Source organism: Sorex fumeus, unplaced genomic scaffold, assembly GCF_029834395.1.
Source record: "Sorex fumeus unplaced genomic scaffold, SorFum_2.1 ptg000092l, whole genome shotgun sequence".
Taxonomy (NCBI): domain Eukaryota; kingdom Metazoa; phylum Chordata; class Mammalia; order Eulipotyphla; family Soricidae; genus Sorex; species Sorex fumeus.
In genome coordinates, this window is record NW_026606149.1 from 2,507,848 (window position 1) to 2,652,026 (window position 144,179).

At 38.0% G+C, this 144,179-nt stretch overlaps 1 protein-coding gene across 1 annotated transcript; it reads right to left on the bottom strand.

The window, feature by feature from the left end:
• Positions 1-33,814: 33,814 nt before the first annotated feature.
• CDH19 (cadherin 19) lies at positions 33,815-95,347 on the bottom strand. Its single transcript, XM_056131519.1, has 11 exons — positions 95,136-95,347; positions 90,023-90,317; positions 79,581-79,700; positions 78,415-78,579; positions 76,525-76,709; positions 75,439-75,692; positions 68,518-68,639; positions 51,164-51,285; positions 40,423-40,540; positions 37,585-37,836; positions 33,815-34,308 (listed from the first exon to the last, which is right to left on the bottom strand). The coding sequence occupies exons 1-11, from the start codon at positions 95,328-95,330 to the stop codon at positions 33,815-33,817; spliced, it is 2,322 nt and encodes a 773-aa protein (XP_055987494.1). The 5' UTR covers positions 95,331-95,347.
• Between the last annotated feature and the right edge of the window lie 48,832 nt (positions 95,348-144,179).

A 144,179-nucleotide genomic window follows, 5' to 3' on the forward strand; every position in this document is an offset into this window, starting at 1 on the left:
CCACACTATTACTCCACTGATTAACTACTAGGTAGTAATGGTGGGTGGGGAATTACCCAAAGAACTGAACATGATTTGCATGCAAGAGTCCTGGGTTTGGTCTTAAGGCTTTCACTGAACACTGTTGGGAATGACCCCTAGGCACGAAGACGGAAGTAGTACTTTCATGTGGACCCCAAATCCTAACATATAGATCTATGGGGTGAAGAATATGATTAAAATGATCGAGCATATAATGTCTGTAAGACCGTGAGTATAGCTCTTACAAACCTAATGCACTGCTGGCAAGCCTTTCCAGAGCTAACAAAAATAATAACTAAGAAAACTTAAAAGGAACCATAATTTTCATATCACTGAATCCAACAGGCTTTATCCTGTGCCCTAGTAAAAAAGATTTGTTGCAGATCTTTTCTTTTTCCATTTATTGTGTTTTCTCCTCTTGCATTTTCTTTTAAGAATCTTCAGATGGTTTTTCCTTATTCTCTTTCTTTGTTTCATTATTTCTGTTCCTCAGAGCAAATTCCTTGAAGTCTGATTCATTTTTCTCACATATCACACTAACTCTTGTATGCTCCATCTTCAAAATATGCAGGTTCATTTCATCTCAAACATCATATGGTTATGAGTCTGATCCAACCTTCAGCCATGTCCTGCTATACCACCACTGTGTTCTCGCCAACATTCTTGCTTGTTTTTCAGTGGATTTGAAAGCTGAAAGCCATTTATTAATTTTTAATATAATCTGTTCCCCCATTCTGGCCCATGTTACAAAGAGCAAAACTGAAATTCCTCACAATGACATAAAAATGCCTCTATCATCTGCTCCATTACCATTCTGACTAAATCATTTATTGTCCACATTCTCCCCTGCCTCAGCTTCAGTAACTTTCTTCTTGTTCTAAAATATTTAAATACGTTTCTACTTTAGCACACTTACACATAATGTTCTGTCTGGCAGGCTTTCTCACCTGTTCCTCTCATACCATTCCTCCCTGATATATTTCTTTCAGATTTGTGTTCACATGTCAGATTCAAAGCGAACCCTTCCTTACTCATCTTCTTTAAACTTGTAGAGATCTCCTTCCCCTTCATCCAAACTTGATATTATCCTATCTCTCTCTACTTAACTTGATGACTTTCTATCCTTCATGTAGACAACATGATGGCTGATGGTTTGTCTCATCTGTTTCGCCCGCTGATATATGAATTTTGGTATGATAAGACCAACTAAATTATTGTTATGTTGAAGACTGTCGTGTTATTAATTTTTTGTTTCACTAAAGGAAGCAGTATGAGAAAAAAGAAGGTAGGAAAAAATGTACTTCCATAAAACAAATGTGTTCCTGTGAAAGGAAAGTCAGCTTTTAAAAAAAAAAAATTCTCTGAAAAGTCAAATTGCATTGTTACAATGGTACACTCAGCATGAAAAAAAAAATACGATAATGAAAACTGTTTTCAATACAATTTGAACCTTAGGTTCTTTGTCCTTGACAAAATAGTCTTCAAAGGCAAACAGTTATGATGGAAAATTCAAGTAGAAGTAAATTTTTGTGTAAAGCTTCTTGTATTTTAGGGATGAGTTAGGCTTTATACTGAGGAAGCCTTAGACAGCATTGTAAAACTATCGACTTCCTTTATAAATTTTGTTATTGTGCCAGGTTTTATAAAATTATGAAAACAATTTGAAGTAATGACAATAGCTGAAACATTGTACATCCTCTAAAAACCTTTTAAAAATTATACCGTCTTTATTTCTGTCAAAGTCATGACTCAGTGAAAAACCATGTTACTACCAATTATATTGCCTAATTACATAACACTATAAAGATTTTATTCTTCTTTGAAAAATGCAAAAAATAGTTTCAGCATTATTGTGTCATGACATGAATCAAATGTATGTGGAGTATAAATCTCAAGAATAGACATTTTATTAGTTAATTATACTAATAATGAATAGATATAAAATTTTATCATAAGATTCTTTTCTTTAATCAACCAAAATCATATTTTAATTACCTTATATTTTCTTAATCAGTAATTTTTTTCATTTCATTTAGGGGTTTTTTGTGACATGATTTACAAAGTTGTTCATAATAGAGTTGTTTCAGGCATACAATGTTCTAAGACAAATCCCACTACCAATGTCCCCTTTCCTCCACCAGGTTCCTTCCCAACCCCCGATTCATGCCCTTAGCGGGTATATAACAAATCATTTCATATTACTTGGTCAAATAAAACTTAATCCAAAAAAGAATGGCAATAGAATTACCAAAAAATAAATCAATGAAAGTCAATGTGCAATAATTAATTACCCCGCTTTTAACCTGTCAATTCAGTAAGGACAGCCATAAGCATTATCATTGAGCACCATATTCAAGGCACGTAATGGGAAGTTTTTCCTATTCTTTAAAAGAGTTCTTTTAACATTTCTTGCAAAAAACTGTCTTCATGCTATGACTTCCTTGAGCTGTTGCCTATGCAGAAAGCTCTATATAGTTCCCTTAAATTTGAATGCTAACTTGGCAGAATAAAGTATTTTTGGTGAGGTGTTAATTTCTTTGAGTTTTTGGACTATATTCTGTCAGGGTCTTCTAGTTCAGAATCTCACTTGCTAGATCTGCTGTACATATTATGGGTTTTCTTTGTTTGTAAGTTCCTGCCTGATCTTGCTGCAGGCAAAAGTTTGTCTATATCTTTGAATTTCATCATGTTGAGTGTAATACGTCTTGGAGTTTTCCTAATTCGGTCTATTTTCACTGGACACTTTGGGCCTTTGAAGTTTTGGTGACTGTGACCCTCAACTCTGAGAGTTCTTATGGATTTCTTTGACTATTTTTTTCTGTACCATGTTTGCCTTCCTGTTTTTCAGGGACTCCCATGATTATATTTTTTTTATTCTGATTTACTTTTATTATTCAAGCACAGTTATTTACAAAGTTATTCATAGTTGGATTTTAGACCTAACATGTTCCAGCACCAATCCCACCACCAATGTCAGCTTCCTTCCATCAATGTACTCAGGTAGGTTCCCCCCACACGCCCTTCCCTGATCTTCTCCCAGTCCAGTCTGCCCTCTTGATAGGTAACTTTTAAAGTTTGGTTGGTGAAGTCCGGTGATTTCATTTTCTTGTTGAAGCTGTGGTTCAGATATTTAGCTCTATCATTCCTAACGCCATCAATATATCTGAATCCCTTTAATCTCTGGCTCCTGTTCCTTCTCATATGTCTCTTCTCCCCTTCCTCTCCACTCTATTTCAGTAATAATTCTTTGTAAATATATATATATGTATATATATGAATCTCCAAATAATATATCTACATGGTCAACTTGTATAATTCTAAATTTTTAGAATTGGTTGAAGTTGAGAAACACTAAGAATTAGTGATTAGAAAATTTAAAAAGGTAAAGGTAAAGGCCCTCCCATTGATCGTCGATTTGCTCAAGCGGGCCCAGTAACGTCTCCATTGGATACTTTGTTGTTACTGTGTTTGGCATATCGAATACTCTCGGTAGCTTGCCGGGCTCTCCGAGAGGGGCGAAGGAATTGAACTTGGGTCGGCCATGTTGGCCGCTTGTAAGGCGAACGCCCTACCAGCTGTGCTATCGCTCCAGCCCTAGAAAATTTAAATATGAAACATCTACATCTCATAACTTAAAAAGTTCTATTAAAAGTGATTGAAATATTTTGTATTGACAAATATATACTTTTTATAATTAAAATGAAGAGAAAATTGCATAAACTATAGATACTTCAATATTCAAACAGGAATTTAAGAGGCTGGGATAGGATAGAACCTCTTTTGATCCTCCAATACTACCAAAGAGTAATCCCGCGCACAGAACCATGAGTAAAGAGCATATTTTGGAAATATGTCTCCCCCCACAAAGAAAATTAGGGCCAGAGAGATAGGAGTTAACCACCTGACTTGCATGTGGTCTACAATGGTTTGATTCCAGCATGGCATACAATTGCCTGAGAACAACCAGAGTGACACTTGAGCACAGAATCAGGAATAAGTACTGAGCATATCCAGGTGTTGTCCAAAAACCACGGAAAAGGACAAGACGACCCGCAGGTTGCTTACCTGGTTTGAATACCTGGCACAGGTTCATTCTCTGGAGCACTGCCTAGACTCACTTCTGAGCATAAAGCCAAAAACAGTACCTAAAACCACTGGGTGTGCCCCCACCCAATCCCCCTTCCAAAAATCTGCTAAAATAGAATGTGTGAATTATTTTAGAAAATAAATCCTATTAAAAAAACATGTTGTCCTTTCATCTCTAAAGCTCTCTCAATTGTCATGTTAGGAGATTTCAGGAGCAACAGAGGTAAATGCACACATTCAGTCCAGTGATTATATGGAAAATGATCACAGCATTTAAAAAGCAAGCTTCTTATAACATTATCTATCATTTGCCTTCTTGAGGAAAGCATGCACAGAAACATGGAAAGAAATACTAAAAGGAAAATGAGAAAGGTTAGTCATGAATGTGCATAGAGAAGAAAAGACGGCCTGAAGGAGAGAGTGAAATTTTGACCTACAACCCAAACTCTCCCATCCTGTTGCAGAAAAGGATCCTTCAGCACCCTTCTTTCTCCCATCATATTGTCAGTCATGCTCGTGAAAATGACCACGTAAACTGTAACTCAGTCCACATAAAGTATCAAAGCTAATCATAAAGATGCTACGAGTTATAATCATTTGATACTTCCGGTGATCTCTTCAATGGATATTCACCAAATTAACCCTAATGTGATTGTTTGAGGTCTGAAGTACCCTGAAACCTGATTTGTTTGTTTAAAACTAACATCTAAAAGTTTCATGGGTTTTCCCATATAGTCTTTTCCAGAAAGGAGGTGTGAAAATTGAGTCAACCACCAAGAGATAAACTGTGTGTTTTCCATTATTAATGTGATATTTGAGAGATAGCAAAGATGTGTAGATTAATCATATTTTATCATTTGGAATAATTTAGTCTGTTTAATAATGTGAATTTGGATTACAAATAATAAACTCTAGGAATGAAAACTATAGAATTTTTTTACATGTCCACATTTTATAGCTTATACTATGGGACACAATTAAGAAAGTGTACCGGGAAATAATATTTGCTATTTTCTGACAAGTTGCTTGCTTTTTATTATTATTAATATTTATTGAATCACTGTGATAACAGTTACAAAACTTTTGGGTTTAAGTCGAAATGATCAAACACCCAACCCTTCACCAGTGCACATTTTCCACCAACAAGAACCCCAGTATTCCCCCTAACCCTTTCCCCCCGTCTGTGTGGCAGATGATTTCCACTTTACTCTCTCTACTTTGATTACGGGCTGGAGTGATAGCACAGCGGGTAGGGCGTTCGCCTTACAAGCGGCCAACATGGCCGACCCAAGTTCTATTCCTCCGCCCCTCTCGGAGAGCCCGGCAAGCTACCGAGAGATCTCGCCCACATGACAGAGCCTGGCAAGCTCCCCGTGACATATTCGATATGCCAGACACAGTAACAACAAAGTCTCCAATGGAGACGTTACTGGGCCCGCTCGAGCAAATCGATGATCAACAGGAGGGCCTTTACCTGCCTTTACCTTTACTTTGATTACATTCAGTATTTTGACAGAAGGTCCATCATTATTATTTGGAATTTTCCCCCAGCAATCAGACCTGCCAAAAAGGCATTATTAGATAATTTATTTATTTTCTATTGCTGATTATGAAGAGCATATAATGTTGTGTGATTTTGGAATTCTGATATTTTAGTAATTAAGTCTGGAGGGATTTCTGCCAAAAGATGCTGGGTTCCGAGATTGGTTTGTGTGCCTCTGGGATCATGGCTGTTAAGGAGCTCGATAAGTAGCCGGAGTAGCCATTTGTGGGTGGCAACTCAAGGTCTCCTCCGGGAAGGGGAGAAGGGTTGGTTCCACCCCCCATCCCATGAGGCCCTGCGTCTCTCGTCACTGCTGGCTCTTACCTGACTGTCCAATAGGCTCTGCAAGATGGTGGCCACCATGCAGCAGGGTGGAACAGGTGTCCATTTTTTTTGTGAGAGTTTTGTTTTAAAACTGGTATGAAAGTCTGATAATATGGCTGAAGAGGGAAAGATATATATTCTAGGATAAGAGTAATTTTCAAATATTCACAAACTCACAATGTTTAGCTTCCTTTATCATGAGCTAAGAAATTGAAGATAATACAGTGGAGAGGACACTTGCCTAACATGTGACCATTCCAGATTTGATCCCTGGCACAGCAAAAAGTTCCCTCAAGCTCAGCCAGAAGTGATCTCTGAACAAAGAACCAGGAATAAGTGCTGAGCACAGCTGGGTGTGACCCCCAAGTGAAACAAACAAAAAAACAAATTTAAAAAAAGCATATTTAAGAGAACAGAAAGAAAAGTATAAAGTATTAGAAAATGGGCTAGATTCTTTTATTTTATGTTTTGTATTGCTAAATTTTGTTTTGTACAGCTGAATCTTACGAAGACAATGTTTATGAGAAACAGCCTTGTTCCTGACGCCCCATTCGCTCTCAATGGAATGACCATCTCCGAATACAACAGCTATGTGTACCTAGGTCGAGAGGTCAACATGACAAATAACCTGGCACCCGAGCTGCGCAGGAGGAAGAGAGCAGCTTGGAACGCCTTCAAGAATGTCGAAAAAATAACTAAGAGGACGAAGAACCTCCGGCTCCGGGCACATCTCTTTGATTCCACTGTTCTTCCTGCATTAACATATGCCTCAGAGACCTGGGCCCTACGCAAACAGGATGAGAACGCTATTCGGGTCTCCCAAAGAAGAATAGAAAGAGCTATGCTTGGAATATCACGTTTCACTCAAATGAGAGAAAGAATCCGGAGTTCTGACATCTGTTGACAATCAAGAATCAGGGATGCTGTCTTGTTTCCCAAGGTGTCAAAAATCAGATGGGCTGGTCACGTAATGAGATTTAAAGACGACCGCTGGACTAGAGCTGTTACTGACTGGATTGCACGGGATGTCAAAAGACCGCGTGACCGCCCACCTACCAGATGTCAGACTTCTTCGTCAAGATCATGAACGATCGGTTTGAGGCTCTTCATGTTCCCAGAGCGAACAGATGCCATTGGGCTACACTAGCACGTGATAGGGACAAATGGAGACGTTACTGGCGCCCGCTCAAGCAAATCGACGACTAACGGGAAATTAAGTGATTAAGTGATTGCTAAATTGGATGACGTCAACAAGTCTAGAGGATGGTGATTTGGCCCCTTATACAGATGTTAAAATCTGAAAGCACACTTATAGGGGGAAGTCCAAATCAAGTCTGACCCATATGCATGCAACATCATTTATACGTTTTTTCAATTTACTTCTGAAAGAAGTCCTCGAGGCTGATGAGTTGAACCAAAAATGCCAAGAAAATTAATTTATAACTTATACTAGATATTCCTTTGATGCTCAATCTTGCTGTTATATCTGAAAGAAAATCCAACCTGGAGATCAAAGTTGTGCAAAAATATTTAGTGAGGAAAAATATTAGAACAAAAAAGGATGTCACCAAAGAATAATTACATGAGAAAATGATATACAAATATGTCTAATCTCAGAATTAGTTCAGTTTTTAAAACAAAAAATTGACAAGGCACAAAAAAAACACTTTAAAAATATTCTACAATGAAACATAGTATATTTTTAAAGATATGCTAATTAAAAATTAAAAATTCTATTTTGAAGGAAATATACCTACCTAGATGCCACTTTAGCAACCAAATTTTAGCCTTCAGCATGAAAAAACCTTTATAATATATGCCCAGGTATTAGATTTTATTCACCACTAACAATATGTGGTTCATTGTCAGTATTGACTTTGAAGTATCATAAATAAACACAAAAGAATTTACTCTTTGGGAAGAAACATATGCTATTTTTTTTTGCATTTTATTTCAAAGAGAGAGAGGTTTGGATTCAAAATAAGGAAGGAAAGATAAAATAAATGAAAACAGAAGAAACTGGAGATAAATGGCCAAATTGAAAATATTTGTAATGCTAATATTATGTAATCAAATGAGATGAACATTTTGAGAGATATAAAGCCTAGTACCTAAATTTTCTTAGTAACAACTGTAATTATTAAAGTAAGTCATCATTAAGCAAAAACTCACAGAAGAAGAGACAACACAGTGAGCATGAATTCAAAGATTAGAATTCCAAATCTGTTCTTTAAACATTCAGGCAGCAGTACCTTTAAAAAAATTATTAATGGATCAAAATTTAAATATTCTTTTATCAACAAATAATGGAAAGACAATATGACTCCTGGCTAGTGGACTGGACAAAGCGTGTTTGTTTTTGTTTTGTTTTGCTTTACTTTGTTTCAGGGCTACATCTTGCGTGCTCAGGGCTTATTCTTGGCTCTGCACTCAGGGATCACAACTAGTGGGCGGCTCAGGGTACCATATGAGGCTCTGGGGATCAAACTCACCTAGGCCCTGTGTGTGGCAAATGCTCTGCCATTGGCCCAGATCCATAAATAGCACATTTTGTTATTTGCTATGGGTGGAATGTTTGTGATTTCTCAAAAGTGTATCAGAAATTAAACTATCATCAACACCAAATCTACTGAAATCTACCTTCAAATTCCAGAACTAGAGCTAAATAAATTCCTGTCAGGTATAGGTCTCAGGGCTGGAGAGATAGCACAGCGGTAGGGCGTTTGCCTTACACGCAGCCAACATGGCCCACCCGAGTTCGATTCCTCCGCCCCTCTCAGAGAGCCCGGCAAGCTACCGAGAGTATCTCACCCGCACGGCAGAACCTGGCGAGCTACCCGTGAGGTATTCGATATGCCAGACACAGTAACAACAAGTCTCATGATGGAGACGTTACTGGGCCCGCTCGAGCAAATCGATGAACAACGGGAGGACCGTGACCGTGAAATAATAATAGGTCTCAGAGTCTATGGCATTTGGTTATAGCATCAAACATTAAAATAAGATCAATTATCTATTTTTTAATGAAATATTAGATTTTTTAATAGTTTTGATCTTTTGATCACAGCTTGACTCTTGAATTATTTAACTCAGCTTGAATTTTTTCCACTCTGTTTGTAGTTTTCATGGTCTAAACTTTCACCAGTCATAATTTTTTCCAAGTGCTTCAGTTTTTGTGACAGTATGTCTCATTTTGCTTAACTCTGTTTATTCCTTTCCTAATACACAAGAGTTTATTGTTTTGTGTAATAATTCTATATTATATACATTTATCAAAAATTATTAGTTACAGTAGCTGTTTTATTATAAATTCCATGTGGGTTTCAGTTTTGCCACAGTTGTCTCTCATTTTTGTCTCTAATGTAGAAGCTGCCAAAAAGAGGAATGTTTGAAATTTTGCAGAGAAAAAGAACCTACAGGGATAAAAATATATGGAATTAAGTGATAACTTTCATGTTTAAAAAAATCCAGAATATTAACAGAAATGACTCCAGTTCCTCTAAATTAGTGCCAGAAAACTCAATGGGACAATTGCCTCAGGAGTGCTACTGAAAATTAAGAGTTTTGTTCTCATGTAGTGTTTAAAGGAAATCAGCAATGTGATCTCACTCAATAAACAATTACATCGAAATGATCTCTGACTGCATTCATCTTTTATCAGAACGTGGACACCGCCACTTTCCTTTTTGTACAGATGAGATTATACATGTATGACACAGGTAGATTTGGACACCTTAGAGAAAAGGTAACTGTGGCTCATCTACATAATGAGGAATTGCTATGTAATAAGTAGCTTTTCTGCAAGAAGAGAGAGAGGGAGCTGTTTAATTTGAAGAGGAGAAAGCAAAATAGAGAAAAGTGGACTTGGAAAGCCAATCTGAGCTTCTTTGAACTAAAGCCTTCACCTGCAAATAGTTTGCCATCTTAACTGCCTCACGTCTTTCAGCAAATCTTCAGGTACCAGATTTCATACACACCCATCTTCACAGATGTAAGATAATGTTACCAGGCACATTGCTATCCTATCAAAATCCCAAAAACCAGTTGCACAGGTCAAATACAGAAATGTTCTTTACAATTACACAACAGATGAGCAGAATGGCATTGTTTTTGAAATTCTATATGGCACAATTAAAAACTTGTTGAAAGTTTGCAACATCTTGACAAATAAATTTGAGGACTGTTACTGCAAGTTGGCAGTAACTAGATGATAAATAATTTCCTAGAGTTTGTTAGAAATACTGACTGAACCAACCTCAATTGATCACATTTGGGAGAAGGAAATTTGGACTTACTTACACATTCTTTTCAAAATGGGATTCAATTAAATTTTATACAAAGTAGATGGTAAGTTCATTTTATGGTTTTTCTTCTTTGCATTACGTCGTTTTTCTATAAAAATAACTTTTAGCAGTTTTATGTCATATAATCAATGGAAGTGAAAGAAATTATTTTAGGATTTCCTTATTTATTTACACCCTATCCCCCCACTCCACCTTCTTCTTAATAATGGTCTTACCAGAAACAAGAGTCTTACTAGCTTTCATGTGGGTTTACATATTTTAGCATCATAGATGATTAAAATGGAATCTTCTTTCAGTTCTGAGCTTCAGTTGTACTTAGAGAAAGCTAATTTAATGCAACTGTGTCAAAGAAATAAACGTCATTGTTTATACATTTGAGATGTATATCCCTAATGCACATAGCACACAAATAAAGTGTCATCGGTAAATTTTGACAGAATTTATTTTAAAGATAAGATCAAGTAACTAATCAAGTGCTATTTTTATTAGAAATGGAGTTGTTCTACATACAACAAATCAAGAAACAATTGAGTTTTTCCAATTGGCTTCCTCCTCCTTATGAGAACTCCCAGCACAGAGAAGTTCAGAGACTTCCTCGCAGCCGACAGTCGAGCCAAGTTCTCATGCAGACTATGAGCCTCTAGTGTGCCCTAGAAAGTGCTTTTACTTTCCATGGTGCTATTATACCTTTTATTAAAATTAAGAAATATGCTTATTGACTGTCTATTCTCTGGAACACATTTTGTATAGTAAAAAGTGCTAATCTCATGCATAAAAGATTTTAAAGTGAAGGATTTATAGCTCTGCTCTGTCTTAATTGAGATCCTTTTCCATTTCACCGTATAAGCATGCATATACACCAATACAAATAACTTAACATTCTTAATTTATTAAGATACAAAGAATAGTTTAAGCCTTTAAAAAAACAGGAATTTTCATTAACTTTATATCACAGCTGTGACGAACTTCTAACTTAAACTGAAATACAAGTTTAATTATGAATTGTCATCATTGCTAGTATATATTATGCATACCTCTGTGGTGAATGATGACAGATGTGGATGACCTGAAAAGAAACCAGAGCATGGGGTCTCTTGAACGTTTGCAAAATCTGGGGAAGGAGAAGTGGCACAGTGAGTAACGTGCTTTCTTTGCATGCCGTCAGCCCAGGTTTGATTCCTGCATCTCATATGGTCTGCTGGACATTTCCTGGAGTAATTCCTGAGTGTTGAGCCAGAAGTAACCCCTGGGTATCACTGGGTGTGTCAACCCCACCAAAATAGATAAATGAACAAAGTTTTCAAAATCAAATCCCCTTCAAAAACTTTCAATAATGTATATAATGCAATACCTATTAAGACATCTACAAATATCAGTGAGAAAACTTTATGTACATTTTCAATGCAAAACAATTAACATGAATGATAGACTAAATGGGATATACAGATGACAGATTATGTTTATTGATTTCTTCACTTTTAACATTTTTTTGATAAGGGAATCATTTTTTTTTGAATAGGAGCTTCCCCAGTGCTTCACCAGAGCCTGGTCCACTCCCAGAGACCTTTGGCCCAGCCAGGTGGAGTGGTGGTTGCTGTTGACCTGGAAGGTGAAAGTTGCTGAGTCAACAGGATCACTCCCAATGGGTGCTGAGGGGGGAAGCAGGTGGTGCAAGGGATCAAATTCAGATCACATCACAGCAGCGTGTGCTCCATTTTCTGGTAGAGGAGTCGAACCTGGGTCGGCTGCGTGCAAGGCAAACGCCCTACCCGCTGTGCTATCACTCCAGCCCAGAGTAAACTGGGTAAACTCTAATAAATAAAAATGAAATAAAAACCTGTCGAGCTTAAGACCTTCAACTGGTTGTTGCAAAAGCCCCATTCATTTTATGGAATGTAATGTACTCCACTCAAAGTCATTCAGTGGGATGTAAATCAAATACAGTAGCATCTAGACTGGTTTGAGACCAAATAATTGGCTATCAGTCAAGTTAACATCTAAACTGGACTACCGCAAAGGGAAAAGGAAAAAAATGATCTGATATGGGGTTAAATATGTAATTGTTCTTGCGAATCTGTAGGTTTAATCAGTATGAATTGAATGTAATAGATATATGTAATAGGGAAATATTCTAATTCCAACCCCAAATGGTAAGTCATGGGGAGGAGGGGTTGGAGTGTTTGAGAAGCGCACCCAGCAGTGCTCAGGTCTTACTCATGAATCTCTGCTCAGGGTTCACTCCTACGAAGACTCCCGGGGACCTTATGAGGTTCTAGGATTCAAAGCAGCATGGTTGGAAATGTGCCCAGATATCTATATTATATCTCTGGCTGGGACATTTTCATTTTTATAGATAGAACTAACAATATCCAATGTTTAAAACATGAAAACATGCCTGGGCTAGAGTCATAGAATAGCAGAAAAGCACTTGCCTTTCCCATGGGCAACCTGGGTTTGACTTGGGTATGATTCCCCAGCAACACATAGTTTCCTGACCGAGGCCAGCAATAATCTCTGAGCACAGTGCCAGGAGTAATCTCAGAGCACATTCATTGTGACACCCCAAACACACACACACAACACAAATTATTTAAAGTGAAAGAATTCTCAGTATTCATTGTTCATATATGCTAATATTTTTTGAGACTGGTACATTTATCTTTCAGATAAATCCCCCAAAATGTGTTTTGGGAAACAAAAGAATCAGTGCACTTCTCCTATTTTTAATTTAGGAAAGGATCATTTCTTTATTTATTTCCAAGAATCAGAAAGGTTATAGGTATAATAACTTATTTTAAAGTGTTCTTGGTGGTAAAAAATCACAACAGAAACATTTTCAGTTATATGTTTTTTATGTTGAAGTGAAGTACTGTCAAGATGAGTAAAATCATTAAGCTATTTTTCACTTACCCAGTTGAACTTATTTTTATATCCTTCGTTAACTCAGAATGTATATTACACATAGTCTTTGACACCAAATTATTTCTGACCCTGAGAATTCAGATGATTGGAAGGAAACACTTAACCTGTCATATGAAAAGCCAAGAACAACACTCTCTAAAAGAAAATTTATATGAAAAACAAATTCGGTTACACTTGGCATGCCTAAGGTAATTTTTGAGACCACAGATTAGATTGAATTGTTGTCTGCTGACAGTTGTTTTTGTAGTGTAGGAGACTCTAGTAAAATCTGAATTTAAGAGAAATAAATTCAAAGAAAAAAGAGAGTTAGCATTCATTGAGAGATGTTGTTTCAGCACTACTCAACAGAAGTATAGCATAGCTAAGTCAGGCAAACTTAATTTTCTAGTAGCTATATTTTTTAAGGAAAAGATAATAAAATCATTGTGTTCATTTTAATATAATCTTTTCACTTAGTGTAACAATCCTCTATCTCATTTCAACAAGCAATCAATACTATTGATATGTATTCTTTGTATTCACATTAAGTTTTTGAAACCCTATATTTTATGCTTATGTAATAACATCTTATCCATACTACTTTCATTTCCCATGATCAATAGTCACATCTATCTTGTAGCAATCACATAGCAAAAAGTAAATTTTTAATAAGTTCTTATTACTGGCAATATTTTAAGGAGTTTGGTTTTATCTGAAATGCAAAAAGAAAGTGTGAAATGATTTAGTGAATTGATGCAATATGCTTTTAAAAACAATGTCTTGCCAGCTAAACAGATTTTGGAGCAATGGATTCTGTTAGAAATATTTATTTATTCACTTATTGCTTTAGGGCCATGTCTGGAAGTGCTTACTTGTGTCTCTATGCTCAGGGATCACTTCTAACAGTGCTCAGGGAACCAAATGTGTTGCTGGGATCAAAACTAAACTCAACCACCTGCAAGTGAAGTGCCAGAAAGCCTCTCCTGCCCCATATAACGGAAGCATTTAGAAACCAGTTAGGGATTATTGTAAAAATCTAGGAAAGAAAGAATAATGATTTATGACACTACCATAATAATAAATGCATGGACAAGTGAATGACAAATCAACTCAACAAAGCTAGTTTATAGAAGATATGTAAATGAATAAGAAATGAAGAAGATGGAATAGTACAGCTATCCCCTGCCTCTTGATTCTCTTCTTCCTGCATAGGACATCTTGACAACAAGTTTCTGTCTGGGGTTTTACCTATGGGAAATTTTGAATGGCAGAAAAGCAAAGCCAATTTGGGAGACTGAAGACAAGGAGAAACCATTATTTCTTCTCCAATGGCCTCAGGCATGAGCCCAGGCTTTGGCAGACATAAAATTATGCATTTCTCTGGTTTCCCCTGAAAATTTCTCTGTTGTGATGATGTGCAGTTGCTATTCTTGTAGATACACAAGCCAACTTTGGACAAGCTACTGAATTTTCTAAAATCTAGGGCTGAAATTGAGAGCTAGAAAGGCTCTTTCCAGGCCCCGACTTCTCCAGTATTCTACAGGAATCGTAAGGATAGCATGCCTGTCTTCAATTCCTCTCTGCATAAAATGATGCTTTCAATTAGTATGGCTCAGTCTGGACTGACTGAACTCCGTGTCAGATACTGTTCTGCACTGATTCCCTCTACACCATCTTGCGTTATTTCTGTCTTAACTGCTAATAAGAACTAGTCATGTAAGTTCTGGAAAGTGAAGGAAATAAAAATAAACAAAGGCAATTATTCCAGTAGGAAAGGGCAGACCCCAAGGTTCCCGGGGGAATAGTATTCTGTAGCCTGACCAGCTGTTTTATTTTCCCCCTAAATTTCTTGTCCAGGGCTTTAGGCATTCAAGATCATTAGCATTTCCCTGCTACTTGGATAACTTGACTATTTTTAGGAGAAGAAACTACCTAAGAAAGTTTCTCTTAGACTTTTGTAAATTAAATCTTCAATCAATTTTCAGGCATTTAATTTCTTCAGTTATATTTTGACTAACGTATACTAAATATTTTTAAAATTCTATTTCTATTAAAAATTACATTTCTATTTTATTTGAAATCACACTTTAGAAAAGTTTTGAAAATCTCAATTCACAGAGTAGTGCATAATCTACTCAGTCCTGTAAGTCATATATGTCTAGAATTTATGGGATTCAGGACTTAGAGTCCTCATGAAATCAGTTCAATATTAGCAACCACCAAGAACTTGACAATAGTTTTTACGCTGTCCTTCTGAATACCACTGAGTAATATAGATTCGGTAATTAGTAATTTAGAAGATGTATCTGCATGGTAAAGAGAGACTCTCCTGAACTAGCTGACCTCTTAAAGTATGTTGATAGTGACCTTTTATAGAAAATCACTATTGAACTTTCAAGTTTACCAAACGGATAACCAAGACTTTGGTTTTAAAATCAAAGTCTTACTGCATCTTATCATCAGAAGCAATATCACTAAGAAGTTGAAAGAATCAACTGCACACCATCAAACATTCTCTTTATCTTGCTAAAGCCAGTCTCAAATTGAGTCTATCTTGTCATATCCAAATCCAGTTTAATAAGAAGTCGCAGAAGATCCTCCACTTGCTTGGCAATCCTTCCCAAGTTTGATAGAGACTAGAAAAATAATGTTGATGTAAATTTAAGCAATATAAATGCATGATAGCCTCTGGGCTGCAGCAGTTCATTTAATACATATTAACTAGAAATTGGAGGTATGTATGACTCAAAAAGAACAATCATCTCTCTCAGCCCTGATTTAAACGTTCCTCTTTTGGATGAGTGAACTTCTTCCCTCAGGCTAATTTATACCTATCTTAAGAGCCTAATTCAGGATTTCGTTGATGACCTATTAAGCATTTAGCTCTGAACTATGCCCCGTGATTATTAAAGGGATAATTCAGAGGATGATAAATTAGGATCAAATCAGAAAGGAGTAACAGATATGAATTTTTAAAAATCTAAGCTAACTACTTATAAGAAGGTCAGTAACCACTTTATCTTCCTACATCCTGTAAAGTGTCACAATGGGACTTGGCACATGAAGTGACTTGTATTTAATCCCCTTTCTAAATGCACTTCTCTATGCATTTACACGTGTCTCCAAATCGTGAATGTGGAGGGAGATAGTGCAGAAAGCACTATTTTAGAATGTGCTCTGCTCCTATCCATTTGAAATCAAGAAGGTCGATTCACACTGGACAATGTTTCAACTAAAATTGCCCATCAATATACTGTACTTCCATCCTGACAAATTCATGCTTTGGAAAAGTTTCCATAATTCTTTAGTAAATCATTAAACCCACTTCACTGTTAAATTATATAACAAAAAAAAAGAGGATCTAAAGGTTTTGTTTCAAAGAAATGACCAGGGATGGCCACTATTTAAAGGGGATCTATATCTAATGTGAAGTACTATATATGATAATCGCTCTACCAAATGTGTCCATTCAAAGGAATGGCTGCTTGGGGAGAAATTATGAATGAAATGTGGAGTTCTATGTTGAAATTCTAGGTTATTTCAAAGTCATACAATGTTCTTTGAAGAAAATCAGTTAAAGCACAGCCAAGAGACAAAGTCTGCGCTGTGGACCATGCCTTAAGGGGTGGCTATACCAGGGAACCAAGGAGAAAACTAAATAATTGGTGAGCAATTAAACAGTGGATTGACTACTGCTTTAAGCTGCTGGAATATGCTCAATTATAGCTCTAGGAATATTTACCTGCATATGGAATACAGATATGCTCACTGTTTTAAATAATAATAAAGCTCAGGTTTTGCATACCTTATACTCTATGGTTTTAAAATAGAGTCTCCTACCCTATGCCTGATTGTCTCCACCAGGGCCCAACAGCTGAAGACCATCGAGGCCCAGCCAAGGCCATGCTGGGAGCACTCTCCACACACTTGGATGAGCCTCACGCATAAAAGAACTGACAGAGGGACCCAGGTGTGTGGGACCCGGGGCTGAGATCTCCAAGCCTGCACAGTTTGGGACTGGACCTGCCAGTAACTAGACAGTTACACCCACCAACTGCCGTGTAACTCCAACAACGGCCAGGATCCAGAGATCATCACACTCAGCTCCTGGGAGAGAACAAGACAGAGTCTCCTACCCTATGCCTGACTGTCTCCACCAGGGCCCAACAGCTGAAGACCATCGAGGCCCAGCCAAGGCCATGCTGGGAGCACTCTCCACACACTTGGATGAGCCTCACGCATAAAAGAACTGACAGAGGAACCCAGGTGTGTGGGACCCGGGGCTGAGATCTCCAAGCCTGCACAGTTTGGGACTGGACCTGCCAGTAACTAGACAGTTACACCCACCAACTGCCGTGTAACTCCAACAACGGCCAGGATCCAGAGATCATCACACTCAGCTCCTGGGAGAGAACAAGACAGAGTCTCCTACCCTATGCCTGACTGTCTCCACCAGGGCCCAACAGCTGAAGACCATCGAGGCCCAGCCAAGGCCATGCTGGGAGCACTCTCCACACACTTGGATGAGCCTCACGCATAAAAGAACTGACAGAGGAACCCAGGTGTGTGGGACCCGGGGCTGAGATCTCCAAGCCTGCACAGTTTGGGACTGGACCTGCCAGTAACTAGACAGTTATACCCACCAACTGCCGTGTAACTCCAACAACGGCCAGGATCCAGAGATCATCACACTCAGCTCCCGGAAGCGCGCGGCCGCAAATGCGGCCGCGCGACATCTTATCATCTCATTCCTAATTTGGTCAAACTGGCAGGCTACCAAATGTAACATGCCCACACGGCAGAGTCTGGCAAACTCCCCGTGGTATACCCAATATGCCAAATTCCAGTAACAATGATGGGTCTCATTCTCCTAACCCTGAAAAGGCCTTGAATATGGCACTTTTAAAAAAAAAAATCTCAGGGCTAGGACGAAGAAGACGTTACTGGCACCTGCTCGAGGCAATCGACGAACAACAGGGTGGTCGTGATCGTGATACTCTATGGTATGCTCTTATTTTTTTTTTTATTTTCTTCTGGATTTTGAGTCATCACTTTGTTCAGAACTTATTCCTGGCTCTCCATTCAGGAGTTAGCAGTCCTGGGGGAAAGGGGAGGGTGTTGGGATGTAACCTGGGTCAGCTGCATGCAAGACAGGCAGCTTTATTTGCTGTACTATCTCTTTGCTCCTTCAGATACATATTTTCCTAATTTTCCCCTTAAAAATAAGCCAAGTACATACAGCAGATATGTTTAAAACTTTCCCACAAAGCATTTTTATAAGATCAGGACGTTATGACACTAATTTGTTTTCTCTGATTGCAATGTCCCTTTGCAGAATAAATATTATTATATTTGCTTTTGCACATGAATGCACTGAAGTAGGAGATTTCAATTAACTACCTATATCTGACAGAATCCATACTAAATCTCATTCTCCAAGCATAATCCTGGCAAGTCTGACAACACGTTATTTGACTAAGGGGACACTAAAAAGAAACCGTTATTTAAAACATTCAAGTACTCAAATACAGCAGCACGTGTATGCATTTCCAAAGATCCTCAAACAATGACTGGAAAAAACACAGTCTGTTAACCAGCTGCCTCATTTTATGAATAATGTTTCATTACAACCGCTTATACATTGCCTATGATGGTTGTGGTTCATAAAATCAAATATTTAAAAGAGACAACAGAGATCCTGCATGTCTACAGTATTCCCAAACTGACCTTTAAGGGAAAATGTGAGAACTGGGGCCTGAAATTCATCAGTCACAAAGAATTTCTAAGGCTAATGAGACAATGGTAACAAGAAGACAACCACAGTCCTGGGACACCCCCAAAGACCTGGAAGCAACCTGAGGAAGAAAAGACCCACTAATCAGGCACTCTGGATTTTAAGATGTGCACCTGAGAGGTGTTCCTCCCCAATCACTTAATCACTTAACTTCCCGTTAGTCGTCGATTTGCTCGAGCGGGTGCCAGTAACGTCTCCATTTGTCCCTGTCGCGTGCTAGTGTAGCCCAATGGCATCTCTTCGCTCCGGGAACATGGAGGGCCTCAAACCGATCGTTCATGATCTTGACAAAGAAGTCTGACCATCTGGTAGGTGGGCGGCCACGCGGTCTCTTGACATCCCGTGGAATCCAATCAGTAACAGCTCTAGTCCAACGGTCGTCTTTAAATCTCATTACGTGACCAGCCCATCTGATTTTCGACACCTTGGCATATGAGACAGCGTCCCTGATCCTTGATCGTTGACGGATGTCAGAACTCCGGATTCGTTCTCCCATTTGAGTGAAACGTGTTATTCCAAGCATAGCTCTTTCTATTCTTCTTTGGGAGACCTGAATGGCATTCTCATCTTGTTTGCGTAGGGCCCAGGTCTCTGAGGCATATGTTAATGCAGGAAGAACAGTGGAATCAAAGAGATGTGCCCGGAGCCGGAGGTTCTTCGTCCTCTTAGCTATTTCTTCGACGTTCTTGAAGGCGTTCCAAGCCGCTCTCTTCCTCCTGCGCAGCTCGGGTGCCAGGTCATTTCTCATGTTGACCTCTCGACCTAGGTACACATAGCTGTTGCATTCAGAGATGGTCGTTCCATTGAGAGCGAATGGGGCGTCAGGAACAAGGCTGTTTCTCATAAACATTGTCTTCGTAAGATTCAGCTGTAGTCCTACCTTTCCACACTCACGGTCAAAGTCGGCCAGCATTTGTGCCGCTTGGCTGATCCTCCCCAATGTCTACCTTTAAACACCAATGGAGTGTGTGCCCACAAAATACACCAATGAGGGGGCTGGAGTGATAGCACGGCGAGTAGGGTGTTTGCCTTGCACGCGGTTGACCCAGGTTAGATTCCCAGCATCCCATATGGTCCCCTGAGCACCGCCAGGGATAATTCCTGAGTGCAGAGCCAGGAGTGACCCCTGTGCATTGCCACGTGTGACCCCAAAAGCAAAAAAAAAATACACCAACTGACCAAACTGAGTGAAAGGAGCAGCATCCCAGAGATCCATTTCTGGGTCATATCCTAGTGGTCCTTTTGTCCCTTGGCATTGGAGTCACAGCTGCTATTCTCAGGGCTTACTCTGGCTCTGCCTTCAGCGATGATTCCTGGCAGTGCTCAAGGGAATACTCAGTGCAGTGCTCAGAGGGTGCTAGGAATGGAACTAGGATAATTGCTTACGAGGCCAACACCCTGACACAATTTTCTCTCCCTCTGACCTCTGAAGTTGTCTTTTAACAGCCAGAAATGAATGTGGCAGAAACACATTGACTAATCTTAAAGGCTCTCTGCCTGGGGACCCGGGCCTGCTGAGCTGAGTGCCAGGAATAAAGGCTGCACTCCCCTCCACCTCTGCTCAAGCGTGGGGGGAACACTCGCGGCACAACTAGAGAGGGGAAAGACTTGGTTTGCAGCTCTAGTAATGAATGGAAAAATGAAAAATAAATGCTTTTTCTCAGACCCATCAAAGAACTGATACTACAGCTGATGCAACAGGGTTGGTGCCGCATATGAAAAATCAGGAAAGACTCACTGAATCCCATCTCGCTCACATACTTAGCTCCAGGACAAACTCCTGGAACTTTATCTGGTAACTTGGATGAATTGCCAGAAATGGATTATGGGCGAGAATAAGAACTATACACTCCCAGGAGCTTCTTTTTGGTATTTTTTCCCTGCATTTCCTGCTCCGGGATTCCATCTGGTTACCCTGGTACAGAGCTAAAAATTATAAAGAAAAAAGAAGAAGAAAAAAGTTAAGGGATGGGAAAGAAAGAAACTTGTGGGTGAGGGGGAGACAAAAAAATAAATAAACTGTGTGGATTTAGATCCAGCATGTTCTTGGTGGCCCTGTAGAACCAGTTTTCATCACCAGTTTTCTAATGGAAAAGATATACCAAACTAGAGGCAAGAAGATTGTCTCACTCTCGCTGGTACTAGCAATCCCTCTCAACCTGAGAAGAGAAGAGGTAAGAAAAGACTCGAGAAAGTCCTAGCACAAGCACACAGTGGCATAAGAAAGAGATTAGTCAGAAACAGAAACAGAAATTTAGTCATATTATAGAATTTCTCCTTCCCACACACACCTATGACTGGATTTACTCCAATAAATGATAGTGGATGGTAGATGAAATTATCACAGCATGTGGTCTTTCTGTAAAGAGATGAGAAGCACCCTTGATGGACAGAAGTACCAGCCAACTACTCATATGGCAGACATGATCAACTAGAGCAATGATCACTTTCAATAGGAACAAATAAGAAGAAACTTTAAAGACAGATTATAGGACTGAATATAAAAACAACATGTGATATATAGAATTCAACTTAACTATGCAGACTCAAATAGAGCAAATGTAAAAGATGGGAAAAAGTTGGTGTTAATTAAAAAAAAAAAAGACTTGAATCCCAATTTAGACAAGTGGGTTTCGAGTAGGAAAATGTATTTCTTCAGTTAATTCTATCAATTCAATGGGTTTTGACTAATCTATATAGTGTTAAGTATTCTCAAATTCTTACTCATGTAGAATTGTTTCATTGTCCTAAATTTTTCTCTGAATGTTCTCTATTTAACTCTCTTCTCTCCAGCACAATCTTGCAATGATTATTTTGACTTTCCTGAGTTTTTTTCAGATTAGCTTGTAATTTGAGTCATATGACAGGTAGAGCTTCAGAGAGATATTTAACAGTGTTATTCAAAGGCTATTTTATTTATTTTTTCCAAAATTTTATTTTATTGAAGTATTGTGAGTTACAAAGTTGTTCATAGTTGGATCTTTAGCATACAATGGTCCATCACTATTTTACAGAAAGTTCTCTCTTAAGTATCAAATGAACTTCAATATTCCCCGCCCCCCACCCCAGCCTCCTGCTGGTCGGTTACTCTTAGTACTTGAAGGACTTGAAGTACTTCAGGGAACTTACCAGCTCTCAGGAGTTCACCAATGGCTTAACTGTGTGAGATTTAACTGATGAAAAGATTAATAATGCGAACCACACACAATACATCCCCAAAGATCATCTCCTAGGTACTTGAGTATTCCAAACAGATATCTGCAGACTCTTTATTATTAATGCAAAGCAGTGTAGGTACGCTATTTAAAAATTCATTGCTATTCTGATCGCCTTGCATCTGAGCCAATGTCTTAAGGCAAAGGCTAATTGTAAGAGCCACATCTCAGATCATTTCCATGTGAATTAGGGGACTGCCTGGAAGCCAAGCAGCTTCCTGAATTGCCTTCCAAAGGTGAGCGTGTGGCTGAGATCCCAGCATCCCTCTGAGGGGGCCATTGTCGTATTTAACATTTTTTAATACATCTGAGCATCTTACCTTTCAGAAAAGCAATTAGAGGTCACAATGGAATGCTTCCATTTACTTAGTGGTATATACAGTAGAAAAAATAAATGGAAGTGATTAGGGAAGGGGGAAATTGGGGGCTGAAACCTGCTTCAGGGAGCAGAGAACATGTCAGAGAAGCAGTTTTGGGCTTTTACAATTGAGTAACGTACAGCCCCCAAGAGCTGTCCTATAAATAAAGCGCCCTGCCCTCATAATGCTCTTTGAGTTCAAGTCTCCTCGTTCCATGAGCTTCGTGCAGTCAGTTTATTCAGGATAAAAAAGACCACATTATAAAATAACAAATGATTTACAAGGGCAGAACCCTTCTGCAATCATGATTCACGCATAAAAGACTAAATTATGTCAGTTTTGTTCTATCATTATGTTTCCATTAGTCTATGCATGCATCTAGGTCCTACAAAACAATAATTTATCAAAACACACAAAAAACCAAACATCTGAAAGCCATGAGAAATTTAGCATTCTAATATCTAGTCGGGTATAGTTGATGCAACTTCCTTATGTTCAATCATATTCTAATCCTCCGAGGTGAAGTTGGGAATGTTTACTTTGGCACACAACCTAGAAGGGTCCTGACTTTTCCATTGGAGGGGAGAGTGGGTAATATGTGTTCCCTGCTGGTGCAGAGTATGTGCTGACCTATTCTTTGCTGGAGTAGACCCTTTCTATGGTCAGCAATATGAACAAGGCTCTTTGCAACCAGTGTGCCAGTATTTCTTTTGGAAATAGTATAGAGGAAGGCTTTCTAGAAAGAAGAGCACTCACATTAGCGTACTTGCCCTTTGAAAATTCTGTTTAGGAACAAGGCTTCTTTCTGAGTTATACTCTCTTGGAAAAAATACACATCCCCTACAGATACACCATTTCGAAAGTTTGCATGCTTCTGGCCCTAATTGTGATCAAATGACCTTTTTTTTCTTTAATAATTTTCTTTTGCTTTTTTTTGCCAGAGATGTTCAGAGGCAACTCTACAAAGTGTGCGCTCAACCCACTGTGCTATATCTCAGGCCCCCAAAGATGAAAAGTGAAAACAGCAAACTCAGATTTTTTCATTCTACATCAGCCCCTTTCAAAATCAACACTTCATCTGAATATCTATGTGGAAGTCAAAAATTAAATTAAAATACACTGTAGCACTGTATCACTGTCCTCCCATTGTTCATCGATTTGCTCCAGAGGGCCCAGTAACATCTCCATTGTGAGACTTGTTGATACTGTGTTTGGCAAATCGAATGCATCACGAGTAGCTTGCCAGGCTTTGCCGTGTGGGTGAGTTACTCTCGGTAGCTTGCTGGGCTCTCCGAGAGGGGCGGAGGAATTGAACCCAGCTCTGTTGGGCTGGCTGCGTGTAAGGCAAATGCCCTATGCAAAAATATTAGGCAACTGATAATTATTCTCTGAGTATTCAGGAACCGTTATAAATCACATGTTTCTGTGAAGGAGATGAACCCTATGCTTTGCCTATTACATAAAATTCATGGGGAAAGAGAAATGTTTGTCACTTAGTTTTGATAGAAACTCAGTGTTAGTCACAATATTATGAAGTGGATGTTTAGAAGAAGGAATATTTACCTAGTATTCATCCTATCTATACATACAAATAATATATAGTCTAAATGACAAAAGCAGTAGAATCATTAAACATGAAATATAATTGGAGCCCCATAAATTAAGGAGGGGATGAAAACACAGAATGAGCAAGTTTGAATGCATGAAAGTCATGAGTCTTGCACCGATGTGCTTGAGTCTTAATTTCTAACATCCACACTGGAAAACATCTTCATAGTTCCATACTATTAAGTGTACTATGGTCTTAAGCACTTCGTTTTTCTTTATTTTTCTGAGTTGTATTGTTGCGAAAGCAAGGCATAAAAAATTAGTTTATACAAACCTGCTCCTTTCTCCACAGAAATCCTCAATTAAAAATGTGAAAGATTTATAAGTTCTGAAGAGACACCAAAGTATCAGTTTTTCTTTAGCTTAGTTTGTATTCTGGAAAAGGCATCAATAGTAGCTTTGTTATAGAAGAGAAGGTTGAAAGAGATAGTTGTTTATTATTCTTAAAAATAAGCATTTACAAAAGAAAACACAGTATTCAGAAAAGGACTTGGACACATAGCCGTTATGATATGTGGGACACAAACAAATCACAGTAATGAAAGGAAAAGGTGACAGAATTAGAGTTGGTCCACAAAACTGAGATGAGGGTGAGGGAGTAAAGGAGTAGTTAGAAGGCATGGTTGACCCAGATTCAAGCCCTGGCACCTTGTATGTTCCCCCAAGCCCTGTAGGAGTGGTACCTGAGTACCATCAGCTATGTGCCCCCTAATTATACAAAAAGAGGACCCATGTAGGATATTGGTAGAGGGAAGTGGACACTCTGAGTGGTGGTGTTCTGTTGAAAGGATGTATGAATAAAGCTATTATGAACCGTTTTGTAACACATAGCACCTTAATAAAAAAAATTTTAAAAGGATTTGGTATCAATTCTGTTCCATGGGTTCAGACATATGGGAAGCTTGTCCAGCAGTGGAATTAACTCAGTGGCACCCACTGGGAGGCAATGACTGTGCTGTCAGCAGGGAATACTCCATCGAGTGTCTGACCTTGGGACCACGCTGGGGGACTGTGGCCACTCACGCCACCACTATCCATCCTAGTCAAGGTTTATTATTCACCACTCAGCATGGAGATGCTCCATGGAGACTATCAGGGGGTAAAATCTGCCTTTTGGATTACTTATGAACTGGTGATAAGTGGACACACGTCTGAATCCTACTGAGAATTTTCACAGTTCACGAATTTTCCTGACTTGTCTCATGGTATTAATTTTCATAGCAGGTATTTATGTAGGAAAAAATTAAGTAATGTGACTATAAGTGGGATTTTATAAGGACAGAGATATTTGAACTCTAACGCGCTGTGTTATTTGGATAAGTTATTTTAACAATGTGTGATATTAGTAGCTATGATGAATATTGCACTAGACGATGTGTCAACTTCTGATTTTATCTGTACAATTAGTAAAGCTTAGAACATTTTCAAACAACTGGGTAAAAATATCTCTCCATAAGTTTCATAGCAGTTATGTGTCAAGTTTTAAAGAGAGCTAAAAATGATCATTTACTCTGCAGAGGATGCTTCCAGAATAATGTTGAGATCCTTCTGAAGAAAAGCATGTATCTGAAAACAGAGGTGTTGGTATAATTGGACAATTGCCCAGAGCTTTCCTGATCTCTGAGATTTTATAAGAATAAAAAATAGGTTGAGAATGTTCTAGTCAGAGAACATATGGCCACATGGACTTAGTGTTTGCTTTGAAAGAGACATGAGGAGACTATAGCTATTGCAGCTGAGGGTGCCAAGTTTCACTTTGTACGGTCAGAGGTAATACCAACAACCTGTTTTGTAGTTTCATTTTAAATTTTAGACATAATGTTAGATTTATGGATATGGGTTGTTTGGAATGACAACAGGCTTGAAAGCTTTTTATCAAAGTCAGCAAATTTCTTCCAGATAGTTTTAATATAACAGAAATATTTTGCAATATTGTTCCTCATTAGTTATGAAGTAAGCAAAGAAGACATTTCTTGATTTTTTAAAATATATATGTATATATAGCACGGTCCTCCCGTTGTTCATCAATTTGCTCGAGCAGGCACCAGTAACATCTCCATTGTGAGACTTGTTGTTACTGTTTTTGGCATATTGAATACGTCACAGAGAGCTTGCCAGGCTCTGCCCTGTGGGCGGAATATTCTCGGTAGCTTGCTGGGCTCTCTGAGATAGACGAGGGAACCGAACCAGGGTTGCCCACATTCAAGGCAAACATCCTACCCACTGTGCTATCACCCCAGCCCATATTGCTACATATATAGAAAATTTATATGTATATATGTATCTATACACACATATATATTATTTTTTAAGGCTGAAGACATATAGTCATACAGTGTGTAGGATGCTGACTTTGCACATCGCCAACCAGGATTCAATCCCTCTCATGTATATGGTCCCCAGAGCCCACCAAGAATGATCCCTGAATGCAGAATCAGAAGTATATTCTGAGCACTGCCAGGTGTGGCCCAAATTCACCTCCAAAAATATCTATGCCTAGAAAAATTTGACACAAAATATGGTTATTGTTTAATATCATTTTTTCTCAAACTGAATGTCACAAGTGACTGATTTTCATCAAAAACATTCATATTTAATGTATACTTGAGAAATAAATGTTTACTTTGGTGTAATTCACTATTATTATTAAATTATTAAAATTATTAGATCCTTTCTTCTGGGGTCAAAGTGGACAGTAACTAGTAAGTAAGTAAGTAAGTAAAGGCCCTCCCGTTGATCATCGATTTGCTCGAGCGGGCCCAGTAACGTCTCCATTGGGGACTTTGTTGTTACTGTGTCTGGCATATCAAATACTCTCGGTAGCTTGCCGGGCTCTCCGAGAGGGGCGGAGGAATCGAACTCGGGTCGGCCATGTTGGCTGCGTGCAAGGCAGACGCCCTACCTGCTGTGCTATCGCTCCAGCCCTAATAGCAAGCTAATTGTTGTCCTAAATTAATTTAGTTTCTTCTTGTCCACATGAGTATGAAATATCATTTAAAAGCCCCACTGATAAATTAATAATATAAATTTACTATGTTAATAATAACAGTTAAAATATCTTGTTTAATTTATAATGTTTCAAACAGTTCATTCTTTTTTTAAATGTATTTTGATTTTCATTTTTTCATTTTATTTTACTTTTTTTATTAAGAAATTTTTTTTTAACAGTGAGACATCATGAGGTACAGTTGCAGACTTACACATTTTTGTGCTTGGGTTTCAATTATACAATGATCAAATACCCATCCCTCCACCGGTGCCCATTTCCCACCACCACGGATCCCAGTATCCCTCCCACCCTCCATCCCCCCCATCCTACCCTGCCTCTGTGGCAGGGCATTCCCTTTTGTTCTCTCTCTCTCTTATTGGGTTTTGTGGTTTGCAAAAGAGGCAATGGATGATAATCATGTTTAGTCTATAGTCTACTTTCAGTATTCTTCTCCCATCCTGGAAGGATCCTCCCAACACCTTTGTTTGGTGTTCCCTTCTTTATCTGAGCTCCCTTTTCCCCAAGTATGTGTGGTTGGCCTCCAAGCCATGGAGTAAAATTCCTGCTACTAATCTCGGCCATTCTTGGGTGTTAGTCTCCTATTTTGTTACTTTATGTTCCCTAGATGAATGCAATCTTTCTATGTCTATTCCTTTCTTTCTGAGTCATTTCACTTAATATGATACTTTCCATGGAGTACCACTTGTATGTAAATTTCATAACTTCATCTTTTCTAACAGCTACATAGTACTCCATTGTGCAAATGTACCAAAGTTTCTTTAACCAGTCATCTGTTCTAACCAGTCAGTCATCTGTTCTCGGTCACTCAGGTTTTTTCCAGATTCTGGCTATTGTAAAGAGTGCTGCAATGTCAAACTGTTCATTCTTTACACACATATTTCATGAATTCCTAGAGTCTAATAATTTTATATTATCTATAATTTCATTGTATATATGAAGCTACCATAAGGTAAGGTAAGGTAAAGGCCCTCCCGTTGATCGTCAATTTGCTCGAGCGGGCCCAGTAATGTCTCCACTGGAGACTTTGTTGTTACTGTGTCTGGCATATCGAATACGTCACAGGGAGCTTGCCAGGCTCTGCCGTGCGGGCGAGATACTCTCGGTAGCTTGCCGGGCTCTCCGAGAGGGGTGGAGGAATCGAACTCGGGTCGGCCATGTTGGCCGCTTGTAAGGCGAACGCCCTACCGCTGTGCTATCGCTCCAATTTAAAAAAATAATTTTCCTAAGTTTATATGAAAAAAAATGTTCACATCTTTAAAATGATTGAAAATGTACTCACTCTCATACATGCAGTTGAGGCGACTACTTCAATTCCATCATCATTTGCATTCTGTTTTCTAAACAAAACACTATAATTTTGTATTTCCATGTAAGATTAAATATATAATACTTTGCCTGTCCAGTCTTATTCAACTGAGAAAAATCACTTAACCTTGCAAAAGAAAATGGAGCATAACACACTTTAAATATTAAATTAATATAAAATGGAAGAACAGCATGAAAAAGTATAAATATTTCAATACATTCAAAAATTTCCAGAACACTATCAATTTTCAGTCTGTATTTTGTAAATGGTTTACATAAAGAATATTTCATTTAAGTAACTTGAACCTCAGAAACTGCAAAATTGATTTGATACACTGGTGTATCCAGCTTATTGGTTAATTTGTAACTTGAAGAAACTGTTAGAAACTTTATTTTTGGCCATTTCACACTTGCATACATCTTTCTGATCCAAGTGACAAAACGTAGTCACTGCCTGCCATCAAAAGGAAATTTGCCAGAGATGTCAGGGTTTCTCTCTTCCTCTGCCCTGTCCTCATCTGGATGTGGTGTCTGAATAGAGGAGAGATGAGGGTCATTTCACAGCCAGCGTCTTCTGTGATGCCAGGGTTTAGTTGTTGGAACTCTCTCCTGGGGCTCACAGCTAAGGTATTCAGAGGCAGTTTAACATTTATTTGAGGTTCTTGTTCCTTAGCATGAGTGACCTATTCTTTGGAAGACTGATTCCTTCACAGTTCCAGTGTTCTGTGCAGAATTTTACAGCTACAATGACTTAACCCAGGGAAATGCATGCAGCTTTGCCTTGCCAGAGGCTAGAAAGCCTTTCTGTCCCAGTGCATGCGCCTCTCTCTCTCTCTCTCTCTCTCTCTCTCTCTCTCTCTGACAAATCAATCATCCTCAGAGCTCTCCTGAGGGGAAAAGGCAGCAGCAGATTCTTGACCACACCAAGAATCTACTTGGTGATTTGCTGGTCTCTCTCCAACATATTACAGTTCCTCTAGATAGAGAATGGATAGGTGGATAGAGAGAGGCAGAGATAGATGATGGATCGAGACACATAATTGAAAATATACAGGTCACAGCAAAGCCTGGCAAGCTATCTGTGGCGTAATTGATATGCTAAAAACAGTAACAATAACAGGTCTCATTCCTCTGACCACGAAAGAGCCTCCAACTCAACAGTATTAGGAAAGACACATAAGGAGAGGCTGCTAAATTCTCAGGGTTGGGACAAATGCAGACATTACTGGCATCTGCTCTAGTAAATCGATGAACAACGGGATGACAGTGATACAGTCATACAGTGATACAAGGTCACAGGTTTCCTTTGTCCATCTGTCTTTTGGGGGTCTTCCAGGTTTCTATGTATTTCAAAACAAATGATCTAGTTATGTCATATGAAAACATGAAGCAGCTTACAGGTTCTGAGCTAACCTACAAGAGGAACAGTGAATTTCTTACCAAGTAGAACACCAAAATGTGATGTAAGAATCATTGCTGTCATCACATTTCACATTTCATGGGAGCTCATTCCTATAAGAATTTTCTACAGAAACTCTCTAGGGACCCATTTTGATGTAATAGTAGAAATCAAACAAATTCAAATACCAGCCTCATATAAATTCTGCAAAGATTTTGAAAAACATATGTACCCAAGACCCATCCAATACTAGTGTATTTTCAAAAATGCCATAATTCCTTGTTAAAATTATGAGTTAATATAGCTTCAATGCATATTAAGGGAAAGATGTAAGGGATTCATCCTTATATTTGTTTGAGAAAGACTGGCCATTTTCTCTGTGCTAGAAACTATTTCGAACAATAAAAGTTGAGTGATACAATTTCCATGTTATATTGTAATAAAGATTAGAGACAATACTAAATCAGTTATAATCATTTATCTATGATGTAAGGTGCTTGAGTGATTCCATAATAAACAAGGCAGAACCTTGGTCTCAGCAGGGCTAGGGGGCTTTCTGAGGAAATCACAAATGATTCCAGGCATAAGTGAAATAAGAGAATGAAAAATAGCAATGTATGAATGAAGATTACTTCTAGCTCAGACTACCAGATCAGAGGAGTTCAGAGAGGTGAAAGTGAAATCGAGGACTGAAATAAATTTTCCATTTGATCACGTGCATTGGGGTTCAGAAGTTGCCGCATCTTGTGTGTGTCAGGGACCATAGGCTCACTCGGGCCTAGGAACAGACTCTTCCATTTGAGACACTAACGAAAGGATGGTGTGCTGGTGTTCAGGGGTTACTTGATGCTATCTGTTTCACGTGTTCTTCACAGTCATAGCGAGAACTAGGGTGACAGGACCTCACTTTACAAGATTACAAACTCAGATCCAGAAAACTTCAGCAAATTGACAAAGTTTACAGGTATTTCAGTACAAATAGATTAATTCACTCCGATCTGTGAGGCGCAAGACCTTCAGCTGAGTGACAAACTATTATTATGAAAATTTTCTGTATCCTATAAAAGTCTTTTAAATATTTTCTCATCTCAACCACCGGTTATTTGAGATTTACACGTAAATCTGTGAGTTAACGCAGGGTGATATTTAAGCACCACAGGTATTAATGTGAAGCTGTGCTATTTTCATAAATATTTGCATTGGTTTAGCCTTTATTAAAATTTACAAAAATGAGATCTCAATGTCACGTTGTAGGTTAGAATACAGCTGTGTTCTTGTGATATCTCTATGACTAGAAAAACACTAAAACTGTAATTGAAATAACAGCAAATATCATTTCTAGGAAATTGCAGCTTTTCTGTTCACTTTGAGAGTATTTTCTGATATTGCTTAAAAGATTAAGCTACTATGTATGCTAGTCTTTCCCACGTACACTGTGTTTTACTATCATAGCACTAACTAAACCAGAATGCATTATAATGTTCTTGCTTAATGCCATGGGATGCAAACTTTAAACCTGTTAATGCCGATACATTGCAACAACGTGCTTTTAAGAGGAAATTTATTCAAATTTGAAAGTTTTATTTTACTTTGCTTTTGTTCTGTTTTGGGGTGGCTACACTCCTCATTGTTCAGGGGTTACTCCTGGCTCTGCACTCAGGAACTATTCCTGGCTGTACTCAGAGACCATATGGAATGCCAGGGACTGAACTCAGATCAGACTGGTGTAGGGCAAACACTCCACGAGATCATTCATCTCTCTCAGTCCCAAAGTTTTTTAATAAAGTTTTCTTCTACAACAGAATTTATTAAGATCCCCAGAAGGTTGTAGTTCCTTTTCTCCATTTTCCAATAATTGTTTCATCAGTTGTTGTTTATCATACTTTCCAGTTCTTTACCCACAAGAGTGCAGAATTATTTTTCTTACACTAGGAATGATACTTCATGGACTAATTCACAAAATTTTTCCCAACTTTCAAATTTTATGTAAATACAATAAACTACAAATGTCACCTCAGCCCACATATTTCTTGAGTACTTAAAGTTTTTATTCTACAATTAAATGTGTTTTGTATTTTTATTCTTCCCTAAGTACTTATAATAAGTACGCATAAAGATTTACCATGGCTTATTTTCTATCATTTACTTAGTGTAACTTCCCAAATCCTTCTATTTCAACACAGATTTTCTCAGTCTCATATAAAGTGATAGTGTCTGGGTCACCAATATCATGGTACCTGCTTGACCGTGATGGAAAAAATGTTCTTTTAGCCCATGGGATTGGATGTTTATGTCATAAATACAGAAAAAATAATACCATAGACATTGAATTACTGCAGCTGAAAATTATTCAAGAATGGGTTTAATAGATATGATCAGTTTAACTCAGCTCATTTCAAAAGCTATAATTTTTATATTATATATATTTAGTAATTTGAGACTCTTGTGTAACCCATTTTTTTAATTCAAACTCTAAATTTGGGAAATTGTGTTACTGGTGCTGGAGATTAAGCCACAGGCCCTAGATATTCATGGCAAGTGCCTTATCAGTGGACTTTGCCAGCCAAACTATGAATATTTAATTTCACTTTGCTTGGAGACAATAATAATAATCATTCTTAAATTACAATTACAACGAAAAGTGTTTTATTATCTTATTATCTCACATTACTATAAAGCTTTCTGTCCAGCAACTTAGTAGATTTTCTCCATAGTATTTCAATCACAGTAAGTATTGCACCTAATTTTATATCCCTTAAGAAAAAAAAAAAGGGACACTTAGGAAATAGTTTCATTCTAAAGACTGTTTTAAAAAAAATCCAAAAATCTGTGCATTTGATCTTTTTTACACTTTTCTCTTAACTGTATATCTATTCATAATATTCAGAATTAATATAAATTCAGTTTGAATCCAGCATCCCCCACGTTTATTGGCAAGACTTTCAAGAGCAATGTAAATCCACTTAAAATGTTGTATGTTTCAACCATTTCCATAAAAGTTTAATGAGTAAATGTTGACAAGTATTTTGTCATTATATTGTGACATGATAAAATATATTTGGGTTACATATAAAAATAATTTATGAAAACTTCTAAACTTATTTTATGTCCCATTTTCTAAAACTGTGAAAAAAACAATACATTTATACTTTCTTGGATTAATTTACATACGCCTAGTATCTGTCTAAATAGGAAATGATTTCAAGATGTGGTCTAGACAATAATTATAAATGATCAAACTAAGGTGAATTACAGAATATCCGAAACTTGCCTATTTATATAAATGGCATGGTTTGGTTTTCGTTTGTTCATTTGTAGTTTGCTTTTTGGGTCACAGCAGATGATGCTCAGTGTTACTCCTGACTCTGTACTCAGGAATTACTCTAGTCATGCTCATGGGACCATATGCGATGCTTGGGATCCATGTCATGCAAGGCAAACACCCTAGTGGTGATACTATCACTCTGGCCAGAAATAGTTGGGTTATTTTTTTTTTAAGTTTCTTGTCATAACCCAGATTCATCTCTTTATCTATGTAGAGTATCAGTACTTCATATATATTAATACTGTACTCTTAATATTTCAGGATAAAAAATGGAAAATAAAATAATATTATAAGGATCACATTCGGTCCTTCCGTTTATAAACATTAGAAGTGAGAAATTGTATCTATGGTATCAATATATATGTACATTGATATATATCATATATATATATAAAACATTTGTAAGTATCTATCCTAGGTGAACAGTTGAGAAATATGCTAGAGTTACAGGGATTGGCATCTAAGAATCGACGGTTGGCATCTCGGAAGCCAATCAGAAAGCTAGATGTCCATCCTTCCAGATGCTGGCGCTTCCCAGAGGGCCAGTAAGGCAACTTTCGCGCAGGGGAGCGCCCGTCGGCTAAGGCTCGAGCATCTTTCCGTGGGTACCAGCAGCATCCTTAGTAGTAGTGGGCTTGCGCGGTGGACCCAAAGAGATACGCCAATCTCCGGAAGCGAGGTCCCAGCTCGTTCAGGTAATCAAAATTTTCCTCCTGATCGGAGACTTCGGAGTCCAGGGAGCTCAAGGACCCCGCCAAGGAGCCGGTGCCCTCGAAGGCGAAGGTCTGCAGGGAGTCGAAGGGGGGAGCCCAGGGGTCCGTGTTGGCCTCGTGGAGCTTCTCCCGGATGAACTGGCGGAACTCGGCGGGGTCGGGGCCCAGCTGCAGGGACTGTCTGTACCGGCTCCGGATCTCCTCGCCCGCGCTTTTCCGACTCCTGGGCTGGCGCAGGACGGTCCTGCTTCTCAGCTCCAGGATGTCAAAGGCGTCCGTGTCCTCCTCCCCGCCGCCCTCGTCGTCGTAGCGGAAGATATTCTCTCGGAAATCTTCAGCTCTCTCGGGGCACAGAGTCTGCTTCCCTCGTTGTTTCAGAAATAAGATGAAAAGGACAAACCCTGAGCGAGCAAACACAGCAGAACTGGCATGAGCACAAGGGGGTTAGATTTAAGAGAGCCAAAAAATAGGGATGCGCTTCTATTGTGACATTACGGCAGAATAACAGCTGCTTCCATCCCAATTGTTTCTTGGGACGTTTGCAATCTTGGACCTAAGCTCCCTGTCTATTAGACAAGATATATATTTGCCATGGAAAATGTAAAAGGGAATTGAGGAATGACAGAAGCAAATATGGTCATCTCTCTTGGTGACGGTTTACCGGACACAGAAGAAAAAAAAAACTGATGTGCTGTTCTTGATGATGATAATAATAAAGTTGAAATCTGAAATTTGATATTTATGTATCTTGGAAGTAGAACAAAGCAGAGGAAGGAAACTTTTTTTTTTTTAATTTTTGGGTTACACCCAGCGATGCACAGGGGCTACTCCTGCCTCATGCACTCAGTAATTACTCCTGGAGGTGCTCTGGTGACCATACGGATGCTGGGAATGGAACCCTGGTCAGTTGTATGCAAGGAAAATGCCCTACCGGCTATGCTTATGCCTCCAGCCCCGGAAGGGAACATTTTCTAATCTGCATGAATAATGTCCATCTTAGTAACCAATGAGTCACATAAATAGACTGTGAAACTCAGGGGTCTGCACCATAGTCCCCAGGGAGAGAGAGTCTGTGCATCAGCGTTTTCTAAGCTAAACTTGATCTGCTACAAAGGATGCACGCCCAAGTATCAGGTATTTAAAAGAAGTTGGACTCACTGTTTTCATTGTCATGACGTAAATTGTTATTGTTCCCTCCTAAACAAACAAACAACAACAGCAACAAAAAATAGGGAATCTGACACACAGAGATGTCAATTCACATGTCCAGACACACAAAATTGAGAAACTAAAAACTTCTCTTACAGATCAGGAAGACGGTTCAGAGCCTGTGCTCCATTTTACAGTCCTTATTCATTTGGAATTTCAAACTCTCATGTATTTGAATTCTAACACTAGCATGTCTACAAGCATGTATTTTTTTCTCTATGAAAATCATCTTAATAATATGTATTGCTTGTAGACATGTAGTTACTGGTTTTGTAACTACATGTCTACAAGCAATACATATTATTAAGATGATTTTCATAGAGGAAAAAAATACATTTACTGCACTGTTTTTATATTTGTATTTAGACTTTGTGTGTGAGAAAGTTAGCTAGATCAGTCATCCTTCATTATGTGGAACTTTTCAGAACTTCATATATAAGATTTGAAACAAACATGAATCAATGCTATTAATATTATCACAGAAAAATACAGTAGGAAACATTATTTATAAAATATATATAGCTGTAGTCAAATAAGGCTCTTGAATTAAGTAAGGATACCAGGTTTACATTTATGTAATGAAATTTAAATTGGCGTGAGGTAAGTGGTTGGAATAGCAAGGTATCTTTTGATGTTTGTGAACAGAAAGCAGACTTGTGAACCTTTTAAAGGAAATGACTGATTATTGGCTGACCCATAATACTTTCCTTTTAATATTACTCATGCTTCTGATTCACGCTCTCTTTGGTATAACTGTAGGGCTGCAGTACTTTTACATACGTATATTTATTTTAGGGAAGGAGAGGCTACCCCGAGTGGTGCTCAGTGCTGACTCCTAGCTCTGTGCTCAGGGCGGACTCCTGGTGCCTTGGGAGACTTCCTGAGGTGCTCTTCCTCTGACTCCCATAGTTCTATATTTGTGACTCCTTCAGTACTTGCTCTAACTGAAAACTTATGCTATTTCATTGTTTTTGTTGTTGCTACTTGGTATCTAGCAAAATAAGATAAAATTGTTTTTATATTAAAAATAAAAAACATTAAAAATTGGAACCAGAGAGTACAGTGGGTACAGACTGTGCCTTATATACAGTCTACCGGGGATCGGAACTGATACCATATGTTCCTTGGGGCGTTTGGTTCTCCAAGCACTCTCCAGGACTGATCCTGAGCACAGAGCTAGGAGTCAGCCCTGAGCAGAGTCAGGTGTTGGCTCCAAATAGACCAACAAAAATCACTGAAAATCATCTCAAAAATCGAAGCTGGAAACAAAAGATGGCAATGTTGGAGGGTCAAGGATGTGGCTTTTGAAATTCTGAGAAAATGAGAGCCAAGTCAAGGTCCCAAAACAGACCTGCCCTCAGCACAATGAGGTTGTGCTGATTTTCGGTCTGAAGTTTTGAGGGGAGCATGAGAAATGTTTACAGACTCCATGAGAATCCATTACAAGAAAGGAAAGTTTATGCTAATGAATCATTTTTAGTCCTGGGAATCTGGCTAGAACATTGTGAGATAAATTTATCTCATCTACAAAATGAGAATAATTTATCTACTTAAAAAAAACAGCAAGCAAAAATAAGCAAAGCAAGTGGAGATAGATTATTGAGGGGTTCACCATGTGCTTGACATTTTGAAGTTAAACTATCACTTACATTCCTACCCACTAATACAGACTTTGCTTTCTGACGCTCCTAGACTCTGAATTCAAGTGAGTTGCACTGCAGGGTTGAGTAAATGCATGTGATGATTATGGTACCTCAGCACAAGATTTATAGCCACACAACTCATTGTAAATGCAGTCCTCTAAAATTTACTTTCACCACTTATAAAATCAGGCGATAATAGTTGCCTATTCCCAAGTTTATTGTGAGAAACAAATTGCATAATGCATGGAAAACACTTAAGAGTTTCTCGAGGGTTAGAAGCAATCAATGGAAGCCAACAGTAATTATGAACTTTTTTTAGAACTATGTATGATAAAATGCCAATGTCCAAAAAACATTCCTTGACAGAAGTGCACATGCAGATTCATACACTCAGAATTTAAGAATCAGTGGCTTCTAGTTTGAGACAAGATGATTTTTTTCCAGTTGCAGTTTGTCCTACATGGTTTAAGAATTATGATATGTGGGGCTGAATGATAGATAGTACAGGGGTTACAGAATATGTTTTGCACGTGGCCAACCCCGGATTAATTCCTGGCATCCTGTATATGGTCCCCTGAGCATCTCCAAGAGTAATTCCTGAGCATGGAGTCAGGAGTAAGCCCTGAGCATCTCCAGGTGTAGTTCCAAAACAACAACAAAAACAAACAAACAAACGAATCCAAAGAAATAACAGTAATTTAATCCTAAGAGTAACTAAGCATATAAACTCACACACTCACATGATTCGGCTCGGATGCAATGAGCTATTTTCTATCATGGCCATTGTATTTTCAATGGTGATCCAATCGATTTAGCACTACTTACCAAATATTATCATCAGGCATACCAGGACAGCGATGGCCACCTGTGTCCTGAGTGCCAGGGAGAGCATGAAGCCCGCGTTGCTGCAGGCTTCTGTGCTGCCGCTGTCGTCACAGTCACAGACGTATATGGTCAGGGTGTTTGTCCCCGTCAGTGGTGGGACACCATTGTCAGCAATTAAGATCGGTAAGTAGAAGACAGTGTCTTCTAGAAGGCTGAAACCAGTTCTGTTAGTCAAAATTACAGCCGTGTTATCTAAAAACAAAAAGCCACACATATCATTTTTCAATGATATACGAGATATTTATGCCACACTACTATGTCATAGACACCAGAAGCAAGACTATAGAGACATTAAATAAGCTGAAACAGGAGCTGGAGAATTAGTACAAGGGTTAAAGCCACTTGCTTTGCTGGGATTAACCCTGACTCGATCCCATGTACTGCTAAGTCCTCCAAGCAGCACTCTAGTGACCTGACCATAGAAATAGGAGTAACCCGTGAGTCCTTCTGGAAGTGGCCCAATTCAACTACAACAAACAATATTTTAAAAGAATTAAGATCAAAGAAAAGGGAAAAATAATTTCTAGTGAAATGAAAATTAGATTTCTTCAAATAGACAGATGATTTTCTAATCATGGACATTGCTAACTCTAATTATGAAATTACATAAATCAGTCTCAATATATACTTTGATAAAAACAGGTAACATCTAAGTGCAACATAGAAATGAAACGTTAAACTCAGATACCAGTACATAGGGGCTCCTAGAACCAAATTTAGGGTGATCACAGTAGTTTTATTGTGTTAAATTCCCATGACACAGTGCTTTTTTCAACCAGGAACCCATCATTTTCCTAACAACAAAAAGCACACAAGATTTTCAATGTCACATACCTGTGATAGCAATTGATCTCTGATAATAGATTTACTAATTATTAATTTTTCACTTGTCTTGATAGAAAAGATCATACTAGAATTTTTGGTTTCACTTTGAAATTATCCATCTATTGTCTTTTTAAAATTCAGAAAACCATCAATTCACTTATTTGGAGAGAACTTTCAGAAATTAACAACATATATATACTTTATGAATACGAGAGCAGTTAGGAGAGAGAAGGGACTACTATGATAATGATGGTTTAGAATGATCACTCTGGATAAGAACTGAGAGCTGAAAGGAAGTAAAGGGACAAACATGATAACCTTTCAGTACCTGTGTTGCCAACTACAATAACCATAAGGTGGGGGGTGTCTGCCATAGAGGCATAAAAGTGGGGGGTGTAGTGAGAAGAAATCTGGAGACATTGGTCGTGGGAAATGTACACTGGTGAAGGGACAGGTATTGATTGGAACATCGTATGACAAACCCAATCATGGACAACTTTGTAGCTGTGAAATAAATACAACTTTTTAAAAATCTGCGAAAAAAATAAAAAAAAGATAGTCCCCCCAGACCTTAAATATTCTAAGCTTTTCACTCAATTTCTTTTATCTCAATACTATTTGTTCTTTTATTTTTATTACCATCTCATAAATGCTATCTGCAACATTAAATCTTTAGAAAACAGTGAGAAAGTAAAATGCAAATAATGAAAAATTTTTTGAAATATATGCCTAAGTAATATTTTCCCAGTATATCTTTATTTAAACCTGTCGTCTGTGATTCTCACAGTCTCAAAAACTCTTGTACTTTATGTACTAGACATGTTTTTAAAAAACTCAATATTTTTCATTTGTTTTTCAGGATAATTTTTAATATATTTTAAATCACTAGTTCTCACAAAGCCATTAAACAAAATAAATGATTTTTAATGATCTACTATATTTGTATTGCATCAGTAACATATTTTCTTTTAACAGTGCTACACTTCAGCAGTAGAATCTGGGTTCCTTTCACATGGGAATTTGTCAAATGCAAAAGGATGACAATGTATCTGCTATTATTTTTCAATAAATATAACCTCCCTAGAATGACATGTAAATTTAATAGTGAAGAAAGACAGCTGTGATACTGGATTACAGATGCTAATAAGAAAAATTAAGTTAGAAATCTATACGATAAAAATGTTTGACTGAAAATTAAAGGGTGACATGTAAAAATTAACCCAGTTCCATATGAAAGTAAAACAAGTACTGTCTTTCTACACAATACTCTTTGCAACATTTTATCCTTTAACTTACTAATAATTACATTATTATTATTATTATGTTATTACTACTTCATTTTAAAGGAAGAATCATATCATGCCACAATCATATATTGCTAATTCCTAATAAATGTCTCCAAATACACTTGAATTCAATAAAGTTCAGGTAACTCTAGATTAAGTATGTATCCTTTCTTTCCCAGATATAGATTCATGTTTGAGCTATATATGGACATTAATGAAAAAGTATCAGAACGGAAATTTAGTCACAAAGAATTATGGTCATTGGAGATTAGGAAAAGTGTAAGAAATGGAACTAACAGTTTTCGATCTTGATTTTGCATTGTTTCCCCTTTTCATTGCCTTTCCTTGCTCCATTGTTCAGTAATACCATGTTCTCGGGGTTGGAGAGATAGCACAGCGGGTAGGGCATTTGCCTTGCACGCAGCCGACCCGGGTTCGATTCCCAGCATCCCATATGGCCCCCTGAGCACTGCCAGGAGTAATTCCTGAGTGCAGAGCCAGGAGTAATCCCTGTGCATGGCCAGGTGTGACCCAAAAAGCAAAAAATATATATATACCATGTTCTCATGTTTTGCAACCATGTAAAAGGCATAGCAGTACGTTTCCATGCAAACAAAAATAACAATTACAAAAGAAATTGAGAGCCATTATGAGAAAGAGCGGCTACCTTGGTTATCTATGATTATGAAACTTGAGTTCTTTGTGCTCTCCACGGAGAGATTAAAGTAGAAATGCTGAACTTCTTCCGATTCATCTCTGTCCACAGCACTGATGGTCTGAATTACCTATAAAAAAAGGAATGAAGTTAAAGTTAAATTCCAGTAGGCGGGGGTCACACCCACCACCTGGCCCCCTGGCGCCGTGTAATCCCATCAGCGGCCAAGACTCAGAGATGACAAAATGCAGCTCCCGGACGAGACCAGTGCAGTCAGTCTCCTGCCCCTGCGCCTGGCTGTTCCTCGCCAGGGTCCCTTGGAGGGGAGCGGGTTGAGCTTTCCTCCCCACCCCGACCAGGGCTCCGGCACCCGAAGACCTCCAGGACCAGCCACCACCATGCTGAGACCACTCTCCGCACACATGAAGGTACTGGCAGAGGGACAAAGCCACGCGGGTTCCGGGGCCGAGATCTCCAAGCCTACTCGAATTGGAGTCGAGCATCCTCCACCCAGATCCTCCAAATTCCAGTAGGCTGGGGTCACACCCACCACCTGGCCCCCTGGCGCCGTGTAATCCCATCAACGGCCAAGACTCAGAGACTACAAAATGCAGCTCCCGGAACCGCGCGGCCGCATTCGCGGCCGTGCGACATCTTATCAGAACATCTTTTTATGATATCTCATTATCTCATTCCTACTCTGGACAAACTTGCAGGCTATCGAATATAGCCTGCCCACAGGGCAGAGTCTGGCAAACTCCCCGTGGCGCACCAAATATGCCAAATACCAGTTACAATGATGGGTCTCATTCTCCTAAAAAGCCTTGAATATAATCTCAGGGCTAGGATGAAAGAGACGTTACTGGGGCCTGCTCGAGGCAATCGACGATTAACAGGATGATGAATGATGAATGAAATGAAGTTTAGATATTTTGAATTCTTTCTTTATTTCAACTCTGGGTATATATTATTTCTATTGTTATTGTTACCATTGGTTTTTATTAAAATTGATTTATCAAAATATTTCTGTAAATTCTAGAGTATAATTGTCGAATTGGTAGAGAATAATAATTTTTATTTTGATATTGCCTAATAGATACATTTTTTAATGATTTGATGGTTTCTATATGTGTTTTCTAAAAGTTTTCCAAGTTTCTTATTTTAGATTAATATTCTCTTTTAAAGTTTCTTTCTAGATCTACTTCTTCTTTCATAGTCTCCTTGCCTTTTTAATTGAATACCAGTCATTACGATATATTGAAGTTATCTACTTCCTGGTTATATTGAGAGTACAACAACAATAAAATTAATGACTTGTTAAAGTTTTTTGAGGTTATTTTTTAAAATGATTTGAGAAAATAATGTACATAAAGCTCAGGTGAAATATGCAGTATTTACATTGACCCATAAAGGCCATAAGAAAATTGTTCTACATCAAGTAAGATCTCCATATTTCATATGAAGAAAAATCATAAAGACTGAGGTAGTGCCGTTATAAGCAAATCATTTCTCAACCAGTTTTGTTCTTTCAAGACTTGAATGTGTCAGTCAAGTAGTTATTATTGTCAAAAGAGATATGCTGTCAAGATTGCAGTGAGATTGTGACTAATTCTGAAAATTAAATTGATTATAGAAGTTATTGCTTTGAAATTTCTAGAATGAAAGTGCTTTTATAAATGTGTCAAACAAAAATATCTTTGGTTGAAAGATGATAGACCCCAACTTTCTAATGTTTCTAACTTCAAAGAACAGACATCACGCATAAAAAGAAAAGACCTTGTAAGACTAATGACATTTCTTCACTACTTTTCTACAGAGAGATATATTTTACTACCTCACACATTCACAATTAAATGACCAAACTATGGTTTAATTTAAATAATAAAATTAAAAAATATTCAACTGTAACATTCGCCTACAGTAATAAGTAGGATATCTGGGTAATGTTTTTATTTTGGATTTTATTATGATTTTTTTATCTCCAGAGGAAAGGAGGAGATTTGATCTAATCTGGCTCCTGGTTTTGCCATTTATGAGTTGTTTCAGCTTTAAAAAATTGGAAAGAGTGGGACAGGTATTTGATTCAGTGATAGGGAATGTGCCTTGCAAGGTGAGGATCTGAGTTCAATTCCTGACACTGCTCATTTCTCCAAGGACAAGCTGGAATGTATTAAGTAACTTCACATGTGGCCAAAAGGGAGGAAAGAAAAGCAGGGGGTATAGAGTCAAGATTTGAGATTCATAGATAAGGTGAAAGGATTTTGGCCAGACAATAAATTCTCACACATATCACTTCAGATATCTATCTTTTTGTGTGTGTTGAGATCAATCACTATTCTACTGGCTTAACACATTCAAAATATAACAGTAATTCTATCAACTATAGTCACGGTGTGATATATTAGATTCACAAACTTTCTTCACCCTACGGGGAGGAGTGAGTGACCTTTTATCCTTTAATCCTCTACATTCCTCTGTCCTTAACCCCTGGAACAACATTCCTCCCCTGTTCACACATCCTAACTTTCTGTTGTTTAGCCAGCTGTACATGCAAGAATATACTGTAAAATACAGGGCACACAGCCAATAAACAAAATCAAACCTCTCAAAACAGACATGCAAGGAAATAAGTTAAAATGTTGCTGAAAAATAGATCTAGACCAAAAATAGTGGTTGAAACAAAAAAAATCTGAGTTATGACATGGGGAAAAATAATCCTTCAAAGGGAGACTATAACAATTCATCAGAACTTGAGTAAAATTAAATATTAATTCATGAGAAAGTATAATTCTAACAAGAGAATAGAAACTGAGAACAAATGCAAAAGGATCATATATTAGGTAGCAATCAATAATTTTTGGTCAAAAATGATCAAATATTAGCAGAATCATAAACTTCATTTTAAGTATTTATAATGAGTAAATCTGACTTTAAAGATAATCATGGAACGCATGAGAATCGTTTTTCCTTTCTTACACTAAGACCTTATTTTCTAAAAAATTGGCATAGGAGGGTGGTGAGCTCAACTGTCATACCCAAAGATATCATCCTGACTATAAAACGAGTTAATACTCACTTCTCTATAAACTACAGCATCAGTTTTTTAAAAGTATGCATTATTTTGCCAGCTAGTAAAAACAAAACAGTTACTCCTACAGATTTAGAGACACAATTAAAAATTTTGAGTCTCAGCTATGAGATAGTCAGACTTCTTTGTCAAGACCTATGGAATGATTGGTTTGAGGCCCTTCATGTTCCTAGAACGAGCAGATGCCACTGGGCTACACTAGCACATGACAGGGATGAATGGAGATATTACTGATGCCCGCTTGAGAAAATCGATGAGTAACGGGATGTCAAGTGATCAAGTGATATAGAAGTTGCTTCTAATACATAATGGGACAGTGGCAGTAAAAAGAAAGTACATAAGAGCAAGGAATCCTGTGATATCCCATTTTTGTTTGATTTTGAGCATCTTCAGCTGTGACTCAGGGCTTACTTGTGGCTCTGCACTCAGGGGTCACTCTTAGTGGTGAAACTTGAGGGACCATATGGGGTGCTTGGGGTCAAACCCAGATCAGTCACATGCAAGGCAAGCACCTTATCTGCTGTAATATCTATCTGGACCTTATCATATCCCTTCTTAAATTGATGATCCTCTGTATTATCCTATTTTTTACACTGAAGATGATGAATTAAAAGGAAGGAGACATCTAAAATAAAAAAAAAAAATTGAGTCCGTTTCCTTGCCTGAAGAACTGATGTTAATGAAGCATACTTCCAAGTTCAGTTGCGGAATAAATTTTTAAATAAGATTATAAATTATGATTGAATATATATCTTAAATTAATATAAAACATACTGAGAGTTAGCAGGCATAAATTATCGAAATCTTAAAAGGGCCATGATAATGAAAGCATATTAAATCAAAATTGGAAGTTGCAATAAATGAATACCTGAAATGAATTTTTTTTTTAATTTTACAAAGAGCATGGAGATGAGATGTAACTAAAATAGTAAAGCATATGCCTTGGGGAACAGACTATGTCAAATAATTTCAAAATCTTGGCCTTCACAAACCATGCAAGTGGGAGGGGTAAAAAAGCAAAAGTGCGGGTTAGAAGTGACATAGGGACAGTGGTGAGAGATACGGGACATCTTAGAGGTGAGAGAGGGATAGAAACTTTATACATCAAAACCATAGCGCTGTAGCACTGTCCTCCCATTGTTGTTCATCGACTTGTTCGAGCGGGCACCAGTAACGTCTCCATTGTGAAACTCATTGTTACTGTTTTGGCATATCAAATACACCACGGGGAGCTTGCCAGGCTCTCCCATGCGGGCAGGATACACTCGCTTGCCGTGCTCTCTGAGAGGGTCAGAGGAATTGAACCCGGGTTGGTCACATGCAAGGCAAACACCCTACCCACCTGTTGTGCTATCACCCCCGCCCATCAAAACCACACATTAACATTATTACAACCTTGTTCCCTAAATGGCAATGAAGAGCACAAGTACATGTCTTGAATACGTGAGGTCCTACTTGATCCCTTCCAAAAGCATACTCTTTCCTCTCTCTACAACATAGGTGCTGCCTCTGAAATAATTTTAAAAGATTCACCTAAAATTATAGTGAACTCTCAAGAAAAGTCAGAGTACTGGTTCTGCCTACGCATACTAGTTTCTTAATGATACACACCGAAATCTTATGCAATATTATTCTACAATGTTAGTTCAGTTAAGAATACTTTGAAAAAAAAAACTTGTTGTCAAAATGATTTGCCTCTCTAATTAGATTGGAGATTTAGACATTTGAGTCAGCCTATATTTGCAAATGCTTTCTCCTATCCTTAAGAAATGAATGCCAATAAATTTATGTGACAATTGTTAGGCATGTCACTCCAGTGAGAAAATGATTCTGAATTAGACCTATTTTGGCAAAAATCAAACTGTAGGAAATAAAAAGTTGTGAATATGTGTTTAAAAAAAATCAAAGTACTAATTAAAAAGAATAAGGGGATTAGGGTCACTGAGAAAATCTGGACCTTATCTTTTTGTTTTCTTTGTTTAGTGTGCAGCTAGGAAAAATCAACAAAATCATTCCAATATTTTGATCTGGACAAAAGAAGAGAAACAAGTTTCTTACCAGAACTCTGCACAAAAATCACTTCTTTAAATGCCATCAATATGTCATGTTTTGCATTAACTTAGAAAAATCAACGTGTTCTCAGTTAAAATTACATAATTTCACATTTTTGCATATATATTTTCTGACATATGAAAAATGCATTACAAAACCTCATGTAAACTATCATCGATAAATGGTTACATATTATGTAAGAAAGTTTACTTAATAAACATCTGGTTAACTTGCCAAGTGATGGTACCGATAGTTCAAGTAGGTCAACTGAAAGTTGCCATTGAGGGTGAGTTACACTGGTACTGGGACAGAAAAAGTTACCAGGGTTCACATATTCTCAATAACAAGTGGGACAAGGATTGCAGACTTCAGGCAGATTGCAGAAAAAACTAATATCTAATGTACGGAACAAGTCTTCCTTAAGACACTCAAGAACATAATACTTAAACATACGGTGTCAGAGGATCTGCCTTCTAAAATGAAAATGTAAGACTGACAAAATCTGAATTTTTTTGTTTTGGTGTCCTGCCCAGCAGTTCTCAGAGATCACTCCTGGCAATGATCAGGATCAATTATGTGATTCTGAGGATCAAACCCAGGTCAGCCTCACACAAACCAAATATCCTACTTACTGTACTATTGCTCAGTCCCCTACAAGATCTTAATTAAGAAAAATATGATCACTTGGGCTGGAGCGATAGCACAGCAGTAGGGTGTTCGCCTTACAAGCGGCCAACATGGCCGACCCGAGTTCGATTCCTCCGCCCCTCTCGGAGAGCCCGGAAAGCTACCAAGAGTATTCGATATGCCAGACACAGTAACAACAAAGTCTCCAATGGAGACGTTACTGGGCCCGCTTGAGCAAATCGACGATCAACGGGAGGGCCTTTACCTTTACCTTTATGATCACTTAGGCTGGAGCGATAGCACAGCAGGTAGGGTGTTTGCCTTGCACATGGCCTACCCGAGGATCCACGTTCCATCCCTCTGCCCCTCTCGGAGAGCCCCGCAAACTACCGAAAGTATTTTGCCCTCATGGCAAAACCTGGTAAGCCCCTGTGACGTATTCGATATGCCAAAAACAGTAACAAGTCTGACAATTTGTCGTAAGACATTACTGGTGGCTGCTTGAGCAAACTGATGAACAACGGGAGGACAGTACTACAGTGCTATGATCACTTAATTTTTCCTTATGAACCTGTGATCCCAACACTGAAGGAGATTTGTGTTTCAGAATGCAGGTTTGGTTGTTGGCCTTTGAGGGCTCTGGTACATAGAGAAAACTTTCTTAGCAAAGCAATGATGCAGGGTAAAACCTGCTGGGAATAACACTTCCTGGTATGGCATAAAAGGAGGCACTGGCCTGACAGTTGTGGGTGGAAGTTATCTTGATTAGCAGCGTTTGGAAATTGGTGAAGTTGTTTGCATTGGAGAGCATTTTTGCAATTGTAACATTTTCCCCAATGGAAAATAGAGCTTCCTGGTCCCCAAATTTGCTGAGTGGCATGCTGCTGTTACCAGTGTAATATGGTTTCACTACTTCCAAAGGACACACATGTTCTTCTGACACTAAAACTGACTCTCAAGGAAAGTGTGTACATGTCTTGGGGTTGACCTAATAGACATAAGAGATGCATAACAACTAATATGTGGGTCCTGCAGGTTGACTGTGAGAATTAATAATGTTTGATTTTTACATGAAGCCTTCACTATAGGAGAAATAATAGGTTCCAACTGGGCTGTAGCAAATCAAGATCAAGTAAAATTGATGATACACAGAGATATTTAGGAGAGGAAATCTACAGAACTTCTGATAGGGAGTGGACATGGGAAGAAAGGCTAGAATGAATTGAGAAAGCACTTGGTGAGTCAGAGTAATTTTGCTAGGAGAACATAAAATAAAAGATAAAGTTTCAAAGGAAAATTGATATAACCACAGAACATCTGTAGAGAAATTGCCTCTAGTTTGTTTTATATGTGACTTGAAATAAAAGACAAATAATTGCTGTAAAGATTCGGAAGGGATCTGAATGAGGACACTGAGGCAAAAAGATGGATGAGAAAAAAAAGGAATGTGTGTGAAAAAGATACAAAGAGAAGACAGAGAGGACGAAGGCACCCAGGATCACAGTGTGGGATCAAAGAAATCTAGGCGAAAGAACATTTTAATGATGCCAATGCCAATCTCTTCACATTAGACAGAAGCTGGCACAAAGTAATTTAATAATATATTTTATCATATTACTGATATACTTTAGGTCTGGAAAATATAGTTGGCATCAGTCAAGATAATGGGAATCATTAATTTGAAAAATGATAACTATTTCCAACAAACAGAGAGAGACAAATTGCACTAATGTCAGTTCATTTATTATATTCCATTTGCAAATCACTAAAAATTCTCTTCCCTACTTTCCACCCCACCCTGACCATTTACATTAACAGCAACAACAAAAATCCTGTTTACCCCCATAGATCATTAAGGAAATGCCTAAATTCTTCTAGAATAGAGAGCAACTCTGCTGGCACTTTGATTATCTGTAATGAATGTGTCATCTAACCAATGTAGATAGCAGGACACCTTGTAATTTGTCTTTGAATTTCATCTCTTTAAATAAGGGAAGCAAAACAAAACTGATCTTCACAAAGATATCTAAACTTACTCAATTAGCTAGGTGTAGTGTTGTGAGAATATTGCTCTCCATACATTGTACTATAATTAAAATTTTTTCCTGTTTCGTTTATGCTTAAAATGTTCACTTAATTGTTCTAAAACAGGTAAGAAAAGAGCTATGCTCGCTCCTAGCCAACATTTTAGTATATAGTACATGTTGATGATCATTTTATTTCTGTACAACAGACCTGTAGGAGTTACCTATCGTAATTTGAGATCTTTTGAACATCGCTCCTCCCTGATTCACTGTTTACATTTTTTTGTTTTTTTATTTTTGGGGTCACTCCTGGCAATGCACAAAGGTTACTCCTGGCTCTGCATTCAGGAATTACTTCTGGCGGTAACAAGGGGACCATATGGCATGCTGGGAATCGAACCCGGTTGGGCACATGCAAGGGAAACACCCACCCAGCTCTGCTATTGCTCCAGCTCCTATATTTTTAATTGTGCTTTAAGAAAGCTTAAAATTATTGATTAACTTAGAAGCAATACCCTCATTTTTTTCATATATGTCTTCTCTTTGGTAATGTATACTCAGTGATGTATGTATTTTTAACGATTGTAAAAAAGGTAAAGGCTCTCCCATTGATCGTCGATTTGCTCGAGCAGGCCCAGTAACGTCTCCATTGGAGACTTTGTTGTTACTGTGTCTGGCATATCGAATACTCTCGGTAGCTTGCCGGGCTCTCCAAGAGGGGCAGAGAAATCGAACTCGGGTTGGGCATGTTGGCCGCTTGTAAGGCGAACGCCCTACCGCTGTGCTATCGCTCCAGCCCTTAACGATTGTATATAACTAAATTTCAGAATGGATTAAAATAATAGTATGAATGCACATGTTCCTTGCTCAGTAAAACTTTAGAATGTGATCCTGTGTGTTTCAGCATTAAGGAGATTTTGTGCATATATGATAACCTTTCAGTATCTGTACTGAAAATCATAATAGCCAAAAGGAAAGGAGACAGAGAGAGAGAGAGACAGACAGATAGACAGACAGACAGACAGACAGACAGAGACAGAGGGAGAGAGAGAGAGAGAGAGAGAGAGAAAGGGAGAGAAGAGAATAGTGAGAGAGAGGGGAAAAATAATGTACCTGCAACAGAGACAGGGTGGGGTGGAGTTTCGAGAGGAAAACTGGAGACATTAGTGGTGGGAACTGTACACTGGTGAAGGAACAGGTGTCGGAACATTACATAACTGAAACCCAACCTTGTAAGTGTATCTCACTGTCATTCAATACTTTTTTTAAAAGATATTTTGACTGGTTTTGAGTAACAGCTGTGTCATTTTATTTTCCTCATATTTATTGTGCATCTTGATTTGTCCTATCTATGGGGATCCTGAAGATTGAACTCACCTGGCCCCAGGACCCAGTGCACACAGTTCCTTTTTTGTGAGGGGGTCATGTGGGGACTGAAGCACACCCAGCCTTGCTTGGATTATTCTTGGCTCTGTACCCAGGGATTACTTCTGGTGCTTGTTCTGGGGACCAAATGGGGTGTCGGGGATCGAACCTGAGTCTACCACCTGCAAAGCAAAAGCCCTGCCAGCCTTTCCTCTCTCCTGCCCATATATTTTCTTTTGACAAGGGCTTCTTATCATCAACTGTAAAGTCCCTTTGTCTTCTTAGTTCTTTGCATATTGATTTAATGGAAACTATTAATAGTTTCACAAGTTCCTTATTGTTTTCCTCTCGAGAGCTCTATTTTCAGAATGCCACTTAAAGAGCTTTAAAAATGGCCTGCAATCAAAATTTGCATATGATGTTTATAGCTATATGTGAACTAGTTTTTCAATGCTTATGTGTGTTGGTGATTCATTTTGTCACCTCTTTTCAGTGAGTAAAATTTTGTAATTTAAGGTCAGCTTTTCTTTGTTGTTGTTTTGTTTTGGACCATGCCCTGCAGTATTAGGCACTTAGTCATGGCTTTGCTCTTAAGGATTATGCCTGGTGTGCTTAGGGGAATCCACGGGGTGCCCGAGATTGAACCCAGCCAGTCCCAAGAAAGGTAAGCACCCCACCCGCTGAGCTAACCCTCTAGGAACTAAGGATAACTTTTCCTTATGATACTCAAAGCAATTAAAATCAGCATCATTTTGTAGATGCAAAATATTTTCTGCACACAATCACTATTAAAATCTATGATGACAAATTAGCTTAACTCTATGAAAGATAATAAATACTACAGTGACATATACAAAATATGATTAAAAGATTTACCATAAGACTTTACAGATAAGTAGGAATCTCTATAGTAATACTTCCCCAAAGATATGGTTTGTGTTTGAGGGCTTTGGGGTACATAATTTTGAAAAAAATTAAAAATAAGTAAGCTCACAAAAATATTCATATATCTAGAAGTTCCCATATCTGATGTAGTAATTATAAACTACTAAAAAGTTTTCTCTATATCAATATAATATATGAATAAACAATAAAAATTAATTAAAAGGTAATTGTATAACACTACTGAAATTTCTTTGTTGTGTTGACAAAGTATAAAGGACTTAATATTGAGTTCCTAGTATTAGCAGATTTTTTATTTTTATTTTTTGCTTTTTAGGTCGCACCCGACGATGCACAGGGGTTATTCCTGTCTCTGCACTCAGAAATTACTTCTGGCGGTACTCAAGGGACCATATGTGTATGCTGGGAATCGAACCCGGGTTGGCTGTGTGCAAGGCAAATGCCCTACCCTCTGTGCTGTTGCTTCAGCCCCTGTTAGCAGATATTTTAAAAACATTTGAGTAATATAAAAGTAGAAAATTTTAAGTTTAGTTTAAAGATAGGAATATGAATAACTGATTTATGACATAAAAGTATGTAATTAGAATTGTCAAATGAAAGTGATTTTTTATCATTTCTGAATGGGAGGAACACATAGCACATGGTAGTGTCTGTACTATAAGTCAGTCTAACTGGTGTTGATTTAGATACTTACCTGACCAGCATCTGCATTTTCACAAACAAATGTCTCATAGTATGCAGGAAACTCAGGTACATGATCATTGATGTTCAGAACTTGCACATACACAGGAACTGTAGAAATCTGTTCGATATTGTCTGCAGGTGTATATAACCAGAATGAAAATAATGGATGTTCAAATGGCCATTAAGGAACACAGAAGACATTAAAATTACATTCTATTTTGTAGTCTACTTTAATTTTGTTGACTAAAAACGATTTGAGGACAACATATCTTTATAAAGATATTCTAGTTAATGTATAAAGTAAATATTTATTAACAATACAATGCAGCATAGAATAGTGTTCTCTATGCATTCAACTAAACTTATATGCAGAATAATTTCACTGCAGAAGCTGATGCAGAATAGGAAAGAAGATGAATGCATGCACGGCTTTTCTATTAACCTGTTTGGTCCTAGTGAATATATTTATTATTATCCTTCCCAAATTTACTTCTAAAAATATCTACAAACCATAGAGCTTTTCCAAATTGCATTTAAGAGATTACCTAAAATCAGATGCAAATGTTTTATGTCTTAGGGGTATAATGTTGCCACATCATGCAAAGCATCAAAGTGCTAATATCCCTCTTGGCTCAAGTGGAACTGCAGTTTAGGAAACCAGTAATCACACTACAAATTAATAGGACCAAATTGCACATTTGGAAGTAAATAACAGAGGACGTTTCTCACTAAACACACAATTTGCAAATTTACATGGGGATGGATATTAGCTAGATTTATTGGGGTGATCATTTGCAATATACATAAATATATAATCATTATGTTGTACACCTGTAATGCTTGTAATGATATACAAACATTCACTGAATCCATATAAATTAAATAGGAGGTAGAATAAAATAATTATAATTAAACACAGGCATAGTTTTATATTAGATTGAGCTGGGAATGTTTTCTTAAGTGAACTCAGAAATACAGAAACCATGAAGCAATAGAAAGATCGAGCTAAAAAGATTTTTGAATGACAAATAAACCTCAAAAAAAACCCTATTAATTTTTAAACCAGAACAATAGAGATCTGGAAAATATTGCATTTCTGAATGAAAGTTGCATATGGTTTAATTTATAAATCTTGGCAATTAATTATGAAAAAGACAATTTAGGGGAAGTCACAAACTATAAATTAAATTCATGAGAATATTCCAATGATCTATTTTTTCAAAACCATTTTATTGAGGAATTTTCAGTATTCAATGGAATTTACAACATTGTTCATCACACTTTTCATGCAGACATCATTCCATCACCATACCCATCACTACTGTCTCAATGATCCCTTTCCCACACCCTGTAAATTCAGTTCTACACATAAAATCTTCACTTCTGATGACTTCGACAATATATTGTTTTCTTATTATAACATCCTGTTTTTTCCTACATTTAATTTTTTTAATCAAAAATTTAGTAACCATGGGATTAAAAAAATTATTCATGATTGGGTTTCAAGCATACAACGTTTCAACATTGATCCCTTCACCAGTGACCACTTCCTTCCTCCAATGGTCCCTACCCCCCACATTTGCTTCCTATTGTCCTTTGTTCTAACACATTTTTACAGTATTGTTGCCCATAGGGTCTCATACACAACACTTTACCACCTTTAAGTACACCTCTTCCTCCCAGGTTAATGCTCCCCTCCACCATAGATGTTGCTCACCCCTGTCCTATTCCCCAGTTCCCTCAGTGGCATGTATTCCACTGAATACAAGCTCTCATGTTTTCGGTTTCTATTGTCTTTGGGTATTCGTTATTCTATCATTGTGCTTCTGTGTGTCCTGCATATGAGAGAGATAATTCTGTGTTGGTCTTTCTCCCTCTAACTTCTCTCAGCATGGTACTTTCCAGGTCTCTCCATGTGGCAGCAAATTTCATGACTTTGTCTTTTCTTACAACCCAGTAGTATTCCATTGTGTATGTCTATCAGAGTTTCTCTATTCAGTCATTTATAATTGGAGCCCCTGGGCTGTTTCCAGGCTTGGGCTATTGTGGATGGTGTTCTAAAGATCATAGTGAGATGCAGGTGTCTTTTTTTCCCAAGAAGCGGGGTTTCTGAGTCAAAAGAAAACTCAGTTCCTAGACCTAATTTCTTTTTTTTAAGAATGTCCATATTTTTTTCAAGGAAGTCTGGAGCAGTAAGCATTCCCTCCAAGAAGAGTCCTTTCTCCTTCCATCTGCACTAGAACCGGTTGCTCTTGTTCTTTTTGAAGTGTGTCAGTGTCTGTGGTGTGAGATAGTATCTCCCGGTTGAGTTGTTTTGATTTGTATCTCTGTGATTATAAGTGAGGTAAAGTGTTTTTTATCATGTGCCTTTTGGCCATTTGTATTTCTTCTTTGAGTGAGTTTTTTCTCATCTCTTCTCTTCATTTTATGATAGGGTTCGGTTTTTTCTTAAACCAGCGCCTTATATATTGTAATCTCTTATCAGATGAGTGCTAGGTAAATAATTTCTCCCATTGCTGTCTTCATACTCTGGTCATTAGTTCCTATGAAGGGCAGAAGCTTCTTAATTTAGTAGTCATCCTATTTGTTTATCTATGCTTCGACTTGCATTGCCAGTGGTATTTCATCATTAAGATGCCTTTAGCTTAATTTTTAAGAAGAAATCTACTTACATTTTCAGGTCTGATATCAAGATCTTCAATCCATTTTGATTAGACTTTTTTGAATTTAGAAAAAGGTCTGACACTATTCTGTTTTATCTCACATAGTAGGTAAATCTCTATTTATTTTTTAAGCAGTATCTCCACAAATACACCCATAGAGATGATTAAAACAATATTCTAAAATTCCACAAAATTGCAAATCACTGATAAGATTTTAAAATAAAAACTTTTTAGAAGCTACATCATTCTTTTTCAGAGGAATCCACAACAAAAATCTTATTTTGTTATTGTTAGTTCTGTATTACTACATTTAAAATTTTAAATTACACAATTAAATCACACAAATGTTAAATTTAATTGGCAGGTAGAGAATTAAATAATCAAGGGGGCATATAATAGTCATGTAAAAAAGTTTTTTAAAAGTGTGTTTAATCCAAAGAAAGCCAATATTGACTTTATATTAGAATTTTTTATATTTTATACTACTGGTGTCTGTTTTAATAAGTAAAAGATTGCAATAAAAAGTTCTAAGAATAAGAAAATCACTTCATCAGATAGAACATTCAATACAAATTGATTCACTATTGAAAATGTACAAAACTCCTTTGCAAATTAGGAGTAAACAGACCTTTATTAATAGAGGACCACCAGAGGCACCATGAGTGAATGCCACACTCAATGCACATGCTCAGAAATTTACCTTGTTTGCTTTTTAAAAAAGAAGCTGGTTAGTGCTTCTTGCAAAACTGGTTTCAAGACTATGAATTCCCTCAGCTGTTGCCTGTTCATGGTGCTTTAAATTGTTCTTTCAAACGTGGATAATAATAATCTACCTGGATGGAGTATTCTTGGTTGCCCATTTTTGGAGTTTTTGTAGTATATTCCTCCACTCTCTTCTGGCTCAAGGGACCCAGTTGCTAGGTCTGATGCGACTTATGAACTGTTCTGTGCAGGTCATCTCCCCTTTTAATCTCTAGCCCTTCTTGCCAAAGAGGCAGCTTCCTCTCCCTAGAGGTAGGTCCTGACGCCACCATGCCAGCCCTTCCCCACATCAAAACACCCTGGCCCAGGCCCCTGGACTGTACCTGCTGTCCCACTTTTCCAGGTGTCTCCAGTCTCCCTACTGACATCCCAACCACTGACCTAGGGCTTCTCAAGTTGATATGGTTTGAGACTGGATCATTCTTTGTTTTGATGGGGGCTATCCTGTTCACTGTAGACCTTTTTGGGGGGAAGAGGGAGGAAGGAGTGACACCTTACAGGGTGCTCTGTTCTTGCTCCTGGATCTGTTCTTAGAGATAATTCCTGGTGGTGTTCAGAGGACAATATGTGGATGTAGAGCATGGCAAAAGCCACTAGAACAGGTAAGATCTGTCCCTGCATAGCAGATAAGACCTGTCCCAGCATAGTGACCCAGTAGGGAGTGCCTGAGCGCATTTGACAAGCACCAGGTGTGGCCTTGAGTCTCACTCAACAACCCCCTCCCCTCAAAGAATTGTCATTTAACTGCAGCATCTAGCCCTAAAAGGGATTGGGCCAGGACAAACCAGACTTGGAAAGGTGATAGGTCAGTAATGTTAAACTTTATGTGATTGGACCATCCTCTTAAGCGGATACCAGCTATAAAACATGTGTATTTGGCAAGAAAGTGAATGGCCATCAGGTCTCTCCCAGAGTGGTTTCTTCACTCACCTGTCATCCTTCGTCCCACATCTGCCTAGGAACTGGTGCACAATGTGTGTGGATATAAACGTAGGTGAGCACCTCCCCCACTGTTTTATCTTTACAGACCCATTGTATAATTTTCACAGCATCCCAGACCTCTACTAAGTAAGTCATTCCAGGAAGATGGCCGACCTCAGTACCAATGCTGAGATTTGTCTTGCGATAGACATTGCTATGCACTGTTGCAGGCAGATGTGCTGCTTTGCTGTTACTTTCATAAAGGTCACAGTTTTGTTCATGTGATTTGTGTACAACACAAAGCAACAGAACCAGTGATGGGGGATATTAAATTAGTCTTTCCAGACACTAAACTAGCACAAATTATTATGAAAGTTAAAGTCCATATATCTTTGGTCCACTAATAAGCCGGGAAATTCATGTTATTGTCTAAGATGCCAGCATAAAAGATTAAGTGACCCAATTGATGTTTTTCTAGAATTATTTGCATCACAACCAAAGAACTGTGACATTACTCAAGTGTACATAAAATTAAGTTAAAATAATAAATCATATCCATAACATAATATCTGGTGTGTATATTTTAATGGACTATTTTAATTTAAATACGACAAGTTTACAAGTATTGTGAGCTTACAAAACACACTACTGGATTTTAATCTAGGTTTTCAGTTTGAGAAAAATGCTTAATCATTGTTTTAGTTGATTTCTGTAAACTAAACTTATACTAGTAACTATCAAATTGTTCTAATACTAAATTAATACATACAAAGCACTTAGAAGACTATTTAGCACATAACTACTCAATAAATATTGAATCTTATATGTTATATACTAACCAGAAGTGACACACATGTTACATAGTGATCACTTGAACACTTGACTTCCTGTTACTCATTGATTTGCTTGAGAGGGCACCAGTAACATCTAAATTCATCCCTGTCGCATGCTACTGTAGCCCAATGGTGTCTGCTTGTTCTAGGAACATGAAGAGCCTCAAACTGATCTCAGGGTCTTGAAGAAGAAGTCTGACCATCTCATAGGTGGGCGGCCATGCGGACTTTTGACTTCCCGTGCAATCCAGTCGGTAACGGCTCTAGTCCAGCGGTCATCTCCAAATCTCACTACCTGTTCAGCCATCTGATTTTTGAGGCCTTGGCAAATGAGACAGTGTCCCTGATTCTTGACCATCGACGAAGGTCAGAGCTCCAGATTCTTTCTCTTATTTGAGTGAAGTGGGTTACTCCAAGCATAGCTCTTTCAATTTCTCTTTGGGAGACCCGTTTGGGTTCTCATCCTGTTTTTGTATGGCCCAGGGTCTCTGCGGCGTATGTTAATGCAGGAAAAACAGTGGAATCGAAGAGATGTGCCTGGAGCTAGAGGTTCTTCATCGTCTTAGATAATTCATCAACGTTCTTTTTTTTTAATTTTTTTTGGCTTTTTGGGTCACACCAGCAATGCACAGGGGTTACTCCTGGCTCATTCACTCAGGAATTACCCCTGGTGGTGCTCAGAGGACCATATGGGATGCTGGGAATCGAACCCGGGTCGGATGCATGCAAGGCAAACGCCTTACCCGCTGTGCTATCACTCCAGCCCCTTCATCAACGTTCTTGAAGGAGTTCTAAGCTGCTCTCTTCCTCCTGCACAACTCAGGCGCCAGGTTATTTGTCATGTTGAGTTCTTGACCCAGGTACACATAACTGTTGCATTTGGAGATGGTCATTTCATTGAGTGTGAATGGAGCATCAGGAATGAGACTGTTTCTCATAAACATTATCTTCATGAGATTCAGCTGAAGTCTGACCTTTCCACACTCACAGTCAAAGTCGGCCAACATTTGTGTCACTTGGTTAATGTTTGGTGTTATTAGAACAATGTCATCAGCAAAGCAGAAGCAGAGGTGGTGTAGTTGCCGACCATCTATCTTCACTCCCATTCCTTCCCATTCCAGGTGTCGCATGACGTTCTCGAGGATGGCACTGAAGAGTTTTGGTGAAATGGTATCACCCTGCTGAACCCCTCTCTTGACATTGATGACCACTTCTTTGTAGAATGGTAAGAACCTGGTAGTGAATCTATAATACAGCTCATAGAGGATCCTGATGTATTGAATTTGAATGACCTGATTGATTAGGGCTTCGTGACCTCTTCCAACTCAACAGAAACAAAGGCCTTCTTTAAATTAATGAACGTTAGACAGAGCAGCATCTTGAACTCCCGAGAAATCTCAGTGAGCTTGGTTATCATGTGGATGTTGTCGATCATGCTGAATCCTTTTTAGAACCCGACTTGCTCGCATGGTTGTCCTTCATCTAGTGTTCTGCCAATTCTATTCAGGAGGACTCGAGTGAACAGCTTGAAGATGACAGACAATAGGCAGATCTGGTGATAGTTGCCAATGTCATGGATGTCTTCCTTCTTGAACAGTAGTACAGTCCTGCTGGTTTTCCACTGGGATGGAACATGCATTCAGACAGGTAGTGTGTAAAGAGCCGAGCCAACATATTGATGAGTACTGATGGCAGGTTCTTCAGGTGTTCAGGTCTGACCTTGTCTGGGCCAAGTGCTGTTCGTTTCTTTACTGATAAAATGAAATGACAGATATTGGAAGGGAGAAAGTTGGGAACGACATATCCAACCTGCAGAATTTGTTATGTGGGCAGGTGGATGTGGCTATCAAAGAGATCTGAGTAGAAGTCATGGATAATCTTCTCCATTGCCCTTCTGGAAGATGTAATAGATCCATCAGGACGTCGGAGGACAGTCATCTTGGTCTTGTAGTTGGCAAAGGACAGGAGGGTGTTACGAACGCTTTTCCCATCTGCTGCATCTACCAGCACTGTTGCTCTTCTCTCTTTGAGTTCTTTCTTTATCGCACCTCTGCACTGCTTTGTGAGCTTGGACGTTTGCTTGGACCACCATTACCTCCACTACCCAACCACCACCACGCTCTGGGATGCTTTGCAGTAGCTCAGCCGAGACTCACATAAGAGTGAAGTTCCACAGAACAAGATAAGCAGAACTCTGAGACCTTGGACTCCAGGCTCAACGAACCCTGGGACAGAGATCCTCTGCCTGCTTCCAACAGCACAGGTGATGAAGGGATTAAAACCAGGAGCACTACCCTACCCTGCCCTTTTTGCTTCCACCAACCCAATCGCCTTTGACCAAGGGATTGGATTACGCACAAAAGACCTACTCTACCAGTACCAGATAAATATCTCACCAGCAGACCTCCACTATCTTCACTGCCTCCACTGCTCAGCTGCCGCCATGCTCCAGGACACTTTCCGGACACATTATAACACACTTAATACCCATCTTCCAGGATTGCCACACCATATTTGATAGGGTTCAAATATGGTTTGAACCATGGGAACACCTACCAGGGTGATTAGAGCCTGCCCCAAAATCCTCTATCCCTCTCAGAGAGCCTGGCAAGCTACCAAGAGTATCCTGCCCACACAGCAGAGCCTGGCAAGCTATCTGTGGTGTATTTGATATGCCAAAACCAGGAAATACAATGGTTTTCATTCCCCTAACTCTGAAGGAGTCAGCAATACAGCAGCGTTGAGAAGGATGTGGAAGGAGAGGCTGATACAATCTCAAGGCCGCACTAGGCTGCCAAAACAAAGAAAGACAAAAATGACTGGCTGTACTTTCAATGCTTGTACGCTGGCATCAGATGCATCTATTGAGGACCTGATGGTACAAGTGTGAAAAATCAAGTACAACATCATTGATCTGACTGAGACAAGAAGGCATCAATCACATTATGTCGTTTTTGACACTGGAGAAGAACTCTTACTCAGAACATGTGACTAAAGAGGCGTCAAAGGCATCGGTGTCGGTGTCAACACGAACTTGGCCATGAGCATTGATTCATTCGAATGCCTAACAACCCGAATCGGACATTTACACTTGAATAGATGTGGCTCACTGCCAGCAGTTTCTATCTTCTCTACGCACCAACATCCAATTATGAGGAAGGAGAAATTGAGAAGTTCTACATGGAGCTGGAGAAGTTCTATAAAGAAGATCACACCTTCTACAAGATCACTGTGGGTGATTTTAATACCAAGATAGGACTGAGAAGATCAGCCAAAGAACTGCACATCAGGACCCATGGCCTAGAATGGAACGAACAGGGTGACAGACTGAGTTCATCATGTCGACCAAGACTGTCCTTGGTAACTCACAGTTCCAGAAGGCCGAATCTTAATGTTGGACATGGGAGTCTCCCAGTGGACGGTTCCACAATGTAATTGACCACGTCATATTCAATTGATGGTTTTGCCTGACAAATGTCGCTGTTGTCCCAAACTTCCAAGCGGGATCTGACCACCATCTCTGTCGTGCAAAATTTTAGTTCACAGACTGGGGAGAACGGGCTGCAAAGTTTAAGAAGAGAACTCCCAGAACGACCACCAACTGGCACTATTTCTGCAACATGGGAAGATGCCATCATTGACAAAACTGATGAGGAATATGATCGACTGGTTCAGCACCTCCATGATTATGCAAGTAATGCCAAGAGAGAGAGCCACAAAAAATTGTCTGTCTTCAAAAACTCTTGAGCTTATTCACCAACGTGGCTTGGCACATGCCTCAAGCAACCACAAGTTATCTAGTGAAATGATGTAAGGCAGTACAATGTATTGAATATTTGCAATTTATTATTTCAAAGTTTTTCATGTAAAACTGTGGTAGAGAAGAAGTTTCAATTGTTAAAATGTCTTTATAATACGCATGCTATTTTGTTCATGAAAAGTATTACATTTGCAATTGTAGTTTGTAAGGGTAAATAATTTGTTTTAAAGAGTTATTATTCTACTGTTAAAAGCCAGATAAAAAACTACCACGTTTTCCTTTTTCTTGAGCATTTATGTTTAGACAATTCGCAAGTTCCGTGTCTAATTCTTGGAAATGAATCTAAATCTTTTGACCGCTAATAGGGAAAAAGAAAAGAAGCATCTTTACAACTCATGCTGCCTTCCTGTTGTGTGGGCGCCTTCTGTTTTGAAATAGAATCACAATAGGAGCGAACACTCCTACTCCCAATGGCTGTGGGAGGGATGAAACTTCTTCTAGGCAAAGGCCTTACTCCAAGTTGCATAACCATCTCTTGTCATAACGCTATCAAAGTGTACTTTTCATTGGGATAACGCTAATTAGAAAACACAGATGGTTACTCCCACTCTAGAGTGAATTTTGGATGACTTGTGTGTAACAAATAAGTCCTCATCCTTGATGCCGAGTGATTATTGATCTTGAGAAGATGCGTGAACAGCCCAGCCTGTGTTTGCTTGGCTGTTAGACACCCCACAGTCAACATACCTGCCGAGGTGGTCAAAATTTTGGGACCCCAAGCATCTTGCTATTTCAAGTAGAGCTCACCCATAACTTAAAAATTCATAAGAAACCCTTAGAGCTCCATTCAATACCTAACACCCAGATAATTGAGAGCTGTCCACAGTGCTGAGATTTTTGCAAGAAATATCATCCCTATACAGAGGGGAAAGACATAGTGACAGAACATCTGACAGAACATCTGGTTTACCTCATGCTAATCTCCTAGTCTTGTGAATCCCCTTCCTCCTTACTTGAAGCCCCAGATCCTTACCTGGCCATTTTCTTAACTCAGGTTCTTCTGTCCCATCTAGGACTCACTCACTGACTTAAAAATCTACTTGTTTATTTGAATTTGTCTTTTGTCTCTTGACAGGTCAGATAGTCAGATGCTCTTTTGGCTAGCAACCATTCTGGAACCCTGGGGGCTGTAGACAAAAATCTCTTAACCTTAAAAACCACTTATTCAAAGTTGGGGTTCCCTTCACATTTAGAAATCTTTTACAGATTTCCTCCTCTGCACATCAAATTCTGGCTTGATGCTTTACAAATATTTTAGCAATTTCCCCCCATTTCTCCTTTGTGAGAAGTTTCCTGTTTGAGGATGAAATTTTGTTTATAGTGCTACTTCCTGAACTAATGACTATTGCAATTCTGACAGAAATAGGATTTTTTTCTATTAATTAAGAATTGCAAAGTTTACACGTGCAAAAATGCACATAGGAAACACCAGTAGAAAAAAACTTTCTGAGGCTCCTTCTATATTATGTTCAGGTTTAATATGGGCAAATGAAACATTAGAATGGAAAAAGGTATTTCTGAAGTTACAAATTGGAAGGATTAAAAATTTAAAGCTAGTGTTTTTTTTAATGGTTAAAACACACAGTATATCACCATAAAACAACTCTTTGCTAAAGTAAGGGAAATGGGATAAATATTTTGGTACAAATTAATTTAAATTAAAAAAAGTCAGAAATTCATTAAAAGTTTTATCATGTAAAGGAAAAGTTTGTCTAAAATTATATTCAAATTAAACCTTTGGCATGCTGTACAAAACAAACATATATCTTCACAGATTCATTTTAAAGTGGTTAGTATTTTTACTCATTTAGCTGGCATGGTGATAAATAGCTTAGTGTTTAAATTGGGAAGCTTCCCAGGTCTGAGCTTCAGTACAATACACTTCCTTTGCCGGGAAGCAAATGTTGAAATCTCTTTTCTTTAATCAGCATAACTGTTGTGGTGAAAATAATTTTATATAAAATTCTGTAACTTAAAAAATAGTAAGTTTAAGAATTTACTAAGTATATACTTCTTGCATTCAGTTGTCAAATCACTGTGGTTCTCACATTTTATGAAATTCTGTATCTAAAATTTTTGCATACTTTAAATCTCATGGTTTACCCTATATTTTCCCCAACATTCCTTCTAAAGAATGATTAACCTGTTAATTCTCAAATAAATTCAGACATTTTATGTTAATTTTCAGACATTTTATGTTAATTCTCAAATAAATTCAGTCCATTTCCAAAGGTTATTTGTAATTTTTCTATCCATCCTAAAATATTAAGTTGTAATTGTAATATAATTGTTTTCATGCATTATAGTCCTATGTTCTCTGTTTCAAGAGCAACTGTTTACAAAAAGATGTTTTGTTCATATATATTAGCAATTGTTATACCTCATTTTGCCTTAGTCTATTTATCAGCATGTAATGTCTATTTTGACTCTTGCTTATTTTTTTAGGGGGTTGAGGGGTGGAGAATACCTGGGAGTCTATTTCATCTAATTTTAGAGGTATCTGCCTTTTAAAGTTTCCACTTTTATTTTTGGAGTAAAAGTTTTCATTTCTTCACCTTCACTTAACATTTGTCCTTTTAGTTTAAACAATTTTCTTACAAACCACATTCATTTGGTGTCAGGGAATCATTCAGGTTGAGGTGTTGAAGATTAAATCTGTAGTGAGACAGTGTTTGCAAGAAGAACATTGAGAACAAAATGAGCTTCTGAGTCCTAAGTGATATTGTAGCTTCCAGCTCTCTACTGGGGGCAAACGATTAGCCATCAACAATTCTCAACATTTTCTTTGTTTTTTTTTGTGTCATCTCTAAAGTCCATTTTATGTACAAACTGGCTGTCTCCACCTTTTGTGGGAGGACTGGTACATAATCATCTTTTGTACTCTTTACAACCATGAAATAAGTTTCCATGCCTTTAATTTTTAAAGATTTACCCTTTGATATCTTACCTGCTCTATCTTACATGATGATTTACTCACATTTTCTTCAACAGGTTTTTACATTTTAATCTATCTGTAAACTCTGCTTTTTTATTGGTGAGTTTCTTCCATTTACAGTAGGGGTAATTATTGACATATAAGGATTGATACTTATATAGAAGTGTGTCTATTTCCTTATCTGTTTATTTATGAGGGCTTTTTTTTCTCCTTAATTTAAAGTTCTCAACATTTCCCAGAGGAGGTGTCTAGTGCTGGCAAAAGTAAATAATAAAGATATGTTTTATTATAACAGAATTTGGCAGGATTAAGTTATTCCCAATCTATATAAGCTCAGTCATCTCCTTAACTAATATAACAGTACTAGTCATGTCCTTCTATGATGTGAACATGGGTGAGGCCAGCAAAATTTTTATAGGAATCAATAAGAAATTCTGTTAATATGTTTCATAAAAATCTTCATTTGGAGCAGGGGGTCAGGGGGAGACAGGGCAAAGGAGTTCTATAACTTGGACTGGCAAAAATTTTGCGTTTGAGTCATTATTTGAAGTTACTTTGAATCACACTTTAATGGGAAAGTGAAATTGGCTATGACTATTATGATTATATTTAAGTCAGAAAACATTAAGTGAGGTAGCCGTAAAAAAATCTAAGGAGCTTGTTTTGCAGGGAAGAATGCTAACCTGGGCTTCTTCTCTGATACTACATGTGACACCCAAAGCAGTGCTGTGTGATTGCTGAGCACAGAGCCAGGAGCAACCCCTGAGCAAGGAACCAAGTGTAAGCCCTGAGCACCACCATGTGTAGCAAAAAAAAAAAAAGAAAACATTAAGTGAGAATAAGCACACATTTTTATATTTTCATTTAGCAAGCAAAGGTGTGGTGCAGAATTCAGACAAAGGTTTTGGAATGAGAGGCAATTGTCAGTGAACCTTAATTTCCTCATTGTGTATATAGGCAAATAAATTAGAATGTTTCTCTTTTATTGTTTTGCTAAATTGGAGTAGGTTCCCTCAAACATGTGTTATTCATTAAAAACTGTTATCATATGCAAAATTTTAACAAAGTACTATCATGTGTTATATTAAATAGACATAAATTACTTAATAAAATTTAATTCTTTAAAAAGCTCATCAGTATTTGTCCATCACCCTTAGAAACAATAGTGTCATGACTATGGTATTTATTAAAGGTGATATATTCACGGCTGCACAACATCTTATTATGACATCTTATTATCTCATTCCTACTTTGGACAAACTGGCAGGCTACCGAATGTAGCCTGCCCACACGGCAGAGTCTGGCAAACTCCCCGTGGCGTACCCAATATGCCAAATACCAGTAACAATGATGGGTCTCATTCTCCTAAAGAGCCTTGAATATAGCACTTTTTTAAAAATCTCAGGGCTAGGATAAAGGAGACATTACTGGGGCCTGCTCAAGGTAATCGATGAATAACAGGATATATTTTATGCTATTAAGGAAAAAATTATATGCTGGATTAATAGTTTTTATGGGCAGCAGCTATCTTGAACCTAAATACTTTACTACTTTTGTTTGATTTTTGTAATATTTAATTCTTTTTACAGTCTAATAAAACAAGTAAAAATACTTCCAGGAAATGCTTCAGGACATCTTTCTGATATAAATGGAATAATCTAGTTGATCAGAGAAGATTTGGTTAAATTATTTATTAAGATAGAGAACAAAAGGGAATGCCCCACCACAGAGGCAGTGGGGATGAGGGGATGGGTGGTGGGAGGGATACTTGGATCCATGGTGGTGGGAAATGGGCACTGGAGGAGGGATGGGTATTTGATCATTGTATAATTGAAACCCAAGCGCAAAAATTTGTAAGTCTACAACTGTACCTCATGGTGTCTCACTAATAAAAATTTAAAAATAAATAAATAAATAAATAATTTATTTATTAGACTTTCCATAGCAATCACCCATCCATCCATCCCTACCTGTATTCATTCATTACATTCTTTTCTATGAAAGAATACACAACACATAATTTTTAACAATGTTTTTTTTTGTTTTCTGACAGTGCACATAATAATTAGTTTGTTTATTTTATATTCCTCCAAAACTTCTACCTTATATATAAAACCAGATTATACTGAATAATTATTTGCATAACCCATTAAAATTGCTCTTTTATTGCTGAGACTATTTTATACAGAAAGACACTAAAAAAAAAAGAGTCCAGGCTTCTCTTGAACTGCTTGGCATTCATTTTCTTGATAGTTTTGTAAATAGTGACATTATAAATAATGTGTTCTTAGAAATCCCCAATGAATAAAAGTGTCTTGCTTTTCGAATAAACATCTTTGTGTCTTCTGACACCAAAGACTTGGCATTTCTTCTGTTGCAGCCAGCATTTATTCCCTTGTAACATTTGCTCCCACATCCTTTATTGTTTCCTCAAATGGAAAATTCAAAATCCAGACCCAAGGTCTCCTGCAGTGTTTCTATAGAGCTTTTCAATGCAGGACAAAAGAATATGTCTGGGATGCTTTTCCAGTCACCATCTCAACAGCCAACTGCACCAGAGACGGCTAAGAGATGTGTTCAAAAACAAGTCAAGAAAGTAAACAAGCTCATGAAAATTCTGCGCAAAAATTCATAGGAAAGTTTGCATCATCAATTAAGTTTGCCTTTCACAAATTTAATTCCTCATTGTATGTCAGAAAATCCATGAAATCAACAATGGGAATGGTAATAAACTTCTCTGTAGTCCAAGTGGTCAGTCAGGATGATTTCATCAAATTCTGACAAGACAAAGAGGAAGTCATCTGCCTTTTTAAAAAAAGAAAAATTAAAGAGTGAAAGGTCACTAAGAACTATTAAAGATTGGGCCAGTAGAATGGCTGATGCCATCAGGTTAATTTAAATATGTATTACTATTTTGATGGCATGCATGTATATACACAGTGAATTTTTATTATTGAACTTCTTCAGATTGTTTTACATAATCATATTGAAATAGGATTAGATTTCACTGTCTGAATTCTTAAATCTCCCTTGGAAGGGTCACCTTGTCTCTAATACTCAAGATTATTTCTAACACCAATACGGAATATTTAGATTGGTTCCCTAACTATTACTCACTCTGATTTTGGATACAGGCTATGTCATTACTAGACTTGAAAAAAAAATTAAATCAGGACTGGAGTGATAGCACAGCGGGCAGGGCGTTTACCTTGCACACAGCCACCTGGGTTTGATTCCTCTGTCCCTCTCAGAGAACCAGCAAGCTACTGAGAGTATCCTGCCCGCACCTACCAGTAGTGTATTCAATATGCCAAAAATAGTAACAAAAAGTCTCACACTGGAAACATTACTGATGCCCCTGGAGCAAATCCATGAACAAAGGGAGGACTGTGCTACAGTGCTACTTATTTTTGAATTACCTTGAGATATACAGTTACAAAGTTGTTCATAATTGGATTTCAGTCATACAATGTTCCATTACCCATCACTTCATCAGTGTACATTTCCCACCACTAATGTCCTCAGTTTCCCCCAAGTCCCCTACCCCCAGACTGTCTCTATGGCAGACATTATTTTACTTTCTGTCTGCCTGCTTGTCTTTCTTTCGCTCTCTCTCTTTCTCTCTTTCTCTCTCTCTCTCTCTCTCTCTCTCTCTCTCTCTCTCTCTCTCTCTCTCTCTCTCTCCTTCTGGGACATTAAGGCATTAGTCAGTTGTAATATACAATGTCCTTGTGTAATGTCCTTGGGTGTTAGTTGGGTTAGCCAACTAGACCATTTGTAATACAAACTGTTTTTCAGTATTCAAACTACTTTCCTTGGGTATTACTTTTGGGTATTAATTAATTCAATACCCAATGCCTTGAATATTGTCCTTAGTATTTGTTGGGTACTAGCCACCTGGACTAGTCCATCTTTAATACTAATTTTTTCCTCTCTACTTTTTCTGTAATTGTAAAACACTGTATAACATTAATTCCATATTTATCTAAATTAAAACTTCTGCCTTAATGTAGATAAATTATTTGTAGGGAATAATTCCCATAAAAGTAGTTTTAGAGCATATTTTCTTCCATAATTATTTTTAAGCATAGACATTATATTTTTTAAAACACATTTCCTTTTTATCAGCTCATAACTCTTAAAGAAACACCACAAGGAATATATAGATGCATATATATTTATAAAATAATCTTAACTAGAAAAAAACTTGTAAAATTTAGAAATTTATATGAAAATGTATCCATGGAATACATTATAAGAATCTATCATTAAATTATATGAAGATTTTAGAAATTCAATTGAGTTTTGGTTTGTACTTTCTTTTTTTTTTTTTTTGCTTTTTATTTTGGCTGGAGCGATAGCACAGCGGGTAGGGCGTTCACCTTACAAGCGGCCAACATGGCCGACCCGAGTTTGATTCCTCCGCCCCTCTCGGAGAGCCCGGCAAGCTACCGAGAGTATTCCATATGCCAGACACAGTAACAACAAAGTCTCCAATGGAGACGTTACTGGGCCCGCTCGAGCAAATCGACGATCAACGGGAGGGCCTTTACCTTTACCTTTACCTTTTTTTGGGTCACACCCGGCAATGCACAGGGGTTATTCCTGGCTTTGCACTCAGGAATTACTCCTGGTGGTGCTCATGGGACCATATGGGATGCTGGGAATCGAATCCAGGTTATCTGCATGCAAGGCAAATGCCCTATTCACTGTACTATTGCTCCAGCCCCCTTTGGTTAGTATTTTTATGTTTTTCTTTATTTCCTATGTTCTAATTTGCTTAATTATAATTGAAGTATAATTAACAACATTGTATTAATTTCAGGTATAAAACAATGTGTGTATACAGTGTGAAATGGTCACCATAATAATTCTATTTTCGATAAATTCTCAGTAATTTTTTAAAAAAAATTGTAATAGAATCTTATTGCATACTAACCCTTTATCCTTGACATATATTTTGTAACTGCAAATTTATACTTCGTCACATGATTTAAGCATATAATAGTAAAATCATATCAAAAGTATTTCAGTTTGTATCTGAAAATAAACTGTAATAAGAGTGAGCTCTCAATGTTAATTTAAAATAATAAAATATGCACACATGTATGAATTAAAATACAAAATATCATTAATGATATCTCCAACCACATTTTAAGTCACCTTTAGTACCTACCTTTAGAGGCTAAATGGCATATATATGATAATGATGGGGCCAAAGTGATAGTCCAGCAGATAGGGCAGTTGCCTTGCATGCTGCTGACCTGGGTTCAATCCCCACCACCCCATATGTTCCTCCCCAAACCCTCCAGAAGTGATCTCTGAACTCACAACCAGGTGTAAGCTCTGAGCACTACATGGTGTGGCCCCAAACCGAACAAACATAACAGTGACAGTGACCCATCTATGGGTTCCCAAATGTGTACTCACATTTTTCAATGGCTGAAATACTAAGGTTATACCAAGCATTAAGCTCCCGATCCAGAGGGTGTGTTGTGATGACCGTGCCGTTGTCATCAACAGTGAACATCCTGGTTTTGGTCATAGAGTACCTGCACCAAAAGGAAGACCTCTTAATATTATTATACTCTCACTATACCGCTGAAATAGAATACAACTTCCAGGTAATGAGAAACTCTTCAATGTATACTCCACACTGCTAACGCAATCCTGCACACTTTACAAAAGAATGCATTTTATATTTTAAAATTCCAGTCAGTAGAAATTTAAAGTAGGTTTAAATTTAAATTGATGCCTTCTAAATTTAAACAAATATCTCTAATTTCCATTCACAAGAGGGACTTAAAATATGTGAATGAATAGGCTAAAATTAAATGGCAAAGTGCTATTTATAAATGAAAAAGACAAAAAAGTGGGCTAAACATTGAGGTTTATAGACATTTTCTTTTTTCTCACAATTATATAAAACATATTCATGGCCTAGACAATGAATTTTTTTTCTACACCATAATATTGCTTGCTCAATCTGTGCATCACACAATAAATAATGATCACTGACATCTGAGAAATATTTGTTTCTGTTTGTTGAAACAACTTGATAATATTCAATAAAAAATACAGTCTCTTCATAGATGATCTCAACTGTAAGGACAATCAATCTAATATGTAAATGGATCCTGCATGGAAGGAAACAGGACAATAAAATTCCCTCACGGACAAGCCTGGAAAATAATCTCAAATTCCACAAAGAAAGAAGTCTTTGAAGTACTCAGCATGCCTCAGCTGCCTGCAAATGATTAATAATAAAAATTAAAGAAGAGCAATAGCTCGGGTTCATAGTGGCTTCGCATTGCATGTACATTCCTGAAGACTTTGATGAGACATCAATGAGCTTCGCCATCATTATGTGGCAAAAGATGAGAATATTTTAATCTTCAATTGACAGGGCTCTAAAAATATCATGCTAATTTGTAGCTGGATGTTCAGAGGAGAATTAAAATAGAACTTACAGAGAATTAGGTTTTAGGGGAGTTCGGTTTTAACTCTGTTTAAAACTGCTTATAACTGTTTACAAGAAGCTTCCTTCCACTTTCACAACTGGTCACCTTTCCTATCCCGGATATGGGAAGCCAGAACAAAAAGTGATTAAACAGAGCCCATTTTGCCTACCATGTTTAGAATGGGCTAGAGCGATAGCACAGTGGGTAGGGCGTTTGCCTTGCATGCGGCCGACCCGGGTTCGATTCCTCTGTCCCTCTCAGAGAGCCTGGCAAGCTACTGAGAGTATCCCACCAGCATGGCAGAGCCTGGCAAGCTCCCTGTGGCATATTCAATATGCCAAAAACAGTAACAAGTCTCACAATGGAAACATTACTGGTGTCTGCTCGAGCAAATCAATGAACAACAGGAGGACAGTGCTACTGTACTTAGAATATCTTGGTTCTATAAATCACCACTTCAAGTATTACCAATGAAAAGTCTGACCGGAAGTTAAAGACTTTTAGTAGTTTTGAAAGCATCTGTTAGAAATTAGGAAAAAGGATCAAAATCATAATTTAAAAAAAAAAGCAGTTAGATGCATGTGTTTATATAGTTATATGTGTTTGTGTGTGTGTGAGTATATGCATGTGAGATAGGAACAGAGATTTCCAAGCCTGCTCGGATTGGGACTGGGGCCTCCTCCATCCAGATTCCCCATCTTCCAGCATGTAGGCGCTACACCCACCAACTGCCTCCGCTGTGTAATCCCATCAACGTCCAAGACCCAGAGACTATAAAACCCTGTTCCTGGAAGTGCAGTTCATGGCCGCATGACATCTTATCATCTAGTTCTTAATCTGAAGAAACTGCAGGCTACCAAAAGTATACTGCCCACACGGCAGTGTCTGGCAAACTCCCTGTGGCATATTCAATATGCCAAAAACCAGTAACAATGATGGGTCTCATTCTCCTGACCCTAAAAGAGCCTCGAATGTGGCACTTTTGAAAATCTCAGGACTGGGACGAAGGAGAGTTACTGGGGCCTGCTCGAGGCAATTGATGAACAATAGGAAGACAGAGTGACAGTGATGAGTTTGTGTGGGTGTGTGTATATGCGTGTGAGATAGGAACAGTGCATGAGAATGGGAGCGAGAAAGAGAGATAAAGAGAGAATACTTATTTACACCAGAGACTCCCAAACTTACTCTAGTTGCTCCTTTCCAAAGGAAAAAAAAATCACTGAGACTGTCCTCAACCTTTTGGTGCCTCCAGCCTACCTTCTTTAGGCAAAGACATAAAAACTCAGGCTCTCTATTGCACGGAATGCCACTTTCCTGCTACCCCCGTCACCCCTACACCCCAAGAAGGCAATATCACCCACTTTGGTAAGCTACGTTGCCCCAAGCTGTATCTATCATGCCCAGAGTGCTACATTTGGATTTCATAATTTTTCCATTAAAGCTTTCAAATTCTGGAAACCAAGCCTGGGCTTCCAGGTTGCATTTAGTTCTCAAGTTTCTTCATCTCTTCCTTAAACTTGTCCTTCAAAACTCTATGTGTGTGCCAGTGTAAACGATGATTTTATTAGGTAAGAGACCAACTTTCATTATCATCGTCATATATGTGTTGCCTGCATATTCGCAATGCTGGACACTGGTAGTACCTCTAGCTCAATTCATGTATGTTTTCAATAAAGATCTATTGTTTTTACTTGTTTACGCTCTCAAACCACCAAATAATCTGTATTTTGCATTTACCCTACACAGTTGGACAATCAATCAAGCATGGCTTCAAAGAGTCGCAGACCTTTGACTGGAGATTTGTATTAAAAAGGAGACTCTGGAGGTGGTATTTCCTGTGTTTTATCTGCTTTGTTTTTGCTTCCCAATTCTCTGTGTTGGTAATAAAAGAAATGTATGCATGTATATCCACAAGTGTCTACATTTATTTTCATATCATCCTTATATCTGCACACATATGTGATATATAAACACAGAGCACAATGATAGTTCAGATTGCAATCTAAGCCTCAGGCTTCGTTAAGAATTTTTGTATTTCTCTTTTGAAACCTCTTCTAACAAAAAATAAATCTTATTGCTATCGTCTTGGTCTGGAATGATAGCACAGCAGTAGGGCGTTTGCCTTGCTCTCAGCAGGCCCAGCCGAGCCGGGTTTGATTCCTCCGGCCCTCTCGGAGAGCTCGACAAGCTACCGAGAGTATCTTGCCCGCACGGCAAAGCCTGGCAAGCTACCCGTGATGTTTTCAATAGGCCAAACACAGTAAAATTCTCACAATGGAGATGTTACTGGGCTCGAGCAAACTGATGAACAACGGGAGGACAGTGCTACAAGACAGTGCTACTATAGTCTTAAGTGTTTACTTCTTAGTTTAACTTGAAAATACAGGGCCGGAGCGATAGCACAGCGGATAGGGCATTTGTCTTGCATGTAGCTGACCTGGGTTCGATCCCCGGCATCCTGCATGGTCCCCCAAGCTCCACCAGGAGTAATTCCTGAGTGCAGAGCCAGGAGTGACCCCTGAGCATTGCTGGGTGTGACCCAAAAAGCAAAAAAAAAGAAATACATGTAAGATAGCATTGTAGTTATGAGTCAAGAGCCAGGCAAAACTGTCCAACTAATGGAACAGAAAACTCAAGCACAGAAATCTCTGAGATTTAGAATTGAAACGTTGCTTTCTAAATTTGCTTGCGTCATTTTAAAACGCCCATTCCATTTTGATTATGTCACTTACCTCTAATACTTTCAGGTACATATGTAATAGTTCTATCCATTTTTAAACAATCCTCAATATAGTGTTTGGTTTTAAAAAAATCTACGTACATATCTCGATATTAACTCTATGAGGCCAACTTTTATGTGTTTGGCCACAAAGAGTCCCATGGCACCACCAGTCTAGTGATCATATGGAAAAATTCTATCCATGATCCCTGCTCCTGCTTCATATTGTCCTTGCAGTGAACTGTAGCAATACTTTTTTTTCCCTTTTCTCACATAAGTACTGCACATTTCATGAGAATTTCTAGGAGAGTTGATATTGACTCCAAACTTGAGGGAGGCGCTGAGTGTTGTAAATCACTGAGAAATCACACACACACACGTCCTGAATACCCCTGCCCCACACAGGGGAGGAAATTTACTTTCCTGGACACAGGTTAGTCAGTCTTCATTCATTTGCATACTTCACTGGGGCATAACGACATGATTAATTTGTTGTTTCCCATCCATTAAATCAAAGAACAGCTGATGGACTTTAGATTTTTGATGATTACAAACAATTTTGTGTAATAAAATTGTCTCCTTTTCTAGACAGATTGTCAAAAGTAGTCTCAACTAGGATCTCAAAGCAGCAAAATTTTATTCTCTCACCATTAGGAAGCTAGAAGTCTGGATGGCCAAAGGCTCATCCTGGCTCTGACACGTGATGGGCTCTTTCTTGCGTCTCCTGCTGTTTTCTAGCTCTCTGTGACACTCTGTTACTACAAAAGTTGACTCGCACTTCACAGCACAAGAGGAGACACATGAGGTCGAGACCTACACAAAGTCTAGATCTTTCCAAGCAGGGTTAGTGCTTCACAGGTGTTTCAGGGTTTTTAAACCCTTCCTTTATACACAGATGAAGGAAGTTTAAAGGCGGACTCTTCCACAGGAGGAAGACCTTGTTACTCCAAAACTCCCTACGAGATCACTCACTGCTCCCCGGAAGGGCATTTTCTCACAGACCTGGTTACTCACATTCAAGTCTTTTCATATATCCACAAAATGTGTGTGATATCTTTAGTTTTTCTCTGTGAAGAAATGGGTCTGAGTCGCGGATATGACTTGTTCATAGAGTTTCCGTATTATAATATCTAATGAATACCAAGAGCTATATGTTTTTTCATTCATAATGAAGGGATTTTTGGTCTGTTCTGCCTTTCATTTCCTTTGGTTTTCTGACTAGAGAGAGATCTAGTTTTACAGCTTTTGGTTTCAATGTATTTCTCCATTGTTCGCTTCAGCTTGGACATATTTTATTTCCTTCAATTTTTTTCTTTTTGTTATGAATCTAACTTGTTCTAACAGAAGAGAATACACTGTGTTTCTCATATTTACACAATATTTCACAGTCCTATTAGATATTTTAGTTGAAATGGAAATTTTAATAATATTCAAAGAGTGAGTCATGAGCAGTAAGTGACGAAAGCATAAGTTCTTTACAGTTGAAATCTAGACAATATGATAATAAGATGAAAATCTTATGGGAAATGCTTTATGAAGCTCATCTGAGCTATGTGATGGAAGATTTACTCCAATGCTGAGCAGAGGAAGTGCCTTAATATAATTATATCCTCTCACTTTCAGGTCTAAATATTACATTCTTCCTTCAAACTGTACCCTAAATTTTTGTAGTCTGTTATCATAGAGCTTGTGATTTTGATTCAGATAAAAATATTTCTTAGTTCCCAAGTTTATCTGCCCTTAAACAAGAATTTGTTGTTAGTGTTGTTTAGTCAGTTCATTTAACCATTTAACTCAATGAAATTGAGTTTAGGAATGTCCATACTTCTAAGAAACACTGAGTGTTTCGTACTCAGATGGAAAAGCTAAGTATTATGAATTTTTAAATTGAGGACTTATATGAGTTACATATCAATATGCTTTCCTCTAAATAACGGCACATCTCTGAGGGGTGAACTTTCTTCTTTCCCCAAACTGATTGCATTAAGAGTATTAAATAAAGATATCATCAATTCAAATTCTAGCTGAAATTATTTATTTCAAAAATTTTCTCTGTACTTTACTTCCAAGAAAAAAGAATGAGGGAAGGAAGATGGAAGATACAGAGTGAAGAGAGAAAGAGCTCCAGAAATGAGTTAAAATTGTATTTTTATATATACTACTTTTGGTTTCATATTTTTAGAATCTATGTCAAAATGAATATCACATGGAAAAAATGTGATCTTTATATATATATATATAATTTCAAAATTACTTCTAAATAAAAAATTGTGCATAAAAGGAATTGATTTTTTGATAAGTATATATACACTACTACTAAAAATGACTTATTCAGTATATAAGATAAACTGCTTGAGCCAAAGCAATTCTAGTAGAGAATAAGGTAAGTAATTTCCAGTAATGATAAACTAAAACACATGCCCTCTGCTAATGTTTTAATATGGCTCTTTAATTTGCCTCACTTAAATGTACTATTTTACATATAGGAAACATGCAAGCAATAATTATACATGACTTGATATAATATTTTATTCCATACCACTCAAGAAGAAGCAGTAGCCAACATCTTAATACATATTAATTTTGTAATTCTATAGATTTAACTGTGAAAAATGGGTGCATAAGAGATGTTGATGAAAAGAAACATTCAACAGAGTATGATTTTATATGTAATTTGATTATTGGGTGAGGAGAAAAAGGAAATACATATAGGAGTTGAATGTAACAGACTAGTTAAATAGTCTGGGAACCATTATCAAATTTTGACAAAATGTCTTTCTGATTGGGTACTTTTCACTTGTACCCTACTTAAACAGACTCTTGTAAAAGTATGCTCTATTTCTGAAATGGTGTTAAGATCGATCCTATCTGATCCTATTTGTTTCTGATCTCATGAGCCTCTCAAGGGCCTCTTTTCCTTCACCTCCTCATTATGATAGTATTGATGCATAGAATTTGAAAAGGCCATTGCCCATTTCTTGCACATTGTCGTTTTCACCCCATCTTATCCAACAGTGAAACATCCTAGTTTAGCTTGTTGAAAATCGTTAAGTACCGACTAGAGAACTGTAGCTACTCCAGATCCATCTGTACTTAAGTGTGCAGTTGTATTTTCAAGCTCACTTGCATTCATCCAAGGCAATCAGGAAAGGCTGGGCTTTGCGGACATACCCAATTGGAGAATCCCTTTGATCCGGATCGATGGCAGAGACCACGCCTACAACGGATCCGAAAGGGCTTCCTTCTGAGATTTCAAAACTGTAGTAAGGGAGGAGAAAGACAGGAGGTTCATCTTCATCCTCCACGATCACTTTGATGATAGTGACGGAAGGATCCTCGTGATAGATCGCCATCTCCTCAGGCACGTGGCGGTTTATGACTTTCGCTATAATTCGATAGTTGTTCTGAACCTCAAAATCCACTTTCTGCCAAAACGAGGGTAGTAGACACAAAAAGAAATTACGTTAGTAATTGCATGAGAAAGCAATGTTTGGTTGTTAGATCAAGGATCCAGAGAGCCAGTCCAGTGGGTAGGGCATTTGTATTGCATGCTGTCAATCCAGGTTCCATCTCCATCAGTCCGTATGGTCCCTGAGCACTACCAGGAGAGTTTCATGAGTGCAGCTCTGAGAATTATGCCTAAGCACCACTAGGAGAGACCCCCCAAAGCCAAATATGAATAATAATATAAATGAAGTTGCCTTTCGGTTGGATTTTTATTTTGTAGGCAAGTGAACTCTTTTGGTATTGTCATGAAACATTTGCATGGCACATTCTTTTTGGTCCTTTATTGTAAAACGTAGGGATACTTAATCCATTACATTTATAATTGAAATACACTCTTCTAAGCATAACTTTCACATAGACTTAACATTCTGTTACCTAATTATTTTAATGTGTTCTTGAATTTAAAAGCAAAACCAATTGTTCTTTGATGCTTCTGTGGTAGAGCACTTGCCCTGAAAATGTGAGATCCCAGATTCAATCCCACACTGCAGTATATATTCCAGGTGGACTCTAAAAAATCTTGGATGTGGTCACCACAACAATAAAAACAACAGTTTTACAAATAAAATGAGATGCTCTGTAGTAACCCTCTCATTTCTAAATCCCCTTTCCCTCCGTAAAAGTATAAATCACCCATTCTCATTGGGGCTACTTAATGCTCCAAAAATAACTGGCCACTGAAAATAAATCTACATACCTCTGATGAGATTTTGCATTGTTTTTCAAAGCAAATACTTTAAATATGTTTACCTTCTTTAGTTGAACTATTCCCTCTTGGGTCTCATCATTGGTAATGATCTCAAAAGTTTGGGAATTATCTTCTTCAAGAATGTAATCCATGTCTGTGTTCTCTCCTATGTCATCATCATATGCCACAATTTTCCCTACGCACGTGCCAATGGGTGCAGATTCAGAGACAGTCAGGCGGTAGAAACCTTTGAATGAGTGAAGATATTTTGCACATGTAAATAAAATATGGAATTATAAAACCCTGTATGCGTGGACTATGGAAAGGTCCACTGTAGGATAACACTGTTCTGTCCTTCCTGCATAGCCCCAGGTAGTTTAGGTTTATTGGGTTACTTCCATCACAGTGCTCCCATTTCTCTGTGTTTATTTGTAACTTCTTTTTGTGCTCTTTTGACTTGTAAGTATTGTTTTTCTCTTCTCCCTAAGATCTTTGCATAGTTTATTCAGAGCAATGTCCTTTTTGTTTGGACACAAGAAGACATGCTTTTGTAATGTGACTCAGTAATATTTCCCTCCTAGGCATCTGTTCTCTCACCTAATCCTCAGCTGCCTTTCTTCCTAGTGCCCCCAAAAGCAGTGTCCTGACGAGGAACTGGACGGAACCAGGGCAACCGGTAAGCTATGTGCTACTGGTAAGTGGTGAACTGGCATCGAGATGGGCCTGGCCAAAGCTCCATAAGTTAAGAGCTTGGTCATGGACAAATGCTGTCATGATCCAAAAAGTAGTAACTAGATTTTGACCCTGCTAGGGTTAGGAATGAATAATGTGGTCCGAGCCCTGTAGTCTGAGTCTGTGGCAAGATGCTCCCAGGAGAGCTGCCCTACAAGCCTCAATAGTATCTCTTACTGTGCCCATACAAAAATAACTGGTATTGAGATGTTGATAGAGTTATTGGACTAGGGAAAAGAGAAAAACACCTTAAAGGGTATTTTGCCCTTGGGCAGTCAGGAAGAGTTTTGGAATATCCTAGGTGGTGTTCCCTTTGAACTTGATGGCCCTCAGGAAGGGCTTTCTTATGTTGATTTTGCTACCTGACTGGATGCAGTATCAGCCTAGAGTGCTGAGGAGTTGGAGAGGCAAGAGAGCTGGAGAGAGGAGAGAGAGCAGGCTGGCAAGATGGACTGCAGAGAGGCTACCAAGGGGGACAGAGAGAGAAGAATGTAGAAGAATACAGAAGCAAGGAGAGAGAGAGAGAGAGAGAGAGAGAGAGAGAGAGAGAGAGAGAGAGAGAGAGAGAGAGAGAGAGAGAGAGAGAGAGAGCACCCAGGCTGCGAGATGGAGTGTGGAGAAATAAGCGGGATAGACAGGAGATGGAAATGAGGGGAGTGTGAGACTAGGATGGGAGGCTCAGAGAGACTGGGGCAGGCGCTTGGGGAGAATGGAATAAATGGCAACTGATCAACAGGCTTGGCCCTCATTTCGTCCATGGTCTGCTCCGTGGCCTGGGCCCCTGGCTGGGCGGTTACGGAGTGAGCCTTAGGGCCCCCCCATGCTGCCCTCAAAGATTTTTTTCCACCCCACCTCCATACTTTCCACTAATTACTTTTTCTCAATCTCTCTCTTTGTCAAGGTCCACTTGAGCGAGTTACTAAGGAAATGCACAGATCATAAGAATTTAGGGAGGAATTTAAAATTCTGTAAAGGAGACGGGTGGAATATTCTGCTCAGGCTGTGTGCTTCCCCTGCAAAAGCCTCTATAGAACCCACAGTGAATGTCTTTATTTTTTTTTTCTCTTTCATAAAAGTGAAAAATTCTCTACTGGTAGAGAAAACAGTTATCTCTGTAGCTGTTTTGTAAAAGTCAAGTGATGCAATGTGAGCTTTAGAAAAGCAGAGTGCGAGTGCTTATAATTAAATTACAGTGAAAAGTCAAGTTGCTTTCTACTTACTTTCTTTAAATACAGGTTTGTTGTCATTCACATCAGAAAGCTTAATTAAGACACTTGTTGTCGCAGACAGTGCTCCAGGCTCACCGATCAGGTCCTTGACTTGAACAAGGACCCAATACTTGTCTTGACGTTCTCTATCTATTTCAGCAGATATTCTTATGACTCCTTTAATACGGTAACAAATAACAGTTATTATTTTATTACTAAAATTGGCATCTGTCTCATTAGTTAATTTCTTTAGAATTCAAGCAGGCTTTCTGTGTCTAATGTACAAATAATACCCTGGAGAAAAACTGTAAAATAAAACCACCTCTACATCGAGCTTACAGCCCTCATGGTAATAATTAGGTGATGGCATTTGTCACTTATTAACAACAGTGAACATTTATTTCTTTTGACAATTGCTTAAGTCTGGCAGGGTGATTTTAAAACTCATGGGTTTAAAAATTCATGGGTTTTTGTTTAGGCTCACTTTTGAAAAAAAATTCTTCAGTACAAGACTCATAGGTCTAGATCTTTGAACAATCAGCATTTGCTAAACGAATTACTTTCTCACAATTTTGATGTAACCAATATATCCTTAAGAGGGAAAATGTGTTATTCTTTCCACTTTATAAAGCTTTTAACAAATAAGCTCTGAAAGAAATATCAAATTTCTTAATTTAAATAAAAACATACAAAATACACGCCTATATTTAAAAAGAGAATGTCTTATATTGCTTCCTACATCCAATGCTTAACTCAGGCATATCGGATTTATTTCTGTAGTATGCAGGTGTATCTCATTGTGGTTTTAATTTGCATTTCCGTGATGACTGATGAGTTTTAATATGTTTGCATGCTATTTGTACATCAATTATTGTCAACTTCTTATGATTGTCCTTCCCTCTTATTTTTAAATTGTATATAACTTTTTATAATTTTTAAGAATCCTTATATATAACTGATATTACACATAAATCATTTGTGGTATGTGGAATATTTAATCTCCAAACTTAAAAAATAAGCTAAAACATTAAAAATGAACAAATTATTTAAAATAGTAAACATTTTTGTTAATAAAAATAGTTCCTAAGTTGGTCATATTTGAAAGCAGAGACTATTTTTCTCCAACAGTTGTCAACTTAGAATGATGTTTATTCCTAATTTATTTTATTCAGAGATACCTGTTGTTGGTTCGATGGAGAAATATGGTTGGCCTTGCAGTAAACTATACAGAAGACGAGCATTACTGCCACTGGAAGGGTCGTCAGCATCGCTGGCTATTACCTGGATAACAAACATTCCTGAGGAGAAAAGAAGTAGTTGCATGAAATTAGGAAGGGATTTACTGGATAATGAATGCAGTGATGGATGGATGTCTTTCCTATGTAAGCAAGATGATGACAAAGAGTCCAACATCGTCTCATAAGCCATTAATGTTGTAACATTTTGTATGGACAGAGACTATAACTTGACACAAATGAGGCTTTATTACCACATCAACAAAGATTTGTGTTGGTGTTATGGGGGCTGAGCACAACCTTAGTCAGGACAAGTGTTACCCCACAAGCAAAATTTTCATCTCTGTTTAATGAAAAGTTTTCAACATGTTAAGTAGATGACATTATAAAATTCATTACAGCATTTAAGTCCTGATCCTTCAAAGGCAAGTTATTAGTAAACATATGAAAGGGATATTATAAACATTTCTTTAAAATAATCTGTAGCCCCTGAAGGATGGTACAGAAAATAAGGTACTTGCCTTGCTTGTGGGAAATCTTGGTTCAAAAACTAGCACCACTTATGATCCCAGAGCACTGCCAAGAGTGACTTTTGAGTACTGCTAGTGTGACCCATACCCCAGCAATCATGTCATGACACTACTTCAAAAATTACAGTGTTGAGGAACTAGAATGATAGTACAGTGAGTAAGGTGCTTGCCTTGCATATGGCTGACTGGGTTTAATTTCCAGCAAGCCCTATGGTTCTGTGATTCTCCCAGGAGTGATTCCTGAGCACAGTGTCAGGAGAAAGACTTGAGCACAGTCAGATATGGCCCCCAAACAAATATACTGAGAGAGAGAGAGATGTTGAGATATAACATTATTGAAATGAACTTAAAATAGTATTAAGTTTGTTGTGATAAATTATTTCACTTTAACTCTCTTCAACAAAATATGTAATTATTTCCAAGACATTTATACAGGACAGATATTAATAAGGCAGGCATTACTATTACATTTTTGTACAATACAAATTGTGAGAGTAAAGTATGATTTTCAAATAATCATTGAAATTTAAAATATTTCTTAAAATACTGAGATTTGGGGCTAGAGCAATAGCACAGTGGGTAGGGCGTTTGCCTTGCATGCAGCCAACCCGGGTTTGATTCCTAGCATCCCATATGGTCTTTTGAACATTGCTAGAAGTAATTCCTGAGTGCATGAGCCAGGAGTAACCCCTGTGCATCGCCAGGTATGACCCCAAAAAGTAAAAAAACAGATTTTACATTTTTTTTAAATTAGATTAAAAAGTTCTTGCTGGAAATTCACATTTCTTAAAACTATCTTCTCTGTCAATAAGAATAACAACGTTCATTACAAAAAAACAAAGACTGTGATTTTTGTGGGGGTATTATAATCTAATAACTGAGATACTCATACAAAGTTCTCTTTTAGTAAAAAATGTATAAGCTTCTAGTAGGGAGTCTATTAAATATAGATGTATAATCATAATTTTGTAATGATACATTTTAATATTTGTTACTTAACATATTATATAATCATCCACCACAGAGAGAGAGAGAGAGAGATGTTTTAAACTACATCTATTTATTATTTATGACAACCAGAGTGGTGATCAGAAAACATCAATGACAGAAGGAAAGAGGGATAAAAGAAACAGTAGAGGATCTCACTTGTGGAACCTGAGACAGAGGAAATAATGGAACCGGAGTAGACTGGTGGTAACTGGGGTTAGGATACAGATCGTGCTCAAAAGGACCACAGCAAAGATCAAAGATGCATTTCTGAGGAGAAACACACAGTGTTTATAGCCCAACAATGATGTATTATATACCTTAAAGCTCCTTGCTAAAAGATGGAGCTTTAAATGTTCTCACACACACAAGGTGACAGTTATCTGAATGGTAGAGTTGTTGCTGTGGTAATCAATGCAGTGCATAACCATTAGATCAACAAAGTACAGAACTTAAACAATCTTATATGTTATTGAGAGGGAGAGAAAAATCTGCCAGTCCAAAATGTGTCCTTGGCAAATGGCTTCTTTCATGGAAGATTCTGTGATATCATAGTGGAGGTTGCTTTGAAAAAGGCCTGTTTATGCATTTATTGATAAGAATAGATAAGGTCTATTCAGGGTCATGTCAACATGTCATAGCACAGCGGGTAGGGTATTTGTCTTGCACGCGGCCGACCCATGTTCAAATCCTCTGTCCCACTCGGAGAGCCCAGCAAGCTACCAAGAGTGTCCCGCCCGCACGACAGAACCTGGCAAACTCCCTGTGGCGTATGCCAAAAAGATTTACAACAAGTCTCACAATGGAGACATTACTGGTGCCTGCTCGAGCAAACTGATGAACAACAGGAGGACAGTGCTACAGTGCTAAAAAACTTCACTGAATTTTTCAACCGAAAACTTCCCAGAAACAGGAATGTGTCTCTTGGATATTCAAATTTTATAGCAAATACTTATGTAATTACTGGGAAGGAATGGAGTGAAGATAGATGGTCGGCAACTACACCACCTCCGCTTTGCTGATGACATTGTTCTAATAACACCAAACATTAGCCAAGTGGCACAAATGCTGGCTGACTTTGACCGTGAGTGTGGAAAGGTCGGACTACAGCCGAATCTTATGAAGACAATGTTTATGAGAAACAGCCTCGTCCCTGACGCTTCATTCACTCTCAACAGAACGACCATCTCCGAATGCAACAGTTATGTGTATCTAGGTTGAGAAGTCAACATGACAAATGACCTGGCACCCGAGCTGCGCAGGAGGAAGAGAGTGGCTTGAAACGCCTTCAAGAGTGTCGAAGAAATAGCTAAGACGATGAAGAACCTCCAGCTCTGGGCACATCTCTTTGATTCCACTGTTCTTCCTGCATTAACATACGTCTCAGAGACATGGACCCTACGCAAACAGGATGAGAATGATATTTGGGTCTCCCAGAGAGGAAACGAAAGAGCTATGCTTGGAATATCACGTTTCACTCAAATGAGAGAAAGAATCCAAAGTTCTGACCTCCATAGACGATCAAGAATCAGGGACGTTGTCTCGTTTGCCAAGGCATCAAAAATCAGATGGGCTGGACAAGTATTGAGATTTGGAGATGACCACTGGACTAGAGCCATTACTGACTGAATTCCACGAGATGTCAAAAGACCACGTGGCTGCCCACCTGCCAGATGGTCAGACTTCTCCGTCAAGACCCTGAACGATTGGTTTGAGGCTCTTCATATTCCTAGAACGAATGGATGCCATTGGGCTACACTAGCACGTGACAGGGACAAATGGAGATGACATTACTGGCACCCGCTTGAGCAAATCAACAATTAATAGGAAGTCAAGTGATCAAGTGATAGCAGATACTTAACAAACATTAAAGGAAAGGTAAGGTTATTATTTCAGAGGCTGAACTCACAAACAATGAAAAGGACTTAGAGTCAATATTCAGCTTTTGTAGAAATTGGAAATGAGGAAATGAGGAATGAGGAATCCCTATTTCATTACCTGCTGCCTGTCAGGTTGTTTTCTTCTTCCGCCTGCCTGTGAAGCAACTGTGGATTTCACACCCAGTACTTCAGTCATTTCCAGACAAGGCTAATTCTGTCTCATTTCTGCCCATTATGTCTTACATTTTGTGTGAAAGGCAATGCCTTTGCAAATAGGGAAACAGAATGTTTAGTCACAGTCCAAGTTAAATCTTTTTGTCTTGGAGGTGGGGCAGAAAAAAAAAGTTCTTATTCAAAAATAATGAGATTTCAAGCATAAAGTTAAGCAGCAAACCCCACCAGGAATTGTAAATGGGTGAACAATTAATAATTAAGATAAAACTTGTGTTTTTATTGTTTTGTTTCTCCTTGGCAATTATCCTTACATGCAGCTTCCATTTAGCAGTCAATCAAAATGTAAGTTTAAAGTGTAAAAGGTAAAGGTAAAGGCCCTCCCGTTGATCATCGATTTGCTCGAGCGGGCCCAGTAACGTCTCCATTGGAGACTTTGTTGTTACTGTGTCTGGCATATCGAATACGTCACAGGGAGCTTGCCAGGCTCTGCCATGGGGGCGAGATACTCTCGGTAGCTTGCCGGGCTCTCTGAGAGGGGCGGAGGAATCGAACTCGTGTCGGCCATGTGGGCTGCGTGCAAGGCAAACGCACTACCGCTGTGCTATCGCTCCAGCCCGAGTTTAAAGTGTATATTCAATTATAGTGATTAGTAGATGACTCCAATGCAACACAAGAATCACGGTCACGGTCCTCCCGTTTTCATCGATTTGCTCGAGCTGGCCCAGGAACATCTCCATCATGAGACTTGTTGTTACTGCGTTTGGTATATCAAATACATCACGGGTAGCTTGCCAGGCTCTTAGGCAAAAAATAATAAAAGCAAAAAGAAAAACTCTACCGGTTTATTTTTTAGGCTTAGTAGGTAGGTAGGCAATTTAGGAGCAACTTTAGCACTCAGGAACCTCTGAAGCTGATGAGGATGAGAAAGAAGATGAAGAGTTGAGTATATCCATAGGGAAAAGTATCCATATTATTGACCAGTGAAATATTGAGATTGATAGAAATAGATATAGTTAATATTTCTAACTGATGATTAAAAGTCATTGACAAAATGGGTGAGTAAACAATAGGAATATCCGTCTGTTTTCTTACACTAAATAACACTTCTGATAGTAGCTGATCCCTGCTCTGTTCACCCCTTGCTCCCATGTGTTGGCACAAAAAAATGCTCAATCCTATGAGTGAGATTCCACAGGAAGCCTAGACCCCGAACAGCACCTAACAGAATAACCCAAGTCACATGAAGGTAATTCCTATGGCCAACATACACCTCAGGTTTCAATCCAGAAAGGGATTTGTATTCATGAAATGTTGCACTGAGAAATATTTTATGATTTTTATAGAAGCAACTTCTGTGAGGCAAATATCTATCACTAAATATTGTGATAGATTTAGTGTATCACACACCTTGCAGCCTCCTTCCAAGACTGCAAATTAACCAATCTTGGACCTCCTCTTCTCTACCTGAAATCCTGCATCATTTACTCTTGCACTATTCTCTCATACTTCACTGCTAATTTATAAACTCGTGTTACTTGGTTTACTATGAACCAGTTCATTAGCTTATCTGACTGTGTTTCCTCCATTAATATCCCAAATTCTATGGTCCTATTTTATGCAATAGCTTTTCTTTTCCATTTCTTTCCAACACACTGATTCCTTATGTAACTCCCCACAGTTATAAATTGCCCATTCTTAATAAATTACAGAAAATAACAAAATCACCCTTGCCCAATACTCAGTGCCTCGTGTCTCTGTTTTACCTCCTATTCTAATTTTGTTTAAAGTTGACTACATCTACTACTATCTCCTTTTATTCCATTTGTGTAGTAATTCCTGCAGTACTGCAGCTGCAAAATCTGACCAGACTGCTCTTTATCACAATCACTAAAGACTTTACACTTGTCAAATCACAAACCATAGCTTTGCTTGACCTGATGGCAGCTTCCTGGTGTGCCAGAAGCTCTTCTTTGAAAAACTCTTCTATGTCCTCTTCTTCCTGTATCACTGGCTAATCCTAATTAATTGATTTGACTTTATAAACCAATCCCCTTTTTTCTCATCAGAGACATTACCATGTATGTTATCTTTTCTCCAACTACATTGATACCAAGTATACTGCATCAACTGTCATTCTTGACATGCTTGTGACAGGTTAATAACTTTTCTACAACATATGAACACTCATCACCTTTCCTAAGAGAGCTTTGTCCTAGTACAAGCATAATTGTCATTTTAGGGAGATTCTTGTTTGAATATCACTTGATCACTTGACATCCCGTTGCTCGAGAAGGCACCAGTAATGTATCTGTTTATCCCTGTCAGGTGCTAGTGTAACCCAATGGCATCTGCTCATTCTAGGAACACAAAGAGCCTCAAATCAATTGTTCAGGGTCTTGACAAAGAAGTATGACCATCTGGTAGGTGGGTGGCCACACAATCTTTTGATGTTCCATAAAATCCAGTCGGTAACGGCTCTAGTTCAGCGGTTCTCTCCAAATCTCATTACATGTCCAGCCCATCTGATTTTCGACACCTTTGCAAATGAGACAGCATTCCTGATACTTGAACGTTGATGGAGGTCAGAATTTCGGATTCCTTCTCTCATTTGAGTGAAGTGGGTTACTCCAAGCATAGCTTTTTTTTTCCTCGTTGGGAGACCCGGATAGAGTTCTCATCCTGTTTTCGTGGGGCCCAAGTCTCTGAGGCATATGTGAATGCAGGAAGAAGAGTGGAATCAAAGACATGTGCCCGGAGCCAGAGGTTCTTCATTCTCTTAGCTATTTCTTCGACACTCTTGAAGGCCTTCCAAGCCACTCTCTTCCTCCTGTGCAACTCAGGTGCCAGGCATTTGTCATGTTGAGTTCTTGACCCAGGTACACATAACTGTTGCACTGGAGATATTCATCCTGTTGAGAGTGAATGGAACTTCAGGAATGAGACTGTTTCTCATAAACATTGTCTTTGGGAGATTCAGCTGTAGTCCAACCTTTTCACACTCACGGTTGAAGTCGGCCAGCATTTGTGCCACTTGGCTAATGTTTGGTGTTATTAGAACAATGTCATCAGGAAAGGGGAGTGAGTTGGTGTAGTTGCTGATGGTCTACCTTCACTCCCATTCTTTCCCATTCTAGTCATCGCATGATGTTCTTGAGGTTGGCACTGAAGAGTTTTGGTGAAATGATATCACCCTGCCAAACCCCTCTCTTGACATCGATGATCACTTCTTTGTAGAATGGTGAGATCCTGGTAGTGAATCCGTAATACAGCTCACGGAGGCTCCTGATGTATTGACTTTGAATGCCCTGTTTGGCTGGGACTTTGATGACTACTTCCATCTCAACAGAATCAAAGGCCTTCTTTAAATCAATGAACGTTAGACAGAGCAGTATCTTGCACTCCTGAGAAACATCAATGAGTTTGCTTATCGTATGAATATGGTCGATCATGCTGAATCCTTTGCAGAACCCAGCTTGCTCTTATGGTTATCTTTCATCTAGTGTTCTGCCAATCCTATTCACGATGACTTGAGTGAACAGCTTGTAGATGACAGACAATAAAGAGATCGGGCAATAGTTGACAATGTTGTGCATGTTTCCCTTCTGGTAGAGTAGTAGAGTCCTGCTGGTTTTCCATTGGGACAGAACCTTGCATTCAGACTGGTATTATGTGAAGAGCTGAGCCCGTGTATTGATGAGTATCAAGGGCAGATTCTTCAGGTGTTCGCGTCTGACCTTGTCTGGTCCTGGAGCTGTTTTCTTCTTTACCGACAAAATGGCATGTCGGATTTCAGAAGGGAGAACGTTGGGAACAACATATGCATCCCATGGAATTTGATATGTGGGCAGGTGCACGTGGTTATCAAAGAGATCCAAGTAGAAGTCATGATTAATCTTCTCCATTGCCCTTCTGGAAGATGTGTAGATCCATCAGGATGTCAGAGGGCAGTCATCTTGGTCTTGTAGTTGGTGAAGGACAGGTGGGAACTGCAAATGCTTTTCCTCATTGCGAATGCATTTCTTTGCTTTTCCTCCACTACCTCCACTATCTGCACTACCCAGCTGCTGCCACGCTCCAGGACGCTTTCAGGACACTCGGACTGAGAAGTCACACATGAATAAAGCCCTGCAGAACCTGGCAAGTGCTACTCGGAGACCTTGGACTCTAGGCTCAATGGACCCAGGAATGGGAACAGAGATCTTCTGCCTGCTTTCAACAACCTCAGGTGTCTAAAGGAATTAAAATAAGGAGCCCACCCTACCATGCCCTATCTGCTTCCACCAACTGTGACCCAGGGATTCCACACAGAAGACTCACCCTACCAGTATTAGATAAATATTTCACCAGCAGACCTCCACTGCCTCCACTATTTCCACTACCCAGCCTCTGACATACTCCAGGATACTTCCTGGAAACATCATAAGACACATAATGTCCATCTTGCAGGATTGAGCACCAAATTTGATAGGGTTCAAATATGTTTTGAACCATGGGAACACCTGCAAGTATGATTAGAGGCTGCCCTAAAAGCCTCTATCCCTCTTGGAGAGAATGGCAAGCTACCGAGCATATCCCGCCTGCATGGCAGAGCCTGGCAAGCTATCTGTGGCATATTTGATATGCCAAAACCAGTAATTACAATGGGTTTCACTACCCTGACCCTGAAAGAGCCACCAATATGGCAGCGTTAAGAAGGATGAGAAAGGAGAGGCTGATAAATTCTCCAGGCCGAACTGGGCTGGCAAAATGAAGAAAGACAAAAATGACTGTCTGTACTTTCAATGCATGTACCCTGGCATCAGATGCATCCATCGAGGACCTGATGGTACAAGCAAGAAAGATCAAGTACGACATCATTGATCTGACTGAGACCAGAAGGCATCAATTACATTACGCTGTTTTCAACACTGGCAAATAACTGTTCCTTGGAACATGCGACAAAAGAGGCATTGGTGGTGTTGGTGTCCTTGTCAACACAAACTTGGCCATAAGCATTGATTCATTCGAATGCCTAACAACTCAAATCAGACGATTACACTTGAATAGATGTGGCTCACTGCCGACAGTTTCTATCTCCTTTGTCTATGCACCAACATCCAATTATGATGAAGGAGAAATTGAGAAGTTCTACATGGAGCTGGAGAAATTCTATAAAGACCACACCTTCTACAAGATCATTGTCGGTGATTTTAATGCCAAGATAGGACCGGGAAATCAGTCCCTTTGAATATACTCTCCTAAAATTCCTCCCATTTCTATGGAAAATTAAGCAGCATATTTACCACTTGCTTAACACTTTTGTAAAGGACAGTATTTAAAATATTATCTCATTTCTTTAAAATGTTGGCCTATTATGTCTAAAATACAGGTTCACAGTAGCAGCTACCTTATCTCTCTCCTTTCCAATTCTGTCTTTGTTTTTGGGTGACACCCAGAAGTGCTCACGGATTACTTCTGGTAGAACACATGCAAGGCAAGTGCCCTCTCCATTTTGCTATTTCTCTGGCCTATCTCCTTTCCAATTCCATCCCTGGCTTCAGGTTGCAAGTTCCAGTCCCCAGTACAAGTAAGAGCAAATGATTGTTGAAGAAAGAAAAAAGGAGGAGGAAGAGGAAGATAAGAAAAAAGTAGAGGGTTGGAGATTAGAAACCGTTTTATGTCCTAGTGGCCAGATTAAATAGTGTTATGGCATTTATAATAATAAGAATTGGCCTTATTTCATAATACACAGTTAAATTTAAATAGAAAATATCTATTCTGAATATTTGCAGAAAGATGGGTTTTAATCGTCACCTGCAATGGTTACAAAAATAAATACAGTGGAATATGCATTTTTACACTTGTCCTAAAAATCCAATGTTTTGGTAACAGTTACAAAGAAAATTATCATAATTAAAATAATTATTTAGTTACATTTTTATCCTTCTTCTTACATTTTATGAGTTAAACTTTATCACATATTGTATTCAATGTTTTAACAATGAAAGAGAATAATATACGCTTTCCCTAATTTAAAAAGCTTTTTCTTTTCCAAAGTACTTAATTCTTTTATCTTTCCAAAAACACTCTCTTCTATAGGCATTGTACTGTAAATGTTTATAAAAGCAACATTGAATTTGAAGTGAACTTAAAAATGCTTACAGAAACACAGAGGCATTCAACTACTGTGTTTTGTTTATATTTTTCATGATCCGTGATTTGATAACCATACTGTTGCATAAATTATCTTAAAATATTTTCCTATTTTTCATGCACAGTTTCCAGGAGAACCTAATTTTCATTTGACACACAGAGTATTTTGTTTTTGAAAGAAATTTGCATACTAAGAAAAGTAGCAAATGAACAAGTGAAAGAAGTCAGGGAATCATTGAAACCAACAGATTAAGCTCTTTGGATAACTTTGAAGACTGATATGATCTCTTAACAAAATTAATAATGTATTGCGCTGTTGTTCACAAACTGATGCTAATTTTTCCAATATTTGCTGGAGCACAGCGGGTAGGGCATTCGCCTTACAAGCGGCCAACATGGCTGACCCGAGTTCGATTCCTCCGCCCCTCTCGGAGAGCCCGGCAAGCTACCGAGAGTATTCGATATGCCAAATACAGTAACAACAAAGTCTCCAATGGAGATGTTACTGGGCCCGCTCGAGCAAATCGACGATCAACGGGAGGGCCTTTTACCTTTACCTTGATTGAACAAAGTTGCAGAAGAAGTGTGAATGTAAAAGTCGGCACCATTCAATTCTAAAACATATACTTGAAACTTTGAGTTATTTGTTAAGGTATCTCTGATGTAAATGAACAGGCAGTACCTTCTGGAGACATCTCTGGTACAATGGCCTCATAGGGTTCATCTAGGAATTTTGGTTCATTGTCATTGATATCCGTAACTCTGATGACAAACTCAGACTCAGGCTCCACTGCCTTTCCAGTAGTGGTGTCGATTACCTGCGCTCTTAGCGTGTAGAGGGCTCGTTCTTCTCTATCAAGCCTCTTTATGGCATATATGTCACCTGTCTTGCCATCAATGATAAAGGTGTTATTAGCTCCTTCTCCCAAAAGCTCGTACTTGAAAGAGTCATTTCCGTCGTCTAAATCAGTTTGGAGCTGCAAGTAGAAAAAGCATAATTTAGTTCCAGACTCCCTGACTGAATGTCATGTTTGTTGATTTTATTCCTCTGTCTGCTTTTTCTCCAAGAATTACATCTATTCCTCATATTATATGAAGTATAGCGCAATGAAAGTCTTAAGACTCAAATGTACCATCAAGTAGTCTCTGAATTTTCATTGTAAAGAACATTAGAAGAAAGGAATCAATTAGAAACTAAAATAATTGAAAAGAATATTTCTTTACATAAATTACACACAACAAAGCTGTTTTAAGTGAGCTCCGTGAATACTCCATGAAGATACTGGAACCACACTTTCATGATCTATATTAGACTGGGACTTGGGGACAGATCATAAAATAATAATCTACATGAATAGAGACAGTCATGATATGTCTCAAGGCAAAAAAACACAGAGAAAAACAAAAGGAAATTTGAGTAAAAAATGTGAGCTGTAACGAAGAGAGTAATAATCTTAACCATCCATAGGGCATTTGCCTGTTATACTCTGAATTAATTTTTATTGCTTTCTCAATTAATCTTTATAAAAATTGGATGAGTGTCTTCTGTATTGATGCAACAAATCCTTTCTGTAAAGATTGGGCCATTGAGAAAGTTCACAGGGCAGATGCAAGATTTCATGAGAAGGGGGGCTGGATTGGACCTCCAGCACTGTAAAGTTCCTTGAGTTCAAAGGGCAGATGCATCGTTTCATAAGGGGGAACTGTGTTGGACCTCCAGCTCTATGCAGTCCCCTGAGGGCTGTTGAGGGTTATCTATGAATCCAGAGCTGGGAGTCGCCCTTGAAAACATCCAAGTGTGTCTGTCCTCTACAACCCCTTCACTCCTGTAAAACACAAAGAAATAAATGTGAGTCTGATTTTACTTTTGTTTGGTTTGGGGGCCATACCTGGTAGTGCTCAGGGTTTATCTCTGACAGTGCTCTGGAGACGGCTTGAGGTGCTAGGGCTTGAACCTCGGTGGGGTATATATATGAAAGGATGCCCCTGCCCACTGTGCTATCTTTCTGGATCTTACAGACTTTTAGAGTCCAGGGGCTTTCCTGAGGATTTGTGACTTAACCTTCAGGTCATGCTGATCCTGAGAGATCCTCCTTAAAACTTGAGGCTTCAGCTCTTATGTTTTTGGCCAACTTAGATCTAAGATGCTTTTCTTCTGAACACAATCTACCCATTCTCAATTTTTTTGCATTCTCATTATTTTTACTATTAAAATTGAAGCAAATGTTATATATAGAATATATATGTGTGTAGATATATATATATATATATATATATAGAGAGAGAGAGAGAGAGAGAGAGAGAGACTGGAGTGATAGCACAGCTGTAGGGTGTTAGCCTTGCGTGTAGCCAGCCCGGCCAGATTCGATTTCTCTGCCCCTATCAGAGAGCCCAGCAAGCTACAGAGAGTATCTCGCCCGCACGGCAAAGCCTGGCAATCTACCCATGACATACTCAATATGCCAAAAAACAGCAACAAGTCTCAAAATGGAAACGTTACTAGGCCCGCTTGAGCAAATCGATGAACAATGGGATGACAGTGTATATATCTATATATATATATATGTATATATGTATATATATATAATAGAGAGAGAGGTTACAATGATAATGGTTACATTTTTATATCAATTTATGTAGAGTGAAAGCATTCTAGAAATAAAATGTGAATCTTAGCTAAATGGAAGTTTTCTTTGCCATTTATGCCCTAAGAACTTCTATTAAAGTGTAAAAAGTTAATTCAAGAAATAAAATATATCTTGGTGGCAATGTGCAGGGGTATCCAGTGTTTATTCATGACTCAGTGCTCTGGGATCACTCCTGGTGTTACTCAGGGGATCTTATGTGGTGCCAGAGATTGAATCAGTGTTAGCTAGAGCAAGGGAAGTGGTTTAATCCCTATTCTAGCTCTCTAGTCCAAGAAAGGCAACATTAAATAAATGCACAACCTTTCTCCTAGCTCATGTTATGAGGCATTACTATGGACTATAATTCTCTCCATAGACTTGTGAAGAATATTTAAACATGTCTAAATAACTATGTGTTCCATATTTTAATACAGTATTGACTATCACAGCAATGAAATGAAAGTAAAAGATCATAAACAATCTTCAATTGACTTTTTGTCTTTAGCTCTTTTAATTTACTTCCATTACTCATAGGATAAAAATGAAGTCTTCATACCATCGTGTTAAGGAATTCAGGTAAGACATTCTCTCCAATAAAGCTATTGTATGAAAGAAAAACCCATGTATTTATTTGATAAGAATTTGACCCCATATTTGAATGTAGAGAACTTAAATTTTAGTAATAGATAAATACAGTTCAAGTATAGGAATAATTCAACTTTCTTATTTCTTAGGTGTATTTTCTTAGCTTGCTATATTTTTGTTTGGTGCGACTATATTGTTTGGGAGGTTACACTTGCAATATTGGGGTCTAAGGTCCAAAGAGGCATGTTCCGGTACAATGCAGTGCCAGGGATAACATTACTACCTTGGACATTATAGCTTTTGCACTGACACCCTGAGATAAGTCAAAATATTATAAGAGCATCTATCACTTAATGTCATAAAAGGCATAATCTCAACCCACTTCAGTGTCATGAATTTTAGTGCCAGAAAATTTTTTTGTTTCCTTTTCAAACTAGTTTGTTCAGTGACACAGTGACTATCAATTGGCAGACAAATAGCACTTTAAGTGTTTATTTAACTAAACTTTTCGAATCTAATTGTTTAATAAAATTGACCAAAAGCAATATTGTCCTGGACACATAAATTACATTTTAGTTTTTATCAGCTTTTTAATATAACTACAGAATTGTGCTTTACTGCTCATTTCTGTATACTTGTCTGTATATTACTCGAGTATAATCAGTTGTGTAGAGAAAAAAACATCTGTCAGAATACTTTATTCTGTTTGTTCAGGATGAAAAAATACAGGCAAAACTCATCGTTATGTAAAATGCCGAAGTGGAAGATTGGTTTCGAATTAAAAGAACAAATGTGTCTATAGACTACTTTTAGCATGTCTCTCCCACCCTGGGAGGGTCTTCACAACACCCTTTATTTGGTGCTCTCTTCTCTATCTGAGCTTCCTTTTCACCTAGCACATGTGGCTGGCCTTCAGACCAAACATGATTGCCACTCAATGCCTCTCTTGCAAAACACAGTACCCAAAAGAAGAGAGATAGAACAAGGGGGAATGCCCTGCCACAGAGGCAGGGTGGGACGGGGGGGATGGGGGGTGGGGGGATGCTGGGACCTGTCGTGGTGGAGGATGGACACTGGTGGAGGGTTGGATACTTGATCATTGTATAACTGAAACCCAAGCACAAAAATTTATAAGTCATAACTGTACCTCATGGTGTATCACTAATAAAAAAATGATAAAAAAATAAATAAAAGACACTGGCATACTCTAAAAAAAAAAAGAACAAATGTGGAAAATATGTTGGTCAGCAGGGAGGCAAGTTTCATGGTGACCCCACTGATGCCCTTTCTTGCAGTGCAATATTAACTTAAAGTCACTAAAAGTCACCAGTCCATGGTAGACTGTCCCCCACTGAGCAAGGGCGGGGCACACAGGGTTTGAGACAGGTAAGTGAGCTGACACAACCGTGGAACTGATGTATGCCATCCTGCATGTAATTTACCTACAGTCTTCTTAGAAAATCTCAAGGGATGAGAATATGAAGTGTAGCGTGTTCATGTCCCCCCCTCAAACACACACACACACACACAGATACACACCACACACACACACACACACACACACATGGAAATCTCTTCATTTAGGATCCTACTCTCAAATTTTAGCTGCATGTATTTATTTTATTTGGATGAAGGGCTAGAGGAACTACTCTGAAATCTGGACCTCACACTCATACTACAGTTGTCCTGAAAGGACTAAAAAAAGGGAGTTAATGAATTTTGAACGCTTCACCCTTTGGGCCCAATTAAATTTTAGTGCCGGTTAATTACTGGTTAAACTTATTTCGGTTCATTCATCTCAAGACAGAGTCTCATAGAAAAGAACATGTTGCTGTAATTACCTCTGTTTAAAGAAAACCAAATAAATAATAAAACCCCAAAATATAAATAGGAACTATTCTGTCTCATTAAGGAGGCATTCTTAAACACACTCATGGAAGAAAGAGAAAATATTCTTTGTACCTCAACTTCACTAATCAGATGCAGTGCACAGGCATTCGAAGCTATTTCATGGCAAGGGGACTGGGTATTAAACTGCTTCATTACAAATTAATGAGGGGTAAATCAACATCTACTTAGCATAGGAGAAAATCAGGCTAAATATTGGTGGTAAACACAATTACTCTCAGTGTGGCTGTTTTGACCTATCACCTAAGAAAAATCCCTCTGACACGCAGATTTTGACAAGCATGCTGTTATCTCACAGGGGGACCAACGTGAAATTTGAAAACCACAGTTTCCTTCTGCCTTGACTTTTTGTGACCATTTCAGATGCTTGTAAATCTTTTTTTTTTGGTTTTTGGGTCACACCCGGCGACATACAGGGGTTACTTCTGGCTCATGTACTCAGGAATTACTCCTGGCGGTGCTCGGGGGACCATATGGGATGTTGGGAATCAAACCCAGGTCGGCAGTGTAAAAAGCAAACGCCCTATTGCCCCAGCCCCAGTAAATCTGAAACCACTATTATGCTGGTGTTTAGATCATAAAAAAAAGGGATTGAGCCAAAACCAGACATCCTGGATATATTTCTTTAGAGGACTACAGCTTGTCCTCTACAGCTGCTTAGAAAAGTGGTGGTACCTGGCCAATGTGATAACGGCTGGTATTTAATTCTTCAGGCACATCGAACTGTTGCCATGTCCACCCACGTTTCTCCCTCAGAAGAGACTGTCTCGGTTTCTTAATATTCTCCACGCTGGAGTCGGCTGTTGGCATAAAACAAGGCCAGAGAAGAGAAATTCCCAAAATTCCAGGTAGCAAGGAAGAAGAATTCATTCTGCAGCTTGGATGCCAAGGGGTGATCCTTAGAGAGAGCGCAGGGTGTGAAAACGCAGTTCCTGGATTCCTTGGTAATCCTGTCTTCACTCTCAAGTGTCAGTCAGAGACCTATAAGATAAGAAGGAAATCTTGACATTTTGAAAATAACACCTTCTCACATAATTATGAAAGACAGGTCACAAGTTTGGCATCCCTCAAAATGAAACCAAGATATACAATTTATCTTTCAATTAAGCCTATTAATTATATTTTGTAGCTCAGCAATAATTTGACTGGAATAATTATAAAATTTCTGCTTAAGCACTGTCCATTATTTTTAACTAGCACAGTAAATCTGTCTGAAGGGTGAAAAGTCATTCTGTCACTCTCCTTGACTGATAACTGACATTGAGACATGTTAAATAAAAAAAAATTTAAAAATGTGCTTGCTTCTTTTCCTCCATTTCAGTAAAACACAAACTATCTTATTAAAGGGGCAGATGAACGAAGGCTGTAGAAACTGCCAATTTTCCCTTATTTTTCAAGGAAATGAGTTTTCCCAAATTATGCTATTTTATGTTTTGTTGAAATTACTTTCTAGGGCCAAAATGGAATCATAGAAGCCAAAGGCACTATAGTAGCAAATAGAAATCTTGTAAATTTTGTTTTGTTTTGTTTGCAGTGGGGTTGAGGGCTGATGGTGGGACCACGCCCAGCAGTTCTCATGACTTTCTCAAGCTCTATACTTAGACATCACCCATGGCGGGGCTCAGGGGACCATATCACCATATTGGGTGCCAGATGATTGTACCCAGGTCAGCCATTAGCAAGGCAAGTGTCTTACCCACTCTACTACTGCTCAGGCCCCAAGATAGCTTCTTTGTTTTTCCTTAACTGGAAAGGCAAGGATCACTTCAACGAATGCAGGAGGCAAATAGATTTGTACCAGCAAACTTGTGTTTTCAGGGAAATTGAGTTTAAGACATTGAGTTGTCTTCTCAGAGGCCACAAAATTTCTGTGACCATCAAAAAACTCTACTTGCCTAGAAATGCAAACTATTTAATCATCTAAGATTCAAATGCGCAGGTCCTACAAGTTTGGCATCCCTAAAATGAAACCAAAATGCACATTAATTTTATCTTTCAACTATCCCTGTTAATTGTGCCAGTTTATTAATTCCTTCTAATCCCAAATGAGAAGAACTCTAGGACCCTCAAATTACATATTTTTAATTTTGTCTCTTCATTGCTCTTTATGCCATAATTTTCCTATTTTCTACAGCATTTTATAGTTTCCTGAGAATGTGAATTTTATTATAAGGTTGATTCTGTCAGTGAAAGAGTCTTCCTCAATTATTTTAACAGTGATTAATTAGATAGAATGACAAGGCAGTTTAAATCCAGGTGGATTTCATAATCAGTTATATAATATTTTATAGCAACATGAATAAAACTATATAAAAATAGTACTATTTCATATTTTAGAATATATGAAAACTCTCTTTATCTTAACAAAAATTAATCTCCAGCAAACAGACAACAACTGATACTGAATGGGTAAAAGTGACTTAATGTTTATGAGGGAAAAATTATGAAAGATATTACTGAATATTAAAACCAAAACTCAACCTACTGAGTTTAAAATTTTTTAATGTTTAAAAAAATTAGCCTGAACTTTCCTTGTTCTCCTTGCACATGGCTGTGACTGGTTTGATCTCCACTCTGCATGAGATACCAAGAGCATTTCCAGGAGTGATCCCCGAGGAGAGAGGGAGGAGTAAGCCCCCTGAGCACTCCCAGATGTGGCCACAAAACTAAAAGAAACCCCCAAACCTTCATTTATCTATCTTGATCACACTAACCTTTTGAAAGGACAGGCAATTCTCACTCATGAAATTGAATAGTTTTATATTTTTCACATCTAGAAAGCAGCTCCATTTCATCAAATTGGAATTTTTTATTTTTTGGAGAAATACATTAAAAACATTTCCCCCCACAGAACTGCTACAGTGGAGGTGAAGAGGGAACCGAAAGGGCATGGAGTAATCTAGTAAACACAATTGGTTATTTGAAATCTCACTTGAGTGAGTAGTCAGTGAGACAGAGAATAGAAATGGCTCAGGGCAGAAACATCAAAAAAGGTGCAGCTCCTGGTGTACCAGTGATGCAGAGTAGAATTCTAAACTTCTCCAGGAGTTCTAAAATTTTGATGGGGTGATAATAGCTGGGGTTAAATTTTTACTGGCTGGTGAATCTGGAGTCCAGAGGTATCTCTGCAACTCAGTGGTCTCTTTGGAGATGTATATATGAGTCTCTGGATCATGGCCAGTTAATGAGCTTATTCAGTGCTGGAGGCAGTTCATGGGTGTGACTGCCAGGCTCCCAGAAGAACAGTGAGATGGAGGAAGGTTGTACATCCATGACTCAACTCTGTGGGAGCCTGGAGATTTCAGTCAACAAACCCACATACCTGAGTTTTTCAACAGATTCATTCACGGATGGGGCTCTCCAGAACCTGCGGAGTCCATTGGATGAGATGTGAAGCAGAAGGCAACCAACCTCAAATTAAGAAAATATTAATATACCAGGCTTAACCTGTAACAACGGGTTAGTAATCTATAATATAAAGCTTAATGGCTCCCGGGTGAGATACAACAATCTTCACACACTTTCTTCTAAAAAATATTTTTTTGATTATTTTTAGCAAATTGATCATAGCAATACGAAATCAATCATTTTGGGCCTGCTACTAGGGCAGGCTTGGGCAGTGGTTGCAAAAATAGGAAATAATGGTGGTGGGAATGGTGTTGGAAAATTGAATGTAATAAATCACTGTAAACAATTTTATAGAAAAGGTTTTCTTAAAGAGATGCAGGAGAGGGAATCCCCTCTTACACGTTTTTTTTTTTACTAACTTACTGTGAAGGTTTGAGAAAGAAGAGGAATTTCTATCTTTTCCAAATTCTCCATAGAATGGCTTACTAATCAAAGGTTACTTTCAACAAGCCAGAGTTCTCCTGAATATATATACTCTGACAAAGATCGCCCAGACAATGTCCATCTCTAAAAGACTTGGAAACCTAATGACAGCTAGGAGCCCTGTGCCCTTTAACTCCGTATCATCCTCCAGGGCTTCTGAAATTTAACACACAACCACCCTTAGGCTCTCAAACCACACAGCCCTGGTTTCTGTCTATGTCTGCTCTAACTTTGCCCTGAGCACTACACCTGAAATCAGGTACCTACAGCTGCAAAGCACAGAGCACAACCCTCCAGTCACACCCACCAGGCTTCATGGGGAGACTGAGGAACTCACTGAAACTAATGACCAAGAAAACCACTGAGAAAACAGCAACAGAGTTATTCAAGCTACCGGAAGAAGATGTCAAAGCAACAGTTCATAGCAATGGTCACTGATCTAAGAATACAGTTTGAGAAAAATTTCATTGTCTTTTCTGTTGCTGTTGTTCCAGTTGACCTATGCTTTACTCTTGTTTATGGACTAAGAATTTAATGACTCCTGGCACTGCCAGGGTGGGACAGAGAGAGCCCTGGGACTGCAGGACCCGAGTTGCATCATCTTTTGGGGATGTTGTACTGAACCACTGGGCTGGCTGAGGAAGAATTTTCACTGGGGTACACAGACCTTCTGAAAACAGCTTGGAAAATCTCAACAACAGCTAAAATTTCAATGAGTGAAAAATATAATCTTTAACAGAAAATACCCTAAGATCTGAATACTTGGAAACTTATTAAACACTTTCATTCTATATGTAACAATGATGCACTGAATAATATATTTGAATATGATACTAAAATAACAACCCATTTTTGGTGCCATTAACTATTCAGATTCATGTTTTTCTGAGTCAATTGAATAATTGTCACAATTATGGTTGATATTAAGTTGTGGTAGTTTTGCAGAAGTTTAAATATGTCCCCCCACAATCCAATTCACTTTAAGTATTTTCAGTTTAGTATTTTCAATTATTCCTTATGGCTGAAAATCTTTATGGTTCACAACTGTGAAGAATGAATTAAACAACTATTTAGATTAAAACAGATAATTGATGAACACTGATACATTAAAATAGGATATAAAGAACACAATTTACTAAGTATTTCTACCAAAGTAACTTGAAAGATATTTTCGGGTTATCATAAATAAATAAACCCATGATATAAGAACATAGTAAGTAAAACAAATTAACTAAGCTTTTCCAGATTGTGAACTTTCTACAGATTTTTCTAGCCACTGTGCATTTTTTGAAAAAAATAATCCTTTTCAAAATTTCTAATTCATTAGCTAGTGCCTATCCAGTGACTATGTCTGCATTTTTATCACAGTGTACATAAGATCTGTACACAGTTGCATCTTACAGGATACTTAATTAGGTACTTATCTATTAAGAACCAGATCTAGTTTCTTCAGTGGATAAAGGAAATTGAACATTCTAGATTAAAAGATATTTAAGAGACTCAAGGGCAAGTATATAATGATGACATTAAGTTCTGATTTATGCAAATCTATTTTTATCTTAACATTGCATTGTTTTTCAGAATTTTATATGAGTTAGGTGTAAGGTTATTAAGAGAAACTATTGTTAATTTTGTCAGTTAAAGACCTTTTCTCATATTCAAAGACAACTTTCTTTTAGTAACATATGCTGAAATATGTGGATGTTGAAAATTACTTGAAGTCCACAATTTTCTTTAAAACATTTTAGAAACAGTAGAAGAACTGGAAAAACTACTAAGGTAAAACCATCTAATTATTATAATTAATTATTTTAAATTAGTTTTTATAGCACAGTGGTAGGGCGTTCGCCTTACAAGCGGCCAACATGGCCGACCCGAGTTCGATTCCTCCGCCCCTCTCGGAGAGCCCGGCAAGCTACCGAGAGTATTTGATATGCCAAACACAGTAACAGCAAAGTCTCCAATGGAGACGTTACTGGGTCCACTCAAGCAAATCGACGATCAACGGGAGGGGAAAAAAAATGAATAATTTCTAAAATTAGATCATTGCTATTTTAATAGCTATTTATTTAATTATATCTTAGAATAAAATAAACAATTATACATATTAAAAATAATATGATAGACAAAAACATGAGACTTGTACACTTCAGTTATCTTAAATAATAGAGTGAATATTTTTACTGCCTCATACTACATAAAATTTATAATTTTCTTTTAGGGGTTATAGATTGGATTAATTTTTAAAATGTACAAATAGAGAATGTATACATTAGGAATGTTACACTCCCAATTGTGAGTTTCAAGTGATGTCCTGTAACAAACCTATTCTATGTATTTTGTGAAATAGTAAGTGTAGTAACAGAAAAGTGAGACATAAAATTCATTATGGTAATGACCATGATCGAAGGAATAGAAATTGGTTTAAAGATTGAAATGTAGAAATATCTGGGTTCATGGAGATGGAGACTTTTATACTTTCTAATCTTGATGCTGACATGCGTGCTGGGACTAGCTCTCTCTCCTCACTCTGGAAAAGCCCGCGTTCTCTCTACCTTACCTCTCTCCATACCTCCTATATTTATCAATAACCTCATAATAGTTAAAAAGAGAGAGAGGGAGAGAGAGAGAGAGGTAGCTGTCACATATCTCTCTCTCTATAGCACTGTAGCACTCTCATCACATTGTTCATCGATTTGCTCCAGTGGGCACCAGTAACGTCTGCATTGTAAGACTTATTGCTACTGTTTTTGGCATATTGATACACCACGGGAAGCTTGCCAGGCTCTGCCGTGGGAGCAGGATACTCTTAGTACCTTGCCGGGCTCTCCGAGAGGAGCGGAGGAATCGAACCAGGGTCAGCCATGTGAAAGGCAAACGCCCTACCCACTGTGCTATTGCTCCAGCCCCCACTCTCTATAACATGCTAAAATTAGTAAGTCAAATAATATTACAAATGACATTTTGGGTGATTTTTCCATCATATGCTACACATTTTTCAAATTAATTATATGAATCAAACATTTCATATTTAAATTTAAAATTAAATACTGTAAACATAAATTACAACTAAACAAGATGATTACCCTTTCATTTGGAACCTCTTAGTACCAAAGTACAAGATTTAAATTGTAGCGAGTGGTATGTAAATCTGAATGATGGAGAATTATGGCTTTGTTTATAGTCTATTCCAAATTGTATATGATGGTCATACATTACATTTCAGGGAAGGAGAAACTGTTTCAAATAATGGTCCATTTCTGACTGAAGAGTGTTGGCAGCTGTCAGCAATGCAAGACTGGAAAATACTGAGTGCAGCCCAGGCTAATAAGGAAAAATGCCAACAATTAGCATGAGCAGGAAGTGGTTGCAGAGAGAGAGAAGCGTGGCCTCTTTTATATTTTATATCATATAAATCATTTTACATCCGCAGTCCTGACTCTGTTCTAGTCAGGTGGGTGCTTTGATAGAACCTTGCATAATGTCGAGACATTAAAAAAAAAGTGTTAATATTACATCTCAATAGAAGAAAAATATGGTGTATTTCAAAATAACGTGTTTGGATTTGAATTCATGACCAAGGACTAATATTTTTATAAATAAGTATTACATAAGTGCATAGTGAAGTATATTTATACAGTTAAATATGCTGTATAGATATACTGTACGTATTTCTATATATAGTTATAGAAAATAATTGATGTATTGAAATGAAATAACTTTGACATTATCATATTATGTAATACTTACAGTTAATATTTGAATACTGTTGCCAAAGAATTGGCATATTAAATTCTAGACTCATATGGCTATAGTATTCAAAAGCATTGCCCTATGTGTTATATTTACTTACGAAGAAAGTTATGTTAATAACTGCCCTACTGGACAGAGAAAATATGATTAATAGAGCTAGATGTACAGACACATGATCAGCCAGATATATATCTAACATCTTGGTAACATATGTCTCCAAGGATTCACCTAATGTTAACAGAAAAAAGATACAGAAATTATATTTTAACATTTAGAGAATATGAGAGCAATAGCACAGCGGCTTGCATGCATCCAACCCAGGTTCAATTCCTCCATCCCTCTCGGAGAGCCGAACAAGCTATCGAGAGCATCCCGCCTGCAAGGCAGAGCTTGGCAAGCTCCCTGTGGCGTGTTCGATATGCCAAAAACAGTAAAAAGTCACACAATGGAGACATTACTGTTGCCCAATCAAGCAAATAGATAAACAATGGGAGGGCAGTGGACAGTGCTATAGAAGATTTTAACTAGACATTTTTTTTTTGTTTTTGACTTTAGGACACTCTTTCCTTCCCTTCTCCATTAGTTGCAAATATCCTTTAGTCAAAAACAGAAGGAGAAAGTAATTCAGAATTACGAATTCATGACTGCAAGTGGGGGGGGGGGAATAAAGTTGAAGCAGAAGAAAATGTATGAGCATATTTGAACAATCACATTTGTCATCCTTTAAAATCCAAGGGAAACTTTGAAGCTCATCAACGGCATGTAGAGGCTTTAGAACGGCTCTCTCAGCACCTCTGGTAGGAAATGTTTCACAAATACATGTGAGTAGACAGAGTTCACAGACAAAGTGAGAAGGAAGCAATATTTCCGGACCAAAGCTGTTTACGGAACCAAATAGATTCCATGTCTTTCTTCACAGGGCCTTCTTTGTCTTATTTATCAACTCTCACTAATACTTTGCATAGTTATGCTCAGGCATAAGGGCCAGAGAAGACAGGAACAGCAACACAGAGTGTGGACGCTTCCACAAGAGTCCAGCCATGGCAGACTGTCCCATCCCCTGCGTGTGACACGTGTGAAGATGCGATGCCACGCACATGTGTACCTATGCACACTGGCTTTAGTCAGCTCTGTCGAACCGTCAGCAAGGCAGTGTGGAAAGCCAAGCACTGACAAGGTTCAGTTTGCAAAATACTCTGTAGTGATAAGAGACACACTTTTGTTAATCAAGTAACACTGACACAATCTCCTTGTAAAAAAAGAGAAAAAATGTTTTCTTTTTCATTCATAACATGATTTCTTTTTTATTATTTCCAAATTAGTCTCTGCGTGCCTCTGTGTTGAAGATTTGCCTAAAACTTGAGAACCATGATCCTCATCATGTGTTTGTTGCCAGCAAGAATAATCTGTAAAGACTTGAATTTCTGTCTCTGGCACCTTTTTGTGATCTCACTTTGATTTAGTCACTGTGGTCCAAGGGCGACTTCTGGCACTGATTTTCCTAGGTGGCTGCACTTCAACTTGTAAAATGTTTTCTTTAAATATTCTTGGGAACATTCTTGGGAAAATATGGGAACACAAATTTTGAAAAACTCTTTTAAATATAAAAATACTCTGCTGATAATTATACTAGGAGATTAAATCCATTTACATTTATTTATACTTTTGTTTGATTTTAACAGGAGAACACTGGAAATTTCATGAATACTCTAAATCTATTCATTGCTGGAACATACATAACATTGGATTTTAGTTGACAGAAAAGGTGAATAAAAATAAATTTCAAACTTTGTAATGACATAATGTTATTTATACATTTAGTGTGGTGCTATAAAGTCATTTAATGACATATGATTTTTCTGATTACACCGTAGTTGCAATACTTTTATATAGATGAATTAAGGAAATGAAATACATAGAGAATGTTTCATTAACGTAAACAAAAAAGTAGACGAATGCAGAAAGCAGCCTGGAAAACCTTGCCTTCTGCTGTAGTAGTCATGTCTGAATTGAAGGGTTATAAATGCATTAAAATTGTATTTGTTTTACTATGTATTCAGCTAAAAATCATACACATCTACATTTTCCAAAAGTAAAGGTTATTTAGCAGGAGAGTGAAGATTAAGAGATCACTATTTACTTTCACTGGGAATGTTTTTCCCAGATCCCTGTTTCAGAACTGTATTTCAGAAGTAGATTTATCTTAGCAAATATGTAAGATAAATGTTCTAAAAGCAGCTGATTATCTTGGCGTGGGATGGAGGAGCTTGAGGCAAGGCCATGGGCTGGGGTGAATCCAGTGGCGATTGTGTATTTGGGACATTGTTATCCATAAAACTATCATTAACAATACTGGTGTCTAGAAGAAATCAACAAATAAATGAAAACGGAAAGCAGCTTAGTGGTGGGCAGAGCGCCACCTTGTGGAGCTGGGATGAAGGAACGATGATTTTCATACCACACACACTTGGAGTTGTTCTTACTAGCATCTGGATGCCCCAGTTGTCTGCAGTGATAGTTTCTGCCTCCCTGGGATGTTCCCTTAAATAAACAGGGTGATGTGTCCATAATATTACTCACAGGTTTCTAGAACTCCGAAAGTTCTTGCAAGTAAATATACTTCTATAGGCAGGTACTAAGAATCTAATGATTTATGAAGAAACTTTGAAATATCTCACTACTGTTAGTTCTGCAAACAGTACGTGTCCATAAACATTGACAAACGACTACTGCAAAAATAGTTTAAGCTACCTTTTCCCCGATGTGTGTGTTCTATGTGTATTTTCAAATGATTTGAATGTCATTACTTTTCTCCAAGCATGACTAAGTGACTATGACAAATACCCATTGTCATGCTTGAAGCAGTATGTGATATTACACGGACATATACAGGCTGAAAATGATCCCAGTCTGACTCAGAACAATTATGTTTTCAAAGACGACTAATTATGACTTAAGGGATGAAAATATTAGAAGCTATGCATTTATATAGTTTATAACTGAATCTAATTAGAAGTTGTCTTTTCCATGACCTCTTCTTGGTTATATAAGGGTAATTATTCCATCTGTGAAAACTTATAAAATATAATGTATTCTGGGATGTTTGTGAAAAGCTGAAACTAACCTCAACTACCCCAGCTTCTCATAGAGAAAAGCAGATGGCGATTAAAATAATGTCTCCATCTTTAGAAAACCATGAGTAGATTTGACCAGACAATACTTCAGAAGACATTGTAATGGTCAGAAAGTTCTAAAACTTAAACCTAAAACAGCGAGACTCTAAAATCATGGTTTCTAAAATTGTGCATAATTAATATTTTTTCATCAACTTAAAGGAGCATTTTTAACATCCTGTATTGGGACTTAAATGTGTGTGCATTAAGAAATGTCTATAAAACCTCAGTGTGAAATAAATATTAAAATGTAGTTTTGAAGACAGTGAGTGACAGTACTATTAGAAAAGTAGAAACTGTTTCCTTGTCCACTTTTAATTAGAAGGATGACATGTAAACAGGAAAAGTGGAGCCTGGAATGTCTCCTAATATTTAATTCCTTGACTCATTCTGGTGGTAGACAGGGTAAGGTTGGACCGCACCTGGTGATGATCAGAACTAGAACTAGCGGGTAGGGTGTTTGCCTTGCAAGCAGCCAACCTGGGTTCGATTTCTCCGTCCCTCTTGGAGAGCCCGGCAAACTATGGAGAGTATCCCACCTACACAGCAGAGCCTGGCAAGCTCACTACAGAGTACTCAATATGCCAAAAACAGTAACAAGTCTCACAATGAAGACATTACCGGTGCCCGCTCGAGCAAATCAATGAACAACGGGAGGACAGTGCTACAGTGCTACTCCAGGGAGTTCTTAGGGGATGCTATGTGATCCCACAGATTAAATCCAGGTAGGTTGCATGGAAGGCAATGTATTATCTCTCTGATCCTTCTATAACAAATTTTATAATTCCTTTCAGAGAGTTATATGGATAGCTGGCAGCAGGATTACAGATAGTATATTAAACTCTAATTATTTACTTATTTATTTTTATTATTGAATAACCGTGAGATGCAGTTATAAAGCTCTTATGTCTGAGATTAGTTATACAATGATAGAACACCCATCCCTCCACCAGTGCACATTCTTCACCACCAATGTCCTCATATCCCCCACCATCCCAACCTCCCCCTGCCTCTATGGCAATTTTCCTCATATTCTCTCTCTACTTTTGGGCATTATGGTTTGCGATACAGATACCGAAAGGCTATCGAGTTTGATTCTTTATCTACTTTCAGCACTCATCTCCCATTGCGAGCAATCCCTACAACCATTATTGACTTTGTGATCCCTTCTCTATTGTAAACTGCCTTCTCCCCTAGCTCATGAGGCAGGCATCCAACCATGGAGCAATATTCCTGGCCCTTGTGTCTACTGTCCTTGGGTGTCAGTCTCAGACTATGTTATTTTATATTCCACAAATAAGTGCCTTAAATTCTAGTTCTAATGTAGTCACAGATTGTCTTGTATAATATAGAAATAAAAATTAAATGGCTTTGCCTATGTTTAAAAGGCACTCTGCCTCTGTGAATCTCTTCCAATCCTCTACAGAAACATAGAAGGAAGGTCACGAATACCCGCCATATAGGTCAGGCTGTTGACCTAGTTCAGCCTAAAGGATCCCAGACAGAATTGGGGTGAAATAGAATCTGCCTCCTGTCAAGTCATATGCTAAATACTTTCAAAACCATCTTTTTTTTAACTTTTATTAGTGAGACACCATGAGGTACAGTTGTAGACTTACAAATTTTGGGCTTGGGTTTCAATTATACAATGATCAAATACCCATCCCACCACCAGTGCCCATTTCCCACCAACACGGATCCCAGTATCCCTCTAACCCCCCATTCTCCCGCCACCCTGCCTCTGTGGCAGGGCATTCCCCTTTGCCCATGGAGACATCTTCATTGTAAGGTAATGGGAGCAGTCATAGAAGGGAGAAAACTCCCAGTGCCCAGCAAGGACTTGCATGTTGGGGTCCCCGAGTTCGATCCCCACATTATGTTCCCTGCTGGTTCCCCTAAGTGCTGGGGTCTAGCTGCAACACATCAGTCGATGGGGAGTCTGGGAATGTCCTGCCTCTTACCCGCATGTGTCTGGGAGCAGCCGGCAGTCCATAGTGCCCTTGAGTACTTTGGGGAGACTCCCTACTCCCATGGGCACCCTCAGCGGCAATTCCTTTCTCGCTGTGTCAGACCCTAATTTGAGTTCAATACAAGTCTGAACTTTCCTAGAATATTTTTTTATCCACAGCATGAAGCTTTTTCTACTGTTCTGGTTAGGGTCCATTCCTAGCACTGTTGGGGAATTAGTAAAGCCACGCCCACACTGGGCCCATGGTAGAGGCCTGGAGCGCTGGGGTCAAACCCTGCACCTCGCCTGCCTACTCTTCATTGTTCTTGAAGCAAACACTTTACAAAAGTTCATCTTGAGTTGGTTTTCCCCTTGGGATTTCCCAATTGTAGGCTGCATGCAGATTCTGGTACATTCCTCAGACATTCCAACCACGACCCTGAGCAAGCATGTCTGTGAAGGGACAGAATGAGAGCATTTGGGGCCTGCTGTTTAAAACTAAAACTTGGGAAGAAATTATCCGTTTTTCAGATTTATAATAAACGTTTGAAAGATGTTACTAAGATGACATTGACATACAGCACCACATGTAATTTTTCAGTGGTACACCATTATATTTTCAGTTCCTGTATATACTACATTATGATCTCTGCCAAAGTTTAGTTTCAATTAAGATTAGCTAGATGAAAAGAGAATGAATTTCCTGGAGAATTGTTGATTTTAGGGATCTGGGGTTTTGTTGCTGTTGTTGTTGTTGTTGTTGTTTTGCTCTGAAGAGCAGAGAGTATTTCTTTCACTTCTTGGTTTTTTTGAGATATTCACATTTTTAAAATTTGGGAGTTGTAAATAAAACATATATAAACAATTAATAGTGATATATTAGTTATATATTTATATATTTACACTCAAAGTCATCATGATGATTTTATGAGATTATGAGATTATCACAATCAGAAGGCTTTTTGTTTATCATTTTTAATTTGTGATGTTAGTAGCATATAAAATAAAGTAAAGTAAAGGCCCTCCCGTTGTTCATCAATTTGCTCGAACGGCCCAGTAACGTCTCCATTGGAGACTTTGTTGTTACTGTGTCTGGCATATCGAATACTCTCGGTAGCTTGCCGGGCTCTCCAAGAGGGGCGGAGGAATCGAACGCGGGTCGGCCATGTTGGCTGCGTGCAAGGCAAACGCCCTACCGCTGTGCTATCGCTCCAGCATATAAAATAATAGCACTTAATAGGTACAAATGAGAAAATTATATTCTAGTTTCTGGCTATAAGCATGTTTTATGGGCTGGAGAAACAGTAGAGAGGTGCTTTCCTTGCACATAGCAGACCCATATTCAATACCTGGCATCTCATTGGTCCTGGGCATTGCCAGAAGTGACTCTAGAAAGCAGAGCCAATGCGTAACCCCTGAGAATCACCAGGTGTGGCCCCAGGTGTGTATAATTCTACACAATGATAAAAATGGAAGATCTTCAAGAAGAGCATATATATGACTATGACTAAATATAAATCTAGATTCATTGTCAATGAATGCTTTAGTGATTATAATCAATGATTTAACCCAGGTTCAGTCAGTAACTCAGCCTGATCTATAATGATAGATGCAAAACCAGTCATTTCAACTGCTGTGATCTATTTAACCTGAAGAAACCTCAATTATATAACTATTGGTCATTAAAGAAGCTGACTATCATTTCGCTTCAAAAATACGTAGTTAATGTTTAATAGACAGTTTTAAACCTACTTACTTGCATCTGTGTTTAAGATTTTTTTAGCACAGTTAACAAAAGTTTAAATTTATTTTTGTAATATTTGATTTGTAGATGCCACTGATCTTTAAATTGTATTTTTATAGTAATTGTATTTTTATATAAATTAAATTGTATTTTATAGTGATTTTTAAATTGTATGTAGTTATTTTATTCCTGCTAATATTATCTTAAAATTTTAGCTTGCCTCTATAGATAAAATATCTCATTTATAGATGTATATATAGTATATTATACATTATTTATAGGTATATATAGATGCATATATAGATAGATATATAGTATATTATATATTACATATATTATCAATTTGTAAATAGGTCACTAAATATTGTTATTGAAATTTTAATTTCCATAATCATAACTACTAAGACTAAACACAGAATCAATAACAATATAATCTGATTCTGATTCCACCCAGAATTTCTTTTGTATCTATCTAGTCCAAAGGAACTGTCTTCAGATTGAATAGAAATACAAATAATTATTTTCAGTGCTGATAATTCTAAAGTGGAGAAAAGTAAAAGTTTTAAACAAAGATGAAAACGGGGCAACGAAATGAACAGAAACTTTCTCAAAGAAGAAATTCGAATGGCTAAAAGGCACATGAGAAAATGCTTGACATCATTACTCATCAGGGAGATGCAGATCAAAACCACAATGAGATATCATTTCACACCACAAAGACTGGCCCACTACCAAAAAAACAAAAGCAACCAGCGCTGGCGTGGATGTGGCAAGAAAGGGACACTCCATTACTGCTGGTGGGAATGCTGGCTGGTTCAGCCCTTCTGGAAAACAATATGGATGATTCTCAAAAAAAATAGAAATTGAGCTCCCATTTGACCCAACAATACCACTCCTGGGAATATATCCCAGAGAGGCAAAAAAGAATAGTCGAAGTGACATCTGCACTTGTTTGTTCATTGCAGCACTCTTTACAATAGCCAGAATCTGGAAAAAACCTGAGTGCCTGAGAACAGATGACTGCTTAAAGAAACTTTGGTACATCTACACAATGGAGTACTATGTAGCTGTTAGAAAAGATGAAGTCATAAAATTTACATACAAGTGGTACTACATGGAAAGTATCATGTTAAGTGAAATAAGTCAGAAAGAGGGGGATAGACATAGAAAGATTACATTCATCTGGGGAACATAAAGTAACAAAACAGGAGATTAACACCCAAGAATAGCCAAGATAAGTACCAGGAGGTTTACTTCATGGCTAGGAGGCCAGCCACACATGCTAGGGGAAAAGGGAACTCAGATAGAAAAGGGAGCACCAAATAAAGGGTGTTGGGAGAATCCTCCCAGGATGGGAGAAGCATGCTGAAAGTAGACTGTAGACCAAACATGATTGTCACTCAATGCCTCTCTTGCCAACCACAGCACCCAAAAGGAGAAAGAGAACAAAAGGGAATACCCTGCTACAGAGGCAGGGCGGGATGGGGTGGGAGGGATATTGGGACCCATTGTGGTAGATAATGGGCACTGGTGGAGGGATGGGTGTTTGATCATTGTGCAATTGAAACCCAAGCACAAAAATTTGTAAGTCTACAACTGTACCTCATGGAGTTTCACTAATAAAAATTTTAAAAAAAATTCCCATCTCTGAAGAAAAAAAATTAAGTTCTCACTTATAAAAAAACAAAAAGTAAACAAAGATGAATATTACACTATTTTTAAGGTTTCATGTGTCATGAAATAAATTATTGTAATTGAAAAAAGTCATCAACTATCATATATTTAAAGGATGGAGAATTCCACAAACAATCATCCAAACATAGCTTTCTCTCTTTATTGATTCTTAGAGTGCCAGAGAACACACAAGCAAAGCAAGTTTTCTGCGTCTAAATCACATTCTCTGGCTCAAATTTAGGCATTTTTTGTATATGTAGAATATTGCTCTGGCCAATGATAGAATTTTATTAGTAAACTTCTTTTATCCAATAAGTGTTATTTGATGGGGTACACTTGCAAATCATCATATAGAAAAGATGACAAAAATATTTTTATTAGAAACAAATATTCCAATATCCCAAGAAATCTTTTATATGCATACTTCAGTATGGAGATATTGTTCTATTTTCTACATTTTGCAAATCTTTTTAGTCACCATTTACTGCTGTAAATACAAATCAGTTCAGTCTTTTGTGTGTGTGTTTGTGTGTGGTGTATGTAGCTGTTGTCAATAGTTACATCATCTGAATGTTTCTTTCTACAATATCAGTTTCTGACATTTTCTTATAACTATAAGATTTCTAAATTTGTTCTGTCATCAGAAAGTAATACTTACTAAATACCACTGATAATTGGCAAAGAAAATATAATTTAGGTCATATTTTCTGCTATGTTGTGCATACGTATTTGACATATATATACATAAATTAATATATATATATATAGTAATGTTACCTCTCTCATTTAATTTTTTGGTTTTACATTTAGAGACTCAGCACTTGCTCCTGAATCTGAGCTCAGAGATCACTCCTGATGGTGCTCATGAGACCATATAAATTTCGGGGAGTAGAATCGGGGTCAGATGCATGCATAGTAACCACCTAAACCTCTGTATTATTTATGCAGATTTGGTATTATCTCTTTAATGGAAAGAAGGAAGTCTACATTTCTACAAGAGATTTGGAGCAAGGGAGGTCTGAGGTTGCACCCAGTTGTACTCACAGCTTACAACCCTTGTCCTCTTCTTAGAGATCACTCCTGACAGGGCTCAGTGAACCCTATGCAATGGTGGGGATCTAACCCAGGCATCTTACTGAATTCTCCCCAGATTTTCTGCTGGATATTTCTAAGAATAAAATTGCATAGGAAGCACTGAAGCAGTAAAGCTACGACCAAATATAGGGCAGTGGAAAAGATGATTTTTTTTCTATATGATTTATGTAAAATTTACTCATTTTTACAAGAATGGCATTTCTAAGTTTTACACTGAAAGAGAATAACCTTGTTCAGAAATAATATGCCAAAATTATTCTTCCTTTACCATACTACCCTGAAAATTGACAAAGTTTATATATTATGGGAGGTCTTTGAAAGAATAGATACAATGTGGTTCTCTATGTTGATAGGTCACTGATGATAACACTTCAAATTTAAAGTGGCCTGAGCAAGAAAATCTCTGAAAGTTTTATGCATTGCCTTAATTTTAAGACAATGAAGAAATTTAAAACATTTGTTTAGTAATTAGTGCAACAAATTTCTGATGAAAACATTTCTGCTTTAATAATTCTAGAGTGTTCTTAGTTGTGAGAAAAATCTTTTAAATGTATCATCTCAGAAACCATAAGAGAGCACGCATCATTAAAAAATAAAATTGTTTATTATAAGTTCTGGTAGCTAATGATGGCTATGGAAAGGATTTGGAAACTAATAATTCCGGTGTTAAAGCATTTAACTGAAATTATCTAAGTTGCAGCAGTGAGTTAAAAATTTCTAGTGGTCATATAATGTCAAACATCCTGTTGGTTATTTTGTCAAATGGAACTAAAATTTTCAAATCTGTCAGGAATTAGCAACTTTGCTATAAAGACAGAATCCTAGTGGGTCTTCAAGTTTTTGGGTTTTTAGGTCCAACTACTCTTGTATTTCTGACTTACTCTGCTGTATGCCAAAATAAAGATATAGATAATGAAAAATCATAGACAAGGATATCAGTAAGAGAACAGGTAGTCAAGTTCCACTTTCATTCAGCAGCATAAGACTCAAATTTAAGGTCATTAACATTAAAACTAAAGAAAGGCATGAAAAGGCCATGCTGTGAAAGGTATTTGTTCTTACTGTGTCACTCCACAGGTCAAAAGGTAAACATCAAGCTCAGAAACAATAATCATTATAATTTATTTGTGAAATTATATGTTTCTATATGATGACAAATTTCTGAAAAATGGGTCTCTTTCTGAAGAATCCAGAGGGGACATTTCATACCTTTTACACTGTGGTATTTATAGCTGAATTTAAAACATTTCCTGGGAATAGCTATCTTACAAAGGTTTCAAACGGGAAACAAAACAAAAAACATAGAGATATGGGTAGATTATAATTTTTTGAGACTACTACGGACTGTGTGAGTGGGTATGTATTATAAAAGTAATGATGTAAACATTTCTGTTGACAAAAAAATCACTTCCAAAAATTGAAACGGTGAAGTGCAGATATATTTCTATTATTATCTCATACATTACAATCACTGTTACATCTTGGTAATGCTGAAAATCTAAATAAATAAATAAATAATTTCTAGATTTCATAAGCTGCCAATTTCATTAAATATACTAATTATTAATTTAATTATATTTATTTTTAAAAGTTATTGATTACAAAATTTGGTAAATGGAAAAGTTCAGTGACTAAAAAGCAACATTTTCAAATAAATGATTAGAAGTGTAAATCTGCACAATTTAAACATCACACAATTATAATTTGTAAACAAACATATGCATGTATACACATGATGTATATACGCATACTTTATATTTCAAATTCACTCAAAATACATATGATTAGATTTGTAAATATAAGTCATCTCTTCATGACAGATGTATTTATTCAAAATGTTAGATGATAAAAACTAAAGTCTAAATTTATTGACTCTATAAAGCATTTGCCATTTTCCTTGGATATCTTTGTTGCTAGCATCACTTTTTTATGTGCTAGTTATGGACATACTAAATCTACTTGGCAAGCTTTTGTTCACATATTTTATTTAAATCAGTAAATCCCCATTAAAATCATTTGTAAAAAACTAAAAATCAAAATGATTTTTAAGTACCTTTCAACTTTTCCTCATTAATTTTTATTACTTGATTAATCATCCTCTTTTATGTATTTACATAAGTGTATATATGTATGTATTTACATTCTCAGTAAACTTTTATTGGTATGTTATAGTTATTTCTAATTATTTAAGCTTTTACTTTGAGAGTTCTTAGATGTCAATAAAAAGTTTGATAGTCAAAAAGTTTGGGAAAAGGAGAAGAATAAAATAATTTTACACCAACTCTGGCAACCAATTGTCTTTGAAAGAAACATCAGATCCAGACATGTGCAAAGCTCCATAATGAATATTACTAATTATAAATAATTAAATTAAAAAAATTTCTACAGTAAAGTTTCTCTCATATTTTTAACAACTTCATCATTTATAGTATCTGATAGTATCAAAAAAGTAACAGGTGGTAAATTGAAACACAAAATCCTGATAAAAGAAAAGTATGTTGCAAAATTACTCTCCTAAATATTAAAAATTACTCTCCTAAATATTAAAAATTTAATATTTTAAATGCTCTAAACAGGAAAAAGTTTCCTTTCCTTAAAAGGAATTGTCAAGAGGGTGTGAGGTTCTCACAAACATTTTAGAGGAAATTCAATATACAAGTCAGAAGATATATTTATGAATATATAAATGTAGTTATATATATACATATATAGTTTGGAATGGTTTTCTTTATAAAGTTCAAACTAGCAATCATTTTCAAGTCTCTATCAGAGGTATAGTCATTAGTATTCAACAGCTGCCTGGTTGTCACTCTCTTACCTGTGTATCTTCAAGGTTAGGGAGTCCTGTGGAAACTGAAATCCAAACTTTGCGTGAAACACATGGAGGGCAGGAAGGGTGTTACTTTTTGGCTTCACAGGCTTCTAGTCCACCCTCCCAGCCCACTGCGCCCTGAGTGGCAGATGCTTGCGCCTTTAGTACCACGACACCCAGTATGTCACTGCTTACTGAAGGCTATTTTCGGTTTTCTGGGTTGAAGCACGAACACTGAGTCTTTTGTGAAAAATATCATAAGGGCGCTCTGATGTCCGTTCATAGTCTGGGATTAAAATGCAGGCAGTTACAGCAAGAAGTAAGAGCTGATTAATTTTTCCTTTTTTCTAAACAACAAGCCAAAAAAAAAAATAAGACCTATTGGCTTGAAGTGATAAGGGGGATTCCAGTTATGTAAGAAAATTCTGCAAATGGAAAGGACATGCCCTTTCGCTGGAGGATTAGCTGATGAAACAAATGATCAATTTATAGCAGGCACAAAAGTTACTAAAAAGGGAAGAGCTTTTCCACTGTGTCTATGCCTTCTGGCTGATTTCTTAATTCAGTCATTTCTTCTCAGGGATCAAGTGAAAACACAGAAAATGGAGGGCGATGTCTCAATTAAAATCCTTTTCTTTTCCTTGGTTATTTGTTACCTAAATGTACTTATTATGGTCACAGTTATTGTGTGTTTCATCGTTATGACTATTATGAAATACATAAAATTAAGTTGTTTAATCTGTTTCATCAAATGATATTGTGAACCAAAATATAGGATAAAAATATAAAGTGTTTACAATATGACTTACTTTTATACATTTAATTTTAAGGTTTCCATATACAATAATTCTGATAAGAAAGTCTCAAATTTTAGATATACTTGAGTCCTAAAAAATAGAGCTGTGTACAGTTTTAATTCCCCTCAAAAATCATAACAAGGGAAAAATAGTAGAATAGATATTATAACTAATGGCTATGAGAACTAGAAAAATATGTGAGGTTTAAATGATGCCTGTCTCAACTTTGAAATTTACCAGAACAAATCTAATTTGCTATCCTTTCCTAAATACCCGTGACGTATTCAATATGCCAAACACAGTAATAACAAGTCTCACGATGGAGACGATACTTAGGCCCGTTCGAGCAAATCGATGAACAATGGGAGGACAGTACAGTGCTATAGTTTCTAAATAATTGTTAGATGCCTTTTAACATGTGATTAAAAACAAAATCAAACTTTGGCTTCTCAGGGATTTTCTTATTTGTTTTAAGAGTATCATGTCAACATGTCTAAAGTTAATTCTATGGCACTGTTAACTACAAGCATGGCGTTAAACAACAAATTGCCCACCGACTAACAACTCTCCATTCCCCTTTCTTGAGTTCTGACAAACACCATGCAAATTCCTTGAATTTGACTAATTCCAATGCCCTTCACAAGTGGGATTAAGCAACTGTGAATGACTTGCCCAGCGAATGACCGGATTCCACATTCATACCAATATTATAGATTCAACCATGTCCTTATATCTGGTTGCTATTTCTGTTTGTTTGTTTGTTTGTTTGTTTGTGGCATATAGCCTGCATGTTCTGGCCTTACTCCTAGCTCTGCACTCAGGAATCACTCTGGCTATGCTTTGGGAATCAGATGTGGTGCTGGGAATCAAGTCTAAGTTGGTCCTGTGCAAGCAAAAGCCTTACCTGCTGTATTATTTCTTTGGCTTCAGAATGTCTTTATTTTTATGTCAATGAATAGTATATTGTATAATATAATATGAGACTATATTATATTATATAGTTCATTTTCTTTTTCAGTCCATCAATAAATGAACATGCAGGTTGTTTCTACACAGCTTAAATATCAGGAATCACGGTAAACTGAACATATGAATACATTTGTTGCCTTGAGATGCTGATTTGAACTTTTGTGGAGGTATAATCAGATGGGAGATGCCTGGATTTTATAATAGCTACAATTTTAGATTTTTTAAGGAACTTACGATAGTTTCCACAGTGATAATATCCTTTTACGTTCTCATTGATAGTGTATGGGCTACAATCTCTCTATAATTATTTGCCAACAATTGTTTTATATACAATAAATGCATGTGTATGTAATAGATAGATATTATAGAATATATATGTATATTCTGTGTAGAATACAGTACATAGATTATCTGGGGATATATAGTGGGTAGGGAGCTTACCTTGCATGTAGCTGACTTGAATTTGATCCCTGGCACCACATATGCGCCTCTAACCCCCCCCCCCCCCAGAAATAATCCGTGACTGCAGAACCAGGAATAAGACCTGAGCACCACCTGTATGACCCTAGAACAGTAACAACAAAACATTACTTTTACACACACACACACACACACACACACACACACACACACAAACAGGGCTTGAGAATCCTCTCTGGCACTGAATCGTGATGGTTCAGTGATCAAGGCCTGACAGTGTATGGGGTCATGCAGGCTTGACCCAGAGGTGCTTGGTGTTTGCTAGGACTTCACTTGGTAGGTCCCAGGGCCTGTATGGCTATACCTGATGATACCGGGGATCCAGGTGGTACTAGAAATTAAACTTAGAACCTCCCACATGCTAGATATGTACACTATGACTTGAGCTACCATCAAAAATAGAACTGAACTTTATATTGCTCTTTAATAACTTATTTATTATTTTTAACATTTTACTGGTGGAATCTTTAGAATTTTCTAGACATAAAATTATGTTATTAAGTGCCACCATGCTCACGGCCACTGTCCACAGGCTCAGACAGACTTATCCATGAGTTAATTTGCTGAAAAACTCAGGTATGCAGGACTTAAGGGTGAAATCTCCAGCCTTGCACAGAGTCTGGAATGGACAACCACCCCTCAACTCCCTGGCAGTCATGCCCTGGAACTGCCTTTGGTGTGATATAAGCTAATCAATAGCCATTATCCAGAGACTCATAAATAAAGATCTCGGAAGAGAGCAACACAGAACAATACACTGTAGAGAATCCTCTGGACCTCAAAGTCACCATTCAAAGTTTAGAATTTCTGGAGCAAATGTAGCTGTGTGACATTTTTATATGTTGACAATCCCTTATACAAGGACTTACTGGTCTCTGGTGAGATCAACAATCTTCACACACTTTCCTCTAAGGAAATGTTTTGGATCATTTTTAGCAGATTATACATAGAAAGCAATAAAAAATAAATTATTTCCTGCTTTTGTGGCAAGTTTATTGGTCAGGCTGGAAACATTTGAAATGTGGTGATGATTAGTTGTAATGTTGGTGGTATCAGTGTTGGAATATTAAATATAACAAATTATTCTGAACAAATTTATAAAAATTTTAAAAATCATGTCGTCTACAAACAGATCATTTTATTTCTCCCATATGTTTAGAAACCCTTTTATTTAAATTTTATCCTTGATTGTCTGATCTAGTACTTCTAGTACTCCACTGAATGGACATGAAGCAAGTCAATCTTTGTATACCTTAGTTGTTAAGATGTTATCATAAAATCAGCTTGAAATGCTTTTTTAGATCAGTAGAACTGTAGCACTGTCCTCCTGTTGTTCATCGATTTGCTTGAGCGGGAACCATTAACGTCTCCATTGTGAGACTTGTTGTTACTGTTTTTGGCATATAGAATATGCCACAGGGAGCTTGCCAGTCTCTGCCATGCAGGCAGGATACTCTCGGTAGCTTGCCAGGCTCTCCGAGAGGGATGGAGCAATCGAACCTGGGTCAGCTGCGTTCAGGGCAAGTGGCCTAACCACTGTGCTATTGCTCCAGCCCTTTTAGATCAGTAAGATAAATTATTCTGAACGTTTTATTCCTTTTTCTGTTGATTTGCATATCACATTTACAGACTTGTTGGTACTATACCATTCTAGCCTAACAGGTGTAAATTTAAGTTAACCGTAATCTAGCCCTTAATATACTGCTGAATTCTTTTATTACAATGCTTGTTGACATTATAGCAAACATTTTGTTGTGGAATTTTGCATTTGTGTTTATCAGAATTATTAGTGTGTGAAACAGCTTAATAAAAACTGGCATGGGATTCTTTAAATTTTTTGTGAACTTCACTATTAAGACATTAATTCTTATTCTGAGATTTTTCTCTGTGATTAGTTTCCTCTTTTATTAATTATAGTGAGTAGATTTTTGAATCAATCATTAATTCTAATGACTCTTCTAGAATTTCTATTTCTTTATGATTAAGTCTTGGTAATTTTTATGATTCTAGAAACATATTAATTATCTCTGGGTTAGCTATTTTGAGCCTAGTATTTTCATCATAGTATCTATGATCCTTTTTGTATTCTGTTGTATCAGCTGTAATATCTCAACTTTTGTTTTGTATTTTCTCTGAATCTATTCTTTTTTTTCTAATTCCAGTTAAAGGTTTCTCAACACCATTTTTTCTTATACTACATAAATTCTTAGTTATACTTACTTATTTCTGTTGTTTCTCTGGTCTCTACGTCTCATTTATGCCCTAATTTCTATTTTTTCTATCATATGCTTTAATTCTACGTCAAACTTTTCATAGTGCTTGTTTTCTGCTTTCTTAAGCATATGAATTTTAAGGCTTCTCATGATATCCTTTAAATTTATTATTCCTCTAAATTCATATATTTACATTATGTGAAACACAGTGACTCAAAAACTGTGGAGTGACATAATTAAATATCTCTCATCTTCTACCACAGCTGTGGCTGCAAATCAAAGACAGTAAGATGCAGTGATTTATGGACAAATCTTGAGATGGATTGAAGAAAATGCATCTGTAAATAACCACTTCAGGTTAATAATGAAATGCTATTTTAGGAAGAGTAAAAGCTTCCTAGGAGTTTTGAGATGTTAATGAAAAAGAAAGGACAATTTGTAAGAACATTGAATGAATAGTTAAGTAGTTTCCTTAAATTTATCTTTTACTTGTGTTTATTTAATTTCCTTATTTTTTTTGTTTGTTTTTTGGGTCACACCCGGCGATGCACAGGGGTTACTCATGGCTCATGTACTCAGGAATTACTACTGGAGTGCTCAGGGGACCATATGGGATGCTGGGAATAAAACCAGGGTCGGCCACGTACAAGGCAACGCCCTACCCACTGTGCTATCGCTCCAGCCCCCATGATTTCCTTATTTTTTACAGTGTCCATATCTGGCAATACTCAGGGACTTAGAGGTATTTGCGACAGTTCTGATGACCACCAGCACTGCACTCATAGCTGGCTGAAGACCATGTGGTCCATGGGATTAGATTCAGGATCTCGCATATGAGACCTGACCCTTAAACTTTCCTTTTAAAAGCATGAAAATGGCTGAAATTTCGCTATAAAGTTCTTTGGCTATTTCACTGTTGTATTATAAATTCTGATCTCACAGGTTGATACCAATATTTTTTTCTCCCATCCCTAGAAATGATTGCATGTCTCTATTTACCTATTTCTGAAAGACAGATGATGCGATTGGAGTGATTCCTACACTTGAACCCCAATTCTGTCAGTCCACTCCTTTTGGTGGTGGCATAAGGATCAAATTTTGCAAGATTCCAGCCTAATAGTTATAGATACATAACTACATCTATCTCTCTCCTTCTCAAAGGACAATACATATTTCTTAAGTTAAATTCATAAGTGCTTATATTAAAATCAAATTTATTTGGTCAGTTCACATCAATATTTTATAACAAATCTTCCATTTAGTGAATTCACAAACTATGGCTAATGGCATTTTCCATAGCTCAGATAAAATTTCCGAATTGCAGAGTCTTTAGTCAATTTAATCTCACCTCAGTATGGCTTTTTAAAACCCTGGTTGTGCTTTTAGAAGGATAGCAAGCAAGGCAGCAGAGGGTGACCTACGCTTGCTCCTTATGCAGAAAGATGGACTCTCGGGACACCAGGTTTAACACGCATTTTTATGTTGAAAAAAAGTATTCACAATCCAAAGTGGAACTGGATATTGTACCAATGCAGGAAATAATGTCCCGTAGAAAAATAAATTTTGAAAAGTGAATGGAATAATGTTATAGGAGTAGGCAATTTCTGAATTAAGTATGCCACTCAAAATGGTGAGAGTAATTATAGTTCTCTGCACCTGAAAAAAGTGTGAGCTCAGGTGGACAGATCCTGAGAAAGAGATGTCTCATAGTCACATGGACACATTCTGTTAACAGATCACCAGCTCTCACATCCAAAGTAAGATAATTCTCTGCTAGCAGGCTGAGGAACAGAGCTTGATGTTTTCAGAAGCATTCAAACACAAACTGCAATGAGTTCATCAAAATAAAGACAGATTAAAATATTGCCATACATCCATGCTCCGAAGAGCCAGCAATTTGATACTTAAAAACAATAAATTTATTTATTTTTGAAAACAAATGATTCACGGGTGTAGATCTATTTCCTATGTGCAAAATGAACCAGGTAGTGCAGCCTAGCTACCATCAGGGAGAACAAAAATCGAATGGTAGCAGATTTTGACTCATTATTTGAAGATCAACTATAAATTCCATGGTATAGTTCTAGCAACAACATGAAATAGAGTGTCAAAGTATCTTCTAGATCCTATAGCCCAGTAACATCTGGTCAGGATCATTGAGTCAAAGGTCTTTATACTCATCAATACAGACTTGGAGTATACTAACTTTCAAATTGCAGTTATATTAATCAGTGGTATTGAAAGAAACTCATGACTCATGAAGATAGAAAAAAAAAACTTAAAATGAGGCTAGAAAGATAGTACAGCCAGTAAGGTGCATGTCTTGCTTGTAGGACACTCAGATTTGATACTCAGTGCATAATATGGACCTCTGAACACTGCCAGAAAAAAATTCCTGAGCACAGAGCAGGGAGTAAGACCTGAACACGATTGGGTCTATCCCTGCAAAACAAAACAAACGAACACATACACACAACTGAAAATGTATTAATTTTACAAAATAATTATAAACCATTAGTAGACGATCATTTAGAAAACATACCAAAATAAAATTTTAAAATGACTTAGACAAAGAAGAAACCTGATATAATGATAAACTTATGACATAGAAAAAGCAGCAAATTCTAACTTGATCTACTGGACTCCACAATGCAACTCTTCATCCAGTTCATCTTTGACGCTATGCAGAGCTTCCCAAACTGCTTCAGTGTCCATTTTCATTCTCTGAGAAAGGGGGGATTTTACTCAGTGATTCCCCGCTTCCTCTGTCCCCAGCCCTGGTAATCTCCTTCTTTAAGAAAAACAACAGAAAAGGTCTGTCTAATTGCCCCCTGAGCAGTATCCTACGAGGTGCTGGACCACCCAAGAGGCCCTCGGGTGGTGTATCCCAATTTGGGAAACACTGCAAGAAAAAGAGTTTTCACAAGCACGTCCCAAACACCATCATTTTTGTCTCAGTGGCTAAGATTTTCATTTATCCCTATGTGAAAGAATGATAGCTGGAGCAAAAGCTAAGAACATAAAAGCTGCTTTTTTGCACCAAGGCCTGTAAACTTCTTGTGGAGAAGATCAGGTTGACATGATATGAACAGGGTAGTTGGATCAATTAGCAATCAACGATATTCACTACAGAAGCCAAACTGCAACCATGAAACTTGACAGTGCGCCTGACACATGGCAGACAGGGAATGGGATGCGGTAGGGATGGAGCAAGGGACACACGTGGAGCAAAGTTGACATTGGTGGTGGGATAGGTGTGGAAATATTCTATATCTAAATTCAACATTAAAAAGCTGAAAATAGGGGCTGGAGTGATAGCACAGCGGGTAGGGCATTTGCCTTGCACGCGGCCTACCCAGGTTCAATTCCCAGCATCCCATATGGTCCCCTGAGCACTACCAGGTGTAATTCCTGAGTGCAAAGCCAGGAGTAACTCCTGAGCATCGCCGGGTGTGACCCAAAAAGCAAAAAAATTAAAAAAACTAAAAATAAAAAAAACCCACAATTTTTCCAAGGATGACTTTTAGGTGTTATTCTTTTTTAAATCCCATTTACAGATTTTTTTATTGAGCATACATCACAATGATCACGATCACGATCACGACCACCCTGTTGTTCGTCGATTGCCTCGAGCAGGTGCCAGTAACGTCTTCTTCGTCCTAGCCCTGAGATTTTTTTTTTTTAAAGTGCCATATTCAAGGCTTTTTCAGGGTTAGGAGAATGAGACCCATCATTGTTACTGGTATTTGGCATATTGGGTATACCACGGGGAGTTTGCCAGACTCTGCCGTGTGGGCATGTTACATTTGGTAGCCTGCCAGTTTGACCAAATTAGGAATGAGATGATAAGATGTCGCGCGGCCGCATTTGCGGCCGCGCGCTTCCAGGAGCTGAGTGTGATGATCTCTGGATCCTGGCCGTTGTTGGAGTTACACGGCAGTTGGTGGGTGTAACTGTCTAGTTACTGGCAGGTCCAGTCCCAAACTGTACAGGCTTGGAGATCTCAGCCCCGGGTCCCACACACCTGGGTTCCTCTGTCAGTTCTTTTATGCGTGAGGCTCATCCAAGTGTGTGGAGAGTGCTCTCAGCAAGGCCTTGGCTGGGCCTCGGAGGTCTTCAGCTGTTGGGCCCTGGTGGAGACAGTCAGGCATAGGGTAGGAGACTCTGTCTTGTTCTCTCCCAGGAGCTGAGTGTGATGATCTCTGGATCCTGGCCGTTGTTGGAGTTACACAGCAGTTGGTGGGTGTAACTGTCTAGTTACTGGCAGGTCCAGTCCCAAACTGTACAGGCTTGGAGATCTCAGCCCCGGGTCCCACACACCTGGGTTCCTCTGTCAGTTCTTTTATGCGTGAGGCTCATCCAAGTGTGTGGAGAGATAGAAAAAAATATATTTATAATAAATAGAAAAATGTACAATGGATAAAACACCAGGTAACATGTTTACTTGAAACAATGGCAAATATTTTTTTTTCTTACTCAGGAAAACTTAAATAGGATTAAACAAACATTTTCTAAAACACGACACTTTTTCTTGTGGTCTTAGAAGATTTAACTCTTAAGTTCTAGTTTTGGCAACCATTAGAATCATATAAGCAAAGTTTACATAAAAAGTTATCATAAAGTTTACATAAAACGTTATCTAGATAAAAAGTTATATACACTTTCTTCTTTTACTTTCTGTTTTGTTTCATTACTGTTTTTCTTACATCATCAGCTTTGGAGGGATGCAGAGCTTCTTACGTCATCATCAATGAAGGGATAATATTATTTGGCTAAAATACAGCATAGACTTCAGTATTGAGTAAATATACACGTGTATGTGTATAAATTCACAAAATGGCCATTCTATATAGCAATTAACAATACACGAAGTCTTTAAAATACTGAAATTCAAAGGGCACCTTCCTACGTCAGGATCTAGTAGAAGGGTTGAGATCTCTCCCACACAGCACACACACCCATCCCTCGGGTTCTAGAAAACCTGTGAACACCATCAGGTGTGTCCCCAACACCAGAGGTGTCACTGCGTCCTGGAGCTCCCATCTTCAAGCACTACTTGGTTGACTGAGTACTGCCAAGAGTGTACTGCCCCCCTCCCCATGCCAAAAAGCATGAAAAGCCCCAACCCAAAGCAAAAATCAAATAAAAACAAATGGAGACTTCATTCATCTACGTGATGAGATTAGGAGGTGCCATGCTAGGAGATATACGTCAGAAGGAGAAGGAAATGCCAAGCACAGATGTGGATTCAGAGTAAAGGTCTGGGAGGAACAGCAATGACAGCTGAGAGGAGCCCAGTGGACAGATGTGTATGTCCAGCTACTGGCACTTGGGTGGTGGCTGTCACATGGTAGCATAAACCTTGAAGATGTGAGGAACTATCCCTATAAAACTCAGACACGTGTAAATTGATGCTATCTTGTGGGGAAAAAAATAAAATTTAAAAATTAGTAACGTACTAAAAAATCGGAAGTACCACAATGGAAAAGTAGAATTAGCATCCTTAACTCTTCATCTGTATCTCTTCCCGTCTCTGTATCTCATCTGCATTACTTCCTGTCTGTGGATCTCTTATTCTGCTTAGTTTCCAGTGTCACTCTGAATGGATCTTGACCCTCTTTCCTGCTGGAGAAATTGTATTACTTTTATAGATGCAGTGTGAATTCCCATCAATATGCTCATATTGGACATATGCATAGTTGACTTGCGAGATCCAACCCTTCTGGGACATGTGCTCTGAATGCTTCTCCTATTTTCACATGAAAAACACTCTCATTCATCTGCTGTCCTCTTCACATATGAAGACGGGAGAATTTAAAAAATATTTAATGACAAATAGAGAAATAATTCCTTTCTAACAGACCTTGTAGTTTACAGTCATATTGTTTGTAGCAAAATTAAGCACAAAGCAAAGAGTTATCAAGCTCCCAGTTCTCACACACGTACAGAACATCCTTCAGTAAAACCCCAGAAAGTCCTTGAAAAACTGGTATTTCCCCCCATTGCCTTCCTACTTTACCTACTCTGAATTCTTGCGTGAATCATGTAGCATATAGCCTTTTCATATTGACTTCTTATTTTTAGCAATATGAATTTTAATTTTCTCTGTGTTTTTTCTTTTTTTTCCCCATGAATTTATTTGTTTTGATTTTTGTTTTTGTTTTAACTGAATAATGCTCCATTGTCGAGAAGAACAATGGTTCCCTTATGCTTTCATTCACAGAGGATATCTTGGTTACTTCCACATTTGGGGAATTATGAATACATCTGCATTAATAACACACATGCCCTATCTCTCAGGAGACATAAATTTCCCTTTTTCTTTTAACATATCATTGGAGAGATTATTAAATTCACTCTTTTTAATAACAAGAGTCCCTGCAATAATGTTACAAACAAACATGGTTGGACTTTTAGAAGCAAATACTTGTGCTTTCTGAGAGTAATAGTAAACCTAGAGGGAGTTGGAGGACGTGGAGTCTTTGTGTCTTTCTCTCCATTTTACTGTGGACCAAAATCTGCTCTAGACGTTGCTTTAAAAGAAGAAAGAAACAAACAATAACCAAAGCTGAACAAAAACATCGGTATTACTGACCAAAACCTTATAAAATAAATTTGTGGCAAAAGAGGCTGAAGCTAGGGCCTGAGTGATAGCACTGAGGGGAGGGTGTTTGTCTGGCACACAACTGACTTGCTGACTTGGGTTCGATTCCCAGCATCCCACATGGTCCCCTGGGCAAGGCTAGGGAGGGATTTCAGACTGCAGAGCCAGGAGTAACCTGTGAGTACTGCTGGGGTCACTCCCCCCAAAATTCAAAAATAAAAACCAAATAAAAAAATAAGACTGCTGCAGAGTAAACAAACCTGCACCATTTGAGGTACATTTTTCATGGAAATTAGTTTGTCCTTAAGAATTTAAAAAAATCAAAGGACTATTTTGCCCACTGTGATAACTGTTATCAAGTGTTATGCATAAATGAGGTATCTGCTAGGAAAAAAATGTCAGTTATTATTCTTCTTCTGATTCTATATTAATAAAACACAATTTTTTGAACATTTTTACAAAATGTTTACATTTTATATGTCATGAAATGTTTGTCCATGAGAAAACGAAGATATGATTCTACTGTGATTTTTAAAAAAAAAACTTATTTTACCACTTTATAACAAAATGGAGCATTTAGGATGGAAATGAAATATGTCAGAACAAGCAAATAAGCTATTCTAAGTGTATTTGGAATTAAAATATAAAAATAAGGGACCATATGCTAAGATTTTTTAATGTGGCAATCGAAAATATTAATATTTATAATGTTTCTCTCTGCCTGAAGCATGCTTCCTCTAAACTGATTTGTTCATTTAACAATATATAAAAATAACCTTATATTTGTTTTTTATGATTGATTGAGGACATATGGAAGAAGTACATGTTTATTTTACCTCAAGTTATATTTTTATGTTCATTCATTATTCACTCTTAATACAATTTGGCAAGACTAAGATAGAAAGAAATAAAAAAAATGCATTGAATATTCTTGTGAAGCAGCAATAAAATTCTTACAGATAAGCATGTTACTCTCAATACTTCGTTTTCCAATGAAATATAATATTTTTTCTGTTAGAATGACTAGCCCATGGGATTTATCCCAGGAGAAAACATAGTGGATACTTTTATCTAAAGGGGTATCTGCATAATTTTATCTAACAGATTATAGTTAGCTGTTCCATATAATCGCAGTAAACTCTCTCACTAATTTTGACCTGTTTTGTATTCCTATAAAATTTTTAATTTTCTAAAACAGTTGAAATACTCATGCAAGAAAAAAATGGAAAATAATTTTTTTCTGTAGTCAATCAAGTACATAATTGTTTTTCCTATAGTCAATTCAGTACAAACATCCAGGTACATTGAAATTACAGACTCTATTCAAATCACAAAGACTGTGGTTTTCACATTTTTTTTCATACATATTATATAACAGTTATATATACATTTTTTAAAATAATAAAGTTCAAAAGAAAGACTAATTCAGAATGTAGAAACACAGTTTAGGAACTGCCTTATGGTAATGAACATGGGATTAGAATTGTCACGTGAGCAAGCAGAAAGGCACTGGAATCAGTTCCGATTACAACTGAATTGTTGCTCTTCTACACATAAGATGCTTGATAAGGACAATATACAGTTTCAAATTTGTGTCAAATTTATTAATATCTACCTACATAATATAAATTAGACATTTTGCTCATGCTTACAAATTGTCGCTTTTTCTTCTGCTCAAAGCAATTCTTTCTTCAGTCAACATTTTCAAAGATCGGATTGTGCTTCAAAGTTACTTGAGTCAATTTTAAATAAAGTTCAATTCTTTGTGAAATTCATATTACTTATAAATGCCTTCCAATGGGAGGAAGAGATGTGAGGGAAATGGGTAAAATTATCATAATCCAAGACCCCACACGACTGATGATGTCAGTAAACCCCACTTGGCTTATGGGAAGTGAAGGGAGGAGAGACGGCCACTTTTCCATCCACCTCTGCACCCAGCACCAGCTGTAAGGCAAGGACATTAAGGTCCCTGATGAACCCCACACAGCATTGACCTGAGCTTCACCAGCCCCACTAGGAAGCCACACGTGATGTCCACTTGTTCTGCTCGCCACAGAAGTTCATCCCCATGACCTGATTTCTTGGAGACTCATGCTGGAGCGAGGAATTGCTCTTTGCAGGAAAAGAAAACCAGTCTTAGGCCTTACTCAGGCTTTCTGGGTCCTGGACTTGCTCTCAGAAAAGAATTTCAGGAGAAGATGAGCAGAAAATTAAAAACAGAAACATTTTATTTGAGGTTTTTGAGGAAAGGGAAGATGGGAAGAGAGAGGAAGAGAGAGAGAGAGAGAGAGAGAGAGAGAGACAGACAGAGACAGAGACAGAGACAGAGACAGAGACAAGAGACAGAGACAGAGACAGAGACAGAGTGAGAGAGCCACAGTATACACCTCAAGAGGGGAGACGCAGGCAACGTATGTGCTTTGCCATGTGTGTACAGGCAGCACTTGTGTTTGGGCAGATATGCATGCATGCCCTTCCTTTGTTTAATGGCTCTTAACAGGTTTTCCAAGTGCCCCCTGTGAGGCTTTCTACCTAGATAAGATATGGGGGTTGCCAAGGGTGAAGACTCAGGAAGGTCCTCTTTGAAGCTCCTTTCCTGACCTTTGTTCCTGATGGAGCTGGAGCTTCTCCCGGGAGGGTGGGAACAGACTTCTCAGGTCTTGGCTACCTCCAGGAAAAGGTCTTGTCAGGTCTTAGTTCCTGTATCCCCAAGGTGGGTCCTGGCAGCTTTAGGGTCAGTTGGTTTCATTATCTTCCAGTAATTCCATTGCATGAGGGACCTTCACTATCTCTCTGCCTGCCTCACTACTGTAGAAAAATCCTGGGACAGAGCATGTTCTAGAACACAGACACCCTTTTTCCTCCACCATTGTCAGAGAGAAAAAAAATCATTTATAACACAAATATCTCTACCGTAAAGACCTCAACTCTTTCTTCTTCTCACTGCACTGAAGCATGAACTCTAAAATCTATCTTAGGATCATGGTCTAATCAAGAAGATCTCATCCTAATTGCATAGAGCATGAGAATTCAAATATTATACCTACTGTTGATTTTTGATTCACTGAGTTCTTCCCTTTCATTATCCTTCCTCAGAATAGTGAACCACAAGAAAAGTTCTTCCTAAATATCACTTATAAGTGTTTTACTGAGATGTTTGCTTTAATAAATCTGGCCAACCCTGAGAATACAATTTGTCTAGCAGCCAACCCATTTCTTAGTTCTACTCATATCTTTATAAAAAGTTGCTCGTGTAGGAGTGGGTTGTGCCTTGGTTGGGCATGTAACTCAGTGACTTCAGTTAGTCCATTTTTCTGTGTGATTTTTATTTTTTAATCTTTCATTGAAGCATCATAGTTTTCAGCAGCACTGAAGTAACAGATCTATAGCTGCAGTGTGGCTTTTCGGCCGTTGTTCCACAATCCTTTGCCTCAGTCTCCCTTATGTTCTCAGTTTCCAGCTCTATTGGTCACCACTCAGAATTTGTTAACCTGGGAAATTGTAGTCTAATCATTCACACTGTTTCTCTACACCCTACCCAGTAATGAGACTATCCAGCATTTGTCTTCCTTTCGGATTCATTCCACTTGGTCAACCCCTTTTGGTTTCTTCCCAGTTGCAGCGAGCTGCAAAGTTTCATCTTTTCTCATAAAAACACAGCACTTCCTGTGATATATGCAGTCAGCAAAAATGTTGTCCATCCAAAGAACCCTTATTTGGTAGTCAGCTATGAAATATCAACCAGGGCAACTTGTCTTTTAACATTAGCTTCTTATATTGCTACTCTAGCTAGATATCTCAGGTTACTCCTAGAAAATTCTCGTAATGCTCAATGAGTTCTACCTAGACACTCTGAACATGTTACAATGATCCCTTTATTAGTCACTTCTATTTTAATTAAGCTGTGTTTTACCTTAAAGTTTTCCATTAGCAATAACTGTTACCGATTAATGAAATCATTTTCAAACATTACATCTTCCAAAATTATTTTATGTAATTTTATTTCCATTTTATTTACTCTCTTAGAATCCTCAATTACCTATTCCTAATTTTTACCAAAAAGGAACTTAACCCTTTTAAATATACTATTCCTGTTCTTTTATTACACTTTACCTTCTCCTTTGACTTCAGATCTGTGCCCTTCACCTCTGCTGATCATAGCGACTGAATTTCAATTCCACAATTGAAAGTGCCTAAGTGTTTTTTCTTTTCAAGGAGAAAAGGATATTTGAAAACAAAAGGTACATTACCAAGCAAGTTTAATCATGTTACAATGCAAAAACAAGGGAAAGGATACACTTTAAATGATGGTTATTTGGACCGAGAGGTTCCATAAACATGTGTAGTATATCTGTCTGAAGGTCTCCAAAATATTCAGAAAGTATTGAGTTTTCTGGACTAACCATAATCTTTTGCCTGCTTCACAAAGAGTAAATGTATTTATATTCTTCTTCCATAGACCGAATTAACAGAATGACATTCAACTCATATAAACTCTGAAACATTACTTCATTTTCATATTCTCTGTGAACCCTCCCTTGCAAGATCACAATCACGACCATCCTGTTATTCGTCGATTGCCTCAAGCAGGCCCCAGTAACGTCTCCTTCGTCCTAGCCCTGTGATTTTTTTTAAAGTGCCATATTAAAGGCTCTTTCAGAGTTAGGAGAATGAGACCCATCATTGTTACTGGTATTTGGCATATTGCGTACGCCACGGGGAGTTTGTCAGATTCTGCCGTGTGGGCAGGTTACATTCGGTAGCCTGCCAGTTTCTCCCTTGCAAGATTGTATTTCAATGCTTTGAAGCAACATTTGTGGTCACCTCAAGAATGTGGGTCCTTCTAAAGGCTATTTTCGATACTAAATAAGCATGTCCCAAATGTATTTTTGAAGGGGCATTTTAAAATCTAACTCAACATCCTTGGAATGTTTGTTCAAGATACTAACATGCCTTCATGCAGCTCCCTTTATATATGTGAAAGTAATTTATGGTGAATAACTCAATCATATACCAGTTTGCTTTGATATATGCTACCATTATTTATAATTACCATGAGCCAGTGAGAAGACAAGAAAGCATTAGTAATCAGATCTTTGCAGAAGATATACATAATATATTTGTATTTTCTAAAAGGCAGATGGCAAGTTGGAATAGATAGACAGCCCATTATAAGGGGACTGCTTAGAAATGATGAATGCAAAGAACCAGAAGTAGTTAAGGAACACAGTGCCTTTAAAAAGGAAAAGAAAGACAAGATGGGATAAGAGAGCTAAACTCTACCACCATTGTAGATTCTCTACAGTTCTGGCTGAATTCCTGGAAAGCTCTTTCTAGCCTGTGGTTGGAAATGAGTCTAACTCTGTCAAGGTCAACTCTTGACAAGTGGCAGCCTCAGGTTACAGTGAATTTGGACCCAACCTGGTTGTGGAGCTGGTGTTCAGATGGGTATTGGTGGGAAATGCCAGGCAACTATGATCCTCACAGTGAGATTCTTCTGGCCAGTCACAGTGAGTACACCTCAAAGAGTTTCTGGAAGACATTATTTGTGCCTTATTAAAAAAAATGTATGGAGATTCTTATGGAATATCAAGTATTATCTTGAGTAGGTAGTTGTAGAATCAAATAATTAGCTCAATCACTGTTTGACTTAAATGTTAAGCCAGGATCAAACCAAAATTGGTAAGAGTGTATTCTTAGTAATGTTTATTTTGTATCACCAAGCACTCGTTCAGAAGATTGAGACTTCCCCTCTTATTTTATTAATTATCATTTTAGTTTCCTTTGACATCCATTATTAATTTCCATTCAAAACCCGGTGTGTATATTGGGGGGTGGTGATAGGGGACTGACACATTTAGGTTGAAAAATAAAGGGAACAGGTAGAAAAAGCTGTTTTCTTTCATGCCTATCTTAAGACTACAATTGAAGAGTAATATGCTCTAAGCACGTCTTAAAGGCAATTTCATAACGGATTAAAATTTAGGAAAACTAAACTTAAAATGTATCTAAAAATATTGGGATTTACTTTGAGCCTTAGAAAAACAAGCACTTAGGTTTTCTAATTGAAGCTCTAGATGTTTCACATCTGATAGAATGTTTTTGTTCCCAAGTGTTTTCCTGTGTTGCAAGTGTGTATTTATGGTGATGTGCTTGATAGTAAGTACGTCAAAAGCACTCGCTCTACAGTCAATGGCATTTTTATCAACTTAAACTGCACTTCATATTAAAATGAGTACCGTGTCCTTCACAAAGGTGTACATATAAACAGTTTCTTCTTATGAGAATGACTGTCTTAATTCATTAATTTTGATGTGGGCACTTGAACTATAAAACTAAAGAAGAGGCACTTGACTTGGAGGGCACAAAGAATTAAATTGCTCTTGTAGTAGCTCGGGATATTCAATAAAGTATCAAAAATCAAAAAAAGAAAAGCTTCTGAGATGCGATAAAGGGAGTTTTTTATAACAAGCTATGACATAATACTTCATAAAGCTGGCAGGAAACCATGTATGCATTCCCACCGGGGTGCACTTGGGCCAACACAGCATAAAGCACGCTGAGACTTTTTAATATTCTGGGTGCATCCTCAAGTACTTTCATATTAATATTGGATCTAGCATGCATACTCAAGAGCAGGCATAAAAAATCATTTCCCCCAAATTATTTGAAAATATACAGGAAAAACATAATGTATCTTAGTTCCACTCATTTTCAAATAAAATTGATTTATAGTTTAATCAACAACTGAGATTGGAAATACAATTAATATCAAATGAATGTATCTGTATAATGCTACCAAATTCTATCTGAGCAACCTAGAATCATTATAAATCCATGCCAAAACAAAGGTCATCTGCAGAGCTTTTTCTTATGATATTGAGTTATTCAGATATTGTTTGGCATATGATTTTAGTAGCAACACACATAAAAATATTTTAATAAAAATCGATGGCTTATCAATACACTATATTTAACTTCAATGCTCACAAGAAGGCTCGATCTGTCTTAGTAGATTTTTGTGTGCATTATATATTGTAAATGATAAATTTACTTCAAAAGAAGCAACTTACTTGCAGGGACTGATTTACATCCAAGCACTTACCTTTTTTTTCCATTTCCATACATCTTCTAGAAAATCTCAAGAACATTTTCACATTAAGAAAATCTGTACCAAAAGATTTCTAACATAAACCAATGAATAGTAGTTGTTTTCTTCACCAATAAAATTGATAGCTACAAAGCAAACCATATTTTTTGTTCTATAGTCTCTTGGTAGGTATTTTTGCAAAAAGATAAAAACTGTTTCACTGATTGCTTCTCACTGGGAAACATACATAAATTGAAAATCTAGGTACTGTCTGTGTCTAAGAAACACACTTCCACTGAGGAGTAAAAATATACAAAATGTATTACTTCAAAACTTTTAAAAAGTTGTAGGGGGATTCAAGGTATTCAGGATACTAGCTGGCAACTGAGGTCACAGTGTAATCTGATTTGATTCTTTTTATAATAACTTTTTCTTCACTATTTTGGAAAAGTATTATTTTCCATAAGAACAATTTGAATGTATAAAAATACTAATTTTCATAATATGGATCTCGCCAAATAAATCATATGTTAATAGTTTCCTCTAACAGCCAATGAAAAAAGATTAAAGAGAAATTTTGGATTTTAAAATATTATAGTCATAGCTTAATGTTATTAAATTATGATTAATACATAAAAACTAAACACCAAAATTAGTACTGGATGAAAATATGTTTCTTCTTCTCAGTGTTAAGAGAGTAGGTTTCAGTAACTAGTATCATCTATTAGGACAGACTAAATTAGGCTATGGTTTGAAAACACTGCGAAAGCTAAATGGCTTCAAGAAAATGATTCTTTCTCATAACTGCATTTTATAAAGCTGGGACTTTGTGCATACATGTATTAGAATTCAAGCTATAGTGGGAGACACTTTATTGAACTGATACCACTTGACAGGCCTGGTATAAAAAGAATGATGGGCTGTCCACAAGTTCTTTAAATTTCCACCTGGATCCGACAAATGTCACTTCTGCTCAGACATTCTGGGCCATCAATGGAGCAAGGCAGAAAATCATATCAGGTTCCTAGAAGAACTGAAACGTGAGAAGCACAGCTCCATGACTTCCATCTCTTCTCCCAGCACTGCAAATATCCCCTCCTCCTTATTATATGCAGAACCTCCCCAACCCCTAGCATAAATGACTCCTCTAGGAAATAATACACAATTCCTGTCTAAGAATCACTGTCCCATAGTCTGAGCTCTATCTGATTATTTTCTTACTATGCCCTTGTTACTCCTGTCTAGAGACCTACATAGTAGCAAGGTATGTGTTCTCAATATTCAAAGGAGACACAGTCATTGAATAAGCACAGACTCCTCAACTGTCTCTCAGTTTGGGAAAAGATTCTGCAGCGCAGGACGGCCCATGGTGAGTTGCAGAAATTCTGAACTTTCCTGGGCTGGCATAGAAGATGATGAAAAATACTCCTGAGTTAGGTCAGAATCCTGCTTCGAGGACAGGGCCCTCCCTCACTGATTTTACTCTGTAACTGTTGTCATCTTGGACCTAGCTATTTACTTTTATGCATTGTTTTCTCTGACCATATCTAAATTTGATTGGAGAGTTTTCTCTCATGGAGTTTGAGTTAGTTTTTTCTGCTTGCTCAACACCTCTTGTGTTGTAAACCAAAGGGCTATGTGAAGTCTGAAGTGTAAAATACAATTAATGAAGGGAAGCAGTGGGGATATTTAGTTTGGCGTGAACACTCTCTCCAAAACTTATTTGGTGGAAGTCAGAGAGATAGAGCAGCAGTCAAGACATTTGTCTCGCATGCAGAGGACCGAGTTAGATTCCAGACCCTGAACAGACTGGGTGTGTTCCCCATGCAAACTCCCCCTCAAAAACTGTCACTGTCACTCTCCTCCCATTGTTCATCGATTTGCTCGAGCAGGCACAAGTAACGTCTCACAACAAATTATGAAACTTTTTGTTACTGTTTTTGGCATATCGAATACATCAAGGGTAGCTTGCCAGGCTTTGCTGAGTGGGCAAGATACTCTTGGTAGCTTGCTGGGCTATCTGAGAGGGGCGGAGGAATCGAACTCAGGTTGGCTGCGTGCAATGCAAACGCCTGACTCGCTGTGCTATTGCTCCAGCACCCCCTTCAAAAAACAAACAAACAAACAAACAAACAAAAATTCTATTGATTCTCTGTTATGTTTGATTCTAAACATAGCCTCAGATATTCATAAGATAAATCAGCTATGAAAGTATAAGAAAATAGGAATTTTTCTGAAAACTAAGAAATAATTTTTTCTAAATCATTTAGAACTAGTCCGTTTTACCTTCAGTTGATTTTGTAGCTTGTTGTAATTCAAGAATATATTACTTTTAAGCTAAGTTCTTCATTTTATGTAGTTTTCCATATTTCTTCAGCATAAAAGGCCAAAATAATAAATACTTCAGGAGACCAAGATAAGTTCATAAACAAATGGCTACTGAATACATTTATTAAACTGTAAGTTGCATACAAATAGAAGTTTTCTGGTGATGAATAGTCCATATCTAGTGAAGAACTAAGAATTGGTTGGTTCTGATTTGTTTTTTTTTGGCCTTAGCATTAGTGACATTCGGTGGGATCTATCTCTGCTGTGGGGTTTGTCCCAAGTTTGGGCAAAAGCACAGCATAATCTCTGCTTCCGGCCCCCGATGTCAGTATCATCCTTTCTTCTCAGTGAGAGAAGCCACAAAGACCTCCAAACACCCATTGCACACTTTTGTGGCAGGTGAGGGTGAAAGAATTCCAAGTACAAAGTGATAGATTATTTATTTATTAGATAAGAAATACATAACTAACCTATTTAATTCAGCTTTTTAAGGAAACAAAACTTTTTGTGCACTAGCAAAGTTTTTAATCAATTTCCCTGCTCTAAACTTTGGTGGCTTTAAAAATGAAAAATTGTAAGTGTATTAGTGCATTTCTTTTTCATGCTAAGTCTACTTTGTGCTGTTGGGTTTCCTTGCACTAAAAAATAAAGGCACTAAATATTTGAATGATAAACAATGTTTACACTTTCCTTGGTGTGAAGTTTGAAAATATATGCATGGGCAGAAAAGAAATTTTAAGAATACAAATGTTTATTTTATCCATTTTGTTTTGGGACCACATCAAGCTGTTCTTAGAGCTCATTTGTGGCTCTGTACTCAGGAATTACTCCTAAAGGAACCAGATGTGGTGCTTGGGGTCAAACTCAGGTCAGCCACGTGCAAGACAAGTGCCTTACATATCTTTACCCACTGTATTATCTCTCCAGCTCCCAATTTTTAGTTTATTTTTTCACTTTTTTGGCTAATAGGGATTCTTTAATGGAAAGTAAAGTATTAGTAATATAAGAAAATGCAATATGCTAGAAAAATAAGTTCAAAATTTATGCACTTAAAACAAAAATATCTTCTCCATTTGCATTTTTCCATATGCAAATCAATATAGACATGATAGGAATGCATATGGAATTAAAATACTTATATATATACAAGATAGACTGCAGAATACTGTGTACTATTTATTTATATCCCATGTTATACAGAGATTTAAAAATGCATAGTTCTGATATTTTATTGTTTTACTTAGCAATAATTGTGACACTCATAAACAGATATACGCATGCATATGTTTCAGAAAGCAAATAAGAATGAGTGAACCCAAAGTCATTATTTTTTGGGAATTTTGTTTCAGTTTTGGGATAAACCCAATAGAACCAAGGTTCACTCCTAATTTTGTGCTCAGGGATCACTCTGAGTGGTGCTCAAGAGACCATCTAGGTTTCTGGGGATTGAATCAGGGTCAGATGTGTTAACTCAAGTAACCCTGTGCCATTCCCCTGCCCCCGACTGAAATCACTGTGACAGAATTAGAAAGATAGGAAGAATGTTGGAAGCACGTTTTAGCCATAGATTATGTTGAGAGCTTATTCTTTTCAATGAAATGATACACAGTGTTCTTAGATATGTTAATGCTATAGATTATGAAACTTGGGGGAAATGCTAGGGTCTAATGTTCTCGTTGTAGTAGAGAAAATGCCAAACTGTGTTCAAGGGTTAATCTCCAGGTACTGTGACAGAAATTTGACTCACTGTAAACCTCCAAACAATAAACACTAAAGGAAAGGTGTACAAAACACAGGTTTCCAGTTATTGTTCATTAAGGGACACTGGTGACCCCTGAGAGGAAGAAGAAAAGGACATCATGCACATCTTTGTCAAGTGCTCTAAAAGTCAATGGGTAGAGGGTGGTCATCGGTGATGCCAGAGCAACAGTCACCCACAGGGAGTCTGGAAAATTGGTCAATCGAAGAAGGTGGAGAGAATAGCAAAAAGTACTGGCATCACTTCATTTTAGTTTTCTATTAAAAACTTCTTTCTTTCCATATATTCACAATGGAAAAATAAAACAACTGAAACAGGTTCTGATTCCTTCCAACATGCTTTCTAGAAGCAATGTCTGCATAACTGACTCCATGCTCAAAGTCTGAGACAACCCCCAGAGAAGTAAGTTCAGTTTCCACAGAGTCACTCTCTTCTCTCCCCCAAAACAAGGCTCTGTTTAATCCCTTCTTTCGCCTCTGCCCAACACTCATTGGCTTATGTGGTAGAACTGCCGCTTCCTGCCGCCTCCTCAGTATCTTTTGATGGGTCACTGGCATTAGCATCAACAAAGGTACAGGGTTGGTTTTTCCAAAGAAGAGCTCAAGCTGAGACAGAAGTAAACATAGAGCTAAATGTTGGTTATCTCAACAGTGGGACCCAAGGACTTTTGCTGGCCATGACTTAGGTGAGACCTTAGCATTCCCATAAGCTCTTATTTCTGCTGGCTTTTGATGGGCAAAAGCATTCGAGAGCTATCAGAATTCACTGGCCACTGATTCCTCATATTAAGGAAGACATCAGAACTGAGTCACTCCAAGTGAAGAACTCCAGACAGCATGTCAAAGACCCCTAGCATAGGGCAGTACATACTTTACCCCGCTGAGTGACAGAGACCAGTTTTATGTCACACCCCTCAAACCAAAAACGTGCCTCCTATTCTAGCTGTCCTGGATTGCCTCTACTATACTCCATATTTTCAGAAGTTGGGGCTGCAATCCACTGTCATTTTGAGGAAACTTTCTGAAGCCTGAGTTGAGCGAGGAAGGAACGGCAAGAAGATCCAGACAGAAATAGCTGCTATAAGAAACAGTGTCATCCCACATTTGCACAACGCCATCCTGAGCAGGAAGTCTGAGCGTGAATTTTAATTTCTGGTGGATGCGGGACCACTCTGCCATCCTTGGCTTCAACTGCACCAACTCATTTTCATGGATCATCTTCATGTGAATATCCCATTAACAATGACCCAGCTTAAGCTGAACCTATCTGTAGGCTAACAAAGACCTTTTGAATTCCTGGGCTGTGATATATTAGAATTGTCAATGCATACTCTGTTTGGAACCGCCAGCAGAGATTCTTAGCAGGCTTAGTAGCAAAAAAGACAGGAAACCTGCGTCACTGGGAAGAAAAGCTTTAGTGACAAGTGGTCGCTCTGTCTTTTTCTGACCTAATAATAGAGATATTCTCCTAGCCTGAGAAAACGTTATTATCCCATGTTCGTTGTTCCACTCCTAGATTCTTTTTCAAAAGTATAAAACTTTAATAGAACCATATTTTCCAGAGCTACTGCCGCAGCACAACATAACTGTGGTAAGTTCTATCTGCTAGTTCTTCTATGAGGAATGAGAGTTTATGAAGTTCTTCCCTCTCTCTTTCCTACATCAGCGCTTAGCGCTGAGACTTATCCCACTGACATAAAACAGATGGATTCAATGTGACCTTCTCTACCATGTGTCCTCAGAAAATATGATACGCTCTGGGGAATTGATGACATATCATCACCATTACCCCGGCAAACACATCAGCGCTCCAATTTGTACAAACCATAAACTGGGGGTGGGAAGGAGATCCAATTTAAATTGACATTGAATGGAAATTAAAATTGCGCCCCCTCAGAAATGTAGATGTGATTCTTCTTCATTTAAGTAAGGCGTCATAAAGGAACTTTTTTTTTATTTCTTTCCCTGATTGATAGGTGCTGAGTGTCTGAGATTCTAAATAGATAAAAGTTGTAGGGAACATACTGAGTAACTAGCAGTCGCTCACTGATGCACTTAGGAAACTTTGTGTTGGTGAAAACTTAACTGACACTGTGTCAACTCAGGAAGAAGCATTTGTCCAAAACTCTGTCCGGTGGGCAGAAACAGTGCTCTTTAAGCGTCAATCTGAGCAGAGAAGAGGCAGCATATGCTGGAGCAATGTTCACACTCAGATGTGAGCACGGAGTGTTCTGTAGCTCCTCTTGTCCTCTGATGAGTACCACGGGAGCTGATGAATGCATCGAGTGGCAGCAAATCTGCCTGCAAGGCATCAGAAACTTGATGAATCAAGGTCCTGAAGGAAAGGGGAGCTCATTGGAGTGAGTCCACTGCAACTATTTCTGCCCTTGTAGCACTTTCTAACACAGTTTCCTATATTAATTGTTTGTTATAGAAAGACAGACTGAAAAGCTCATCAGAGGGTGATTCCAAAGGGCTGAGGACACAGCACAGCTTTCAGCAGACTTCTAGCCTGTAGTGATAACAAAACCAAGATTTACTGATTGTAAGCAAGCAGACTTGGAGGAATGAGAACACCCAGAGGAAAGAGATTCAGAAAATTGGTTAGATCTTCACATCCCTAAGCCGCTTGGGAATTTTAAATTGAGTAGGGAGACAAGCAAAGAAGCCAAGCAGAAATGCAACTGACAATCAACAATCCGTCTCTGTGTCATTTTATACCTCCAATAAGAGGCAAAAACACCCAGAGGCTTTTATGGTCACAGCTCGTAATGCTCAAGGGGTTACTCCTGGCTCTGCACTCAGGAATTACACGTGGCAGTGCTCAGGGAACCATATGGGATGCTGGGAATCGAACCCGGGCCGGCTGCAGGCAAGGCACCCTACCTGCTGTGTTATTGCTCCAGCCCCTTCTGGGGGCTTTTGAAGATGGATGCTAACACTTATCCAGGGCTGATACTCTGGAGGGGGGCTAAGACTTGTTTGAAGTGAATGGGAACAATCTAGAGGCCCTCCTGGCAAAAGTCAACCCCAGGGCAGAGAGCAGAAGCCTGCTTGGTTCTGGCCTGTGTTCCAGCCTGTCCATGTTTGCATGAAGGAGGTGTGGTAGATGTTCCCAGCCACTCACCAGTTCCTTAGATGGAGTGTCCTACAATGCAAATCTATTCTGACACTGGCCACCCGGAGACCCGGATCCGCAAGACCACCTCCATGTGAAGCGCCCATCACCCAGGTGACTGCTGGGTCTTCTCACTCACAGGCTACAGACCTCAATCTCTGAGGATTCATTTCTCAGGATCCAATAACAACCCTGAGGAGGATTTCCAGGGTCCACACATGGCCCGTGTGACCTCTGCTCTCTCCTGCCTCAAGTCCTTTACTGGTGGCCATTTAATACTCAGGAACTCTGGTAGGGCTGACTTGATGGCATCTGATAAACAAGTCAAACAATCCCCCTGGGGGAGCGTTTGGTAGGCCCGAAGGTAATCTGTAGCAAACAGTTTTAACAGCAAGTGTTCCTGGGGGTGGAGTGTATAGGTTACTGCCACTACAGCCAGGCATCAGGACAAATGGGCAGTTTCAAACTCTTGCCATCCTCATCGTCTTCCTCATTCTTCTGCACGAGGACAACTCTGGGTCGACAATTCCGTCATAGTCCTGGAGACTATAACGCCAGCTAAGAGACACATCAAGGCACCATATTCAACCTCTGCACCGCTTAGTGCAAACAAGTAGACAAACTTCACCACCACACAAGGTGTGGCTCTTTTGTTCGATTTCTAAACAACCTCTGGTTTTGCTTCCTCCCTCCCCTCCCCTCCCCTCCCCTCCCTTCCCCTCCCCTCCCCTCCCCTCCCCTCCCCTCCCCTCCCCTCCCCTCCCCTCTCCTCTCCTCCCCTCTCCTCTCCTCTCCTCCCCTCCCCTCCCCTCCCCGCCCCTCCCCTCCCCTCCCCTCCCCTCCCCTCCCCTCCCCTCCCCTCCTCTCCCCTCCCCTCCTCTCCCCTCCCCTCCCCTCCTCTCCTCTCCTCTCCTCTCCTCTCCTCTCCTCTCCTCTCCTCTCCTCTCCTCTCCTCTCCTCTCCTCTCCTCTCCTCTCCATCTTCTACCAGGAAAGTGGTTCTCCAGCACAGGCTGGGAGAGCTTCGATGTCAGGCAGCAGCGGGTCTGGTTTTATGGCCCACAGAGGTAGGCTGAAACAACAACTCACCTTTATTCTAGTAGATTTTCAAGAAACACAGAGATGTGGAAGATTCGCAGCAAGCATGCACAATCGAGGACCATATAATGAACATTGGTCATGAACTAGGGAAATAGGATATACTGTGTGTGTTTGTGTGGGAGGGATGAAGAGCAAGGGGATAGACATGGAGAAGAGCTCCACTATGTCAGGACATGTTCCAAGGGCCTATAGTCCTTAGAGGGGCAAAAGTCATTGTAGAACCTTCTTAAAGCTCTTCTTTGTCTCAATCTTGAGTCAACAGAATGTAATTCCTCCCCCCCCCCCGCCCAGATCTTGTCTCACCCTCTGAAACAAGCTCCAGGCCAGTCTATTTTAGCTTCTTAGATTTTCTAAGGTAAAGGTAAAGGTAAAGGCCCTCCCGTTGTTCATCGATTTGCTAGAGCGGGCCCAGTAACATCTCCACTGGAGACTTTGTTGTTACTGTGTCTGGCACATCGAATACCGTCACGGGGAGCTTGCCAGGCTCTGCCGTGCGGGCGAGATACTCTCGGTAGCTTGCCGGGCTCTCCGAGAGGGGCGGAGGAATCAAACTTGGGTCGGCCATGTTGTCTGCATGCAAGGCAAACACCCTACCGCTGTGCTATCGCTCCAGTTTTATCCAGTAAAGATTTTCTAAAGTCATTCTAAATTCTGGGGGCGGGGTGGGGGGGTTGAGGTGTGGGAAAGAGAAGAGAAAATTGTCAAAAATATTTAACACAACAGAAGTGCCCAGGGATGAGCTCCATATCTCACTGAATGAGAAATTAACTGATAATATGTAGAACATTTATATCTAAAAAATATTAGCTATGGTAATTATTAAAACATGTTTGTTTTGTGAAAAAAGTATGTTGCTCTCTGTATCCAATTAAAAAAAAATAACATGTGCCTTGTATCTAAATTTAGTAAGAAATACTTGCTTTGATGTAATTAAATTTCCAACTCATAATTCAAAATATAAACATTTCTAAGACCTACACCTGTTTTCACACAATTTTCAATTCTATATATGAAATTTGTTTTCTTTCTTTTCTCCTTTTTCTTTCTCTCCATCTCTCTTTCTCTTTTTCTTCCTATCTTTCTCTTTTTTAACTCCTTCCTTTCTTCTTCTTGTTCTTGTTCTTCTTCTTCTTTTTCTTCTTCTTTCTCCCTTCCTTCCTTCCTTCCTTCCTTCCTTCCTTCCTTCCTTCCTACCTTTCTTTCTTCCTTCCTTCCTTCCTTCCTTCCTTCCTTCCTTTCTTTCTTTCTTTCTTTCTTTCTTTCTTTCTTTCTTTCTTTCTTTCTTTCTTTCTTTCTTTCTTTCTATCTTTCCGGGCCATCCTTATCTGTGCTCAGGGCACACCCCTGGCTCTGCAGTCTGGGGTCACTGTTGGGGTCGTTGGGGACTATATGTGTTGCCAGGAATGGAACCTGTGTTGGCCCCTTGCAAGACCAGTGCTGTAGTGCTTTACTATTATTCTGGCCCAGAAATGCATGTTTTTACTAAATTAGTAAAAACACATGAGAACATTTTTTAAAAATAGCACTTTAGTCTTAAGTTGACAAAGTTGTTGTATTACACAAAGTTTGATACAACTGGATGATCTCAAACTATTTTTTAAAATTTTCTTGTGTTGTTACGTATTTTTATAAATCCAATAGATTGGTTTTCAATGCACTTCAAAAATTATTATTTTTCATTTTTGATGTGTATTGGCCAAACTTAAGTACTTACCTACATAATATTAAAATTTGGTAATATAATTTGTATGAATTTTCCAAAATGTAATTATTATTTTTTAAAATCTTAGTCATAGGGTGTTCTATTGAAATTAAAAGCATGTTTTCCATAACTGTTTATCATTATTCTTTTAAGCTTACTCCTGGAATTACACTTGGGGATCACTCTTGGTGAGCTTTTTTAGGGTGATTGTGGATTAGATCTTAGTAGGTCACAAGAAAAGCAAGTGTTCCAACCACTTGTATTATTGTCCAGTACTGATGTCTGTGACTTTAATCCTGTTATCCCCATACCCATAGGGGAGAATTCATACATCATATTATCCAAGATGGGCCACACCTCTTGATCTTCCTTCCTTCCTTCCTTCCTTCCTTCCTTCCTTCCTTCCTTCCTTCCTTCCTTCCTCCCTCCCAGCTTCCTTCCCTCCCTTTCTTCCTTTCATTTTTGAGCCACATCTGGCAAATACTCAGAGGTTAATCCTTACTTGGCACTCAAGGAGCATCTACTAAACCTTGATCAGCAGTGTGCAGAGCAAAGGACTTAAACCTCCTCTACCGCCTTTTTGACTTCATATTTTTCTAACCTGAGAATCCAAACTCAGAGAGCAAGTTAATTTAGGAAGGGCGTGAGAGGATTCATTCTTCAAGTAATACAAGTGTAGCCAAAATAAAAAGAAATATTACCTTAGCTCCCTAATATTCAACAGGTAAATTATCAGTTTGACAAATTCATGCTGGCAATATCTGAATTAGCTTCATCTTCTGAAGGTAACAATATCAAGAAACTCTGAAGCCAAATTTATGTTCTCCATAGAATTTTTTCAAAATTGAAGTTTAGCATAGCTAGACAGTGTGACCTATCCTCTGAAAACAGATCTCTAAGTTTGCCTGGAGTCATGGTTGGTTTTCATGATGCTTGATTTTTATTTTTAGTAAATTCTATAAAAAATAACTGATGGTTCTGCAAGTAAAATTGTATGTGATTTCAAAAAAGAGTAATGCTAATGTCATATTGAATGATAATACCTGGAGTAGTAATTTATTTTATTACTTACAGTTTAAACAGCAAACTTCTTATGACATTGAAGTGTTGGTGCAATAGGTTTAGAATACATTTTATTTTAATAAAAATTGTGAACATGTCTCACCTCCCCCCTCTCTCTCTTTCTCTCTCTCTCTTACACACACACACACACACACACACACATACACACACAGAACACACACTCCTTATAATTCTTACATAAACTATTTCAGTTTTTTTAAAAAAAGTCTAATTCCTTTTAGGCTTCATCTAAATTAGCCATTTTACTGCAACTACGGCTGGAGTGATAGCACAGCCATAGGGCGTTTGCCTTGCGCGCATCTGGCCCGGCCGATTCGATTCCTCCACCCCTCTTGGAGAGCCCTGCAAGCTACCAAGAGTATCTTGCCCGCACAGCAGAGCCTGGCAAGCTACCCATGACATATTCGAAATGCCAAACACAGTAACAAGTGTCACAATGGAGAC

Coding starts and splice junctions, on each gene's coding strand:
- CDH19 (XM_056131519.1), bottom strand. CDS start 95,330: ATGAATTCTTCTTCCTTGCTACCTGGAATTTTGGGAATTTCTCTTCTC. Junction 68,640..75,438: donor CAAAGGGATTCTCCAATTGG/GTATGTCCGCAA, acceptor CTTTTGGTGCAG/GTACTCTATGACCAAAACCA. Junction 34,309..37,584: donor ATGCCTGATGATAATATTTG/GTAAGTAGTGCT, acceptor TTGCTCGCTCAG/GGTTTGTCCTTTTCATCTTA.